The 112,422-nt window shown below is 45.7% G+C and overlaps 1 protein-coding gene and 1 non-coding gene across 6 annotated transcripts; one reads left to right on the top strand and one right to left on the bottom strand.

Moving 5' to 3' along the window:
- Nucleotides 1–10,083: 10,083 nt before the first annotated feature.
- LOC127672252 (small nucleolar RNA SNORA17) lies at nucleotides 10,084–10,215 on the top strand. Its single transcript, XR_007974909.1, has one exon. It is a non-coding gene; the product is annotated as a small nucleolar RNA SNORA17 (small nucleolar RNA).
- A 29,876-nt stretch (nucleotides 10,216–40,091) lies between these two features.
- Wdr59 (WD repeat domain 59) lies at nucleotides 40,092–112,126 on the bottom strand. Of its 5 annotated transcripts, XM_052166542.1 has the most exons (27): nucleotides 111,975–112,126; nucleotides 97,909–97,958; nucleotides 94,584–94,719; nucleotides 92,664–92,749; nucleotides 91,270–91,350; nucleotides 89,338–89,375; nucleotides 88,070–88,158; nucleotides 85,512–85,628; nucleotides 84,106–84,183; nucleotides 81,887–82,043; nucleotides 78,981–79,060; nucleotides 77,556–77,688; nucleotides 77,311–77,435; nucleotides 72,403–72,567; nucleotides 71,084–71,179; nucleotides 70,781–70,937; nucleotides 69,847–69,916; nucleotides 67,319–67,472; nucleotides 63,914–63,970; nucleotides 58,190–58,323; nucleotides 57,222–57,303; nucleotides 53,986–54,098; nucleotides 51,716–51,866; nucleotides 51,544–51,616; nucleotides 49,964–50,090; nucleotides 49,651–49,793; nucleotides 40,092–42,662 (listed from the first exon to the last, which is right to left on the bottom strand). In XM_052166542.1, the coding sequence occupies exons 1-27, from the start codon at nucleotides 112,026–112,028 to the stop codon at nucleotides 42,427–42,429; spliced, it is 2,982 nt and encodes a 993-aa protein (XP_052022502.1). In that variant the 5' UTR covers nucleotides 112,029–112,126; the 3' UTR covers nucleotides 40,092–42,426. The 5 variants fall into 5 exon arrangements, with proteins under 5 accessions (XP_052022502.1, XP_052022497.1, XP_052022498.1 ...); XM_052166537.1 differs by lacking the exon at nucleotides 63,914–63,970 and having other exon boundaries at nucleotides 77,535–77,688; XM_052166538.1 differs by lacking the exon at nucleotides 63,914–63,970 and having other exon boundaries at nucleotides 49,964–50,087; nucleotides 77,535–77,688.
- Between the last annotated feature and the right edge of the window lie 296 nt (nucleotides 112,127–112,422).

Raw genomic sequence — 112,422 nt, 5'->3', positions numbered from 1 at the left:
GGATTTCAGGGCAGATGGCTGCACAACCTGCGAGCACTTGTGCAAGGAAGAGGTCCCCCACATGTGGAATCAAGACTTACGAAAAATGATACACACACACACACACACACACACACACAGAACATAGAAGATGAAGGAGACTATTTAAGAAGAGGAAGAGAACTAACAGTGGGGGAACAAAAAGATAATGGGAATATGAGCAGAGCCCACCACATACATGCATGTAAATTCCATAGTAATCCATTATTTTGTACATTGAGTATATGCTAATTAAAAGGACAAGGAAGAAAGAGAGAAGGGCTGGAGAGATGGCTCAGTGGGTAAGCATGCTTACCATTAAACATGCGTCTTAGTCAGTGTATTGTGGCAAAGAGACACCATGACCACAGCAACTCTGATGATACAAGAAAGCCTTTAACTGGGGCTGGCTTACATTCAGACCTTTAGCCCATTATCAACATAGAAAGAAACATGGCAGCATGCGTGGAGATGTGGTGTTGAAGAGGTAGTTGCGTTCAACACCCCAAAGCCCAACCCCTTCTTCCAATACAGCCACTCACACTCCAGCTAGGCCACACCTCCTAACCTCTCCCAAGTAGAGCCTGATGATTAGGCTTCTGAGCCTAAGGCAGCTATTCCTATTCAAACCACCACACAGGACACCAGAGTTTGACACCCTGGACACACACAATGCAAGGAAAGCATCAACTCTAGCAAGCTGCCCTCTGACCTCCACATGCCTGCTGCTCCCCATCCTCACCCACTTCCGCTAAATAAATAAAAATAAGTATTTTAAAAACAATAAAGGGAGAGGCTTTCCCCAGCTCTCTGTTTTCTCCCCAGTTCTCTGTTTTCGCCTTACATGGGCTTCTCCTTTGTTTGTTTTGATTTGGTTTTTTAAAAACATTTATTTATTATTATGTGTAAGTACACTGTAGCTGTCTTCAGACACTCCAGAAGAGTCAGATCTCCTTATGGATGGTTGTGAGGCACCATGTGGTTGTTAGGATTTGAACTCAGGACCTTCAGAAGGGCAGTCAGTGCTCTTAACCTGCTGAGCCATCTCTTCAGACCCTGTTTTGATGCTGATCTTACAACCCTAGAACTTATAAGGCTGAGGCAGGAAGATTGCACTGAGTTCCGGGTCAGTCTAGGCTAGAGAGAAATTCTGCCTCAAAAACAGACTGAGGGGCTGGAGAGATGTCTCAGCTGTCTTGCTGCTTTTGCGGAGGACCTGGTTTGATTCACAGCACCCGCACTGAGTAACTCACAGCTGCCAGTAATTCTAGTTCCAGGTGATCTCAAAGGCATAGCCCAGAGAGGTGTCTGCACAAAAACTCATCTACGATGTTCTAGGGGAATACCGCTTACACAAACCATATTCCCAGCATGGGCTCTGACTTTTCCTGGTTGCCACATTTAAGAAGGTAAAAACAAATCCAGTGAGGTGAGAGCAAGCAGGCAAAGAGCAGACGCTTCCTTCTTCATGTCCTAGGCTTCCAGTAGAAGGTGTAATCCAGATTAGAGGTGGTATTCCCACCACCAAAGATCTGGATTAAAGGTATGTCTTCCATCTCAAAGAGCCATAGAATCCATTAGAAGCAGATCTTAGGATGCCTTTAATCCCAGTATAGAGGCAGAGATAGGAGGCTCTGTGAGTTCAGGGCCAGCCTGATCTACAGAGTTCCAGAAGGAAGAAGAGGAGAAGGTTGAGGATGAGAAGGAGGGGGAAGAAGAGGATTTCTCCCCCGCTTCAAATTAACCAATAATCCCTCAGAGTTATGCACATTCACTTGGGTTCTAGTTAATTCCCAATGTAGTCAAGTTGACATCCAAAAATATACATCACAAGTCCACCCTTTTGTCAACCTGACACACAATCTTATCTCCTTATGTTCACGATTAATTTCCGAGTGAAAACAATAACCAGGTCACAAGTATGCCTAAACATGATATAACTATCCCAAATACAATTGGAAACACATTATACATTTAGCACAGCCTTTAGAATGGCCTCTGCCAAGGAAAATAGTGAATCACAAATAGTATCGCATCCCTGGAGGAAGTGCAGAAATCAGTGCCACCATCAAGGACTTGAAAGATGCAGGGGTGGTGGTTCCCTTCCTGTCTCTCTCCCTTTAACTCTCCTGTTTCCCCAGTGTAGACAATGGGTGAATCCTGGAGAATGCCAGTTAATTGACTACCAAACCTCAATCAAGTGGTGACTTCAATTGCAGTTGCTGAACCCGATGTGATGTCCTTACCTGACCATAACATTCCCCACAAATTTACTCCTGGGTCAGGCCATTTATGGGGTTTGATTACCTCTGTTCGATGCACTTGTATGTCCCTCAAATGGTCTTTCAAATCTGTTAAGCACTCAGAAGTTATCCTTCAATCATCTATAGAGGGGACCTTGTCATGAGAAGCAGGATAACCAGGCAGGTCCTGAACCACCACTCCATGACGGTTAGCCTAATATGAAGGCCTATTGTCATTAATTCCATGTGAGTGAGTACTGACCCTGGGATTCAGTGGCTAAGCAGATACTAAAAAGCACGTCACCAAGGTCTACTGCTGTGTGGAAGGATGCTCATCACTTGCACCACTTGTACAAAATAACAATATTTTGGACACAGCTGCATTGGGAGGCATCGCCTTATTTAACTCCCTGAAATCTATAATCATTCTCGGGAAACCATCTGGCTCCCTTAGTGGCTAAACAGGGCTGTCGAAAGGGCTCTTCAGCTGAGCGGACAATCTCCACACTTTCTAGCTTCCGGAAGGTTTCTGTTAATCGTCCTGAACCCCAAGCAACACAAACTGTTAGACATCTGGTACCATTCATGGAGTGGGCGGCTGTGTGGTAACATAAAAGTTACCACATCCCTCCACTACTCTCCACAGTTGATTCACTGTCTGCAGCCTCAGCTGCCCCCCCCCCCCAACAGCAGTTTGCAGGGTAAATCCTAGGAAGGCCTACACTCCCAGAATGTTCTTTCACACAGGAGAGATATACACATCATACTCCTGGGGAAGGGGGATAATTACCCACCTTCGGGATTTTAGTCCACTTGTCATGTATAGTTTTATTCCCACAACTGTACACCACCACTCGTGGGCCCTGCCACTTTGGGGTATTACCATGACTTAATATGTACATCGAATCCCAACACTCACTAGGGCCCAGTATTCTGCATATTGCAGTGAGCAGAAACTTCTCAATTCAATGTGGGGTCTCTGATTACCCTGTATGGCCCTCACCTGTAGACATCCTTGGCTACTCCTTCAGGTGATCGGCTAAGGAGACTCTCATCCTGAGATATCTTCCTCTGTAGCATGAATGCAGTGGGGACCACCCGTACCTCCTGGTTGCCCCTTCCCCTAATTCCTGTGGTGAACTGTTAGTCTGGCCCCTAAGCGTCCTCCGTAAGCTCGCTCAGTAAAACAGTGCTTGTTTGCCCATCCATTTTGTCCCTAGAGGCTCTAGGCAGGTGCAGGTCCAACCACATGTGTGCTCTGCCTGGTTCACACCTCTCACTTGCTCTAGCATCGTTGACTGGCTTTAGCATCGTTCCTGGTTTAGGGACCCAAATCATTTAGGGCAGCCAAAACCTCTCCTGCTATAGATCCCTCCTTACCGTGGGGCTCAGCACTGCCATCAATGTCGCATACCAGCCTTGTCTTTACTGAGTCAGTTTCTTTCTTAGGTCTCCTAAAACACAAGCCTGTCCGGGCCTGTGAGCTGGGCATCCAACCCTACTTCCTGCATCCCAAATTCCCTTAATAGGGCCTGCTCTTTTGTTGTTCTATTGTTCTATTGGACTGGAAAACAGTCCACGATATTCATGGGGACGTTGGCTGGAGTTAACCACATTTCCCTACTATGAGACAATCCATCAGGGACAGATTCTTTACATCAGTAGAGATTGCCTTAGATGGTGAAGCCTTTGTCTCAAGGATCGGTTCTTGGTCATCTTGCTCAGGTTCTCTGCTTTGGCAATGCTCAGGCTGGCCTGTCTGCCTCAGTGTTCCTCAGCGTCACAAGCCCGGTGTTGAAGGACTCCTTCATTGCTTATTTGAAAGTCTTCTCTGGTTCTAGAGGCTCTGGTGCTAAACATATGGAGGATAACATAGTCTCTGGCGTGGGCCCTGTTAAGACCTCCTCAGCAACATCCTGGACCACAGATTTCCCCCTTTGTTTGTATTGAAGATTGAACCTAAGGATCTTCTGTAACATCTATGTCAGTCCCATATTGCTATCTGACTCCTTCCATGAGGTCCAGGTTTTGGGTGACCCAAGAGGGGCTCTCTCTATGTAGGCAATCTAACCTGGACTTTTTTGTTGTTGTTGTTGTTTTGTTTTTTGTTTTTGTTTTTTTCAAGACAGGGTTTCTCTGTGTAGCTCTAGCTGTCCTGGAACTCACTCTGTAGACCAGGCTGGCCTTGAACTCAGAAATCCGCCTGCCTCTGCCTCCCAAGTGCTGAGATTACAGGTGTGTGCCACCATGCCTGACTTAACCTGGACTTTCTTCTTTTGACTCCTAACCATAAAAACGCCATTCCAATATCTCCATATCTCCTTTTCTTTTCTAGAATTTACCCACTAAGTCAGAGACCAATACCAAAGCTACCTATCTATCTATCATCTATCTATCTCTATCCTTCTTTCCTTATTCCAGCAACCTCCCTCCCAGCTTCAAATAGATTCTTTCTTACCACAGATCCTTTCTTACCCACCACAGTGGCCAGGCTGCCTCTGCAGCTGCTTACTGATACCCCTGTCCATGACCTGATTGATAGTCCCAAGGCTTGTGATGTCTGCTTTAAACCATCAGCTGTTCTCAAAGCATCTCCACACTTCCAGAGCAGACCCCACCCATCAAACAGGTGTCCCACTCCATACCACCCAGAAGAGTGGAATTTACACACAGACACTCCCCCCCCCCAAATGAGCTCATCTTAGCTACAAATCTCACTACTCTGCACAGGTCTTGGCATTATCCACTTAAGGCCTATAGGGACAAACCACTGTGTCAAGATGTCTCCTGCAATCCCACACAACTTGGAGTCAATTCCCCAGACTCATCAACAATTTGGTGAATTCTTCCAGTTATGCCAACTGTTGCTAAAGTGGCTCCCAAGAGCAAAACAAGGTACAGCTCCACCAGAGTTCACCCCAGAGCACCAGCAAGTTTACTGGGCTTACTTATAGAGAAGAGGTGAGGGGTTACATACAAGAGTGTGGGTGCTCTGTCCAGAACAGAACACGATAGAGTCTTTAGCCAACAGAGACTTTCCCATAGACACACAGACAGGAGCCTACTCCACTATCCTTTCTTTACCTATGTATGTATGCTGGTCCAGTGATTCTCAGCCTTCCCAATACTGCAACCCTTCAATACAGTTCCTCGTGTTGTGGTGACCCTCAACCATAAAATTATTTTTGTTGCTACTTCACAATTGTGATTTTGCTACCATTATGAATGCATCTAACATGCAGATGGTCTTAGACAAAGGGTCGACACCCACAGTTTGAGAACCACTGCTCTAGCCCCACCCCGAGACCACATGCAATTAAGGCAGAACTGGATACAACAGGTATGGAGGATACGCCTTCGGGTTCATCCAGGGTCCCAGGACCCTTTCCACTCTTCTTTCTATGAAGGGGTGTCAACTGTCAGCAAGCTTAACTGGGATGAGATTTGCAGGGGGCACGACTGAACGCTGGAAGCTTAGGGATTGTTTGGCCCAGAGGACAGCCCTGTACAACAAGCAGCCTCTAGACTCAACACTTTCTCCCCACACTGCTGTAATATTCGGCCTGTATTGGATGTTTCGTGCTTACATCACATGGGGTGACATGCTGGGGCTTTATTCGATTGCTGTGTTTACTGCTCTTAACAGCCCCGTGAATGTGGCGCTATCATTATGCTTACTGTCCCCATGAGGCAACCAAGAATTAGAAATCTTAGGAAACCTGCCAACAGTCACACAACTACTAAGCAAACGGGCCAATCCAGGGAGCCTTAGATGGAAGCTGCTCCCACATACAGCCTCCTACGGCCCCATCCACCTCCCAAGTTGCAAAGCAGGTTCTTTTTAAAAAAGCTAAAACCTTTTTATTAATCGCTATTGGAGAAGTTCACACACACACACACACACACACACAATGCCTTTTCAGTCATATTTGCCCCTACTCCTCCCCCTAACTTCTCCCAGATCTACCCCAACTGCTTCACAACTTGGCATACAGAAGAATAAATTATAAGCTGCTGAGTTCAGTTTGTGTTGTTCATGTGGCATGGCTGTGGGGTCACCCACTGCTTTACCCACCAGGGACCACACACCTAAAGAAAACAGGCTCTTCTTTCCCTAACAGTCATCACCAACAGTCAATGACTCCTTAGCTAGGTGTGGGGGCTCACCATCCCTGTCCGAGGCTCTGCTAGAATGTTGGCTGGCTTGATCCTGTGCAGACAACTCCAGCCATTCTGAGACCATCCATCCTCCTATATCCAGAAACCTCCCCAGCCTCGTGGTCTTAATAATAAGTATGGTCCCTCTTCTACAATGCTCTCTGCATCTTGCAGGGAAGAGAGTATGATACAGATGCCCCATTTATGGCTGATCATTGCACAAACACTTAATCCCTAGACTATGGCCACTTGTAAGTTTCTGCATTAACTGCTGTCCACCGCACAGAGATGCTTCTCTCATGAGGTCTGAGAGCTTCAGTGATCACTAGGCACTGTGATGGTTTGGATGAGGTGTCCCTGACAGGCTTGTGCATTCGAACAGTTGGTCCTCAGTTGGTAGACTGCTTAGAGAGGCTTAGGAGATGCCATCTTACTAGAAGCATGTCACTGGGAGAGGCGGGCCTTGAGAGTTTACAACCTTGCTCCATTTACAGGTCACCTTTTCTGGTTCCTGTCTGTGGTTGGAGGTGGGACCTCTCAACATCCTATTCTGTCTACCCACTGCCAAAACTCACCTGCCACAAAGACTCTCTCCTTCTGAAACCGTAAGCCTAAGAAAACTCTTGCAGAAGTTGCTGTTGGTCATGGTGCTTTATCACAGCGATAGAGATAGCTACTGCAGATACGGTAAGATGGTTCAGTCAGTGGGTAAAAGCACATGTTGCCCAAACCTGGCAACCCTGGTGGTGTGGGTGAGGCCAGCTCTCCTGAATACACACCACCAGGGTCAACTCTCCCATGCTGCCTGGCCAAGGAGCAGGGCCAACTCTCCCTCACGTCGTCAGGGCTGGCTCACCTATGCCCATGCATCCAGGGGAGGTGTGGTCCATATTCTCCAGTGTTGCAGCTGGCAAGGAGCGGGGCCAGTGCTCCCATCTCATGCCCTCAGGGCTCTCTCTCCCACACCACCCCAGCAAGGGGAAGGGGTGGGGCCAGCCCTCCTACACCTATGCCACCAGGACCAGCTCTACTGTGCTGCCCAGGCAAGGGCTGGGGCCGGCTCTGGTCAGCCCTTAGACATCAACATGGCCCCAGGCAGCAGCCTAGACCAGGGACATCTACATGACCATTAGTGGTAACGTGGGCCACAGACATGACACAGACACCCACAGCTGCAGAGTCATAGACCTAGACATGGCCCTTGGCAGTAGCGTGAGCCTGGACATCACCATGGCCTCAGGGGGCAGCGCGGGCTACTCACATCAGACTGTTCCTCACCACCCTCGAGTTTCCAGTTCAGCCTCTCTTCATAGCACCAAAACCTTTTCACTTGTTTTTTCTCTCTCATCTCTCCACAACAAACTTTCTCATTGTAGTGGTGCCTGACGGCCTTCCAGGTGTGTTCCATTCTACCTGCTGACAAGGATCTCTGGGTGGGGAGCATCTTTAGAGTAATTAAAGAGCTCGTAGATGCTGTTAGCTCTTCAGAGCACCAGCTGCCAAGACACCATAATAGTTGTCTGTCCAAGAATATCCTTCTGTACTGCTTTAAAGGGAGGGGGCGCTGTAAAAATGGCTCAATGGTTAAGAGCACTGACTGCTCTTCCAGAGGTCCTGAGTTCAATTCCCAGCAACCACATGGTGGCTCACAACCATCTGTAATGGGATCCTATGCCCTCTTCTGGTGTGTCTGAAGACAGCTACAGTGTACTCACATACATAAAATAATTAAATAAATCTAAAAAAAAAAAGCAACATCAAAACAAGAAGCAAGTTGAGAACACTCAAGTTGACATCCACAATGCATTGCTGAATATACTGTGTTCTCTCTTTTCCCAGTTCTCCTTGGTCTGGAACAAGAACGTCCCCCTTACTCCATGTCAGTTGCACCCTGCCTTGGGCTTCTCACAGAAAGTTCAAAGCCTGTCTTCACTGTTCACATCAATGAGTTTCTGACAGCAATGCCTGGGAAGGAGAAAGTCAGCTTCACCTTGGCTCAGCCCACCACCTCCAAGGTGCCAGGTAAGAGCTGCTTCAAATATTAAACAATGGGTGTGAGTGACCATCCATCCATCCATCCATCTGTCCGTCTGTCCATCCATCCATTCACCATCCATCCATCAGTCCATCCATCCATCCATCCATCATCCATCCGTCCATCCATCCATCCATCCATCCATCCGTCTGTCCATCCATCCATCCATCATCCATCCGTTTGTCCGTCCATCCGTCTGTCTGTCCATCCTTCCATCCATCATCCCTCCCTCCATCCCTCCATCCCTCCATCCCTCCCTCCATCCATCCATCCATTGCTCTTCAGAAGTAAAAGGCCATCATTGACGTAATACTGACTGCTACTCATGGTTTCTGGTTATACAGGTTGTTAATTTTCAGGCAGCGATCAATCAGAACAAGAAATAGCTGTTGTGACTTCTCGACACGTTTTGCAGTGTGATTTAAATAGTCTCCCAGAGGCTAGAATATGCCACAGTGCATTACCCCCACCTTTAATCTTCTCCAGCAGCGCATGTGACTGACTATAGGCAGTCGGTACTGTTCAGAACTCTATTTAGGAAACTAAGCACCTCAATTTCTACACAGTCTGGAGGTGGCATTCTTAAGACTAAGGATGCTTATTTGCCTCAGGGGAGGGGTGGTGGAAGCAGGAAGGACTGCTATAGTACTTGCCTGCTCCTCCATAAAAGCCCAGAGTTCAGAGAAACCCCACTGGTTTGGCTGCCCAGGAAAGTTGATTTTAGAATGGGATTGGGAAAGATATTTTACAGTTCTCCGGATCTGAGCGAGAACTACCCATGACACATAAAAATGCAGAGTTTTAGTCCAGTTCTTTGAGATGCTGTCTCAAAACTACTGGGGTGTGTCCCAGAAATCTATAAGAACTCCCAAAAAAACTCTCCTCTCTATTAATTAATGAAAAAACTATTTTAAAAAATCAGCTGGGTCTAGTGGCACATGCCTTTAATCCCAGCACTTTGGAGGCAGAGGCAGGTGGATCTGTATGAGTTTGAGGCCAGCCTGGTCTACAAAGTAAGTTCCAGGACAGCCAGAGCTATATAGCGAGTCTCTGTTTCAAACAAAACAAAACAAAAACAAACAAACAAACAAACAAATCATTAGAATAAACTTTTATGTTAGAATTCTAGAAATTAACCAGTTGACATAATATAGGAAACATTTATTCAATAGAAGTCATCAAATGTTGGTAACAAAAACTACCATCATGATTTTCCTTTTTATGTGTGTGCACGTGTGTGTGGGTTTATGCCTCAAGGCTCCAAACAAGGAAAAAATGAGGGTAAAGCCAAATTCTCAACCACCATGCTGGTTTCTGAAGGTATACCTCAGTATGTGCATGGGGCCCTCTGACAGAGTTATTCATTGTAGCCATTTAATCGAGAGTTGACCACTCCACAAAACAGACCAATACAATTTAAAAAAATGCAGATGTTAACAGGATTAGCCCATAAGTGCCACTAAGTCAACGGTTACCACAAACAGCAGCAACAAAATCCGGTGGGAAGATGGACAAGGATCTTCTTTCTAAGTGTTATATTACTTAAAATGTCCAATCTTAATGGGCAAGTATTTACCAAACATTCATGAGGCACACCATCAAACTTTTGCTTAAAAATTATGAGCTAGATCTGCTCCTAAAGTCATCACAGGTGTGGCTGCTGTGTCATGTTTCTGTCAGTAGGCGGCAGAGAGGAGAGAGGCTAAGTCTGTGCTCAGTGTTCTGACCTGTGAACATCTGAATGATTACCTGCCTACCTAACACTCCCTTAAAAGTGGGAGCCTGAGATGACAACCACGCCGGTGCTGTGCAGGCTTGGGGGCGCAGACCATGCTTGAGGTGATCTCTTGAGGTGATAATGCATGGATGAGGTGTAGTACTCCTGACACCACTTCTGAGAAGACCTAGACTCTCAGAGGCCCTGGGCACTGCTAAGAGGAGCAAGCAAGTGGTGGAGAAACAGAAGGTAAAGAGAAGCAGAAGAATGTGGGCACCCTGAAGAGAGGCATATCTGGAGACTCAGGGCAGTGAGGAACAGTCTGATCTGAGTAGCTGGTGATGCCACCTGGAACCATGGTGAGGTCCTGGCTTGTGCTGCCACTGGGGGTCACATCTGGGTCCATGGCCCTGCAATAACAGGGGTCTGTTACCACCAAAGGCCAGGTGGACATCCTTGGTCCACTCCATGCTGCCTGGGCACATATTGATGTCTGAGTGATGCACAGAACTGGCCTCAACCCTTGCCTGGGCATCATGGGTGAGCTGGACATAGAGGCCTGAGAACAGGAAAGCTGACCCCACCCTTAGCCAGCTGCAGCACTTTGGAGAGCAGGCCCTGCATCTTGCCTGGGCAGTTCAGCAGAGAAGACCCTGGTGAAAGGGGAAAGAGCAAGCTAGCCCCTAGAGTTTGAGTGTGGGAGAGCTGGCCTGGACACTGTCTCCGATGAGGTGGCACGGATGAGGAGAGAACTAACTCCTGCAGGCTATCATCTGGCTAACAGTCACACACTAGGGCACCCTTATGTGTGGTGTGTAAATGTGAGTGGGGACATGCACATGCACACAGATACACACAGATATGTGCACACACCTATACCACACACATATATGTGCATGTGTACAGACATACACATACACACGTGCATGCACACACAGAGATAGACCACAAATGCATGCATAAATGCACATGCATACATGCATGCATGCATACACCAGTGCATGTACATGCACACATGCATACTCTTATTATTAGTTTACTCTGCTTTAAGAGAAAAGAAACAAAGGAAGCTGGGCAGTGGTGGCGCACGCCTTTAATCCCAGCACTTGGGAGGAAGAGGCAGGTGGATTCCTGAGTTTGAGGCCAGCCTGGACTACAGAAGTGAGTTCCAGGACAGCCAGGGCTACACAGAGAAACCCTGTCCTGAAAATCCAAAAAAGAAAAAGAAAAAGAAAAAAAGAAACAAAGGGGAGAGAGAGAGAGAGAGAGAGAGAGAGAACCCAACAAATCACAAGTGGAATAATAGATAGATAATCAAGCTGTTGAAAGACAGTGGTGATCTCTTCAGTAAAGAACAGCCACTTTCAAGGGCATCTTGGCAAGACAAACAGCCCATTTCCTACCAGAGGACACAGGGCAAGAAAGACAGTGTAACAGCAAACTCAAAGAGCAAAATGAAAAATATGGTCAACCAAGAATTCCAAATCTGTCAAAACTTTCCTCTACTCACAGTCGCTAAGTTAGGAAACCAGCATAGAGACTCGTCCAATGGGTAGAGAAAGAAATGTTGGTGTTTGTGTGTGTGTGTGTGTGCGCGCGCGAAGGAGTATTATTCAGTCATAAAGAAGAACAAAATCATACCATTTGTAGGAGAATAGATGAAGCTAAAGCAGTCAACCTTAGAGAGGAAAGTGTCTAGTGTTTTCTCTCATAGGTGAAACTGTCAGGGGAAGGGGGGGGGGCAGTGTCAGAGACCACAAAGGTAGGATAAAGACACAAAGATAGGATAATGACCACTGGGGGGTGGGTGGAGAGGAAGGTAATAGCAGTGAGGATATGATTAACGTATGCTTTGGGCAGCTGGGGAGAGGCACTGAGTTCAATTCCCAGCAACCCCATGGTGTCTCACAACCATATATAATGGGATCCAATGCCCTCTTCTGGTGTGTCTGAAGACAGTGACAGTGTACTCACATGCATAAAATAAATAAATAGTTCTTTTTTTAAAAAAGTATGTTTAGCCAGGCAGTGGTGGTGCACGCCTGTAATCCTAGCACTCTGGGAAGCAGAGGCAGGCCGATTCTGAGTTTGAGGCCAGCCTGGTCTACAGAGTGAGTTCCAGGATAGCCAGGGCTATACAGAGAAACCCTGTCTTGAAAAAAACCAAAACCAACCAAACAAACAAAAAAAAGTGAACGCAAATGTGCCAGGAAAGCATGCAGATACAGTCTATGAATAAGAGCAGAAAGGAAGGTGGAAAGAGTCGGTGATGTGGGAGAAAATTCCTCCCCAACCCTGAGCCTGGCCTGCAGTCATCAGACCTCAATCTCATAAGACGTTGTTTGTAAGTCTTCTGACAATCTCTAAAACAACTAAAATGTATGGTTGAAATGACAGAGGGATTAAAAAGGACACCTTAGAAAATGTTTACCTCATAGACGTGAAGCCATCAATGGAGGGAGTTGTGTTTGAAAAAGTAAACTGACGGATGCTTGGGGCGAATGGATGGTGATGCAACCTGAGAAGATGACATGGGAGTGATGGGAAGGGACCTAAGGCTTACACAAAGGCTTGTAAGCTCTTGCAGGAAGTTCAGAATCTAACCCAAGGGCACAAAGGAAACCCCCGCTCTCCTCGTCTCTGTCTCTCTCTGTCTGTCTCCCTGTCTCTGTCTCTCTGTCTCTCTCTTGTGTGTGTGTGTGTATGTGTGTGTGTGTATGTGTGTGTGTCTGTGTAAAGCAAGTAGATATAATCTATGAATAAGAACAGAAAGGAAGGTGGAAAGAGTCAAGTTATGCAGGAGAAAGTTCCTCCCTAACCCTGAGACTGGCCTGCAGTAATCAGACCTCAATCTCAACCTCAATGTCTGTCTGCAGTCTGTCTATCTTTATTTCTCCCTTTGAGACAGAGACCCAAATATCCCTGGCCTGGAACTCACAGAGATCCACTTGCCTCTGCCTCTCAAGTGCTGGAATTAAAAGCAGGTGCCACTACTCCTGGTCCAAAAAAAAAAAAAAGACTGGCGATCACTTAAGGTCCTTGACCACCCACAAGGAATCTGGTTGTCAAGGGCTCTCCTCCTGTGCTCGGAGCGGAATATCTGCTACCGTAGTTGCATGTGATAGTGCTGAGTCTACAAGGCTTCATTTTAAAAAAATGCTTCTTGTTGACCACATGGTCCAACTTGGAATCTTTCCTGATTTCATAAAAGATGAAGCTACTTAAATCCTTGACTTCCATCAAAGCTCTCACCACAGGGCAAGTTCCTGCAAGCAGATCGCCCTGCAAGTGGATGGCTGGAGTCCTGGAGGCAGCAGAGTCACCATGCTTGAAGTGGTTGTGAGAAGTGATCTCTAGGGGGTTGGAAGGGAGCTCCAAAAGACAAATGTCCCAGACTTAAGTCACCGTCAGGTCCCGAGCACTTAGATTATGAACAGGCAGCACCACCTCTGGGATCTTTCCCCTCCACTCGGGTTGTCGGGGTTGGTAGCCAAGAACCGTTACCTCTGAACCATCTCACTGGCCAAATGTTTGTTTTTCATTTTGTTTTTGTTTTTAAATTTATTTTATGTCTGTGAGTACATTGTAGCTGTCTTCAGACACACCAAGAGGGCATTGAATCCCATTACAGATGGTTGTGAGCCACCATGTGGTTGCTAGGAATTGAACTCTCAGGACTTCTGGAAGAGCAGTCAGTGCTCTTAACAGCTGAGGCATCTCTCCAGCCCCAAATCTTTCTTTTTTAAATTGTACTTTTTAAGAGGTGTACATTTGTTGCACATACTTTCCCAAGAGGGTTTTCATGTAAATGTGGAATAAGCTTTAACCGTATTCCGCACTCTTCCCTGGCCTTTCCCCTTCTTCCTCACCTGATTTGTTTTCTGCCTTGAGATTAGGTTGGGCAGGAACTGATTCCTGTAGGTTGCCTTCTGGCCTCCATTTGTTTGCCCTGGCATGAGCAAACACAGACACACACATACACAGATACACACAGAGATACACAGATACATACACCGACACACACACAGACACACACACACACACAGACACAGAGATATACAGAGATACACAGATACATACACTGACACACACACAGACACAGATACATACACATACACACACATAGACACACACACACACACAGACACAGATATACACAGAGATACACAGATACATACACCGACACACACACAGACACAGATATACACAGAGATACACAGATACATACACCGACACACACACACACACAGACACAGATACACACAGAGATACACAGATACATATACCAACATACACACAGACACACACACAGACACAGATACACACAGAGATACACAGATACATACACCAACATACACACACACACACACACAGACACAGATATACACAGAGATACACAGATACACACACAGACACAGATACACACAGACACACAGACACATACACACACAGACACACACACAAACACACACAGAGACACAAACGTAAACTTTTTTTTTTTAATCCATCTATACAGGTACAGCCTAACAAAGTGGCTAATTTGAATTATCCCCATGAAAACCCTTTGTTTCCTCATTGAGAACAGTGTCAGGGTTTGTCTTTAATTATATAGGATTGGGCATTCCCATTTATAGTTCTGTACCATAGAGTGACTTAAATTTTTTGTACTTAGATCAACTTGTTGAGTTCCAAAAGTGCTTGATTGCACCATAGAGAGAGCCATAGAGGGTTGGCAAGATGGCTCAGTGGGCTTTCAGACAAGCCTGAGCCCATGAGGTCAGTCCCTGGACACAACATGGAGAGAGAAGAAAACTAATTTCGAGTTGCAATCTCCACATACTACTCTTCCCACAATGAAGGGATGGGGAGGAGGTCAGAGAGGATCATAGAAAAATGGATGACTCACAAGAACGATCACTGTTTCCCTTGGGTAGCCACAAGGACACTCACCTTCCACAGTGACACCCACCTTCCTAATACCACTAGGCCCAACGTAGATACCTTTTTTGTTTGTTTGTGTGTGTGTTCTGAGACAGGGTTTCTCTGTATAGCCCTGGATGTCCTAGAACTCACTCTGTAGACCAGGCTGGCCTCGAACTCAGAAATCCTCCTGCTTCTGCCTCCCAAGTGCTGGGATTAAAGGCATGTGCCACCACCGCCCGGCCTAGATACCCTTTTAAAAAAGATTTATTTATTTTATGTATGTGAGTACACCATTGCTCTCTTCAGACACACCAGAAGAGGGCATCAGACTCCACCTATTACAGATGGTTGTGAGCCACCATGTGGTTGCTGGGAATTGAACTCAGGACCTCTGGAAGAGCAGTCAGTGCTCTTAACCACTGAGCCATCTCTCCAGCCCCTTAGATACCTCCTTAACACAATCCCATCTGTAACATCTCTTTTTCCATATAAAGTTACACAGCCACTGATTTACAGACCTAGGATGTGGAGACTCTGTGACCGTCTGTTCTGTAGGTGCTTGGACAGACATGGTGTAGAAACCAAAGGTAGGCTGCTTCCCAAGGTCTCAGCCATGGGGCGAACGCAGTACACGCCGGCAAGATTCCACCTGCCCTGAGCAGCTTGCCCGAGCACTGGGGATTTGGCTGGCCTTGAATCATGGACTCCTGTTCTCACTTTTCTGTTGATCTGTAAGCACCGAGATTGCTTCACTTAACTTATAGCATGTCTTGCTTCAGACAGCTTGAGCAAGACCTAAGATTGCAGCGTGGGATGCAATGGGATGAAGTGGCAACGGGAGCCTCCTGAGTTTGCCTCACGAGGGGTATGACAATGCCTATTACAGCACAATCTTATATCCTAAGCCACTTGTAAGGATGGGTAGGAAACAGAATGCAAAAAACGATGTGGTGGTACATGCTTGTGATCCGGGGGGGTGGGGGGTGGTCTCTGGAAGATCAGGAGTTCAGGGCCAGCCTCCCCATAGAGGCTTTGCTTCAAAAAACAAAGACAAATAATTTTACTCTTTCTTCCCAATACTCAGGGACCGTTGCTGGGGAGAGGGCAGAGAGCGTGTAAATACCGGAGTGGGAGGATCACTAGAAGGGAACAGCATCTTCCAGATCCAGGGACGCAACTGCACAGATGAACGCACGGCAGTTATGACAGCATGCACAAAATCTGTGTAGACTCAAGCTGAACCCAATCCTGTCACAGAGACAGGTGGGCATGAAGTCTCTCCTCTAGCAAAGGACTGATTGACAATTGGTCGTGGCAGAGAGAAAGGAGAGAGAGACAGAGACAGAGAGAGACAGAAAGTGACAGAGAGAGAGAGAGAGAAAGAGAGAGAGAGAGAGAGAGACCCTGAGAAGACCACCATACTCCAGTGGAAGGCCACACATTTAAAAGTACTTGGGCAGCACAAATTGAACTCTATCAGTTTAACAAAACAATAGGACCCAAAATTGGGATGGGGGGGTGGACCTGGGAGGAATTGGGGGAGGGGTGATTGTGACCCAAACACATCATATGAAATGATCAAAGAACCGAGTTGCACAAACACCTTTCAAAATGGCTAGAGGTGTTTCTTGTGTCGCTGCCAGCCCACAGATGGCAGGCTTTACTTAGTAAGGATATTTTTTTTTAATTGCAAAGAATTTTACAGTCTCAATAGTATGGTAAGTAATGGAAACAAAGTCCGTGTGGGAAAAGGAAGCTGTTAGCATCAGAACAATAAACAAAAGCCAATTTTTTATAAATGCCCATCTGAAAATATTAACCAATGCCCTAAGCTGGAATATCACTGTGTAGAATTAACCATACATTTTGTTTTCAAATCATATCTTAAAACTCTTAAGCTACTGTCAAGAAGTCGTGTATAGATGATTCTATGGGATCCGGGAAGGTTCTATCTCAGATGTAGTAGGAATTCCACAAGGCTGAGCTAACACTAGAAATGGGCTAAATAAGCTGAGAGCCACTAGTAATGGATCTGAGCTGCTAGCAGCAAAGTGAACAGGTCAGGGTTCCTTAAACAGCCCCTTTGCCTGCAAGCCCAAGACTCCCACTGATACGACTTGCCAACCCTATGTGTGAAGGGCCTGAACGTGAACTTGTTACATCACAGCATCTTTGCCAATAAGGCCACTGCTTGTCCCAATGGTTTCTCACCTATACAAATGAAGAAATGGAGACCAACAGATAAAGAGCAGATGAGGAGGCCACAACCAAAGCACATCCACAATCAGACTGCCAAGTCGCAAGCTGCCCACTGCTGACCTACTAAGATGGTGGTAACACACACAAAAAAATTGGCCTTTCAGCTGAAACCCTATTGAGAGAGACATCACTTTCATTTTTGTTGTTGTTGTTACTGTTGGCTATTTCTTTATCTTAAAGATATCCATAAAGATGAGACAGTTAGGCATGTTAAATGGCTCAGCAGATAAAGACAACAACTACCTCCAAGGCTGATGACCTGTGTCCTAGGTCTCATCCATAGAACCTGCATGGTAGAACAGAACCAACCTCCATGGGGTTTCCTATGGAATCCACATGCAAGCCCCTCCCTCCGTAATAAGTCCATATTTAAAAGTTTTTAGATGAGAAACTTAACTAGGAGACACACCTCCCCTTTTACTAGCTAGCTGATTAATTAACTACTTGGAGACAGGGATCTCAAGGATGCTCTTAAACTTACTATATAGCCAAAGATGACATTGTCCTGAGCCTGTTCTTCTACCTCCCAAGGTATGGGGTGACAAGCATATACCACAGCCCCTGGTTTATGTGGAGCTGGGGGTCCGGCCTAGGCAAACATCCTGACAACCGAACTGTATCCCAAGCCTGGCTTTTTTTTTTTTTTTCTTTTTTTGGTTGTAAGTTAGAATAGTCACAATCAACTATAGAATGGGGATCACTGGCTATCCTAAACATAAAGAAAACGCAGAAGTCTGAGGAGGAGATTCTTAGAGGGACAGGCAACTGTGGGTTGCTTGTTTGAGTGGAGTAGCCAGCCTTCTAGATTGTTCCTCCCCGCCCTCAGGGCTCCACCACACAGTTCCACGTCTCTTCGGATACGTAGGTCCCAGCAGTCAGGATGGATGGATGAGTCAGGCTTCAGAAGGTGAAAGGCAGGGTAGAACCTACACGATTCTACCATGTACCCTGGCAGGATGGTATGGGGCAGGAGGGCTCCTCACCTAATCCACTCAGTGACACTGGAGAGTCTGACCGTGAATTAGGTTTATTCTGTAAAAGACTAATCTGCTTCTGACTACGTAGCACCTTGAAAAGAAAAGAAAAATCAAGCATGATCCCTCCAAACAGGGTACAGAGCCCAGCCATGTGGTGTTGGCTCATGTCTCTAATCCTAGCATTTGGGAGGCTACGCAGGAGGATGGGGAGTTTAAGACTAGCCTGGACTGCTTAGCAATGACTTGACTTTAAAATAAAAACATGAGTCACTTGCAGGGATCGGGGAGGCTGGAAGAAATGAAAGCAGGCACAGAGAGAGTTGCTGGATTCTGTATATAGAAATCAGAATGTAGATATTGGTACAGATAGCATTTGAATGGGGATGAGAACACGTTAGTCCCTAGATTGAGAAGTTAATTCTAGTGGGAAGCTGTGGCTTTGACGGTCAAACACTGAGTGCACCTGTAGCTCAACAGACTGGCGTTCCCATGGGCGGGCTGCCTCTGGCCAGCTGCCTGGATTACACACGGTAGCAAGTTTGAGACATTGATCCAGCTTAAAAGGGCACAGAGGGAAGGTAGGTGATGTGAAGAAAGGCTGTTTTGAAAGAGTTCGTGCTGTGGAATCTGTTTCTTCCTGTTTGGTTTGCTCGTTCCTTTCTTTGCTGCATTCCAGCATGTCCAACATCCCCAGGATTTCTAAGGAAGATTTTAGTCAACTGTGCCATCCATGACTCTACTCGGGATGTGCACACCCCTTTTAAGACTCAGTTTCGCCGGGCGGTGGTGGCGCACGCCTGTAATCCCAGCACTTGGGAGGCAGAGGCAGGCAGATTTCTAAGTTTGAGGCCAGCCTGGTCTACAGAGTGAGCTCCAGGACAGCCAGGACTATACAGAGAAACCCTGTCTTAAAAAAAAAAAAAAAAAAAAAAAAAGACTCAGTTTTACTGGAAAGAAGAAAGGTTCCACATTAGAACTACATGGGGGCAGGGGGAAGATGAGTAGAGAGGGCCCTTCGGAAGAACTCAGGAGCATGATGGGAAAGACCAAGCTGAACCTAGGGATGAGCTATGGAGACCACTGCTAGGGTCTGTTGCCAGCACATAGTGGGTCTAATAAAATATGCTACTGAACCAAGGACGACCACGACGATGACGATGATGATGAAGAAGAAGAATTATGTAACCAATACTCAGACGCTGAAAGTTCTGACTTTCTGAATGTCTAAAGTTTGGTTTTTAACACACAGAAATACTTTGACTCTCTAATCTCATACAGTCATGAGACACACAATGGCATTTCTGAACGACATTTGACCCCAGTCCCGTAAGATTATGATAGGGCCAAAGAATTCCAATTGCTGGTGACGTCGAGGTCATCAGAACATCACAGGGACGATGAAATGGCTCAGTGGGGAAAGGTGCTGAGGATCGCTGCATCTGACAACCTGAATTCCACCCCTGGAACCCAAATGGTGGAAGGAGAGAAAGGCCTCCCTAAAGCTGTCCTCCGGCCTCAGGCTCACTGTGGCGCTTACATAGACAAACAGATAAGCAAATGTAATGAAGTGAGACAAGTAAGAAAGCACAGTAAGTTTTCAGAAAGAGCACCACAGTGCGATATTGTAGTCACAGGTTTGTGACAATGCTGGGGTAAACAAACCCAGGCTACTTCATGTGCTTGACTCTTGGGTTTTAACAGAAAGTTTAAAAAGACTGGGGAGATGGCTCTGTAGGCAAGACCAATTGCCAGGAAAGCAAGAGGAGCAAAGTTCAAATCCCCTGCAACCATATAAAAAAAACAAGTATCATCGCACAGAAACCTAATAACCCCAGTGCTGTGCAGGACAGAGACAGGAGGATCAGCGGGGTCTGCTGGCTGCCAGCCTAGATCCAGGTTCAGTGAAGGAGCCCGTCTTGTAGGATGCCTGATGCATTACTCTGGCCTTCCCATACACACTCACACACATGTACCTGTACACACATGGATATATCTACCATGCACAGGCAGATACACAAGCAAAACAAAAATGGATTTTTAAAAGTAAAAATTAAGCTCCAAAGAAATAATTTTTAAAAGCTTACAGAACAAAGTTATACAGAAAGAAAAGAATGTTGTATAGCTGTGTGGTGTGTTTTTGTATTTTAGGTGAAGGGTTATTACAAAGAGTCAAAGAGGTTTTTTTTTTTTTTTTTAAGGTGCATAAAGTAAAAAGGTTATAGTAAGCTAAGGTTGATTTGTCATCAAAAAACAAATTCAAGTTCTACTCATGCTAAGAACTTTATATGGGCTTATAGTTTTTAAAAAGTATGTCTGAGCTGGAGTTACAGACAGTTATGAACTGCTTTTCAGGTGCTGGGAACTGAACTCTGGTCTTCTTGCAAGAACAGCCTGGGCTCTTAGCTAGAGAGAGCCACCTCTCCAACTCCAAGTAAGTCTTTCTCATCTCTTCGTACTGAACCTTTCCATGTTCAATGGGTCAAAGCCCTTGCCATGCAAACATTTATTTTAACTTGTATTGGTTGGCTTTGGTTTGCTTGCCCTCTCTCTAGCCCTGGCTGTCCTGGCACTCACAGACCTCTGCCCGAAAGGGCATATGCTAAATGTGCAGCTTTGTTTATTTTGATTTTTAAAAACCTATGTGTACTGGGGTGTGACTTTGTACACATAACTGCAGATGCTCTCAGAGGCCAGAGATGGATCATCCGGAGCTGGAGTTATAGGCTGTTGGAAGCTGTCTGCTGTGAGCCATGGGGCTTGACCTCTGACCTTTGTAAGAGCAGTACTTGCTCTCCACTGCTGAACCATCTTTCCAGTCCCAGATGTGTAATTTTATAAATTAGATTTGATATTGCCGTCGTTGTCTTGGAGACAGGGCTCCATGTCTTCCTGTCTGAGCTTGAGCTCCCTATGTAACCGAAGATGACTTTGAATCCCTGATCCTCTTGCACCCACCTCCCAAGTACCAGGATTACAGCAGCGTGCCGCCATACCCAGTTCGAAATGGCAACGGTCAACAAATACATTGCAGAAACTGTACGCTCACCTGCAGGTGTAAACTTTCACATTGAGGATTGCTTTTGCCTACATTTCTAACTCACTGATTGTCGACAGACAGACATTATTCATGTTTTCCTGTTCTTAGCCTGATGACATTCATTTTCTATTGCCAGGCAGTGTAGACTTAGTAGCTTAAAACTTAAACATTTTTAAGATCACCTGGGTATCGCATTTGAACTCAGACAAAACCATTCACGACACAAAATGCTAACAACCCTTCTCTCCAAGCCAATATGTGTGGCAGCTGCTTCTTCACCAACTGTAGCACCAACCTCAGCAACCGCACCTGGAGAAGTCCTTCCTACAACTAAGTCTTCAGATAGCCAACCACAGGATTATCCTTGCTTCCAACAACAATGGACTTGGACACTGAATAGTTAGAGAACTGCCAAATCATTTTCTAATGGGTTCACTTTCCGCCACTCCATTATACATGCCAGCACACGCAGGAGGTATCCATGTTTTCCCTTGGCTGTTTTCTGTTGTATGAACATATAAACCTATAAACATACCACAACTTGTAAACTACCCCCTCAACTTTTTGAGATAGGCTCACATGATGTAGCCTAGGTTGGCTTTGAACCCAGAGCCTCAAACCAATTAGGTATGTATTACCACTGGGATGACTGCTAGCCCTAATCAATTCCTTAATCTCATATATAAATGTATTGGTAGCTCTGATGACATTCATAGGCCAATACTGATACCCAAGGCCATTTTTCATTCAGACAAATTGGATTGTCATGCTTCTCTATATTTCTTGATGTAGCAATTTTGCAGCTCCCTCTTGTCTTTGCTGACTTTGTTTTGTTTTGTTTTGTTTTGTTTTGTTTTGTTTTGTTTTGTTTTGTTTTGTTTTGAGACATGGTCTTGCGATGTATCTTAGGCTACCCTCGAACTCACAATCCTTCTGCCTCATCTCCCAGATAGCAAAACCGGAGTCTATGGTTTTGTAGACCTGACAGTTTTACTCAAGGATTTTACAGAATGTCTCTTACCCAGAATTTCTTTGATCATCTACCTAGTGACTATTTGGGGTTCTGTATTTAGGGGAGAATGTGCTAGGGGGTAAAAAGTTCTCTTCACATCACTCCAGTGTTCCTATCTGACAGTTAACATGACCTACTGTTAATGTTAACCTTTATACCAATGGTCCTGTCCCATGGTTGACATGACTTACTGTTGATGTTAACCTTTATATCAATGGTCCTGTCCCATGGTTGGCATGACTAACTCTTAATCTTTTTATCAACTGTCCTATCTCATGGTTGACAAGAGTTACTGCTGATGTTAACCTGATGACCTTTCTGAGCAAATACATTTACAAAATTCTTGACATAAATAAAGACAGAGGCTAACAGTAGAATCTCAGTGACCTCTCAAGAATCTATCACCTCAAATTGAGGTAATAAGACTGAACACGGGGGTTCAGGGAGACCCTACTACAAGAGCACAAAGAACTCTAAGCCAGAACATAAAGAACTTGAAAACATATTGGAAGTTTAGAACATTATTTGGTCTCCACTGAGGTAAGTACTGGTCCCCACACCTTACAGAGGGAGAAACCCAGGCACAGAGCCAAAGACACACACAGGAAGACAGAATGCTATTCGACTTGAGTGATTGTCATCATTCTCAGCCCATAGGGAACAGGTTGCATTCATTTAAGAAATGGTGTGTGCATTAAGATGGTCTATCCATGAAGTCATTCATCAACTGTGTCATTGAACAATGGTTCTGCTTAGAGGGTGGCACAGACATTAGGTGAGGGTAAGATTCTGGTTCATTGGCTGTGATGATTTTGAAAATTATTCATCTCAGAAAAGGTAACCTATAAGGACATCTTCTTCAAAGTTGATACAGTAATTATAAATATCAAGCAAAACATTCAGTCTCACTCTTTGTTGTTCTCTTACAAGCCACCTCCCAAATTAATTGTCTACATTTATTTTGGCTGTATAAATAATTTTAAAATATGTAAGCTGTTCTGAAAACCATAGTATAGAGTAAAAACATCAAATAAACAATCCTACTAATAGAGAGGCTGAGACAGGAGAAACATGATTTCAAGACCATTATGTGGTACACAGCAAGACACTGTCACGTACAAACAATCAGAAAGTGTATATGGATTGTACAATATTGGACCTATTTCTCCAATTACCAAATTAGAGAAACCACTGGGTGACAGCCAACAAATTTCTAATTCCTCTTATTTTTGAATTTCAATCTATTAGGATATATTGGTAATATTAATTTTCATATTAAAAGGTATTAAGGAAAAGTGGTTGTTACTTCCTGTTATTTTTGTTGTTAGAAGTGGAATTATGTTTGTGTGGGTTTGTTGAAAGATTACTTTCTTGCTTTTTCTGGGGTGCAGTTTCCCTCAGAGCTGAATCTTATGGAGGCATTTTCTCCACTGAGGTTCCTTTCTTTCAGATAACTCTAGCTTGTGTCAGGTTGACATAAAGCCAACCAAGACACCTGATTACTGGTAAGATGGGCATCTTTCCTTAGGTAAATTAGCTATTGGATTTATTTTCCTTCAAAACAATGTTTACACTTAATATGAGGGGAGGGACATGTACCATACTGAACATGCAAAGGCCCAAAGGGATTCTCTCATTCTACCAGGGAATCCAGGGTTCCCACTCAGTTTGCCAGGTTTTCATGGAAAGTGCCTTTACCCACTGAGTCACCCAGCCAGCACTGGATTTCTTTTCAAGACCTCAGTTTTGACATGTGACACATGTGACATTGACAAAGAACACTTTTAGGTTTTTACGGTCAGAGTTGGCCCAGGCCTGGCCAGTGGCATCTGTCCTCTGACCTGGGCCAGCACTACCCAAGTCGGCCTAAGGAATAGGATAGTCTCTGGTTTGCTGTTCTAAAGATTCAGTCACCCAAAGTCAAGCTTGGTTAGATTTATCCAGAAACAAGTCATCAGTCTTAGACTTTGGATTTGGAACGACTCCTAAAGACTCATGTGTTTAAAGCTTGGTCCCTGGTGCAGCAGGGTTCAGAGGTCAGGCTTTCATAAGATGACTGAATCATCCAAATCACGGGGCTCTGGACTCATGGGTGGATTAACTCATCAAAGGGATCATAATTTAATGGCATCGTTGGGAAATGGTAGAAACTATGGGACTGAACACTCTAAAAACATAAATCAAGCTAAACCATTCCTCCTTGAAGACATATATCCAGTGATTTATTTGTCCTAGAGACAGAAAACTAAAAAAATTTAAACAGTGTGCCCTTCTGAGTAGCCCCGGTCTATGTTGTACTGCTCCATCTTGTTTGGTGCATGAATGATCCCTTGGTCCAGCGTACCCTCTATGAATTCCCACTATCTGTTATTTACTCAGGAACCATCTCAGATACCAAAGGTCTGTCAAGGTATAACCCTCATTGCATTTCCTGTCCCCAAAGCACAAGCGTAACGGTGCTGATCATTCGAATGTGCTGAAGAGAAGACATTGAAATGCGTTAAGTGAAGGTTATAACCTCTTTAACTTACATGTTCGTGCTTGGGCGAGGGTGGTTATAAGCTCATGGAGGCCAGAAGAGTGCACTGTTTTCCTCCCCAGACAGTCTCCATTAGTTCTTTTGAGGTGGAGTCTCTCCTTGAATCTGGGGCTTGAGCCTTTTCAGCTGAGTTAGAAACCAGCAACCAATCCTCTGTGGTCCTCTAGTCTCCCTGCCCTTCAGAACTGGGGTTACAGGAATTTACAGGGATGCCTCATTTGTTATGTGGAATCCAAACTCCAATCTGCACATCTGTGAAGCAGGGTTCCTAACAGCCAATCCATCTGCCCAGCCCTATACATTCTTGACAATATGGAAAGAAAAAAATACGTATATTTACATATGTCAGAGGTGATAGAATCAATGTAAAAATGAAACCCTTTATTTATGAAATCATGAAGGTATAGACATTCGTGCCAGTCTCTTTGATTCTTTCGGAAACAAGGGCTTGCTGTGTAACCTTGGGTGACTTTGAACTCACGTTGATCCTCTTGCCTCAGCCTCACAAGTGCTAACAACACCAACAAGCAGCACCACGATCGACGTTGTGCCAGCTTTCTACAGCACCTTGGGATTTACCCATCTAGCCCGAGGTGATGCGCCCTTGCCAACCACACTTGGCCTCAGTTCAGAATTAGCACCTACATTTTTGCTCTTTTCTCCTGGTGCCTCCTTCACACTGTCCTGACCTCTGGTCCCCTGCAATCCCCTAAAACAACAGAGACACAAGGTCATTGTGGGTGGCAATACTTTTTAAAGGTTGATAGGAACAGGTAAAAATAGGGAAAGGGGGCAGGTAGGGAACACTTCACATTTAATAGCCTTTCCTCCTCTTCTTCAAATTCATAACCTTATCCACACTAAGTGTTACTGCTCACATGCATGGATATGCATGTACATATTTATTCTTAAATATAGCCTGCTCCATCCATATAATATTTACATTTCTTTTTATCACTTCTTTCTGTAGATCCCCCATGGAACAAGAAAATTCTTTTCATCTCATTAGTTGGGGAAACGGAGCTTTCGTTTTGTGTTTTCTGCCTTCTGCGTACACAGCAGCTCCTGTGCATGACACAGGCTGGCTCTGCTCCTCCCCTAGACACACACTGCGGGGCAACGCAGCTCCGGAATTGTGTCTATCTCCCTGCTGCCACCTGCTACCCTTGACTGAGAGATCAGTGCCCTCGTAACTTGGCTCCATTACAATTGGTTTCCATTGTAGAAATATAGAATAAATTAAGTCATTGTTAGTCATTGAAAGTCAGGTTTTTTTTCATCGTGTATTTAAATCTACTCTTTACCAACTCAAAGATATCCTAATTTTTCTAATAGTTCTCTCTTTCTTCTTTTCTTCCTTTCTTTTCTTTTTCTTTTTCTTTCTTTCCTTCCTTCTTTCTCTTTCTTTCTTTCTTTCTTTTTTCTTTCTTTCTTTTTTTCTTTCTTTCTTTTCTTCTGAGAGAGGTTCTTATGAAGCACAGGCTAGCTTTGAACTGGTATATGGCTGAGGATGACCTTAAACTGATCTTCCTGCCTCTGCTTCCTAAGTGCTGGGATTATGGGATGTGCCACGACACTTAGGCTTAGCTACCACTGCTTTTGTTGTTTTGAAACAAGTTTTCTCTGTGTAGCCCTGACTGTCTTGGAACTCTGTGTAGACCAGGCTGGTCACAGAGCTCTGTCTTCTCAGTGGGTCACCACACCAGGCTTTCATGAGCCAGTGTTACAAGAGTGCTTTCTGGTGAGTCTGCCGAAATGGCCAACCAGTCTTGCCCACGTTGGGCATATGCCCCATCAGTCATACCCACACTATGTGACAGAGTGAGAGAAATCAGTCCAAACTACAGCCAAAACTGCTCCGATCTCAGTATTGAGAGATTTGTATTACATTCGTCTATCTTGTGCATGGGGACCGAGGGGCAAGTATGAAGGTCAGAGGATAATGTGGACAGTCCACTGTGTGGGTCCTGAAGTTTGAATCCAGACAAACTGCTATCCCACCTTGCTGGCCCCAATCTCCTCTTTGGTGTTTTGTGCCTCTAGGTACCACTTCTCTGAGCTTTGTTCTTACCAAATGTCAAATGAGCTGTGTCCCTGACAGGGGTGGTGTGAGGGTCAACAGTGAAATCATGTGAAAAATTTCACATTTTCCTCTCCTTTGCTTTCCTGACTTACTTGCTTATCTTTTTGATAAGCCCCACCATAGTATCCCTGTCTGGCTCTGAACTCACAGTGATTCCCACGTCTCTGCATCCCAAGTGCTAACTAAGATGGTGGGCGTGGGTCAGCATCTCTAGCCTTATTTCCATCTTCCAGTCTCCTCAGGACGCCCCCACAGCTTCCTGCCATCATCCCTGAGCTTGGTGTTGGTGGATGCCCCTGAGCCTGTCACCCTGTGACTAAGCTCGAGATATGATTTGGCCACACTCAGTTTTCTTACTAAATGATCGTAGTATTTTTTTAATTGTGTTTTTTACTTAATTAAGTTGTGTCACTGACTTTAGGGGTCAGTCCCCAGGGCCCTCACAGCAGAAGGCGAGAACCCGAGAACCAACTCCTGAAGATTGTCTCCCAGCTCACGTGCCATGGTAGCACGATCTTCCCAAGCAAAATGTTTAGAAATGTAAAATGCAGCTAAAAATGTTAAGTAGTTTGATTTAAACAATAACGAGAGAAGCGTGGTGGTACCTAATGAAGGGGTAGGGTATCGCTCAGCTCAGTTTTCTCTGCATGAGGCCCATATTTGTTCAGTCACTGATAGATTGGACAACAGAGACCATCTCAGACTCTGCGTTACTGGATGGGATGAAGAACCAACACAAAGCCCTGATCTGTGGTCTTGAGAGGAAAAAAAAGGGAAGCAGGTGAACTAGCTGAGCAATGCCAGGCCTCTCCCTCTCCCTCCCTCTCCCCCTCCCCCACTCTCTCTGCCTCCTGACTGCAGACACAGTGAGACCAGCAGCCTAAAGCTTCTAGAACTCCCTACCACGAGGGACTGGACCCTCCAACAGGAAAGCAAAACAAACCCTTCCCTGCTCTGAACATGTTGTCGCCCGGAAAGAGGGAAAGTGACGGAACACAGACCTTTGATTTTACAGTCGGAGAAGCAGGTATAGGCCGGTTTGGATAACTCTGAGCTTTCTCCTTTCAGACGAAGTACTCAGATTTGTAAACGCTCCGCTGCCACCTGCTTTTAAATTTCAGCTTGAAAGCCATAAATGTTCACTGGCCATCGGTGCTAAGAGCCCTAGTTACTCTTGTGCAGGAGGGGTTCCATTCCCAGCACCCACATGGTGGCTCACAGCTGTCTGGAACTCCAGTTCCAAGAGACCCAACACCCTCCTCTGACCTCCAGAGGTGCCAGCTATGTGGTGCGGGTACATACATGCAAGCAAAACACTCACTCGCGTGAATGCTCAGAAGCCCTGGATCTGAACGCCATGATGCTGTTACCTGTTTCTAGGATCTCGAACTCCATCAAGCATTTAAACCAGGCATGGCAGCTTGTCCTGTAAGCCCAGCATGGGGGAGGGCTGCCAGGTAGGAATCTGAGCCCAGATACCAAAACATTTTTTTTAAAAAATGCTTTAAAATAGGAAGCTGGAGTATCATACACGTGCTACCCCAGATCACAACATCAACACTATTGTCCCAGGTGTTTTGAAACTGTATTCGAGCTTGGAGGAGAAGTCAAATTTCTTCAAGGTAATGATTGTGCTGAGCCTTAGAGAAGCCAAAAGAACATTAGTTGTTGAGATATTTTCCCTGTAAGAAAGAAATTGGCCCATTATTCTGGATGCCTACATATCTTCTTATATTTTCTTCTGTTTCTGATCTCCATCCATTAAGCCAGCGAAGTATACAGAGAGCCTTGGGTTCTATCAAGGGTTCTCTCTAAATTAAGAAAGTAACGTTGACCTGGCTCTGGGGCCTTTAAACCAGTGATGCTTGATCACAGTGGGAGTTCAAAGGGCCATTACAACTCAAACCAGTTCTGACCTCCAAAAAGAAAAAAGGAGGAAAAAAAACCCCAAACAACAACAAAACATAAACATAAACAAACAGACAGACAGAAGACAGACAGACAGACAAAAGCTGTTCCTGAATAACAAGTCAAAGCAGACAGAGGGGAAAAAATGCAAGGGAAGACCCATCGTTTACACACCACTGTTTCCCTGGGCTTCATATCCAGTCTTAGCATCACACAGCAGTGCAAAGGTGGCAACTGCGCACTGCTTGTGAATTATGTTGCTAAAGGAGTAGATTTTTACAAAGGAATAAAAAGCTGTGTTTTCCTTCTGTGGTCTGGTGGGTGTTGAAGTGTGTTCCTCTGTTGCTCTCTATCTAGTTACCTTAAGACGGGCATTGTCTTTGAACCGAGAGCGCAGATCTGCCGGGTTTAGCAGCGATCTCCTTAATCCACTGAGCCATGTTGCTGGCCCCTGTGTTCCACATAGAGGTTTTGTTGTTGTTGTTGTTGTCTTATTAGCTCAGGGTAAAGAAAGCTTATCCATGGGCCTCTCTGGGAGAAAATGGCCAGTCTTCCCAGATGAGCTGTGTGTTTACAAACTGATGGCAAATACCACTACTCTTCCCAAGTACTGAAATCTCTGGGGTCAAATGGCGGTAGTGCTCTTTGAGGCAGAAACTAGCTATGTAGCCCAGGCTAGCCTAAATCTCACCTTCCTGTTTCCCATCACTTTACCTAACCTACTGGAAGTTTATTTCTTTTCAACTTCAAGTACTGATGGAAAGTGGTTACTACCGCCACAGGGAAGAGTCAAAGCCATAAACTGGAATCAGAGGGGAGCTGAGCTTCTTTTCCGATGTCCTTGCTCCCCCTAGTGGCAGCTCCTTACCCTGTCGTTAGCACCTTGCTCTTAGTCTTCCTCTCCACTCTATGTAATTAGAGGAAATCTCAAGCTTCATTTAGGTGATGCTGTTAAAGAAGAGACAAGATCCCAATAGTCATTCACACAGTAGGCTACTCTGCTTGCCAGTCCAGAAGCCCTCACGGACGGTGCCTCTGAGGCCAAATATTGCTCCCCAGGCAACACAGGATGAGTTCACAGGCCCCCGTGGAAATGCCCTGCTGAACACTGGTCAAAAATGTCTTGAGCTGGAGAGATGGCTCAGCAGTTAAGGGCACTTGATACTCCTCCAGGGAACTCAGATTCAGTTCCCAGCACCCACTGCGACGCCTCATAACCACCTGTAACATTAGATCTGAAGGATCCAATGCCCTCTTCTGACCTCCATGGCACCTGCATTCCTGTGCATGCATCTGCATGCACACACCGACACACACACACACACACACAAAACTAGAAATGTTTTGAAAATAATAAGAGAGTATATTGGCTGCTTTTGTGTAAACTCAACACAAGCTGGAGTTATCAAAGAGGAGGGAGCCTCAGTTGAGGAAATGCCTCCATGAGATCCAGCTGTAAGGCATTTTCTCAATTAGTTATCAGTGGGGGAGGACCAGCTTATTGTGGTGGTGCCATCTCTGGGCTGGCAGCCCTGGGGTCTATAGGAAAGCAGGCTGAGCAGGCGTAAGTAGCACCCCTCCATGGTCGCCGCATCAGCTCCTACCTCCAGCATCCTGCTCTGTTTGAGTTTTCCAGTCCTGACTTCCTTTGATGATGAACAGCAGTGTGGAGGTGTAAGCTGAATTAACCCTTCCCTCCCCTCCTTGCTTTTTGGCCACAATGATTTTGTTTCGTTGGTTTTGGTTTTTTGAGGCAGGGTTTCTCTGTATAGCCCTGGCTGTCCTGAACTCACTCTGTAGACCAGACTAGCTTCAAACTCAGAAATCCATCTGCCTCTGCCTCCCAAGTGCTGGGATTAAAGGTGTGCGCCACCACTACCTGGTCACAATGTTTTATCAAAGCAGTGTTAGCCCTAACTAAGACAGAGAGCTACCTAGTGTGGGTCTAACATGGTTGGGTTGTTCAAAGTTTATCAAACTCATTTTGAGTCACAGTGTGCATTTTCAATAATTAAACTAACTGAATGAATTATAAGTACACCTGGTTTGCTCAGTTTAGGCATTGTTTCTTTTTGAGTCATGATGCTGTTTATATGTATAGGGCAAATCGGTCAAGGAAACAATACTCTGACCCTCACTTGACCCAGAGACCAAGGCGGAGGAAAAGAACACCCTGACTCTGACTTGATCCTAAACCAGAGACCAGGGCCAAAACAAAAACAAACACCCATCCACCAATTCCTGAGCACGAAAAACCTACCTACCCTTGAGCACCAAATCTGCCAATCTCTGAGCTTGCCCCATGATCAGGCCACGTAAATCTTTCTAATCCCGGGCCATCCTCAAAAATCTCCAAATAAAACCTGCCTTCTGCTCAGTTCTCTACCGCTTCTCACCTGAACAGAGGCAGCCACCCTCTTGTGTCTCCCAGGAAATCTCATGTGAGGTTTGTTATGTAGGCTGACTCTGTGGCATTCTTTGGCTCCTGATGGCCAGGAGGCCTTTCCCTCTAGAGCTGTAACACTTCCATAGGAGAAAACTAAAAGGACCAGTATCATCACAAGGCACATCAAGACCAAGTTCTCGGGCCAATGGAGATTTATTTGTCCTAGAGGGATAAGGGGTAGGGAATAAGGGCCAAAGATACAGAACAAGGAATACAGGAAGGGGGCCAAGGGAGGGGGAAGGCATTTGCCCTAGAGGGACAAAGGATTACCTCTGGATGGAGAGGAGACAGATGGTGATCCATTGGAAAATGGCAGTTTATAAAGGTAAAGGGGAAACCCTGTGATGGGGTGGAGTGTTTAATTCTAATTGAGTATGTTAATTAGGCTAGTCAAAAGAGCCTTTTGATTGGTGGACTTTAAAATTTTGATAGCTGGAGCTTGGTAGTCAGATTTAGGGGTTGGGGGAGTGAAGTGGCCAAATAAGGGAATGGACCTTGGTGGCTAGCTTGGGAAATGGGGGAAGGGCAAGACCTGTCAGAGCCTTGTTTGCGATGCTTTGGTCCTGATAGAATTTTAAGGACCTGTCTCTCCTCTATTGTTGGAGTAGGAGGACAGCCTTACCAGTCTCTTCAAACCCCACCACTTATCTTTAGGGGGGGTGAACAGGAATGCCCCATAGACTCACTTGTGTGAGTGTCTGGCCCGTAGGGAGTGGCAATATTAGGAGGCATGGCTTTATTAAAGGAAGGGTGAAGGGTGTCATCAAGGGGCATGCTTTGAGGTCTCAGAAGCTCAAGCCCAGACTCAGTGGCTCACTGTCTCTTCCCGCCCTCTGCAGATCAAGATGCAGAACTCTCAGCTCTTTCTCCAGCACGTCTGCCTGCACACTGCCATGCTTCCTGCCGTGATGATAATGGACTAAACCCCTGAACTGTAAGCCAGCTCCAGTGAAATGTTTTCGTTTATAAGTGTGGCTGTGATCACAGAGTCTCTGCCCAACATAGAAACCCTACCTAAGACAAGGGTATTCCCTTTTACCCACTCCTTCCTAGTGGTACCGATCTGTCCCATCCCCTTGCTGGGAAGGGACCTCCTAGCTAGAGCGGGGCTTCTATTTCCTCCGTTTTCCCCATCCTCTTGGCCCCAGGGCCACCAGTTGATTTCCTCATCTTCCAAACCACACAGTCTGACACATCATTTCCTATACCAGCTTCTCAGGTAGATCCCGGAAATGGAACACCCCAAATCTCTCTATAACCACCATTACCCCTTCCCATCAATTACAAAACCCTACCAAATATGTCACCCAGACTCAATACCTATTCTTTCTCCAAAGCCTCAGGGGACTTAAGCCTCTCATCTTTGACCGTTTAGGAAAAAAAAACTTCTACACTCCATGTCTCCCTCCCTCTTTTAACTCTCATACTCACAGTTAAAAACCCAACAGAACCTACCATTTAGTTCAGGATCTTCAATGTATCAACTTGTCAGTGGTTCCTCTTCACCCCATGGAACCCAAACCTGACACCCTCCTCTCCATCTTCTCCTTACAGGCCTCTCATTGCTTTGACCTCAAAGATGCCTTCTTTTCTGTTCCTCTTGATTCCCAGTTGCAAAATATCTTTGCCTTTACTAGGACTGACCTAGACATTTACCTTTTTTTTTTTTTGGTAAGATTTATTTATTTATTTAATATATATGAGTACACTGTAGCTGTACTGATGGTTGTGAGCCATCATGTGGTAGCCGGAAATTTGAATTCACGACCTCTGCTCACTCAGGTCGGCCCCACTTGCTTCTGTTACTTTATCTAAGTACACTGTTGCTGTCTCTAGATGCACCAGAAGAGGGCATCAGATCTCTTTACCCATGGTTGTGAGCCACCAGGACCTTAAGACCTTCAGAAGAGCAGTCAATGCTCTTAACTGCTGAACCATCTCTCCAGCCCGACACTTACCTTTCTACCCAATCATTTAGACCACCCTATGCCAGGGGTTCCTGGATAGTTGTCATCTATTTGGCCAGGCTCTAATCTCTGATTTACTCTCTTTGCCTCTCCCTAAGTCCAAGCTTATACAATACATAGACAATCTTCTCTTTTGTAGTCCATCCCTGCAAATTAGCCAAGCCAACACCTCTACCTTGTTCAGCATTCTGTCTGGCTGGGACATAGGGTCTCACACTCTAAGACCATTGCTAAAAAGACTTGATTCAGTCATTCACAGACCCCACCACCAAGGACAAAATTCTATCATTCCTAGGCATGGCTTCCTTCTTTCTCTCTTCTTGCCTGCCCTTTACATGAGAGGGCTCTTGACACCTCATACAAACCCCTACTTCTACCCATTGCCAAACCCTTTCTAAGCTTCAACAGGCCCTCCTCGAGGGGCCTACCCTACATCTTCTGGATTTAATTCACCTCATTATTTTCCATGGTATAGAAAAAGGAGGGATATGCCCTCAGAGTCCTGGGTCACCAAATGGGACCTTCCTTAACACCTGTTGTATACTTATTAAAAATAATTAGACCATACTACCCAAGGATGTGCACCTTGCTTACATGTTCTGGTAGCCACAGAGCTTCTTCTATGTGAATCAAAGAAGTTAACATTTGGGTGGCCTATTACTGTCGTCTCTTTTCACCACCTGCCCAGCTTCTGACACACAAAGGCCTCCATTGCGATTCCCTTCCAAGTCCAAGTAGCTCTGGTAGAGGATGCTACTATTATCTTTCTGCCATGCCCATGTCTCCACATTTCAAACCGATTCAAGTTGCTAACTTGATTCTCTTGTGTGTATGGACCGTTAAGTTTCTGCTGGCTTCTGCCACCCATCATATTTGGTTCCAAATTCTAGAGGCTGCCTCTTCAGCTGCTTCTTCCCTCTACCGGCTCTAACCACCCATCTCTTCTCATCTATTGGGTAAGTGTCCTCTCTCTGGCTCCTGGAGCCTGCTGCATCCTCTGGGCCCCATGGTGGGGGCAACTCTCTAGTCCTTAAGACACTTTGCTCCTCCCTCCACTGGGACCCTCCTTGTTCCCTGGTCTCCTCCCCTCAGAAGCTGCCCACTAAGTCCCTCAGCTTCCTCATGGCCTTCAGTGCCTCTGTGGGCCTCTGCAACCTTGTGCCCCCTGTTTTTCAGATCTATCCGGAAAGTCTCACAGCTTCTCCATGCCCTCCTGGGATGCTTTGCCTCTCAGCTTCCACTTGGGATTTACAGAAACTCTCTTTTGTATCTCTTTCCTCTCCTCTCCACGGACTTGGATCTTATTAAAGCCATGCTCCGTTTCTACAAACAGTTTGGTTTTGGTGCAGTTCAATGGCCAGTGCTGGCATGCTTCATTTTCAATGGCGGCAACTTCTCCCACTGCACAAACAATCTGAAATGATCCAAATATCTTTTATAAATAAACTTGCTCTCTTCTCTAGTTCTTATCTATACCTGTCCAGGGTAGCTCTCATATATGGATAGCTATCCCAGAGCTCTAACTCTTTAGTGGGGAAAGCCTTTCCCCTCTGAGCTGTAACACTTATAATATAGACCAAGGCTGACCCCAAAATCACGCTCTTCCTACTTAAGCATCCCAAGTGCTGGGCATACAAGTGTGCAATGCCATGCCTACGACTCACCTACAACTTTACAGAAACAACATAAAGACTTCTACGTGGCCTTGAACTCAGAGTTCTGCCAGTCTTCTGCCTCCTGAGTGCTGGGATTAAAGGAGTGTGTCCAGACAGTAATTTATCTAGTAGAGCAATTATATTATTTCCCGAACGTTCTAAAATGGCCCAAGCATAGTAACACATGCTTTAAAAAACCAAGGAATTGCAGGGTAGAGGAGGGTTAGGAGCTCAAGGTCATCCATGGCTATATATTTAAAGCCACTCTGATTGTAAGAGGCCCTGATGGGAGTTGGGGGAAGAGTCAAATGGAATGTAGTGTAGCTTTTCAAGATTGACTTTTTCATCCAGGTTAAGTCCCTTGAAATATAGCAAGTTTTTATCATCTATATTAGTGTCTTATTCCTTTATACCTCTGCATGGTCACCACTGTACTAGTGTACAGTGCACAGTACCTGGCTTTTCAGCCCCTGGAGGGCATTATTAGGAGGGCACTGTTTCTGGTTTTTAGCACTGAACTCTGAAAAAAATTAAGATTTATTTTTATTTCTAAAAACGTGTGTGTGTGTGTGTGTGTGTGTGTGTATGTGTTTGTGTGTGTGTGTGCGTGCGCGCGCATCACACACTTGGGGCCTCTGGAAGAACAGCAAATGCTCTTCACCACTGAGCCATGCCCCCCGCCCTCAATGTTCTCATAAGCCAGAAGTGGTGGCTTAGGCTGGAATCCCAGCTTCTAGGAGGCTGGAGCAAGAAGATTACAGCAAACTGAAAGCTTTCTGGACCACAAAGTGAATTTAAGGCCACCCTGAGATAGAGAGCAAAATCCTGCCTACAGTGAGTTCTGGGATAGACATCGCTATATAGAAAAACACTGTCTCTGGGGGGAGCAAGGGAGGAAAAAGAGAGAGAAAGAAAAGAAAAAATGTGGAGGACATTCTGGCTTCCACGCATGAAGGCACAGGCAAGCACATTTGCAAATGCACATGCACGACACACAAAAATAAAAAAAAAATTAAGCATGTAGGTCAAAACCAACTCTGAATATAAGATACGGCTTTCCTTCCCTAGTTATTTAATAAACTGTATACATCTGGTCTCTGTTCTGGTCCCTGACAGAACTCAGAAGCTCTGGTCATTTCCCTAGTAATAAGGCCACTGTGCAAATATTTTCAGTATTTGGTCCTGGCTGGAGTTCCTGACACAGAGATTCTATGACCTCTGTCATTTCCTGAAATGATAGCAATATTGTTCGTGACTCTTAAGACACCTGGGTAGCTACGGGATACACATCGGCTGCCAGGGAAACCAACTGTATCATGAGAGGCCCTACCCTTGACCTTGGAGAAGGGCTTAAGGTAGAATGTTTAACTAAATTGTCAGCCATATTAATCATACCCACATAATAGGTTTGGGGGGCTTCCAGGTTGCTGAAGATGCGGAGGTGTCTAGAGGCTGATGGTCAGGGGAGAACGGGGAAACGCCTTGTCCCTTCTCATGTCCTTTGTCATGTGCACCGCTTCATCTAGAAAGTTGGAACTTTTATACTATCCTTATAATTAATGTCACAGATAAGTAAAGCACTTCCCTGAGTCCTGTGTGTATGCACACATGTATATGTGTGTACACGCAAGTTCTCTGTGTGTGCTTATGTGTACACACACATATATATTTTTGAGACAGGGTTTTCCCATAATCCCAGAGCTCACTGCTTGGCTGGCTACACAGGCAGGTCAATGAGTTCTAGGAACCCACTTGTCTCCACAAGAGGCTCTACCCCACCCCCACCCCCACGCTAGGGTTACAGACACAGCCTACCACATCCCAATTTTTTAGTGTGGGTCCTGGGAATCCAAACCCAGGTCTTCATGTTTGTGAAGAAGGCTCTTTACCAACTAAACTATTTCCCCAGACCCCTGGCTCTCACATCCAGAGACAAGGTCTCATGTAGACCCAGGCTAGCCTCACATTCTCTGTTAACAAGTACGATCTTGAGATCCTGAGCCTTGCCCGTGTTTCCTAAATGGAGGGATTATAAGTTTCTACTGCCAGCTGTTTTAAGTGGTGCTGGGGAATCAAACTCAGGACCCCATGCATTCGAGATAAACATGGTACCAACAGAACTACATCCCCAGTCCCTGTTTGTCTGGGCTCTGAGTAACCTATTGTACCAAGGAGACAGTCCAGAATAGCACCACACCTAAGGACTTGAGGTAGGCAAATGAAGTGGAGTGGTTTTTCGAGACAAAGACCCTGTTATTTCTAAAAGAAAACCAGGGGTACCTGCCTGGCATTTGCTGGAGAATGTCTTGGTAAATGAGGCATGGAGCCTGAACGTAGGATGCAATGTGTACGATGTTAGGAGTCCAAATGGGCATTAGCAAGCTGCTTGTCCTGGGCAAGGAAAGGATGAAGCAACAGATACTGAACACTTGCACCGCTCTGCACAGGCAGGTGGGCTGGAGAGTCCCAAGCCTGAAGGCTAAGTGGGTGGGTAGGAGGGGGAGCCTGGCAGCAGAAAGTCCGAGACAGATACAGCTCAGACTCCCTGGCACAAAGTTCTGGCTCTTACGCCTCTCTAGCCCTGTTTATCAGCTTCAGCCTGTGTCCTGCTGATAAGCATCCGCACGTGCCTTCAATGATGTCCTTCTCCCTGTCCTTGGCTAAGCCCTGTGTGTGCTCTCCTACTCTGTCCTACTGAAAACACTCACCCTTCAAAGAAGCTCAGACACACACACACAGACACACACACACACACAGAGACACACACCCTGGATGCCCTTGTAAATGTAACTTTCATTCTCTTGAAGTAATTGTCACCTCCAAGGCATACTGCCTCAGTCTACTAACCTAGGCCTAGTCCTGGAAGCTTCTAGCTCTGTACAATCTCATCTAGGCCTAGAATGTTTTCAGCCACTGGAGACTTGTTGCCGAATAAGCTCTCCTCGTCCTGGTTCTTTCTGAGCTCTGGTTGGCTGGTTCAACTCAGTTGACAAATTCAGTCCAGCTTCTGTTGGCCATTCTTGAGTTGCTCTGCTTGGCCTCATGCTAACACTGGCAGTATGTTCTAGCCTTTGGGATCCTTCTCATTCTTTGGCTTGTTGTGTCTTCACCTGTGTCTAGCTTGTTTTCTCTACAACATGTTTCTGTTCAACTGTCCCAGTAAAAATGCCTCTGTCTGCACTGCCCCTCAAGTATCTTCCCTTTCCCCTCTCCTCCTGAGAGATGGGCAGATCCTATTCTGTCACATCTTTCTCTGATTTGTCTCTTTGTCTGCCACTCAATTTGACATGACTTTTCAAACATGGGTGTTTCCTCCTACAAAGTAACTTTACCTTTCTTGTTTGGGATTAAAGGTGTGTGTGAAGGGCTGAGCCACACCACAACTAAAAACAGGGTTTTTCAGTAAATAACCTCAGGGTGAACCATGTGATCAAATATCCTGCAACATACTATGCCCCAAACTCTCAGTTATTTCTTTTTTCCTTGGAGGCCAGAGCACAGGTAGAGACATAACCACATTTCCTCCTAGACACATCTCTTTCACAATGCCCACCTCACACTAAATACACAATAAATAAAACTAGGCCTTCTGAGATTTAAAAAGGAAACAACTCAGTAATGTGTCAACACAGACTTGCCAATATGTGGGATACCAACAGAATAGGTTTGCCTCTGATTCTTACAAGAACACTAGATTCTAAGCATGAGGCAAACAGTGTGTGTTTTATGCCCTTTATCCTTTGAGTGTGTGTAACACCTGCTGCTGCTGGCAGTGAAGATGGAATGAAAAGAGTGACCACCAAGTGGTAGGCATGTGATTTAGAACCCTATTTCCTAAACTACTGCTCTATACCTAACAGAACTAATTCAAAATTTATTCTGTTGCTTGGATGATTTCCCTAAGCCCTCACCTGTGGGTGTCCACACCACATAAACCTACAAAACAAAACAACCCAGATTCTTCTTCTTAATCCTACTAGCCCCTCAAAGAATCACTGGGAAGGGCTGTCATACCCATTGTGGACCGGCAAATGCAGACAGTATGCATCTATAGAGTAAGCGTAATGGATTCTACATAGCATCCATGAGGACAGTGTTAAGTCGAGTTTTTGTGATCAGGGTGGCTTGAGGCGGGAGGACAAACTCAGTCTGAATGTCCTCTAGAACACACGGCCCATTCTGCTCAGCCGCTGGCTAAAGAGCCCTTGGGACACTGGACAGTTGGCATGACTTTCCTTGGTGAATAGTTTGTGTTTGTTTTGTGGGTTTTTGTTTTTGTTTTTCAGGATAGACTTTCTATGTGTACAACAGCCCTGGCTGTCCTGGAACTTGCTTTGTAGAGCAGGCTGGCCTCAAACTCAAGAGATTCTTCTGCCTCTGCCTCCCAAATGCTGGGGTGAAAGGCTTGCACCACCATAACCATGCCTAGTGTTTTCCTTGGCAAATTCAAAGGTGTTCTGAACACAGGTTATAATGTTTTAAAGAGCAAATAAAACCCAGGTGTGGTGCTGTTCACCTGGGACCCCAGCACGCTGCGGGTAAGAGGTCCCAAATTCAAGGTCAGTGGGGTGATACACTGGTGCCCTACCTCAGACAAACACAATAAACAACAACTTAGGACTTAACTAAATTAAAAAAAAGGGGGGGGGGACTTAGCTAAGGGAGAGAGCCTACCGACCCAGCGAGCATACAGGCAACTATGGTTCCAAACGGGGATTTATTTATTTATTTATTTATTTATTTTTTTACAAATACTAAGTTTTTGTTCTGGGAACTTGGAAATGCAAACAGAACTGAGATATTGAGAGATGTTATACAATGTCTTTTTATTTTATGTATAATGAGTGTTTTGCCAGCATGTCTACATACCATGTGCATGCCTGGTGCTGATAGAGGCCAGAAAAAGGGCATCTGATCCCCTAGGATGAGAGTTACAAATGGCTGTGGACTGCCTAATGGTTACTGGGAAATGTGCTGGTGCTCTTAATTACTGAGCCATCTCTCCAGCCCCCTACGTAACATGTTAAACATGAAATGACTTCATAGTCACTAAGAAGGTTTTTTGTTTTGGAAGACAATGCTCTTATAGAAATAATCCACACAAGAAAACTATCTCCTTCTCAACAGGGATAGGGTTTATTAGCTTCGCAGTTGGATAGAGGAAGAGACTGTTCTCTGTAAATGGTGTAAACTCACAGAGGACCCAACAGGTCTCTGTCTGTCACATCAGTCCACCTGTTGTGGGATCAGCATCATGACAGCATCAACACAAACAAGGCTGGAGGAGTAAAGTACAATACCCTCAGATGTCCGGGGCCCTCTCCCCCTCATCCCAGCATCAGGCTACACATGCTTTTGAGGCACTGGTACCCAAACTTGGCATATAGTTCAAGATCAAGCTTATGCCACGGAGTCTCTTGATCAATCAGTAATACAGGAAACAGAGGCCCAACTGTCATCATAAGAGTGCAAGTGTATGTATACATACTGGTAAACAAATGGCCCAAGACTGTGTTAGTACAAGATCCTTTCTCTCCCACATTATTTTACTTTCTTTAAATGACAGTTTGGGGGCTGGAAACAAAACAGTTTTGACTTTGCAATCATGAAGATCCAAGTTAGGATCCCTGAACACACATGAAACAGTCAAGGTGTCCTGAAAATACCTATAGTTCTAGCACCAAGGAACCAGATGGCTGCTTCTGTCCCACACAACATACACTTGAAGACACACAGAGATTCACACACACAAAGTAATCCTTAAAAATATAAAATGTTGGTTTTTATCTACAAGACTGATTTTCTAATTCATTCATGAGTCTTAAATCATAGTTTCAAAAAAAGTGATATACAACACTTACCTATTATGGAACATGTAGTATGTTTTCTGTGTGTGTTGCTGAGATCAAACTCATCACCTCCTGTATGCTAGGCAAGCACTCAATTACTAACCTCTACCTATATCTTTTTTTATTATGTTTGTTTTTAAGTGTCTTCATATATAAGTTAGGCTGACCATCAACCCACTGTGTAGCCAGGATGGTCTCAAACTTGAAACCCTCTTATCCCAGCCACACGAGTGAAGAGACATGTGCAACCATACTCCAATGACACAAATTACTTATGTCTCTCAGGTTAGTCAATTTGGAATCATGAAAATTTTAAATTACATTTTTTGCGGGGTGTGTGTACATGTCAAAGCTTACATGTAGAAGTCAGAGGACAACTTTTGGGAGTCAGTTCTTCTATCATGTGGGTCATGCTGGGAATCGAACTCAGGTGAGTAAGCTTAGTGGCAGGCACCTTTGCCCACTGAGCCATATGATAGGTGTCTAAGAGACAGGAATTTTAGTATAGTGGGTTGTTTTGTTTTGTTTTTTAAAATTCTCTTCTCTGGTATAGTCAAGTGAAACCCCAGAAAAGCACCCCTGGAACACGGCCAGCCTACCTGGAGGCAGAGAGAGACTTTGGTATCAGTGCTGAAATGCAATCTCATTTCCCCTTTGCTAGAAGAAATAATTATGAAACTCTTGCGGCTAGAGAGAACCTTAATGTCAGATTCTGTTTCCTCAGTCAGATGATCAAAGTCAAATGGCATTTCCTTTAGAAGTCATGGGACTGATTCTAGTCCTGTCCAAAATACCAGAAGTACAACGCAAAGTGAGTCACTAAGACAGTCACTTTCCTTATTTATCCCCCCTTCCCCCCTTCACACACACACACACACACACACACACACACACACACACACACACACAAGTATGAACTTCCATTAGTCAAAGGAAAGCAGATGAAGAGAAACAGAAAATCTATGCATCTTAAGAATTCTTACGGGTCTGGAATGTAACTCGGTGGTATGGCTGATCACCAGTATGTGCAAGGCGCTGAGTTCAAGCCCTGAACCAAGAAGAAGAACGCTGAACATATGTCCATCTTATATTACACTTTTGTATTTTATAAGGCTATCATCAAGGTGCCAACTTCTAAAGTCACAGATACCATAGCTCACATGTGGATGACATTAAGAGCCAGCATCTTTGGCTCAGGAGACTGTTTCGCAGCTGGTGTGTGTCTTTGTACTGTCATCTGGAGAGCCCATTCCTGGTTCAAGGACAGCATCGTGAAGGCTGCTGTCTCTGGTGGCTCTGGAAACAGGTGCTTTTCCTCAAGAAAACATCCACTGTGGGTGGACTCAACAGACAGTGCAGGAGGGTCAGCTCTGTGCATCCCCCCTCCCTTCTTCCGGCATCACCCATGCCCCAACAGCCAAAGAGAAGGAAACACAAAGGCTCACAAGCAGATGCTGTGGCAGTCTGTGAGGACTATTCTCCATCCCAAATCATCGAGAATGACCCTGGTTCTAGAACTTTCCACCACCAGCAGCAGAGAGCCTTCTCCAGCATTTACGGAGTCCTCTGGGATTTCTGGAAGTGCAACTGTCCTTTAAGTTCAGAAGGTGCTCTCCAGCAGGCAGTGGCAGCCACACCCAGTGGGACATACCTCCTGGGTCCGAAACCATTCCATCATGTGGCTTGTGTGGCCACCATGCCCACAGGTCAGGCAGAAGTTGGATGACCCCCGCACAGCCACGTGGCAGATGGCACACTGGAACGTGAAGCCTTTGCAGATGGCACACTGGGTGCCACGGACCTCACTCCGGCAGTGACTGCAGTACACGCCGAACTCTGGAAATGGATGGACAGGGCAAAGCAAGAGGCAACATTATTTCTAATAAAAGCAGACTGAGTCTGGCTGGGTAAGGATACCTATTCCTCTCAGGATCCTGTCTGGCTCTGGCAGACCAGTCTTTGTTTTTTCTCTCTTATCCTCATGCTTGTTCTTTCTCCCTGGTCAACCAGGTAACTCAAAAACTTTTCAACGGGGGCTGGAGAGATGGCTCAGTGGTTAAGATCACCAAATGCCTTCCAGAAGTCCTGAGTTCAATTCCCAGCAACTATATGGTGGTTCACAACCATCTGTAATGGGATCTGATGCCCTCTTCTGGTGTGTCTGGAAACAGCTACTGTCTACTCATATATATTAAAGACAAACAACAAAATCAAAACCTCTGTTACCTGTAATCCCTCTAGTAATTGGCTGTAGTCATTTTTATTTAACCAATAGCTTTAAATTGGAACAAGGTTTGCACAACAAAAGCTGGTGAATGTTAGCATTCACTTGTAGGCCTAGACCTGCGTACAGGACTCAGCATTACAATACATTAGCAACAGATCAAACCTCAACAGTTCTCTCTAGCCTTCTGTCTACTCTAGTCCACACCTGCCTCTGCTGTCCACCTGTCTCTGCTGTCCACCCACCTCTGTTGTCACCCACTCTGTTGTCACCCATCTCTGTTGTCCACCCGTTTCTGTTGTTCACCCGCCTCTGTTGTCCACTTGCCTCTGCTGTCACCCGCCTCTGCTGTCTACCTGCCTCTTTACTCTATCTGTCCTCTTTGGCTGCACTTTCCCCTTTGGCTAACCTAGACTAAAAGTTCATGACCCTGTTTGTGGCAAATATCCTCAGCTCCTTTTCCCTTCCGGTGATACCTGGTCATGCTGAAACCATGAACTGGCCACAGCACCTTCCCATGCACATCTGCCCTGGGGAGCAAAGTCAGCTGGAGGGTCCTCATCAAAAGTGTGTGTGACTTTAGAATCACTGGTGGAGAAGAGCCTCAGCCCGGTATAACCCTGCTTTTCTTCCTTCCCCAAGCTACAACACTGGCTCTCTGCCATAGTTTGCAAACTTCTTCCACGTGCTTTTGCTGCTGCTGTCTCTCACCAGCTATCCTCTCTTCTCATTTCCCCAAGAAAATGGAAGCCCTTAAATGGGGGACACCTTCATCAACACCAGCATTTTGCAAATTTCCAGAGGCTGGTGGCTGCTCTCCTCCTTTCTGACAGAAGGAACAACTGGGCCTGGAGCAATGGCTCAGCAGTGCAGAACACTAATGCATTTCTAGGACCTGGGTTTGGTCCCCAGCACTCATGTACACATGCAGGCAAAACACTCAGACTGGAGAGATGGCTCGGTGGGTAAGGAGCACTGGCTGCTCCTTCAGAGGTCTTGAATTCACTTCCCAGCAGTCACATGGTGACTCACAACCATCTGTAAGGGGATCTGGTGCCCTCTCTGGCATGCAGTCATAGGCATAAAATATATAAATAAACAAATCTTAAAAAAAATATTTATGCAGATAAAAAAAGTAAATCTTTATAAACTAAAACTATAAAATCCCCAAACCTTATTTCCTTTCTCCCCTCTATCCTTCATTTTAAGTTATATAATTTGAAATAAAACATTAATGGCTCAGTCCTCTATGTAATGGTTTAATAATGACTATTTTAGGTAGCCCTCTAGAACTTAGGAAGGAAAAAGAACCAACAGTAGATCTTAGTATGAATTATAAGATGCACATGGAGACACCTCGCCTCTAAGTTGGCCCCAGATGATGGTCATGTGGAATGCAAACTGTCTTTACTGTTTTAAAACAGCTCTGGTTTTCTTATTACATTTACTTGTTTTGGGCATATGTGCATAGGTACACACATGTCACAGCACGTGCAGGGAGGTCAGAAGACAACCTGAGCTTTGGTCCTCTTGTTGCTCCTCCAGAGGACTGGAGTTTGGTTCTCAGCACCCACATGGAGGCTCACAACCATCTCTAACCTCAGTTTTAGGGGATCCAATGCCCCCTTCTGGCCTCCTACACATGGGGTACATAAAATCACTCAGGCATATATACATAACTTTTTTAATCTTAAAAAAACCCAGAATTTTAAAATATAATTAAATTAAAAAATAAACATCTTTTTAATTTAAAGAAATGTATGTGGGTAGATCTGAATCTTTAGTGAAGGAATTGGAAACAATTCCTATGGAAACAAACTCCTCTCAGATCCTGACTATCTTTCCTCCTTTCTTGTGTTTCTGTTTTGAATTAATACTGCTCTCGCTATAGAACACAGGCTGGCTTCAGACTCCTCTTCCTCTCCAGACGCAAAGTGCTAGCTAGCTAGAATTACAGGTATGTTTTAACACATTTAGCTGAATTATTAGATTCTGTTTGCTGCCTACTGATCTGGTGTCTCTTACAGATGGAAGAGAGGAAACTGATCTTTCCAGATAGAGAGATGACCGCAGCTCGGAGCCTAGAGCGGATCATTCCTCCAGCCCCCGCAGAGCCCTGTACTTCTCAGTGACCCCTCCGTGCAGCTTAGAGTCACTGCTCATGTTAATGCTTTGTCTGTGAGTCTCTTTCAGAACCGTCTTGCTTCTTTTCTACAAGCCTGTGATACTGTTTTTATTGGTCCCAGGATTTATATTAATTCTCTTTTTGTTGTTTGGGCTTTTATCCTGTTTTGTTTTGTTTTTGAGACAGGGTTTCATGCTGTCAGACTCAATATGCAGCAGAGGCCAGACATGAGTGTCTGATTCCAAGTACCAGGATTGCAGGTGTGTATTCTCACACCTAGCAATAGTAGTTTTTAATATCATTTATCTGTCTCATATTTCTAGCTCTGCAAATTACATGAATACACACACACACACACACACACACACACACACACACACACACACACGCACGCGCGCGCACACACACATCTCTTTCTTTGTGTTGCCTGCAGTCTTGCATGGTGCTTTAGAGCAGGAGATGTCAACAAGGGTTTGGCTGACTGATAGCTCATACATCAGCTCCACATCTCTGTGATTCATGTTTTCCTAAAAACTAATTTCAAAAGACAAATTGTTCCTGGCTATCATTAATCTCTTCCTGTTACATTCTCTTGTATTTAGAAACTCTGAAAAAAAATACCACATTGTCAAAACAGAATTTTGTATTCTTGTATTTTTTCAAGCATGTATACCTAGGCACAACTTACTAAAATAACCTTGTTATTTAGTGTCAGCTCTTATAAATATTGCTCTAGTTTATTTTTCAAATGGAAACTAGAGACACATATGACATACAGAGCTTTATGAACCTTATCAAAGCCCAGCTTCCCTGCCACGCTCTAGAGGAGACCTTACCTACTTCTTCCACTGATTTGATCACTGTCTCATCTCCAAAGACCACTTTATAATGCCCGCTCCCCCACTCTCTGGAAACGAGTCTGTCTGATAAGGACATGTTCACACAACTAGAGAATGCACTTCTGAGCCTATTCTACCCCATATCTCCCATCCCCTCCTCTCCACCCCACTCCTCTGTCCCTTAGGCATTTCCATTTCTACTATCATGTCATGGACATACATGGTTTTATGTATACTAAAATCTAGAACAAGTCAGAGACAGCTTGTGATACTTGTTTTTAGGCATGGAATTAGTTTACATAAAAGGAAAATCTCCAATGCACCAGTTTCCTGCAATGACACTACTCAGTCATTATGGCTGAATGCAATTCCACAGTGTATATACACCTCATTTTCTAATTTTATAAGAATATATTTTTATCTTATTTGTATTGGTATTTTGCCTGCATGTATGTCTGTGTGAGCATGTCAGAATATTGGAGTTACAGACAGCTGTGATCAGCCATGTGTGTGCTGGGAACTGAACTGGGTCCTCAGGAAGAACAGTCAGTCCTCTGAACCATTAAGCCATCTTTCTAGCCCCGTATTCTTTATCCATTTCTCTGTAGATGGATACCTAGGTTGGTTCTATAACTAAGCTATTATAAATCATGCTGCAATAATCATTGATGTGCATAGATTCCCATGATATATTGACTGAAAACAGGAAATGCAGCCAGATGTGGTGGCACATGCCTTTGGTTCCAGCACTCAGGAAGCAGATCTATGTTGAGTTTGAAGCCAGCCTGGTCTACTTAGTGAGTTCCAGGACAGTCACAGCCATGTAGAGACACTGTCTTGACCCCCCAAGCTCCCCAAATGCACCCCACAAAAAACCAAAACAATAAATGCTTTATAAATGTATCTGCCTTGGGCAAGAGGCATGCTAACCTTATCTATAGATCTTCCAATTTTAGTTTGCTATGTTCTGTCAAGGTGAACAAAAATCAATCTCTCTATCTATCTATCTATCTATCTATCTATCTATCTATCTATCTATCTATCTCTCTTTGTAGCCCTAGCTAGCTGGAAACTATAGTCCAGGCTGGTCTAGAATTCAGAGGCCCACATGCCTCTGCATCCTAAGAGCTCGATTAAAGATTTGTCCCACCATGCCCAATACAAAGTGAATTCTTAAATATCATATCCAAGCACTGTCTATTGGCTTCCCAGAGTGGAGACTCCTCCTTCCCTCCAGCCCCAGCACAGACACCACCACCTGGCTGTCTTCCCTAGCTCTGCTGTGGCTAGACCACATTTGGCTCATACATTATTTACCTAAGCAAACATTATTCAAGACATGTCTATGACACTTTTCCTTTCTTGTTTTCCAAAAAACATTTTGTTTTTCCCAGAAATAGTAACTGCCTCAGTCTTTCATTTGCTTAGTTTGCTATGTACTTATCAATAATTCATCGCCAAACTCTCCCTCAGATGTCTGTGTCTTCTATAAATATACTCAGCAGTGAAATACATTCGACTGTTTCTTCAACTTCTCTCCTTGGCGCCAGGGTTCCTGGAGCGCCCATGGGCACCGCTTTCTCTAGGCCTGTTGCAGGAGTGCCCTCCATCATTCTCTGGTCCCTTCGGTTCCTGGACTGAATCTGGCCCTGCCTCTTAGGTATACTCGAAGTTTACTTTATACACGGCTGATACCTCGGGCTCAGAATTCTAGGTTAGAAATTCTTTCCCTGAGAATTCTGGAGAGTCTGCTGCTGCCTGGTCATTGAGTTTCCCAGGGTCAGTCGTCAGAGCTGACGCTGTTCACTTTCTCTTCGTATCTGAACTGTTTCCTCTCTCTGGAAGTTTCTAGGTCGCCTTTGGGTCCTCCATCTTTTGGCATTCATTATGGTAGGTCAAGCTATCCAATTTGCAAATGTGCTTCTGTTCTCTGTAGAACAAGCTTATAGTTTACAGTTGGGTTTGTGGACTGTGGACTGTTCTATAACCTGGTAGGGGCGACTAGCGCATCCCCCAAGGGCCATCAAATAGGCCAGCTTTTGAATTTCATCTCTGAGTCCCTCCCAGAGGACCAGGTGGGCCGGATTCCTAAGCCATGGCAGGGTTCTGTAACAGCCTGTTTTCTGACTAAAATCTCAGGGTTTGGTTTGCTCAGGCCGCAAGTCAGCTGCCAATAACTTATCCATTTCCTAGCTCCCAATTTGTTGCCAATGTTACTTCTCCCTGTGCAGTTAACACCTTATCAAAAGATCCCTGTGCAGAAGTTTGCCAGGGTCTAGGGAGGGAGAGAAACAGGGTGAGGTCAGTCCGTTCCCTCTGGAAGTCTTCCATTCCTTTCTGTAGGAAATCTTTGCTTCTTTTCTTCCATGCAGTCTGGTTTCTCACCAACTTAGTGCAGTCTCACCTGAATTCTTGCCTTCCTCTTGGACACTGAGTGCTCATTTCTCTAAGGGTCCAGGCTGGGAAACCCCTCAACTGTGCTCCCTGAATTCTTCCTTTCCACCCTCAGTTCTCACATAAATATGCTTTTTTCTTATTTTTTATTGTTTTTGAGACAAGGTCTCACTAAGGACCCCTTAGCTGGCCACAAACTCACTGAGATCCTCCTGCCTCTTCCTTCTGAGTGCTGGGCTTAAAAAGAGGCATACCTTACTATGCCTAGTAATACATGCACTCTAACAGGCTTACATGCAACTGTAGAGTGACAGCCCCAAATCGCCAGCTGGATCGCAATCTCTCCTGAGAACCAGATCACATCTGACTGACCATGCGACTCTTTTAGAGCCCTGCTTGTGACACCCCTGGAGATCCTGAGCTCCAGTGTTCTCCCATTTGTTTCTATCTGTGGGTATAACACTGTTACGTGCTCAGCTCACAGCTGGAAACCAAGGGAATCACTAAAGCTTTGTTTCTCTTCCTCAATCCATATTTGAGTTGTCAGCAATGGTACTAAGTCTACTTCTTTCTGTTTGTTTTCAAGTCAGGGTTTCTCTGTGTTGCTTTGGCTGTCCTGGAACTTGCTCTGTAGACCAGGCTGTCCTCAAACTCACAGAGATCCACTTGTCTCCTGAGTGCTGGCAGATGACACCACTGCTGAGTCTACTTCAATCGTTTTATGTGTATGGGGTTCGAGGCCTGTGTGTCTGCTTGCTAAGCATATGTGTGCAGTACCCATAGAGTACTGAGAGGGCTTCAGATCCTCTGGGTAGAGTTACAGACCAAAGTGAGCCACCATGTGGGTGATGGGAACTGGACCCAACTCCGTAAGAAGAATAGCCAGCGCTCTTAATCCCTGAGCCATCTCTCCAGCCAAAGTATAGCTATCATAATTTTTTAGCTGCTTAAATTTCCCCTCTACTCTGCCATAGGCTCCACTGTGCTTACCATGGCCCAATAATCAAGAGCTGGATGAATAATCACCTCTATTTCCTGTCCACAGTGAGTACTCTGTCCAAGATGCCATCATGATAGAAAGTGAATCCTGTGATGCTCATATAGCTGCCATTTTCAGAAGCTTAGAAAAGATCATTTCAGAATCTTCTGCCTATAATGAGCTCAACCTTTCAGCCCTAAGGGTATGAGCAAGCAGTTTAGGGCCTTCCCGACAGTGACAGGAAAAGATAAAGTCACGCTCACCGATCCCTTTGTGAGGGTCAGGAGGGCAGGACACAAACTTCAGCACCTCTGCTCGCTTTTCTCTCAGGCCCCAGCGGTAGAGGATCTCTCCGTAGCACTTCTTAAAGTCATCAAACTGCTGGGTATTGGCAGGGTCCAGGAGCCTGCATAAACACAAGAAGTCCCATCAGTCCCTTAAGAGAAAAGGGAGCTCAATACCTAATGGCGTTTAATCCTAAACTCCATCTTCCTGAAGCCCACGTGTGATTCTGAAGCTGAGAATTCTGTAGGTGCCACGCGGAAGGTGACGCCCCTTCTCAGGGAAGGTGGCTACCTTTTGTTTTTATCATGCTGGTCCCGTTCCCGCTCACGGGGGTCACTGTAGGTCAGACTCCCAAAGCGGAGTTCCTCTGGAGAAGACTCTCCCCAAGGAGAAGATATGTGTTCTGTCTCTCTTCCTGCTAAAGAAAAGCACAAGAGAAGAGAGATGGCGGCCGGGGAGGCACAGCGATAGAAAGCCCTTCCCATCTCCCACACCCCAGTGTGTGTCCACTGGATTCTCTGGACGCCAAATACACCAAACTCACGACTGAGGAATGGAGCCCACAGTCCTCTTTCCTAGTCTACCTCTTTGTCTAGGGATTTATCACAAGAAAGCCTGGTAATTAAGGACACATGATAGCCAAGCAAATTATGGCATAGCAATATAGTACAATTCTATGCAATGATTCATTAAAAAGACCTGCTAAATGTCATGAGAAAACACTCATGATAAAAATAAAAGCAGAACACAAAACAGCATAAACCAAATGACTACCCTTAAACACACACACACACACACACACACACACACACACACACACACACACACACACAGGGAAGAGAAGACAATGTTCTGGAATATTAACATGTTATTGAGAGATACTCAGACAGTAATCATTACTTTTTTTTCTCTGATAGATTTTGTCCTTTACTGGACATGTATGATACATGTATAATAGAGAGAAGGTGCATTGTGTGTGTATGTGCAGCCCAGGTTAGCCTTAAACCAACCCCCAATCCTCTTGCCTTCACTTCCTGAGTGCTGGGATTACTTTCTAAGAGGCAAGGTCTTGCTACGCTGCCCAAACGAGCCTCAGATGCCTGGGCTAGGTAACTCTTTCGTCTCAGCCTCCTAAGAAGCTGGGATTACAGGTGTACATTACTATACCTGGTTAATGTTCTATTTGTATAATTACAACAATTAAGATCATTTCCAAAAAAAAAAAAAGATCATTTCCAAACAAAAAATGTTTTTTGTTTTTTGTTTTGTTTTTGTTTTGGGGGGGATTTTTGTTGTTGTTTTTTTTTTTTTGTTTGTTTTTTTGTGAAAGGGTCTCTCTATATAACAGAGCCGTGGCTGTCCAGACTCACTTTGTAGACCAGAGTGGCCTTGGACTCACAGAGCTCTGCCTGTCTCTGCCTCCTGAGTAATGCAATGAAAGGCGCCCAGTTTGAATTTATTTTTTAATCCAGTAAATACAAACAAATTCAACAAAATCTATGGCCATCTGGTTTCAGGCCAGCTTTCCTTCTCTCCACTGAAAGGAAACATGGGAAGAGCTGGATGGTGGAGGTGGCAGATGACCGTGGGAAAGGGGTGAGTGGACAAGATATGTGAAAGGATAAGGGGTAGGTTACTGTGGCAAATGACCTAAGTCCCACGGCAGCTTTTCAAGTGAACCCCGGTAGCACAGGATCTCCCAGAAACTGAGTGCATTCAACATGCATGGTCACGCCCTGCTGCCAACCCTGTCCCTGACACACTACATGGAGAGAGAAGCACGGAGAAGGTACACTGAGTTCCATGTAAACAACCCTCCAAAGCCTTGGGAACAGCCAAAGTCCAGTGTAGCTGTGTGGTTCCCCACCAACCTATGTTCCAGCCACCGGTGTTGAAGCCTGGATCTGACATGCTGGAGCAGGACCCCGAGGAGGTAAAGCTGGGCTAGAAGGAGGAGGAACACACTGGCGTCAGAGCACCACCCCACTGCAGTTACATGTGGGGCCACAGACCTCAAGGGAAGCCAGGAGACCATGAACTCACATATCGGCTGTGGGACACCACAAGATTAGAAGAACGATTAGGGAAAGGCCCAAAAGGGTTCGGTAACCCCTGAGGCCGGGACTGGGCTTCAAACACGCTGCAGAGCATAGCCAAGGTCTGAACGTCTCGGAGTTGGCAATAGTGAGCCAGTCTGTAAAATACGGAAGGAGAAAAAATAAGCCAAGAAAAGGAATAGGTGAAGGACTCTTTATCAGCCATAAAACTTCTACTATGGGCGAGGCTGGAGGATTTTCCACCCTCCCCCTTGACCCTGTCAGAAACAGGGCTCCCTATAGATCCACGGCCTCACCAACTGTGAGATGGGTCCCATTTATTTCTGTTAGTAACGACCTAGATAGGAATCTGAAAGCTCTGTCTGGCATTCGGGTATGGGCTCTAATACAACTCTCTGCAGAGCCTAGCAGACTGACCTAGCACTGAGAGAGCTGCTCCACACACTGCCATGCTCTCTCTGTCTTCCCAGCTCCAGGAAAAACCCAGCTTTGTGCTAAGTTTCTATGTGTGTCCTTTATTTGACCTTATACTATACGGAGATGCTCAGGGAACACTGTCACCACAGCATGGCTCCTGGAGCAGTAAGAATCATGAGGAACATGTTTACCTTAGGTTGTCCTCCCCTTTCTCTCTCAGGACCACCAGGCTAGAATACGAGCTTAGGGACTGAGAAGGATTCTGTCTTGAGGCTTTTGTGAACTAAGAACAGTAAGCTTTATAACCCTGCCTTTAGGACGAGGCACTGGGAGCCTGATCAGCTGCCCAGGTCTGGCCTCAACCAGCAGAGAAGCAAACCTCAACTTGAAGCAGTGGGTTTCCCTGCCCAGGCCGAGCCTTGCTGTGAGGAATGACACTTGAGTGGCTTATGTTGGGGTTTTGTCTAAGCTCCACCCCACACCTACCTGGCAATAGCCAGGTATGCCCCGCCCCAGAGATCTGGCCCACTATAAGAGGGGCTACTTGCTCCTCCTCTCTCTCTTTGCTCACCGCTCTTCCACATACTCTCACCTCTCTGCCCCTGGGGCTCTTCCCCCCCACCTCCACGTGGTCATGGCCGGCCTCCACTCCCCCTCTCTCTCTCTCTATCTAGCTCTCTCTCTCCCTCTCTCTCTCTCTACCTCTTTCTCTCTACCACTAACTCCCATCCCCTATTCTGAATAAACTCTATTCTATACCATGTCTGTGTGTGTGTGGTCCCTCAGGGGCAGAGGTGCCCAGGCAAGGGCCCGCCTGGACACCTTCCCCCACGCCGCCTAGCCACACTCACCTAACCCCTATACCCCCACCTTTAAGCCTCATCATCCTGCTGAATCCTTCATTAAATCCTTCATCCTAGTAACCCTGACTCCTTCAGCTTACATAATGCCTTAAAATAAAAATACGTTATTTTATATGGTCTGACTTGCTGTATTCTGGGGTAATAAGTTGGACATAAATCCAATGCTTTTATGAGCTGTCTAACGAGGTCCTAGCAGTGGTAGAACATGAATACCCACACACAGTTCTATGCTTGTTCCCATGGGCCAAACCACAGCACCATGACACTCACGTCTCCAGAGCCCAGAGGCCCGTGTGCCCAGTGGTGTGAGGGAAGGCCCAAAGCACTCTAACGAGCATGGGACTCATAAGGGTTCAAACTCTTGTGAGTGACAAATGTTACTCAATGCCGCATGCTGCCAGGAGCTCACTCTACACTGTGCAAAAGGCAAAGGGCCGTCTGTCTTCCCTTCACCTGTGTCTCTGCTGCCCTCCCCACACCTCTGCTGCCCTCCCCACACCTCTGCTGCCCTCCCCACACCTCTGCTGCCCTCCCCACACCTCTGCTCCCCTCCCCACACCTCTGCTGCCCTCCCCACACCTCTGCTGCTCTCCCTACACCTCTGCTGCCCTCCCCACACCTCTGCTGCCCTCCCCACAGCTCTGCTCCCCTCCCCACACCTCTGCTCCCCTCCCCAAACCTCTGCTCCCCTCCCCACAGCTCTGCTGCCCTCCCCACACCTCTGCTCCCCTCCCCACAGCTCTGCTCCCCTCCCCACACCTCTGCTGCCCTCCCCATATCTCTGCTCCCCTCCCCACACATCTGCTGCCCTCCCCACACCTCTGCTCCCCTCCCCACACCTCTGCTGCCCTCCCCATACCTCTGCTCCCCTCCCCACACCTCTGCCTCTGCTCCTCTCCCCAAGGCGGGACCTTTACTGTGTTTACAGACCTACAACCCCTCCACTCCTTTTCCTCACTCTTAGCTCTCAACCTACAGGGACTCCAGCAGCTGTCGCCCGAATGGATGTCGAGCCCAAGGTGTTTCCAAATCTGGGTCAGACTTCGGACCGAGGCAAAGATCTGTAGCTACTGTAGCCAGCGACCAAACCTGGACAGACCGAAAAAGATGCTCAGATTCAAAGCACTGAAGAGATGAACAGAACGTGCAAAGGGGCCCCATCTGTCTGCCCTCTTCCTACCTGAAACCTCACCACGAGGGTGGAGAAAGCTGGGGCTGGCACAATTCCAAGCCCCACTCAGACTGACTACATTAAAGCTGACGTATTAACAGGGTCCTCAGTGACTGGGGTTACTATAAAGCTGAGAACTACTAGCCTTAAAACTTTCATTAAAAGCCAATCATGGAGGCTCATGTTTGGAACCCCAGCACATGGCAGGCTGAGACAGCTGTTGGAGGCGAGGCTACACAGTGAGTTTTACCCCAGCCCACGCTACACGGCAAACCCCTATGTTCTCTAACTAAAGTAAGTAAGTAAGGGAAACCTTCCATAAGCAAGCTGTAGAGAGTGAACTATGACAGGTCAAGGGGCCAGCTTTTTCAGCTCGCTTAGACTTTTCTGAAGCTTCACTGGTGAACTGGATTGGCAGAGATCAAACCAGAGCAGTCCACAGCCCACTGAAGACCTTCTCTTTGTGCAATGAGTGGAGAACACTGTCGCCTCTGTTACAAAAGGTTTAGGGCCCTCTTGAAGCTAAAGAACAGGCCAAGAACTAAAGAACCTTGGCTCTGTTTATGCTGACATGAAGTCTAATGATCACCCAGGCCTAAAACCTCACGGGGCTTAGAATCCCCACACCAATGTCCACTGAATTAAACCCAAGGCCTTCACTGCCCATCAGAAAGAACCCCAACCCCTTGAGACCTTGAGAAAATTGAATGCTACTTTTGGAAAATCTCTTCTGTTTTGTAAAACAAATACAATCATTGTAGAACACACCAATCTGAACCCAAAAGTAAGAAGACACAGACTCTGAATCAAGTGTATAATTTGAGACAAGCAAGCAAATAAAAATGCTGAGAGGCAAACATCAGATATGTAAAACACTAGCACGAGCGCAACACACCAAAAGGGACACACACACACATACACACACACACACACACACACACACACACACACACACACTGCTCCAAGGAGGGGCATACAGTGCACACCTATCGCCAAAGATAATGGCTGCCTGGGGCAGGACAAGTTTTCTGCCATGCCTGACAATTCAGTTGTGTAAGTGTTTCCCTTTATAACACACGTTTCCTAAAGGCCTTCAGCAGAAGGGCACCCTCCCTTTACTTCTCTGCTACATGTGAGGGACACAAAACAGGAAGCATGTCTTTATCAAGGGCAGGAAGAAAAACAATAAAATTCTCAGAGGTGATTGCCGCTCAGGTCCTTTCTGCCTTTAGACATCATCAAGTCACAAGCAGTCACACAACAGCTGTGGAAATGACCAGACAGCTAGGCGAAGTCACACATCTTACTTCATTTACTTCCTAATGAAGTCAGAGTATATTGTTCCTTTTATAGCAAGGACCCTGAGGCTCAGAAAGTCAGGGAAACTTACTGGGGATCACACAGAAAAATGTCAGAGCCCAGAAGTCCCCCAGAGCCTGCCTGAAGAAAAGAGTGTCCCCACACCACTGAGACTGGTCTAACTTTCCATACCAATTCTGTCAGAAAAGCAGTGGGGGAGGGGAAGGGCGGGGGAGGGGGAAAGAAAAAGGAGGGAAGGGGAGAGGAGAGAAGGACAAGAGAGAAAGAAGAGAGAAGTGCATGAAGAGAGTAAGGAAGAGGAGGGAACAAGAGGAAAAGCCTGCTGACAGAATGTCCTTGGGGCATGGGACACCTTCACAGATCTCACCAACCCCCATGGGGGAAATTCTTCCGGTTCTCACACTATAAACCCCTCAAAGGCTGAGGGCCTGCCATAACTTGCCTGGGGTGTTCTCTAGGACTCTGCGGGGCCTTGGCCTCCACTGTAAATTCCTCCCTGTTTCTGTTAGCTCATTTTGCCTTCTTAGTGCTCAGAGTCTGCTGGGTGGGGCTGACAGAAATAGATTAAATCCATGAGGGAGTTTTTCTTTAAAGGGTTTCCAGGATTTGTTACTAGATGAATGGAAATCTTAGGGATGTTTTTAATCAAATGAAAATCAAGGGAAGGCCCTAGCATTGATTCATTTAGTTATGAGGGGAACCCTGAACTGCTGTGAGAGCTGCTAGTCACTTCTAAAGCTCAGTCTTGTCATCAACTAGAGAACAGAGAGAAATAAAGACAGGACGTGCTATCTGTTGCCCAGGCCTGATGGGAGGAACTGACTGAAAGACAAGGGTTTCTGCCATGGGTGACGAAAACGCTCTGAAAGGCTTCTAATGAGAGCTCTGACAGCACTAGAAACACAAGTATCTCACTGTAAGTGGGCAGACTCATGATGCACAGACTGTGTCTCAATAACGTAGAACAACACATGGGAACCTCCAGAGCTGAAGGAACTGACATCTTACAAATATTGTCATATTTTATTATTTAAAAATTTACTACTGTTTTACAGGTATGAGTGTTTTGCCTACAGGTATGTATGTCATGCACATGCCTGGTGCCCGTGGAGGCCGGAAGAGGGAGCTACGGCTGCGAGCCACAACATAGATGCTGGCAATTGAACCAAGGCCTTCTATCAGAGCAGCCAACACTCCAGCCATCTCTCCATCTCTCCTGCTCCATGAAGTCATATTTTAAAACTGAACATCTTTACCTTGAAGTACACTCTTGTAAACCTTCCTATGAAATATTTTTTTAAAAATTAAAAAATGTAATTGAGAGGCGAAATGACAAAGGTACAGAGTCTCAAATTTAGGCGACAACAATCACTGTGGCACTGAAAAATGAACATACATAGTTTAAGAAAAAAAACAGCCACTTAAGGATCCCCCCCACTTAGCACCAATAAAAAAAATTACCCCCAGGTGGCAGTGGTGGCGCTTGCCTTTAATCCCAGTACTCGAGGGGCAAAGATAGGCAGACCTGAGTTCAAGGCCAACCTGCTCTACAGAGTGAGTTACAGAAGAGACAGAAAGAAAGGGAAGAAGGGAGAGAGGGAAAGAAGGAGGTAGGGAAGACAGACTGGCAAAGAAAATAAAAAAAGAAACCTCGAATAGGGGACACACCTATCAGTGTTACTAGCTGAGGCCAGAACCTCACCAACAGGGATTGACAATACCTGGACAAGATCCTTCCTTCCAACAAGCATGGCAGAAGTAGCATTCTTCTGACATGTCTCCTGAGTGTCGTTCACATTCAATCTGAAATTAAAACAAATGAGACTAAGGTTTCTACTTGAACTTCCCAAGAATTCCTCCTGATTTAACAGTCTAGAAAGTGCCTCTTGGGTTGTCACTAAACACCTCTGTCTGACAGGGAGGGAAGGGTTAATTAGAGCTGGTGCTACAGGGCTGGGGGTTCCCACCTGGGGGACCAAAAATAATCACCACTTTCAAGAGGAGGCAATAAGAAAAATATTAATTAGCTACCAGATTTTCTGCTGAGTTCCCAAGGTTTGAGATTTAAATGTGTGCAAACTAACTGTGACTTCCATCTAAAAAGGAATTGTGAGTATATTTCAAAAGAAAACACTTTCTGTTACTGTTCAAGGACCTGGAAGACCAGGCCAGCCTCTATTCCTATTGTCTTTCAACAAAAAGGGTCTCAATTCAGCACCTAACCTGGCTCCCTGTCCCTGAACTTCAGAAGGGACATTGGCGGGACCAAGGACACGCTTCAGTGAGGGGAGAACCTGGGTAAGGAGGGCCCGCTGAGCTGGGCCTGACCTACAGAAGAGTGAGGTGAGAAATGCACACTCTTTGAAGCCACAGTTTGTGGCAATTTATTAGTCACCAACAAAAAGCTAACACTGAGTTTCCCCAAGTCATCCTAAACTTTAAAAAAGACTTGCAGACCCTGAGTGCCATGGCCAGTGCTGCCTGCAATCTCGGACTTTTTTCTTTTTTTGGTTTTTTTGGACTTAGTTTTTCCGAGACAGGGTTTCTCTGTGTAGCCCTGGCTGTCCTGGAACTCACTCTGTAGACCAAGCTGGCCTTGAACTCAGAAATCTACCTGCCTTTGCCTCTGCCTCCCAGAGTGCTGGGATTATAGGTGTGCGCCACCACTGCCCGGAGATCTCAGACTTACATGTACAGCTCTCCCAGGGACTTGTGAACGGGGAGAAGGCATGAGATATCCTGGATGATGACCTTCCCCGCAGCCTTAATGGGTCGGTTGCCGGAGTCTGGTCCTTCCCGCTTACTTTTCCATCTCCGTGATTTCTAGGGGAGATGACAAGGTGTGACTAGCGGGGCCTCTGAAGAGTGGACACCTACAGCTGCACAGTGCATCATATTCAGGTCATTGCTAATTGCAGAGACTTTAAATTACGTCATGCCCACAATTACATGAATCAATCAGCATCTGTAGGAAATAAAAGGGTGACAAATGGCCCAAAGCTCTTGATCCGAGACCCTCACGGGGAAACTAGCACCTACTGCAGGGCGGTCTACACTCTGCAGGTGCTCAAAGAGAGACACTAGGATGCCAGAATTAATTAATTAATTAATTAATTTTAAAAATAGCAGGTAGAGAAGTTAGTATAGATTCCCCACAAATGGGGAAGAGGGACTTTGGGGTGTTCAGTACTGGGTTCAAAGTTCTTGCCTGAAACGATTCAAAGGGTTTTTTTCTTCATAGACAGTTGCAACAGGGTTTGTTGATATTTTAGTTCAGACACGACAGTGTGGGCTCTGCAAAGCTTAATGTGTGAAGACAGAAACACCTGATAACGTAAGACCTTGTTTTTGTAGCAGGCCTGAATTATTTCTACAAGCGATCATTTCTGAAGGTCACAGATACTTAGTTGGGGAAACTGAATAACAGACATGGGAGATACTGGGCACATGGTTCAGCTCCCAAAGCTGCCCCAGGAAGTGGCTGTGAAGAATAAGAAACATCCTAGGAAACAAAAAGTAACAGAGTGCTGCCCCATCTGGTATCTTCAAAAAGAAAACCAGTCATGGGAGCAATGTCCTATTTTATTTCCCAAAGTTAAAAACGAGGTCACCAAAGTCACTTGATTAAGCAAGGGAACAACACATTTATTATCAGGGGAGGCATAAGGAGCAGCTAAAGGGGGCTTGCAATTCGACACCAGAAAACTAAGGTTCTGTGTGTTCTGGCTCAGTGTGGCCCTAGGCCACTTAATCCTAGTCAATCATTTGCTGTGGATTTAGTCTCACGCCTGTCAATCTTTCTTTTGCTTATTGGCTAATGCTGAGTTCTGCTATCCAGTCTCGTGAGGCCAGTAAGAGTACAATGAGAAGACACAGATGCAAACTGCATAGACTTAACACTGCAACCTAAAACACTGCAGTTACTGTGAATGCCCTGTAAATGGTCAGGAGCCACCACCACTCACGTTTCTACTAGTCAGTTTTGTATAATTACTCTTTCGGGAATCTGTCTACGTCTAAATCCAGGCATTTCAACCAATACTCCAGGTGTCGACTGAATTGACTTCCCATACTAATCAATATGTCTTGGGACCTACTAAATGCAGGCCACCTGGGTTCCAGATAAGTACGTGAAGTAGGTCAGCTGAAGCAGCTATGAATTATTCATCATAATTTATCACTATCAATTTGGAGCCATGATCTATTTGATCTTATGAAGCAGTTCTATTACTACTTGTTAATTATCCACACCTCTTGATTCTTCAAAGCAGGGGGGGGTGTGTGTAGAGGAGTCTTGGCCTGTTATTATGGGGTAAGCCTCCAATCTCCTACAGGCCCTGATTTCTTGACGAAGAGGGATGTCCACACCCCAGAACTGCTATCTTTTTATCCAGTTGGGGTCACTCGCGTATGGGAAGGACATGTCAGAGTGGGTGGGAGCCAGGCCATGTTAACTGAGACAAGACAGAAACGGCCACAGGAGCATGCAATGTATGACCAGCCGCAGGGCTAACTTAGTATCTGGCCATCCTACAGAGCAGCACAGAATGCTTAATTAGCCGGAAACTCTACACCCACAGGTCTCTGAAAACTGACCATTTCAAATGAGATTTAGAATGCTAGGTTAAAAAAAACCCTCTAAGTCTGTGAGATAGTTGAGTGGTGGCTGATAGTGCCTGCCAACCAAGACTGACAACCTGGCTTTGATCCCCAGAACCCATTTAGCGGGTTGTCCTCTGACCTTGCAAGAGTGACACATTTACACATGTGCACACGAGTGCACAGACACCCAGAAGTGTAAAAAGCTTCCCTTTTCATTTCTATGCCAAAAAGATTCCATCTGGAAGGGAATATGATCATTTAGTGTATCTTCTGGGTTGGACAGAAGGCAGCTAAAAACACTGTGAACATGAAGTCACAGTGGCTCCTTAGTGCAAAAAAAAAAAAAAAAAAAGGTAAGAGCTTGAACAGTTTAGCAACTCACAAAAGCTCATCTAATTATACAACTGAGAGAAATGGAGACCTTGTGAAGGGCGGCCGGGGCCTGCTAGCTCTCAGAGTGCACTGAAAATAACCATGCTTTCCTGACTTTGAAAGCAAACCTAACAAAAGCATCTTACTAATTATATGAAAGCTCACGTGCCAGGAGTAGCTTGTTTGCAAGGAGACTAGCTCACTTGGCAACAGATATTGGAACAAGTCCAAGAGTCCTGATATTTGAGTTAGGATTTAAAGGCTTTCCTGGTGTTAGTGTGTGTTAGTTCCTGCTCTGGACTATTCATGCTGAGCCAGCAGGTGCCTCACTGCAGCTCCATCGGAAAGAGGCAGAACTTCCATTTTGTAAATGGAGATGTGTACCTTATACAAGGTCACAGCTATGGAGCTGAAATGTAAATAGGTCTATCAAGCTGCTATGCTCGTGTGTGTGTGTGTGTGTGTGTGTGTGTGTGTGTGTGTATGTACTGTACGCATGTGCATGCATTGGGTGGACTGGATGGCCAATAACCTGTCTCTGCCCAACTCCGGTACTATGGCTACAGACACTGGCCTGCTCACTAGGCCTGGCGTTTATAATGGTGTTAGGGATCTAACACAGACACTCACACTTGTGCAGCAGGCACTTTACCACCTAAGCCCTGCCCCAGCTAAGCCCATTTTTGCTGACTTGCTTTCAGTACTGAATGAGATTTTAAGAATCAACAAAGGAAAAATTTAAGCCCTAAGTAATGTGCTATTAATGTGTGAGTAGTGTGGTTTGCCTTTAAACAGATCAGTGTCAGGACATAAAGATACTGACACTTGTTTCTGGTGATGCTGACCCTAAAGCATTCTTCTGTTGCTAACCCAGGGTAGTCTGCTGAAGGCCTGATTTTCTCCATAACATCTTGCAGGCACTCCAGGGATATCTGTTGTTTGTATGGCTGTTAACAGAGGTACTTGCCAGGATTTCTATTGGGAGTTTAGTTTTAAGAGAATAGTGACACATAGTTTTCCCTGGGTAAGCCAGATTCAGAGAAGAAAGTTGGGTTTCCAGCTGGGCTTAAGAATATGCAGTGCATGCAAGTGTATGGATGTGTCTGTGTATGTGACCTTTTGTGAGTTTATTAAGATTAGGCATCTAGAAGAAAAATCAGAGTCCAAAGAGATATCCTAAGATTCTTCTCCCATTTGCAGAAATCCCAACTGCAGGGTTACAGAGATCAGTAAAACAAACAAATTTGAGCTGCCAATTCCTTGAAAACAGAAAGGCATTGGTATTCAGCAACCTTCTGAATTTATGCTTCATTGAATTATTGAAATTGGTCTGTATTTCCTTGGATTGTATGAGACAAAAAAACTTGCAGGAATTTCCATCTGATACATATTGTCTACAAGATGACTGTGGAACCTCACACAGCTACCTCACTCTGCCATAGAGGAGATTCCCCAACAGAAGGTCACTGTGATTTTAGCTGCCACCAGGGATAAAATTCTAAGTGCAGTTATGGGACAAACAAAAGCACCAATGGTTTTGTTTCTGTTGTGTTTTTGTTTATTTGTTTATCTGTTTGAATTCAGCAAGGAATAACTGTAAGACACTGTTCAAAATCCCACAGAGCAAAATAGTGGTGGCTGTTCCTTTTTTAGTTTTGTAGGGTGGCAATTCTAATGTCTCCCCTTCAGGTTACAGGGATCATTCAGTGAGCCATCAAATAGCCAATTACTCTAGAAACTCAAATGTAACAAGGCTGCCTAAATGAAGATATAAATTTTTAAACAGATGTTAGCTGGGGCCTTAGGTCCTGGATGTCCCTGATGAGAAGATGAATAATCTTTTTCAGAGAGTTTCCTACAACTTTGGGTAATAAGAAACATTCTTACCCCATCTGTTTTCCCTAAACCTAACTTCCTCCTTAATACCTTGAAGTATTTTATGGGGTCTCTGCTGTCTGTACAGCTGTCAGGTAACATCGCCAGGTTTCTGTTGGGATTCTCTGCTTGTGGAGAACAAGGAGATACAGGCTGAGGTGCGGTTACTCTGTCCAGGTCAGCGGAGGGCACCATGGTCTACAGCTTTGCCCCCTGCTCTCCTGCACTGCTCCAGTCCCATTCTGACAGGTCTCAGGGTGGATCCCTTTCAGTACTGATAAATGAGCACCTCTGGGAGGCAAGTTCTTTCAGTGCTCCATCAACAGAAAATGCCCTTCCTCACAGATGGCATGGGAAGAGACAAAGCAAGGCAGACAGGTTATTGCATGATAAGCTCTGGGAGGCCCCTGTGAACATCCTGGGGGGTGGTTGTGGAGGATGGCAAGGAGGACAGGGAAGAGGGGGCTGGGTGGGGAGCCATGAAGTGACAAGCACTAGCCAGCTTATGACTGTACCACTACTGTTACTGCTACAATCGAGGCAACACCCATGCCCGTAAATGGGTTAAATGTAAAATCAGCCCAAGAATAAGCCACCAACCGCTTCGCAGCAACCCCATCAACAATGCATAATCAGCAGAGTGGGCGGGAAGCCAAATGAGCTCCTATTTGAAGAGCGGTGGGAAATGGGCTTCTGGGAACCAGTGAAACTCAGCAAGAGAGCCGGATGGAAGCAACTGTGTGAGGAAAAGAGGCCACGCTGGTGGCTCCAACTGCAAGCTGTTGAGAAGTGGTTCTCGCTACTCAGGCTCCTGGTTTCAACTGGTTTTTATAGGAAAGGGGTGTTGGTCTGTTGTTCTAAATATTCTTTATAGCAAATAAAATTGACACAGGCCTCAAGGCTGCCGTGAGGACGTTTTGGCACTACTAAGACATGAAGGGGGTGGGAGAGGAAGACAGAGGAGGGGAGATGGCCAATAGGAATGAGTAGGAAAGGGGGAAGGGACACAGAATGCCCATAGCAAATTTAATCATGAATGCAAAATACCAGGGTAAGAAGAAACATTTCCAGAAAATACCCAAAGGATAAACCAGCTCACGTAGCATGCCAATGATGCGAGTAGGTCTTCCCTCTCCATACCAGATAGAGACTATAAAACGGGGCCAACGGCAAAAGTCTCTTCTATCTTCCTCTGCTCCCCCCCCCCCCATGCCAAAGACAGGCTTTTGAAAGCTCCATGCAATTTGCAGAAGTGCCCCAAGTGGTATCAGGTGAGCTGAAGCCATTGGATCAAGGTGCCTTCTAAGAACCCAGTAGTGAGTTTCATTGCAAAGAAGCCCATTGGTGATCCTGAAGTGTTCCCCCATTTGAAATACCATGACTGGCAAGGAGGCAGTCCTTGGTGCCTGCCCCACCCCAAGGGTGAAAAATTTACTGCGGCTGGTCCTGAACACCAGCCAGCCTGTCGTTCAGGTTCCTCAAAGCCAGGCAGGTGGCATTTTATTCTTGGGCCTCTGGTAGAGACAGGATTAGTCAAGGAGAGCATTTGCACAGCGCACAGTACCGGGAAGTCGTTAATTGCTTGTATGGACCAACGTCGCCGGGCAGAGCGAGGAGACATCTGTGCGTGAAAACGTTACACCCAGGAAGAGGAAGAAAAACACCAAGAAAATTAAAAGGGAAAAATATAGAATAAAATGAAAGTTTCCCCCACATCTGATGGATTTATACGTATATATGCTGCAAAATGGGAACTGTGGTGACTGAAAAGGCTGAGCCTAAGGGTGGAGGGGATTTGCCCCTGCCCTCCCCCAACCCACCGCCTCAAGCTCAGCTTCAGTTTTGTTGCCCCTTCGTCACTGTCCAAGGTCTAAGGAGGCTGATGTCAACATGGCTCTGACAAAGGGACCTAGATGAAGGGATGAGGGACTCTGGCAGGGATGAGGGGCTCTGGCAGGGATGAGGTCCTACTGCAAGTGGAGAAACAACCAAAGAGTTCCCTGGCACCTCACAGGTGTGAAGAACACAGCAAGCGCACTCTTGTTCCGACGAGGCTCTGCATTGTTCCTAGAGTGGCTGGGGAGCAGCTTGGCAACTGAACGGCTTAGCACCAGGGCTGTAAAACCATTCCCTGAACAGTGCCAGGGCACGAGGAGCTACACTGAGGAGGACACTCCCTGGGCACTCCAGCTAGCCTAGAGTGTCCAGCACAGGGTAGGCAGTATACCATACTAACCGTGGAGATCAGATCCTATTCTGTTAACTTAAAGGCCTCTTTAGTTACTTATATCAGAGCTATTTTAGTAACATAAACTGAAGCAGAGATGAGAGGCTGCAAAATCTGAAAAATGCCTATAGGTCAATGCTCAATATTTATTAGAAGATCCAGAATAAACAATGTCTTTGGCCTAATCCGTCCTTGTGAGTTTCTGTGCTTCCTGACCTATATGAGACCTGGCAGGTCTTTAGGTCACTTACACTTATGTTCTTAGTAGCAAACATCTAGAGAACACTGGGTGAATGTAAATTCGACCTAAGTCGGGCAGATTAAAAACACAGGAGAGATAAACCACAGTCCGCGGGTGGCCGCCCAAGACTCTGCAGGCCTTTCCTGGTCCTTCTGCTCCCTCTTGGAATACTCTCGGGGCAGAGGTCAAGTGCACACGAGAAAAATGCGGACACAGAAAATTTCAGTTAGCCGGAAACACTTCCAGAGCAAAAGTGGCAATATGGATGCATTTCTCCCGAGGAGAAAACAGCCCTCAAGACTCCTCAGCCTCCATAAGGAGGACCACACATGGAAGATTGCTCCCATCCCCTGGCTCTGCTTAAACAGAGTAACACATGAATAAGCCTCAGGGAGAGAGAATGTTGTTGCAGATTAATCACAGAACAACTGACACTTGTTTTGGACATCTTAAATACACTGAACCACATGAAACATTTAGATCAAAAGTGGTTAAAAATAAGCCAGTGCTCACAATTTCCCTCCACAATTATTATATGCCATTCTTTAAAATGTCTCTTCCCTTCTCCAGGGCTCCTGAAGGTCTTACAGTGTTCTGTTTCTTGACTTGGGTGCATGTTAGTTTTCTAAGCTACACATTTATGACCTTCACTGTGCATATGGTATACATCAGCACAAAGGTTTCATGCTACACAGTGATTAAAAAAAAAAGTGCTTCCCATTTTATTTGGTTGCTATGTAAAATAAACCTTAAAACCTTAAAGGCTCCTTTCTATGTCAGAGCAGACTAGAGCAGCCTGTTCATTTCCTGTGGGGAGGTAGCGCTCTGGGAGCTGCCCATACTGAAGTCTCATTGTCCTTTCTAGCTGCTAGAATGGCCAGCCTGCTCTCTGGGTACTTCTTCGAGAACACAGAGCAGGTGGCAAAGGGGCCAGCCCACTGTAACTGTGAATGTGGCATCACAGGTGCCTGCCGGAAGCTCAGGCACTCTGACTACAGATGGGCTTTACATGAGCATGATCTGTTTTAGCCAATCAAATTGCAAGTGTGGGTGGCAGCACGTGACATGAATCAAAGGGACATCCAGAATTGCCTCTGACCCTGGGATCTCTTCAAATTAGTTACGATACTAAATAAAACCCTCATTTACCTAACTGTAAGTTTACATGGCTTGTATGCCAACTAGCTGCTCCAACTATCAAATCTTCTACTCAGGTAACAGCTGCCTTGCAGAAAAAGGAGGGAAAGAAACTAATAGTTTTGATGCAAATGACTTGGGGGCGATACAGTTGGGTGGGTGCCTGAGGGAGGTCTGTGACAGAGAGAGGGACAGAATTCCATCCAGGAGCTGGAGATAGGGAGTGTCAGGGCTAAAGGTGGGCATGAAAACAACTAATGCCACATGCCTGTTGGGCCGGATGGCATCGCCCAAGATTGGTCAGTCTCAAATGTCAGCTGCTGCCCTTGACTTCAGCCACTGGCTTGTGACAGTCAGAGCTGGCGAGCCATCAGTGGGAGCTGGGGGAGACTCCACTGCATCCCACGTGAAGACACTTGCCACACTTGATGATAAAACTATTGTTTGTATTTTAAATGATTCCATTTTTACTGCAAATTTTAATTGCTGAGAGTCATTATTCCTGTTTTATGGGAAACAGTGAAGAATTCTTACAGTCAAGTTTGTACAGTAGGTCAGCAGAAATACCGACTGTTTAGATTGTCAGTGTTGAGGCCTGGTTCCCAGCTTGACAAGAGACAGACTTCTAAGCATTCCCCAGCCCTGCAGGCTCCTGCCAGCTCAATGCTAAGTCATTAGGGTCATTGTATCCTTAAGAACCCCAGAAAGCTGAGCATGGTGGCGCACATTTAATCCCAGCATTCAGGAGGCAGAGGCAGGTGGATCTCTATGAGTTCCAAGCCAAACTAGGTTACAGAGTGAGACCCTCATGTTTAAAAAAAAAAATTAAAAAAAGGGCAAGTCCAGAGAATGTTTGTGCCACCTAGTCCACACAAATGAGACCTTAAAGTGTAGACTTAAGTAGAAACAGAAACCCTTCTAGGGATCAACTCTACACCCCACAACTACAAAGTTCCAGCTCCATCAAGATCTCCAGCTTTCAGAAGCAACTCTCAGTGTGTTGACAGACATCAGGATATCATGGGAACCCAAAGTAAAACTGATTATTCTACTTGAAACACGGGAACCAATTCAACTAATGGGGATTGCCAGGACAGATCATAAGAGGAGAGCAAGGTGTATTTTATACTATAGTGTAAGATACACTTTATAGTATAGTGTAAGAACTAACCACTTCTACCCATCGTTTACAGTAGAACAAACCAACCGAGAACATCGGAAAATAACCGCTCCTACATAAACTAATTACGAAAGTGAAAGACCATGAAGGGATTGCTAACTTAACTACTGTGCATGGCACACGTGGAACAGGAAACAAGAATCCAGCAGGGGTAAGAGCTAAAGGCAATGGCTTAGACACTTACCCGTTCCTTGTAGTAGAAAGAGCTGATGGAGACCTGCTCCTTCTCACTTCGAGTTGGGCTCCCACTGTACAAACGCAGGTTCCCAGGGGCCTCGGTGCGGATCTTCATTGGTGCAATCAAGCCAGTATGATAAGCAGATAGAGCTGAGAGAGATCTGGGGTTGAAATGAGGATTATCTTTACTGACTGTATTCTCTATACTTGAGTATATTCTTAGCATTTAATGAAACTGAAAAAAAGGGAAATCCAACACACACACACACACACCACAAATGTAAAAATCATTAAATCATTTAAAAAATCGGGGCAGTCTGAGTAATTAAGGGAAGCCCTGTCTCAAAAAGAAAGTTGAATAATTGAGGAACAAATATAATAGCCACTAAAGAAGATACAAGATAATGGAGAAACACTATAGAAAGGCATGACAAGATTCTATACTGTTAAAACGTTAGATTTCTCTCAACTGATGCACAGTCAGAGTAACTGCAATCACAGCATGAGCAGACACTGCAGACACTAAGAAGCTGACACAGTTTTATGGAGGTGCGAAGGCCTATAATAGCCAACAAAAAGCTAAAGGGAATAACCTTCAAGGACTTATATCGCCAAACTTCAAGACTTACCATAGAAGGCTACACTAGGAGTGATGAGACACGGGAGAGATGTATAGACCAAAAGAATAACTAGGGTGTGGAAACAGACGGCCAATTTTCATCCGCAAAGGAAGGCAGGGTGTATAAACGGTGTTAAATAAAACAAATGCCCACCCTTACACCATGCTGTAAACACCAAAGAGACTGAAATGGAACACTGACCTTAAACGAGGAGTTTACAGACTCCCAGAAGAAGATGCACAAGGCATCTTTGTGACCTCGATGCAGATTGAGGCTTTTTTTTTCCTTTTGATACAATACAAAAATCACTAACCATAAAATTAAAAAATGATGAATTAGGCAGCATCGAAACTGAAAGCCGTGTTCACTGGACATTATTAAGGAGGGAGGAAAACCAACCATACATTAGGACAAAGTCAATTTATATATTCAGCAAAGGATGTGCAAACATAATAGGTAGCCACCACAAATAAGGAAGGCACTTCACAAAAGATGCCACCCAAATGGGTGGTAAGCACACAGAAGCTGCTCACACTGCTAGCCATCATTGTGGGAATGCAATCACAGCACTACTTCCCACCCGCCACAGTGACCGAGGCTGAAGGGCTGGCAACACAGAGAGAAGCTGTGCAGTGATCAATCCTGAGGCTCTGCTGAGAGGACGACAAGACACCCACTAAGCACAGACTTCCTCCAGTTAACTGCATGCTTATCCTAGGACTCGGCAGGTCCATTCCTTGGTTTAAGAAATTAGTATATCCATGCAAAAAGAGAAAAGAAAGGGGAAAAAAAAGAAAAGAAAGGCTCATATATCTCATTTTACTCTTAATAGCCCCAAACAGGAAATGATCCAAGAATCCATCAACAGAAGAATGAATCACCCTGTGTTATCTTCATACAATGCAATTATTGATCCACACAGCCACTCAAATCAAGTTCGATAACATTAAGTTGAACGGAGTAAGCCAGATATAAAACAGTCCATGCTGCATAAGTCTAACTCAATTTTGTTTAAAAAATAGGCAAAACTAAAAGAGGGTGGCTGGTGTCAGGACAGTGGTTTCTTCAGGGACTTGGCAAAGGGACCAGCAGCTTTTAGAGGTCAGGACAATGTTCTATATCTTGATCTGAATGTGGGTCCCTGAGCAGTAAACTCTGGACTTTTACACTGCCAATTACACATCAGTGAAAGACTTTTCACTGGAAAAGGTCCCCACTAGGGCATGCAGTCCCAAGTCCAGAGCAGCTACTCCATGGTTTCCCTTGAGGAGCGGGTGTTGGGATCTTGGATATTTAAGCTCAGTTCTCATGAATCAAAGTTTCATCTGCTTGGTTTAATGCAGAGCCTGGCAAACTCCCTCTCAAGCAATAGCATCTACTCTCATGTGGACTGTAGACAGACCCTTAATACACACCTTTAATCCCAAACAATGATTTCTAACTGAGGGACAAAGTGACGAATCAGAGAAAGATTTGAGAGAAAGGGGAGAGAGGATGCAGTTTTCCCAAAACACTTTTATAGACAGGTTGCAGAGAGAACAAACTAGATGCAGGTGAAGACAGAACAAACCAGAGAATGAGTAGGAGCCAGAAGATTAGAACAGACTGCTAGAGTTAGTGTGAGGCCAAAGAGAGCAATTCAGTCAGAAGCTGAGAGAAGCCAGTTTGAATCAGCCAGCTTGGAGAGAAGTTTGAGTCAGAAGAGCAAATTGAACCAGCCAGCCAGAGATCAGAAAGAACTAGAAAGAGTGAGCTTATGACAATTACATCAGGCAAATAAAAGTTACTTTTCAATCGTATAGTAGAAATAAGTTAATTTAATTGAAGAAAGAGAAAAATGTAACTGAAGAACTGAAATGAACTTTGCAAAGAGGGACTCAGAGTTGTAGATTCCTGCCGTACCTCCCAGACTCACCTAGGAGTCGGCTCTGTGGGAGACACTGCTCGGTGCATCGTCATGGGGCGTGTGAAGTACACCAGGTAACCTGACAAAGGAGACACATGAGCGGTGCTGTCAGTGAGCTGGACACAGGAACTCCCACGGCAAGACTGGGTAATCCTTTTGTTCTCTGAGACAGGGTCTCTAGGGAGGGCGGGCTGGAATGGAACTCGTAGCAAGCCTCCAGCCTCAGCGTTCTAAGTACTGGGATTAAGGTATGAACCTCCAGGCCTGGATTAATTACTGTATATATAAATTTGGTGGTAGTAGGGACTGACATGCACACATGCCAAGCATTCTGACCACCAGCTAAGCGGCCTTTTTCTATCTTTCAGTATACCTGAGCACATCTCCATAAACTGCTGAGGCGTGTGACTATAGTGACCCTTAAAGAGACAAAGGTGAGGGTGGCTAAATCTAGGAGAGGTCAAAGAATTGAGGATCCAGGCAGATGCAACCCAAGATCATCAGAACTAAACAGTTAAGACCTGGTTTATGGCAAACAATCTTTTTAACAAAGATTTATTTATTTTACTTATACACATGAGTGTGTGTCTCTCTGTGTGTACGCTATTGTGTATCCATCCAGGTGCCTGTTTAGACCCAAAGAGGATGTTGGATTCCTGGAGCAGGAAGGTCAGGTGGCTGTGAGCTGCCAGATGTGGGTGCAGGGAACTGAACCTGAGTCCCCCAAAAGAGCAGCAAGTACTCTGTCCTGCTCAGCCATCTCCCTAGATTCCCAGTAAACATTCTTAGGCTATGCTCACAGATACCAATTTAGCATTACACCATATGTTGTTTTGAGTTTTTGGGAAGTAAAAAAACAAACATTTTCTGATAATTAATGCAGAATAGAAGCCTTTCTTAGCTCCCTCAGAGCTAAGAGTCAAAAAACAACAAAGAGACCAACCTGCTCCACAGAACCTGGCCCCAGAGGTCCTAGGAAAGGGAATATTGGCATCCTGGTATGAGCCGTAGGCAGTGGTCACTCGTGCAAACGTCGGTAAGGGTGGTGTGACAGAGTTTGGGAGTGCAAATGGGTTGCTAGAAGCACTGTCCTCTTGGTTCTGAAATCAACGATAAGCACACTAGCATATCCCTAAGTTGGATTACAAAACAATAGTACAGAACACAAAGAGAGCCAGGGTCAAGGGATAAGAAATGGGACAAGACACTGAAGCACAGGCTGGCTCAACGAGTTCATGGTTCCCACCACAAAAGACTCAAGGCACGAGACAAGCTGGCGCAGGCAAGGCTCCAAACAGCTCTGGTTGCGTTTCACTTTCTGCAGGGAAGTGTCCTTTAGGATCTGGAAAAGACCCAAAACTCCATCAGGGAGAGAATCATACGTCCATATGTTTCCTGCTTGGCTATTTCTGCAAAGTGTCTGGAAGCGTGACGGCATGGGAGCCGGTACACGGTCAGGCCTGGGGCGTCTATCGGTTCCCACGAGTGCTCAAGGGAAGAGCTTTCCTGAGCTTAGACAGAATAGAACGACTACTCTTTCTTTCTAGTGGGTTCTACAGTTTTCTTCCACACATGAAAAATCTCATTGTTGCCAGGCGGTGGTGGTGCACACCTTTAATCCCAGCACTTGGGAGGCAGAAGCAGGCAGATTTCTGAGTTCAAGGGCAGCCTGGTCTACAGAGTGAGCTCCCGGACAACCAGGTCTACACAGAGAAACCCTGTCTTGAAAAAAAAAAGTAAATCATCTTAAAATTATTTAATACATATATCGGTTTCAGAACCCACAGGACTCCTTTTCTGAGATATTTAAATGACTACACATATATTTTTTCTAACTATCAAATATCTTTTAGCTTCAACGTACATCTTGCCTGGAGTAAGATACATTCTTTCTGGATGAGTGAAATTGCTTTGCAGAGTTCTTAACCTCAGACTAACACAAAACTCTAAATTCACAAAGACATTAGTTGTAGTTCATATATTTGCATGTAGTATTTATGAAATCCTTCATATCTAATACTTATAGAAGTTTTTCTGAAGAAAAGCCAATGGGTTTTATTAAATTTTGTTGTTGTTGTTGTTGTTGTTGTTCTCGAGACAGGGTTTCTCTGTGTAGCCCTGGCTGTCCTGGAACTCACTTTGTAGACCAGGCTGTCCTCGAACTCAGAAATCTGCCTGCCTCTGCCTCCCAAGTGCTGGGATTAAAGGCATGTGCCACCACCGCCCAGCTTATTAAATTCTCAAAGGACAGGTTAAGGACCCCCCCACTATAGTCAAATCTCTGAGTCTGAGGACAGCCTAGTCTACAGAGCATGTTCCAGGATGGCCAGGGCTACACACAGAGAAACTCTGTCTTGGATTATAAGACAAAAAAAAAAGAAAAAGAAGCCCTGCCTTACCACTGTCTGCACCAAGTGGGCGGCCAGGACAGTGGCTATGCAGCACAAACTGCAGCATTCAGGGAATGGGCAACTTCCCCGTCTACTGATCCGGCTTTGTCCTCCAGCTCACCCAGGCCTGTGCCAGGCGGGCGCAGGAGAAGCTAACGCTGGAGCCCAGCCTTACCTTCAGCAGCTTGGCCTTCACGGCAGATGTGATCGTGGTAGGGTTAATGAACTGGAAAGAAGGAGCAGCGTTGTTGGGGTACTGTGCTGGGAAAGTCACCAGCATCTTCACACGGTGGTTGCTGCAGTGCACAGACACTGTGCAGCTCCGGTCTGCAGCATCCATCTGCAAGACAAACAGCAAATGGTCTTCAGATGCAAAGGGGTTTGCCTTATCATACTGCGCTGCATTTGCAGGGCTGAGCCTCAAAGCTGGCCTTGAATAGGCAAGACAATCCTTCTCCCTGTGAGCCACACCCTCAGCAAGATACAGATAGATGTTAGCCATCAACACAAATGCCCAGTTCCTAGTGAGGAGTGGAAGGGAAATACCTATAAAGGTAAATGAGCTTGAAAGATAATTCATTTTCAGAACAGATTTCTAAGCTTCAGTACTGGTTTAAATAAATCCATATATGTATTTTAATTTTATATGTATGGATATGTTTGTATATTGCCTATATGCTGGCGCCTTTGGAGGGCAGAAGAGGGCATCGGACCCCCTGGAACTGGAGATACAGAGGTTGTGAGCCATCATGTGGGTGCTGGAATAGAACCTCTGGAAGAACAGCAGGTGCTTTTAACCAGAGAGCTATCTCTCCAGCCCCAAACTCAAGATATTTTAACTTAAAAAAAAAAGCATCTCAAAGTTGCAATGCTGACTAAAACTTGTATACTTAATTGGTGATGAAAAAAATAAAGCAAGAAGTTTAAAGACATAACCTGAGTCAACTTAAGAACTCCTGAGAGTATAGCAGAAAACAGTAACACTGCTGGGGGCAGTGGGGTATGAGATGGGGTGGGGCTGGGGGCGGTGGGGTGTGGGATAGGGTGGGAGTGGGAGCAGTGGGGGTGTGGGATGGGGTGGGGCTGGGGGCAGTGGGGTGTGGGATAGGGTGGGAGTGGGGGTAGTGGGGTGTGGGATGGGGTGGGAGTGGGGGCAGTGGGGTGTGGGATGAGGTAGGAGTGGGGGCAGTGGGGGTGTGGGATGGGGTGGGGCTGGGGGCAGTGGGGTGTGGGATGGGGTGGGAGTGGGGGCAATAGAGTAACTGCTAACAGGTATCTACATTCTTTTTAAAGACTTTCTATTTATCTGTATACATGCATGTCACATGCTTATAGTACCCACAAAGGCTGGGGGGAGGTTCTCAGGTCCCCTGAACTAGTTAGTTATGAGCCACCATGTGAGTGCTGGGAACCAGACTTGGATCTTCTGAAAGAATGTCCAGTCCTCCTAATTCCTGACCCATCTCTACAGTTGCGTAAAGGAGTTGTTTCTTTTCTTTTCTTTTCTTTTCTTTTTTTTGAGACAGGTCTTACTATGTACTCCAGGCTAGCCTGGAATTTGTTATAGAGCTAAGGCTGACCTCAAACTCATGCTCTTCCCTGAGTGTTGAGACTACAGAAGCGTGCTCCCACACTTGCTGGTTACAGTGTGGTGGTTTGAATAGGTGTGGTCCCCATAGATTCGTGTATTTGAATTTTTGGTTCATAGGGAGTTACACTGTTAGAAGCTGTGGCCTTGTAGTGTCAGAAGTTCAAATCAGTTGTCTCCCAGCTGCCTGCAGACCAGGATGTAGAACTCTTAGCTCTTTCTCCAGCACCATGTCTGTCTGCACACTTACCATGATGACAATAAGGGACTAAACCTCTGAAGTGCAAACCATCCCCAATTAATTATTTTCCTTTATTAGAGTTGCTGTGGTCACAGTATCTCTTCACAGCAACAGAAACCCTGACTAAGACACAGAGGTGTTTTATTGATTTCTGTTTTGTCTTTTGTCCTGGAATTAGGCAGTAGTGGAAGCTGCACAATTCCCTAATCAAGATTTTTCTGAAGCCAGACTGCCACTGTTCTCACCAGATGGAACTGTTCTTACCAGATCGCACTGTTCTCACCAGATTGCCACTGTTCTCACCAGACCACCACTGATCTCACCAGACCACCACTGCTCTCACCAGACCGCCATTGTTCTCACCAGACCACCACTGCTCTCACCAGACCACCACTGTTCTCACCAGACCACCACTGTTCTCACCAGACTACCACTGCTCTCACTGATCTCACCAGACTGCCACTGCTCTCACCAGACCGCCATTGTTCTCACCAGACCACCACAGTTCTCACCAGACCACCACTGCTCTCACCAGACCACCACTGCTCTCACCAGACCACCACTGCTCTCACCAGACCACCACTGCTCTCACCAGACTGCCACTGCTCTCACTGCTCTCACCAGACCGCCACTGTTCTCACCAGACTGCCACTGCTCTCACCAGACTGCTACTGCTCTCACCAGACTGCCACTGCTCTCACCAGACCACCACTGCTCTCACCAGACTGCCACTGCTCTCACCAGACCGCCACTGTTCTCACCAGACTGCCACTGCTCTCACCAGACTGCCACTGCTCTCACCAGACTGCCACTGCTCTCACCAGACTACCACTGTTCTCACCAGACCACCACTGCTCTCATCAGACCGCCACTGCTCTCATCAGACTGCCACTGCTCTCACTGCTCTCACCAGACTGCCACTGTTCTCACCAGACCACCACTGCTCTCACCAGACTGCCACTGCTCTCACTGCTCTCACCAGACCGCCACTGTTCTCACCAGACCGCCACTGTTCTCACCAGACCGCCACTGCTCTCACCAGACCACCACTGCTCTCACCAGACCGCCACTGTTCTCACCAGACCGCCACTGCTCTCACCAGACTGCCACTGCTCTCACTGCTCTCACTGCTCTCACCAGACCGCCACTGTTCTGACCAGACCGCCACTGCTCTCACCAGACTGCAGCTGCTCTCACCAGACTGCCACTGCTCTCACCAGACCGCCACTGCTCTCACCAGACCGCCACTGCTCTCACCAGACCGCCACTGCTCTCACTGCTCTCACCAGACCGCCACTGCTCTCACCAGACCGCCACTGCTCTCACCAGACCGCCACTGCTCTCACCAGACTACCACTGCTCTCACCAGACTACCACTGCTCTCATCAGACCGCCACTGCTCTCATCAGACTGCCACTGCTCTCACTGCTCTCACCAGACTGCCACTGTTCTCACCAGACCACCACTGCTCTCACCAGACTGCCACTGCTCTCACTGCTCTCACCAGACCGCCACTGTTCTCACCAGACCGCCACTGCTCTCACCAGACCATCACTGCTCTCACCAGACCGCCACTGTTCTCACCAGACCGCCACTGCTCTCACCAGACTGCCACTGCTCTCACTGCTCTCAGACCGCCACTGTTCTCACCAGACCGCCGCTGCTCTCACCAGACTGCAGCTGCTCTCACCAGACTGCCACTGCTCTCACCAGACCGCCACTGCTCTCACTGCTCTCACCAGACCGCCACTATTCTCACCAGACCGCCACTGCTCTCACCAGACCGCCACTGCTCTCACCAGACCGCCACTGCTCTCACCAGACCGCCACTGCTCTCACCAGACCGCCACTGCTCTCACCAGATTGCCACTGCTCTTGACTGGGACAACAGCAGTGCAGGCTAAGATGACAGAGAGAAGCCACTAAAGCAGCTTTAGGTCTGTTGATTTGCAATGTCGCCAACTAGAAAAAAGCAACTGAAGTGAAGTTTAGTGAAAAGTGCCAAACTTATGGGAAATCTAAAAACCTCAACTACATGACTAAATTTAAATATTCAAATATTATCTCTTCCCACCAAACAGCTGGCCTTTGAAGTCATTTTGTACACAGTATCTCGGTTTCCTCATCTGTGAAGCAGGGTAATGCTGCATTACAAAACAGCTTTAAAGACAGAACAAATCATGGCGTTGTAGTACCTATCTCTATAGTGAAATGACTGAATTTCCAAAGCCCTCATGGGAGTGATACTCAGGTCTCTGAAACAAAGAATTTTGAAATCTGTACACATTGCGTGCGTACACACACACACACACACACACACACACACATTGAGTGCTAGGCCAATCCAAAGCTTTCAGAGGCCCCGCTGAAACATCAAAAGGAACCAAGTTTTATGTCCTTGCCCAGGAGCAGACTTGGCAAGGTTTAGTATGGGCTGTGGTCTGGGCATCAAACAAGTTAAGTTTTGGCTCCTGGGTACTTGGCTCTTCCCCTCGAAGAGTCTGGCGCTCTCAGTCCCAAGCCCTGTGCTGAGCACAGGGCACCACAAGTACACTGCAGACCAGGCTGGCTTTGTGCAGCACAGCCCCACTAGCATCTTGCTGACTTTATCCCACTGTGTGACAGGCAGCTTTACCGACTTCATCCCAAGCCTCCCCTGGAAACGGTATGTATAAGAGGCCGTATCTCTTAGTAAGTTTGCATGGCATAAGACATAGCTTGTGAAAGAGCTCCCGATCCCAGGTTAATGTTTTCCTTGCTGTCTCATCTTCTGGCCTCACTCTCCTCAGACCCTGGCACTGAAGAACAACCTGCTGGTCAGGTATGCTGCAAGTATTAAGTGAAGCAGGAAGCTTTGGTCATCTTCTTACTCTGAACTTACATGAGAGAAAACTAGCTCACAAAAGGGGGATAGAAGAACACGGTACAACAGCATGGTGACATAGGAGATGCAGCTCCAAATTTGTCCTTAGCCTGCCCCATATTCCTGACAATCAGTAGTTCTTCCCAGAGCCAACATCATAATATAAGGGGCTAGAGTGTGCTGCGGAGATGCTATGGTACATGAGCTTCAAAAACTGTCTACGTTTGTAAAAACTTAGGAATTAAAAAAGAAGCCTGGAGCTAGAGAGATAGCTTAGCAGTTAAGGGCACTTCCTATTCTCCCACAGGGCCAAAGTTCTCAGCGCTGTGTTGGGCAGCTCCAACAGACCATACTACACAAGCATGAGACCCAGTGCATTACTTTGCCTTACCTCCACATTGACATTGCGAATCTGCACGTTGATCAAGGAGAACTCCTGTTGCAGAGTCTGAGGGAGGCCTAGTTGGTCTGATCTTTTCTCTTCCAGCAAACTGCTGGGAGGGTCTTCCTTTATGGCTACCAGGAGAGATAGGCAATATTGGAAATGTTACAGAAAACGTGTCAGTTTCGGGGTATCTACTCTGTAACTCTGGAATGCATAGTGGGGTCCCTCACCTAGGATATCAGTTACATTACCATCTTCCTCTCCATGGCTTAAGCTGGGCTGGTGATCTGTGTCTTGAGGATGGAGGGTCTTCTCTGGTTCCGGCAGGAGAGAAATGCTCTCCATGAACTCATCAGCACCATCCAGTATGTCATTGGCACAGAGCTGGAAGCGAGGGCAAAGGATGGTGTGCACAGTGTGCTTCAAGGCTGAAGTGTTTTCCTAGTGTGCCCAAAACCCTGGATTTGATTGACAGCAACACCAAAAACCAAAAAACCAAAACATAAGGATAAAGATGTAGGGCTAGAGACATAAGAGAAATGGCCACTGTGTCTGACTCAAGAGTTCTTTCTTAAAATTGAGAATCATAAAGGACAGAGAGTAGCCAAGAGCTGGTACCCTCAAATACGTTTTACCCATCACCAATATTCCCTGGTTAAATAAAAAGGATAATAGACTCTATTATCATATCGTCTTTTTTCATCATGATCAGAGTAAAAATGCTGAGAAAAAAAATCTACTTAAATTACAAGTCTTTTTTTTTTTCTCCCTGTTTTTTGGATTTGATTTTTTCGAGACAGGGTTTCTCTATTTAGTCCTGGCTGTCCTGGAGCTCAACTCTGTAGACCAGGCTGGCCTCAAACTCAGAAATCCCCCTGCCTCTGCCTCCCAGAGTGCTGGGATTACAGGTGTGTGCCACCACCACCCAGCAAATTCCAAGTCTTAATGGAGTTATTCAGCTAACTCATAAGCACAAATACTATAACCCCAAGCATTTGGACCAAATGGTATGTTCTGGGAAAAAAAAAAAAAAGATTTAAAAGGTGAAAAGGTGAAAAGGTCACGGTACTTGACCAAAATGCTCGAGTGAGTTTAAACTAAACGGTGTTGTAATTTTTGCCCAGCATTTCTCATCAGCCCTGGGGGAGCTGGAGTGAAAAATGTTCTCAGTGCTGTTGGATATGAAATGCCAGTGAGGCGTACTTCTCACCGTCAGGTGATCGAGCCACTAGATGAGAACAAGACTGTCCCGTGACAGTTCAGAGGACACTGCAGGACCACTTCCATTTATGTAAGAAACAAATGCTCATATAAGAAAGCACTGGAGGGAACTCATATAGAAGGTGGTGCTGGAGTGGGCATGCTCTGAACATCTGCAGAGCACAGGGCAGGCTTGCCAACCATCCGGAGGAGAAAGAAATGAAAGGCTAAGTTATTTGCTCAGTGTGGTACCCATCCTGTCCATACTAGGACAAGGGGAAAAAATAGTCTTTAGCCTTAACATGAAGACTACTTTGGTTCTGAAAGACCTCCAAGCCAGTGTGGCACAGTCAGGCCACCAGCCCAACACAGGAACACGTTAAATGTCAGCAAATATCCTCTAATGTCTTGTTTCTTTGGGTTAAATTTCTAGTGTATCCACTTAATATTTCTCTATAATACCACAGAATACATACCCTCTGCATTTGATAATCTACTCGCCACATTCTCAAGGTCTGATCCCGGGACCATGTAACCAGTTGATAGTCCTTGGATCCTAGAAATCACCAAAAAAACAAAAACAAAAAAAAAAGTCCATTGAACCAATATTGTTGGCCTCACAGACATCAAAGATCTTGAACCAGACCAATGACTGACTGACTGACTGACTGCAGTGAAGTTTTGTAAGTGACAATATGTGGACAGAGGGGTATACTGTGGGACACACCGTGACACATACTACAGCTTCCATGTGATGTGTGCACAGAGGGGTGTACTACAGGACACACTGTGACACACTATAGCTCCCATGCTGAGATCTTTTCTATGCTTTTTTTGGTTTGGTTTGGTTTTTTTTTTGTGTTTGTTTGTGTTTTTTATTTTAGACACAAGGTTGTAAGGGGTTGAATGTGAGAGGACAGAGAGATGAGTGGGACTGGGGTTCACGAGGTGAAACTTATAACAAATCAATAAATGTGTTTTTTTTTAAAAATCCCCTGGATTTGATATCCATTTTGTTACAGGCAGCAATGGAGTACGATTCATTCGTTCAGTTAGACACTCGTTCATTCGTTCGTTCATTCATTCATTCATTCATTCATTCATACTACATACAACCAATAAATAGTTACTATACACCTTATTCCATGGCGGGTACCTGCCTAAACCCCAAACAATGGCATGAATAAGATTATCTAGCTTTATAGAGCTCACATTCCAATGGTGGGAAGAGACCAGCAGATAAACATATAATAAAATAAACATAAAATAAACATATAATAAAACATATAATATAATAGCATGAGAAATAACAGGAGAGACTGCTTAGAGAGCCATCTTCAGCTAGAACTCCCTGGGGAAGTCTCAAGAGAGCAGAAACATAAATGAAGTGAAATAATAATTGACAAATTAGCAGACAGAGAGTGACGCTAAGACTTAATGCAAATGTGCTCCCAAGGAGCTGGTAGGAGTGTAAAAATAAATTGTTCTGTGCATCATGGAATCAATCTCGTTGTTCAAAACATCTCTTATGAAGTAAATACTCAACCTTTTAATCCTCTAATCAGCTGAGTCATGTTTTTTAGATATTGAGTTTAGTCAAAGGGATAACTCAAAAGTTTAGGGTGCTTCACGAAACAGCTTATAAAGCATGAGGATACTGGGTAACTGTAGAGCATCTGGACTCGCCCTCATGGCCAACTTCATACAACAAAGAATTTAGAATAAATTTCACTCAATTCCCTCATTTTATAGATAGGGAAACTGAGGCAAAAGACAACATGATCTGTTCTTAGTAACAGGATAAGTGGGCTTTGGCCAGTCCCGTGTCTGCGTTTTCTCTGTGTTTTAGCTCATCCTGAGGCACTCTGAACAAGGGAGCACTGTTGAATTCTACCTCCTAGTCTCATGTTCATCAACGCTTTGATCCTACATTCATCGTCACGTGGCCCGGCTTCAAGGAAGGGTAGACCTGAGTGTCCTGTAAATGCAGCTCCTCTCCCTGCACCTTCCATGCCGTCCGCACACCCTCCCAAGGGTCCTTCTCACCACTGACTTCCTGCACGCATCTTCTTCCTGCCTTCTTCACCAACTGTCCATTCCACTCCTTGTCTTGGCCATAGCCAGCAGTCCCTGCTCCCTTCCTTATACCACCTAGGTATCTGGCTTCTAGCCTCAGCCTGCTTTGGAATTTCTCTCCTAACGATCAAACATCTTCCTTTTTGTTCAGTTACATGTTTTTCTCTCTCTGCACTGTGATCCTTCAGCAACACCCAACCCTCTGACTACCGGTTCTTTCCTTTCCCCTTAGCTGCCATATCCTGATCAGTTCCCACAGTGACGACCAAAGCCAAAGGCAAAAGGGGCTCCATCCAAAAGAAACGGACTGAGGAGACATGGTAGTAAAAATATACCAAAGCAACATTAGGTCAGGGAAAAGGTCAAATTTAAGCACACAGTCAGAATAATGAAATTTGTGGAAGGCTCAAAAACCAGACAAATCCAAACCAGCTTTAGGGATTCACAAATTGGTAGTTAAAGCCGAGTTAAAGTAGTTAGCAGCAAGTCCTAGGTTTGATCTCCAGAACCAATAAACACACAGAGACAGACAGACAGATAGACAGACAGACAGAGAAGATGGCAGGGAGGAGAGCAAGAGGGTGGGAGGAAAACCGCTATTGGCTTGTTAGGGTTTGAGGTTTTTGGTTTTTTTCCCCCAGGGAGGAAGATTGTTGTTTGTTTGTTCGTTTGTTTTCAAGAAAGGGCTTCTCTGTGTAGCCCTGGCTGTTCTGTAGACCATATTGGTCTCAAACTCAGAGATGGTCTGCCTCTGCCTCCTGAGTGCTGGAACTGAAGGCATGCACCAACCCCCACAGTAAAACTTGCTATTGTGGGCTGGAGAAATGGCTCAGAGGTTAAAAGCACTGACTGTACTTCCAGAGGTCCTGAGTTCAGTTCCCAGCATGGTGGTTCACGGCCATCCATAATGGAATCCGGTGCTCTCTTCTGGTGTGACTGAAGCCATCAACAGTGTACTCATACACATACATAAAATAAATAAATAAATCTCTCTTTTAAAAAGTAGTTTAACAAATTGCTATTGTTATGGCTTTGCTCTGGAAGGTTCTAAAGTCTTTGGCCATTGAAATGATTCAACAAAAGCCCCTCTCACCCTCTAACTGGAGCAGATCTCTTCCAAGTTAAGAGATACAATGGAAGTTAGAGAAGAGAACTAGGCAGGGGGGAAATGTCCCATACTCCCTTTGCTCCCCTAAAATTAAACACAGCCCTGCCTGCCTTCGGGTCCTACAGGCACATGGCGCCTGACTGACAGACTGTCCACCAGCGCTCAGGAGAACCCCAGGCAGCAGCCCTCCTCACCCACCTTCCTTCTGTCTCCTCCACTGGAACTCCAGCACCACGTCATCGTGCCCCACAAAGGTGTGGACCGGGGTGTTCAAGTCAGACGCGTTCCACAGGAGCAGGCTGTTCTCCCTCCGCAGCTGGGGGACCATCACAGTCACCAGCCCACTGCTGAAAGGCTGCAGCCAAGAAGGGAAGCTGCTTACTCCATGTAGAATCAGCCAAAACCAAACCGAAGCTGGAACTGTTCCTAACCAAAATAAGCCCCACGGTGGACACCAGGCATGGTGGCTGAGGCCTGTAATGCTAGCACTGAGGAAGCAGAGGCAGGAGAATTGCCACAAACTTGAGGCTAGTCTGGTCTACATATCCAATTCCAGGCCAGGACAGCCATGGCTACACAGGAAGCACCTATCTTTTAAGTTTTTTTCAAGACAGGGTTTCTCTGTGTAGCCCTGGTTGTCCTGGAACTCACTCTGTAGACCAGGCTGGCCTCAAACTCAGCAATCCACCTGCCTCTGCCTCCTGAGTGCCAAGATTAAATGTGTGCCACCACTGCCCAGCTTAGAACCTATCTTTAAAAAAAATATATGGAAAGCTCAAACTCATCTGGGGAAATTTTTGTCAAATATCATATGATGTTTTCCACATATAGCCTCTATGGAACACAGCAAACGGAGACTGAGGCTAAGCCAAATGCTTGGATAACTCTGGAAATTCTATCATAAGCAAACAGTTCTTTCTGGTCCATGTCCTATCTGCTCTGCATGAGTTCCTTCTCAGGAACATATGCAAAGCTAGCTGGGAAAATCTGCACACAGACAGGCCAGCAGAACAGCATCCACATGAAGCATCAGAGAGACACTGCATCACCTGGGGGACTTAATTACCCCAGGACTGCTGTGTGACTTAGTAAGACCCAATCTGCAGGGGAACTGAGAGCCCATCTGGTTTATAACCAGACTGCTATTTAAAGAAAAACATATGGTTACACAAGAGCACATCTATTTATCTTTTTCCTCTCCTCCCGATAACACTCCCCAACCTTCATGTTTATTTTTTTAAAGCAAACATGAATGCAGAGATGTCAACTCCTAAGAACGGTGTCTCATTTCTTGGCAAGTGATCCTAGATGCAAAACAACATAATGTCCAATTATCTTCCTTGCTCCACAATGCCCCAGGGTGACAGCCTAATGCATAAATGTCGCTGTGTTCATCCCGGCGCTTGCTGTCAAAGTGACATTAAAGGAGATACACTCATCTCTGACTCACAGCTATCAGCGTGGCCATGGAAAAATGGCTGCAGGAGGAGAACTGGCTATTTGTACCATTCTGTGATTTACAAAGGACATTCATACACATTATTACAAGTGGAAGGCAGATTGATATTCCAAATGCCATAGACTGTCCACTTTAGAATGGCAAATATTGTCACAATAATGGAAGCAAGGCTGGGGGCTGGAAAAGACAACAGCAATTAAGATGCTGCTCTTCCAGGGAACCCAAGTCCCCTTCCCAGCATCCACAGCAGCAGGCAGCCCACAACCTCCTCCTGCTCCGAGGGATCTGACCCCCTCTTCTAGCCTCTGTGAGTACCGGCACTCCCATGGCACGTATACACATAGGTAAAAATAACAATAAAATCTTTGAGCTGGAATGATAGCTCAGCAGTTAAGAATGATCATTGCCCTTCCAGACAACCCAGGTTCCGTTCCCAGCATGCATGTTGGCAGGCCCATAACCACATGTTATAGGGGCTCCAATACTCTCTTCTGGCCTGTGGACACTGACATGCATGGTACACACACACACACACACACACACACACGAATAAATAAAGACGAAATCCTTTTAAAAAATACAAAGGGCAGAGTGAAAAGTGTTCTTCAACTCTGCAAATGAAGAAACTACTACTTAAAATGAAGTATCTTCTCCAAGGCACAAAAACACTAAGTTGGGGAGTTGGGCCCCAAACCAGGTCCTCTGAGTGGAAACCAGAGTTCTGTCCACTGTAGCTCAGCAGCTTCCCACGCTGCCCCCTTCTCCATCCTACCCTGCTGAGCTACTTTGGGGACTTAGAAGCTTCTCTGGGGAGCACCTACCAAGCATCCCAGAGGCTAAGTACCTAAGGCAATTACTGCATTTGCCATACTCCAAACCAAGACAGACAGAAGAACCTGCCTCACCAAGCAAACAGAAAAATGCACACTCCAGACAAGAGGTACAACAGCGCACTCACTGTGTATCTGGCTTTCCAGACAGGCACCTGGCAAGGGAGGATATTGAGGTATTTCCGAGGCTGGCGGTAATCCCAGAACTACAAGACAGAAAATTTGAGGAATGAATGCAACAACTGAAGTAAGCATGGCCCTCAAGCTCGCTGCTTTTCCTTCCAGAGAAGTATTTCAACAGTGTGTTTGTAGTTCCTCCCCCATATCCACAGTGCCATCAGACACAGAGAGCACTTTTGCACTAGTGGACATTGCACAAGGCTTTCTAGAGTTCACAGGATACACAGGGCAGATCCACTGCCTATTAAATAACCACTGTAGCTAAAAGGTAAAATAACAGGTTTGATCCTGTACAATTTCTATATCAAAAAGTAATTTAATAACAGGTGATGTGCCCTGACAGCTTGCGGCCATCAGACAGATATTGAAAACTTTTCTTTTTAATCTTACCCAATCTTTACAACAAACATTGCAGGATGCTACTAATCTCTTTTTCAAATGCAGAATGGGATTCTTGGAGATTAGGGACAGAAACCCAAATGAAACAAACAAACAAGTCACTTTCCAGCACAATGCCAGGGGATTTACAAACCTCCAGAGAGAACTTTCAGTCCTTTACATAGAAAGGCTTGGATTCAATTTTAGCTAACTATACAGAAAGATTACAGCTATGTAAATCCAATTAAACACGATGATGATGATGATGATGATGATGATAATTAAGTCACAAAATTGCTAAGCCAACTTCTGTGGCCAAGGGCTGACCTGCAGGGATAGAGACTTGACCCCAGAAGGATGGTAGAACAGAGATGACCCTGCCCTATCACCACTTTGATCAAGGGTGCATAGCTGATGCCACAGCTACAGAAAACAAGCAAAGAAGAAACACTGTCTCTAAGGTAAATCAAAACTGACAGGCCTCCTGAACATAAATCTTGAGCAGGTCTTAAGTTAGAGAATACTAGCAAAGCTCTATCCTGTGAATGCTGATGTGTGAGGTCATAACTTTTAGAGATATGATAATCCAACTGCTGGCTTGCCACCATGGACAGATAAAGTACAATCTTGGTGGCTTTAACAATTGTGTGGACTACTTGACTATCTCTGTGTATACACCTGCCTTCTTTATAAGTTCTTTTCAGGTAAACTTTTCTTTCCTAAATGCTTTCTGCCTCTGACTCTCTGAGAGGGAAAGAAATCTGAATAAATTCAGAGGCTCATCACTTGCTTGCTGCAGCATCCCATCTGTGGGTCAGCAGAGCCAGGCTGATGGACTCACCCCCAAGAGTACATGCACTCACGACGCACATGGAACACACCAGCTAACTGCATGTTTCCTTCCGAAATGCTGCCACAAACACCCCTGATGCCTGTCACACAAAGCTCCTCCAATGGCCCCGTGGGAACCACTCACCTTGACAGAATTATCTTGACTGGAGGTAGCGAAAATGTGCTCGCTGTGTGGGTGCCAGTCCAGGCCATGGATCTTGGAGAGGTGGGCTGCTAGATACTCCACTGCTGTACTGGGTTTCTGCAACACAATCACATGTGTTTGTTGATTTTGAAAGAACTCCATTGAATGTGTACCACAGGACGGTGTGCTGGGTGCTGAGGGGACATGAACGCTGCCAGGAGTTAAGCCTTCACCCTCCATAAGCTCTCTTTGCTCAAAGCAAATAAACCCAACATCAGAAGAATCACCCAGACTCTTGTACATGTCCTGGGAGTAAGTCTGTCAGCCTCATTTCTACCCACTCCAGCTTGGTGTGTGATTTTAATAAAAGATACAGGTAATGGCTGTTTCTTTTCCTTTCAGAGGGGACATTTCTGTTCCCTTTATGACACAAGAAGAGGGACTGTGACAAACCAAACCTCAATCATGAGGGTAAGTGCATATGTCTTCTTGTGACTAAGTACTAAGATCTCCAAAACACCCTACATATGTATACACACACACACACCTCACCTCTCTTTCTCCCTCTCCCTCTCCCCCTCTCTCCCTCCCTCATACCCTTCCTCTCACCCCTGACATAATTTAAAAATGTTTAAAAAGAAACACTAAAATTTTCCTTTTATAAGGCAGTAATCCTAATTCGATAGAAGCTTCGGATACAAAAGACATTAATGTCAGTGTTATTTGGAACTCTAGAATACCAGAAGCAACTTCTAGAACCAGTAAGTAGGGTGCAATTAAACTAAATAAATTATTCTATAACTACATGAACTCAGTCTCCCTCAACATGTAAGTACTAGAATTACAGGCATGTGGGCCAAACCCACCTTATTAAGAACATTTACTTACACTGAAGTGTGTGCTAAACTGAATAAAATGACTCACAGATTCAAAGAAGGAAGGAAAGAAGGCAGGCAGAAAGATGGCTACTGGCAGACTGGACCCAAGATTAAGAAAACTAGACAGACATTGCTAGGCCACTCCAGTTTTCTGAACTCTCCTTCCGAGAGCCCCAGGAGGCAGACTTCAGCCCTGCACACTGCACCCTGCACCCCAGCAGGTCCTACAGCCCTTGCCAGCAGACAGGATGAGCCACTCCCAAGCCCCAAGCTCTGCTTCATTTCCCTCTTGTCTTTCATAAACATGTAGTGTTCTCTGTACAGCCAGGACTTTACTGTCAGCACCTGGGTTAAGACAGTCATGAAGACACCCTCTCTACAAAGGCTGAGGATCTGCAGCCCCCAATTTCATAAAGCATGAAACAGTAATTGCACCCCAGATTGTATGGAGCTGACTTTTCTACCTGTCATTATCCCATGGCCTAGAAGGTAGTCGGATGCAGGGGAAAGCCTCACCCACCACACTCTACTAATGCCAAGACAGCAGGCTCCCAGTTGACTTTCCGTTACATACAGGACTCTGCAACCTCTGCGTGCTCATCGGTACATGGTATATGAGGCCATTTGAGGCTGACAAAATACACAAAGGAGGAGGTGAGCATAATCAGTCCCCTGCCTCAGAGATCTATGGTGGAAGGACTGAAAATGGCAGAGGCCCCAAACCAAAGTTTTCACTTTGGTTTGGCAGAGATAAGAAGTGTGTTGGTCATTCTCCACACACATCAGGTCGCAGGGCTTGACCTCAGTGATACCCTCACTATCATTATCTTGATTTTGAAGACAAAGATTCTGAGGCCAGGTATGGTCGAGGCACACCTGTAATCCGAATATTCAGGATATAGAAGCAGAAGGACTATGACTTCAAGGCTCCCCCTCTCTTTTGAAAAGATTGTTTATTTTTATTTTCTGTGTAAGGGTGTCTAGCCTGCATGTAAGTATATTACGTGAAAGCCTAGTGCCCAAGAAGGCCACAGGAGGGTGTCAGATCCCTCAGAGCTGGAGCTCCAGGTGGCTGTGAGATGCCATGTGGATCCTGGGAATGAGGGAATGAATAGGTCCTCTATAAAGAGTAGACAATGCTCTTAACTCCTGAGGCATCTCTGCAGCAGAAGATTTGAGAGACAGAATGAGAGGGGGACAGGAGTGGGTAGCATGCTGGGCATGGCAACACATATGTCTAACCTCAGGACTCTATGAGCAGAGACTGTGAGTTCTAGGCCAGCCTGGTCTACACAGTCCTGGTCTACAAAGTAAGCTCCAACCCAGGCAGGGATACACAGTGAGGCCATGTCTTAAAGAAACAAAACACAAAAGTGAACAAAGACAGGAAAGCCATTGCAGTGGCTTCCCTGATGTCCTCACGGGAGCAGCAAAGTGGGGCTCTGTCTTAGGTCAAGGCCTGGTTATCGACCACTGATCACAGGGCCTGCTTTCCACCCTCCTTCAACAGCACCTCGCATGAGAAGCCAATGTCATGTGGTTATAGTGACAACTTGCCAGGCCCCACGGGACTCTTCAATCTATTGAGGTGAGTCCTGAGACTCGATAACATCTCTCCACACCCTCTGGGGGAACTGAACACCAACTACAGAGAAAGGTCGCAGGGGACAGGTCACTCACTCGCTTATCCCATATCCGTACGTCACCATCATGGCTGGTGGCAAGATAGTTGGCGTTCTTTTTATTCCATTTAACCTGGGAGGCACCAGCTGCAGAGAAAAACAACATGGGGAGAGTGGCTGCCCTCCGTGCCTCCAGGCAGAGGGGCAGGTCCAGGGATGCTGGATAACGAGCCCTGGTCCAGGAAGCCCGTCCAGTTTCTGTGACGGCACTGGCTCCGCTGGTACAGAAGAAAAAGAAGTTGCAAACAAATGAATTAACATAGGAGCAAGATCACAGTCCCCTCAGAGGATATAATCTCCAAGGGACAATCCATAGGTGACAGCACACAATCAGCAGAGATGAGGAGCCTCTTACGGGAGCAGGAGTGGACAGTGAGTTGGCACGGAGTTACGGAGCTGTCAGAAGAATCTGCCTCCTGATGACTCCAGGAGATCCTCGATGCTCACTCTGACCCCTCCCACCCTACTTTGACATTGCTGTTTTTATATAGTAGTCTTGGGGAAAAGCTAAGTCAAGCTTTAGAATAAGTTCTAGGTTAGGCAGCTCTGAGCATACATGTTCTGTACACCCTACCCCCACCCCCACTCCTTTTTCATAGATCTCACTATGTAGCCCTGGCTGGCCTTGAACCCACAGAGCTTGCCTGCTTCTGTACATCACAGCATCCCACTCTATACATCCCTCTTGACTGTCATCTCCCCATCAGCACAGTTAGCTTTGGCCACTGGCACTGAGCACATGGACTCAGGAGGACATGAACTGGCCCGGAGTTCACCAATTAGCTGGGCTTGCTGGCCTGTGAGCCCCAGGGATCCTCCTGTCTCTCCCTCCCTAGATCTGGAATTATAAGCACACACCATCACACCTGGCTAATTTTACATGAGTTCCGGGAATCAAACTAGGGTGTTCGTGCTTAGAAGGCAAGCACTTTGCCAACTGAGTCATCTCTCCAGCCTTCAGAGAGAGAGAGAGAGAGAGAGAGAGAAATACATAATAAAGTATTGAATAAGTAATATAATACCCATATTTAGCTTCAAAATAATCACAAAGGGAATGAGGGTAAAACAATATGGAACATATGGTGACAACTATTCAAGTTAATAGTGTGAACCTTGGGTCAGGGTCAGGTTAGCCTGAAGCGAGCATCTGGCACCTGGGATTTATTAGAACTCCACCCAGCCACAATGGAGCATGGGCTGCGGACAGTCAGAGTAGTGAGGATGAGTAGGAAGGAAGTTGGGGGACAAGCCAGGGTGCACACTCACCTACAGCCGACAGTGCAACAGTAGGTTTCCTGGTGTCTCTGAAACAGAGAAATCAGAGGTCAAATGCTTATCATCATGTGCCAAGAGGCAGACAGCGCACTCCACGGTCTGCTCACACTTCAGTACTCTCTTCTAGAGACATTTGGACTTAACAGTGTTTTTAAGAACCTTAAAAAAAATGTGTAAAGAGGGATCTGTTTTTGTCAGACACTTCAAGTACCAAAGAGCCTGGGTTTCAAATCATTCAGGTGGCTCCACAGAAACAGATTACAACATTCAATACAGCCTGGGTAGCCCCTCTGCGATAGGAGAGGAAAACAAGAGTCAGAACTCTGTGCTGGCCATGGGTGCATACCTTTAAGCCTAACACTCAGGAGGCAGAGGCAGAGGCAGGTGGATCTCTGTCATTTCGAAGCTAGCCTGGTCTATATAGCAAGTTCCAGACCAGCCATAATGAATAGCGAGAGCTGTGTCAAGGAGAATCAGAGTCCCTCCTTTAAGAGCTGCCTTCTTACAGGAGGCAGCTGTGGCATCAGACTCACTAAACGGAAACCGGAAGTGCAGCTGGCCAGAGCTGAGTGCTTAGAGCCCAGCGCTGGGGACGGAGAGCTGCTTCAGGTGTAAAATCCAGGGTTCCTAAGACCAGGATAATTTGCAGACATGTTTCAGGATAATGCAGATACAAAATACACGCCACTGCGATTTTAGTGAAGAATAATTACTATGGATACAAAAAAGTACAACAGTCCATTACAGAGTCAGAGGGGCAACTTTTCCACAGAGAACTATGAGGGAAGCCGGGGGCTTCCTGGCATTAAGGGAGCTCACTATTTCTTGTTTCTTAAACTTCCCAAATTAACATCCTGTTTTCGACTAAGAAATTTTTATGTCACCCTGCGGCTCACAGGTTTATAAAACAGGTGTAAAATCAAAACACCTCAGATTCATTCTGTGTTTTACTTTGAATTAATTTTTAGGTCACTGAATGTTCAGAAATCTTTTCGTATTGCCAATTTTTTTAACAACCTCATACATTTAGGTGTAATGTAAATAATCCCAATTCAGGGTCTTCAGGGTCTTTTCTTTTTTCTTTTTCTTTTCTGTTTTTGTTTCTTTGTTTGTTTCTGTTTTTGTTTTCAAGACAGAGTTTCTCTGTGTGGCCCTAGGTGTCCTGGGATTCACTCTGTAGACCAGGTTGGCCACAAACTCAGACATCCACCTGCCCTTCACTTGTCCTTCTCCATGTCCTTCTCTGCTTGTCACCTGTCTACACACCCAGCTGATGGGGTAAAACAACCAAAGTCCCTGCAGTGACCTGACAGCCAGGGGGCCTCCAATACACAGGTGGCCTACTCGGAATGACCAGCTCTAACCATCAGCAAAAAGAGCTGTTCCTAGAGAAGGCAGGCCCAGGCCGGGAGCTCCTTTTACTTTATGAGGTGCAACCATATGAGGAGGCCATTAGTCCCACCCCGTCCCACCCGACAGCAGGGGAACAGAAGCCATAGAGCTAAGCAGATGTCTTAGCAACTCGTCACCTGCCCCCTCGGCAGACCAGCTCAACTCACAAATGCCAGCATCTGTGCTGCTCGGCCAAAGGGATTTGCCTGGCCTCTGAGGACCGCTTTCCAAACACTGACAAGCCTGAAGAGCCAAGACATTCAGACTTCTGGGGGCAGCCATGAGCTCTGACTGCAGTGCCCTGCTTCCCAGGCCCCCCTTGGGTCATAGCTGAGGAAGGAACTTCCTCGTGGTCGTCTATAACATAGCTGCCTGTCTTCTACATCCAAGGCAGCTGTCTCTTACCTCTTACTATACCTGCTCTCACATCCTGGTCAGGATCTGTATCCACAGGAATTAAACTAAGACACTTAAGCTCTAACAAAGCTCTCAGCAGTCCGCCAAGGGGCCACGGCCTCCCATTGTGCTTACTTGATATCCCAGATGTAGATGTAGGTGTCCACAGAGCTGGTGACCAGGAGATCTGGCTCAAACACTGCCCAATCCAAGTCGCTGGTAGAGACAAACAGAACGACAGAAAGACAGAGCTTCAATGTCACGTTCAAAAGCACTAACAAATTCAGTTTCTAGTGGCTTCATGTCTCCACATTTTACCTCCTAACACGGCTCAGGGCAAGGCACTAAATAAAGTTCTGTGTGAGTCAACAAGAGTTAACTGAGCTCGGAAGGAAATTCAGGTCCTGCTCCCTAGAACTGCTGTCCATAACCTTGTCTGCTCCTGAAAAGAAATAGGGCATTTCACCTTATAACAAGCGCAGAGGCAGACGCCACAGGGCCACAGCAAGGCTCAATGGAGCCTGCCAAGCCTGCCGTTTTTCTGACTCAGGAAAGCACAGCTTTTTTCTATCTCTTTGTAAGCATGCTTTCTCTAAAGTTCCCTCCCACTCACAAGGCTGACCCTCCATGCAGGCATAGCCCAAGCGGCCTGGCCTTTTCCTCTTCTCCATCTCCCTCCTCCAGGTAGCTGTGAGGCCACAGCTCACCTAACCCGGAGCTTTTCTTTTCAACACTAATTAAATTGTCATTAAGTCTTAAAAACAACAACAACTGAAACATAAGCTCTCCCTCCCTAACAAGTCCCACTCTCGCTCTCCCCATTCTCTCCTTCTCCACTCTCTCTGAGTAAACAGACAAGACAAAGAGGAAGAGGGATCTCTGACTTATCAACCTCAGGAGCCTTGGGTACACCGTCGTCATAAGCAGTGACAAAACTGTTCCTTTCTGCTGTTACCCTCAGTCCTAGGAAAGGCAGCAATCCTCAGACACTGTGCACCCATCAGTATCTAACCTTTCCTGTCACTTCCGGATCAGACATTCTGTGTGCACTCAAACGACTAACCATTCCTATCACTCTCGGGTCATTTACCCAGCCCCATAGTCCCTGCTAGTACTCTACAGGCAAAAGACATAGCAACCCAGAAGAAATGGGGATCAAGGGACACTCTGGAAAGCCCCACATGGGAAGCAGCTGTGAAGCAGGAACCCCATGAAGCCCTCACTCCATGGCTGCTGCCTGCTGTGTCCTCACATCCTGGCCACTACGGACACCGAATAGGGAGACTGTTTTATAACAACTCCTGCAGCAAAAATCAGCCCTGACCCTGTACTTTGGTCTGGGCTGTAGCCAAGTTATACTTCCTAAATTTTAAGTGGCTGTGCTCTCGGTTATCCGTGGGCACTTTGCCTAGAAGTCTGAGCTCTGCTGGCTACTCAGGGCAAATGCAACCCAGCAGGTTGAGCACGTGAAAAGGATGGGGTCTTCCTTTCCCCCATGCCAGGACCGAGCTGCCCAGGGCAATGCCTACCTGATAACTCGAGTGTGCCCTTGTAAGGTTGTGCCAACTTCCCCGCTGCCATCTTTCCACTTATAAAGGTCAACCCGTTGATTGCTCTGCGAGGAAGCAAGGACGAGAAGATGGTGAGTGGCTCACACCTGGGGTGGCAGCGCCCACCGACTGCTCAAGGTAAAGGGGGTGAGATCACACAGAAGCCGACTCTATGACAGATTCTCTGGGTTCAGCTTTAGAAAAGCAGTCCAGTAAGGACTGGAACACAGCTTAGTCAGGGAGCATGAGGGCCCTAGTCTGATGCCCAGCACCCATTACAGAATTTCTGCGCTTGGGAAGTGGAGAGGGGAGAGACCCTAGGGGTATGGCCACCCAGTTGAGCCAAATTAATGAGCTCCAGGTTTAGTAAGAGACCCTGTCTCAAAAAATATGGTGGAGAATAGTTGAGGAAGACATTCCACAATGACTTCTGGCCTCTACACACATATATGCACACATGCAATCACACATGTAAATGTGCTACATGAGGCAGCGTGCATGCGAGAGACACACACACACACACACAGACAGACACACAAGCAGGAACAAAAAACCACATGTACATACACAAACAATAGTAATCATAAAGAGTCAGGCACAGAAATCTACAGTTGCTCTCTCTCAAGCAGTGGTTCTCAACCTGTGAGCTGTGACCCCATTGAGGGTCAAATAACCCTTTCACAGGGATTGCCTAAGACATTTGCATATTAGATATTTACATTCATAAGAGTAGCAAAACTATAGCTATGAAGTAGCAACAAAAATAATGTTATGGTTGGGGGTCACCACAACATGAGGAACTGTGTTTAAGGGGTGCAGCATCAGGAAGGCTGAAAGCCACTGTCATAGAGAAAAGAACAGTGACAAAGGATCTGGAGAAAGGTGCCATAGATGACACGGCCCAAAATCTTTTTGGAGAGTGATAAGTTTCTCAGAAAAACAAAAAGAAGCTAGGCATAAACCTAGGGAATTTACAAATAGGCATTAAAACCTATAGAAGCTAACCAAGCTAATGAAGTCCAATTAGGAAAGAATCGAACCCTTGGAACGAATGAAGCATTTTTGTTTTAATACATTTCTTTTTGATTATCTGTTTGCGGGTAAGGGGATGTGCATGTGAATACAGGTGCCCACGCAGACCAGAAGAGGGCAGAGGTCCCCTGACCTAGTTACAGGCAGCTGCGAGCCACCAAGGTGAGTGCTAGGAACTGAACTCACGGCCTCTGCAAGGGCAGTCAGTGCTTGCTCTAAGTGGCCGAACCATCTCTTCTAGCTGCAGATGGATGAGGTGCTTGAGCCCTCTGAAGGCAAAGAAGGCCAGCTCAGAGCAGCTCCCATCCCTCCTCCTTGGAATCTACTTAAGCCATCTGCCATGCAACCCTGGCTACTTACACTGCCGCTAAGGAAGGTAACTCACTATACACACAAACGAAGGTATCCACTTGCTTCTCATTAAAAATTCCGATTCAGTTCCTAGAAATACAAAGTCTGACACTCACCAGGGGCCAGCAAATTACTTATACATACAAACCTGCAAGGCAACTTGCCTCTTCTTTCAGAAAGGGGCAAACCTCCCTTTTTTATTTTTATTATATGTGTATGGGTGTTTGGCCTTTGTGTATATCTGTGCATTAGGTTCATGCTTGGAGGCCATGCATGTTGTGCCCATGGAGGCTAGATGAGGGCGCCAGATCTCCTAAAAGCCACCATGTAGGTTCTGGGAATCAAACCCAGGTCCTCTGGAAGATCATTTATCCAGTGATCTAAACCACTATGCCATCTCTCCAGCTCTACAAACCTCTTCTTTTCTCTTTTTACTGAACAATGAGGACTGTATTTACTTCTTAGTACAGGACAAAGACTTGCAAGTCCTCAATAACACTCCTTAAATGAACTCACCGAAGCTGCAAAATAGTGTGCAAAGCTGTCATGAGGATTCCACTGCACAGCTCCAATGTCCCATTTGCTCTGGCGGGAGATTTTCCGGTGACCTTCAAAGGGAGCATCGAGATTGACGATGTACAGGAATCTTCGGCTAGAAAGACATCAATGCTATAACCACACAGTAAGAGCATGTGCATGACGCTAGAAGAGTGCATTCAGGTTTGCTTGGGTTTTTTTGTTTGTTTGGTTGGTTGGTTGGTTGGTTTTTTGGATTCTGTTTTTTCCAAGACAGGGTTTCTCTGTATAGCCCTGGCTGTCCTGGGACTCACTCTGCAGACCAGGCTGGCCTCGAACTCAGAAATCTGCCTGCCTCTGCCTCCCAGAGTGCTGGGATTACAGGCGTGCGCCACCACTGCCCGGCTAGAAGAGCGCATTCAGAGTTGCATGCAGTCTGCAAGCAGTGCTCCGAAAGTTCTCAGAGACACATGACATGGTTGGCCTTCACTCCCCACATCCACGCCTCAGACTGTCTGGGCCTCTGTGCTCAGTTCCTCCCCCAGACTTCCTTAGTGGCTCTGGCTAGGATCCATTTCCACGTCCATATTACTCCTACTGCAGTAGCTACATTTCAACTGTGTTTTCTCTATAAGAAGGCTACCAAAGGTTAAGGCTCTTGTCTCAATGCACCTGAATATCTGGAAACTACACGGTATCTAGAATATCTTTATAAGCCCGATATTACCAGGCACAGAGCTTATTTGTTACTGGACCAAAATCCTGCAGAAAAAAAAATCTCAAATTCCTCTGCAAGTCTACTACTTGGAAAGGAAACCAGATCTATCAACTAATGACCCAAGAGAAAGGCATAACAATTAAAGTAGCATAGTAAATATGTCAATAGCAAGTTTAAAGTGTCAATCAATATAAAGAACTTGAAAAAAAAAAGAATGTTACATATTTTTTTAAAGAAAGAAAACTCGCTTGGTCAATGAGTTAACATCCCAGCAGTAATCTCATTCATGGGGAGGAGGAGACAGGTGGCTCTCTGAAACTGGCTGCCCAGCCAGGCTTGTGTTATCTGTGAGTTCTAGCCCAGCAAGAAAACCTACCTCAAAATTGAACAAAAACAAACAAGGTAGACTGTGCCTGAGGAATGACACCTGAGGTTATACACACACACACACACACACACACACACACACACACCTCAACAATTCAAGGAGGAGGCAGCATGTCCTCTGAGTGCCCAGACATAGGCCAAAGCAATCAGGGTTAAACTCCTTTAGAGGTGTAAGGAATTAAGGTTCTGTTGAGACAAATCCAACACACATGAAGAGCCTAGAATGTCTGCATACCTGTGATGCAGGAGGCTGACAAGAGGACAGCAAGTCCAAAGCCAGCCTGCACAGCTCAGCGAGACCCTGTAAGAAAGGTTTCAGAAGCTAGAGGGGGGTGGGGATGTCTGAGAATGCAGCTCAGCAGCAGAGTACTCAGCTGCCTTGTGAGGCCCTGGATTCCATCCTCAGTACTTGGTGGGTGGAGGCTCAGAGAACCCCAAATACCAACTCGGCCCTTAACAACTGTTACAGCACACCAGTGGGAAACAGAGGAATGTCAGACGGGCAGCCTGTGACCTACAAAGCACACAGCAGAAGTATCAGATCCTCATCTTCAACTGTAAGAACTCAACTTACAGTGTGCAAGACGGACACGCCAGACCTAGCAGTGTATGTGGAAACTGGACCATCTAAAGGCAGGCTTACACGAAAGTCAAGAATGTGTCCTAGCAGAGGATCAGGATGGACAGCTGAGTGACGCAGATGCCGCTACTCCTCCCACAGGCTTTGCAGCACTGCTCAGTTCTAGACCCTAAGCCAGGGACTTATTTCCTCAAGAACACAACACTGCAAAGAGCAAGTCGGCACTCAGTGATGCCATATGCTGCACTCCACTGACTGGTGCACTCTGAGTGAGTGAACTGCATGATAGGCAGACTATATCCCAAGAAGAATGCTTATTTTATTTATTCTTCTGTGTGTATGTATGTGTGTCTGTGTCTGTGTCTATGTGTTTGCGCGCGCCAGGGGGTGTGCACGTGTGTGAGGTCACCATCAGCTATCTCCTTCAATTGTTCTCTGTCTTCTTTCTTAAGAACTTATTTTATTTTTAATTACATGTATGCATGTATGTGAAGAGAGATTTTCATGGGACTGCAGGTGACCAACGAGGCCAAAGAGGTCATCATATCCCGAGTCCGGGCTTACAGGCAGTTGTGAACTACCCAATGTGGGCGTTGGGACCTAAACTTGGGTCTGCTGCTGAGCTGTCTCTCCACAGTTCTACTCGCCTCCTTTTTAAAGATAGGTTCTCTCTATGAGCATGGTGCGTGCAGGTTCAGCTAAGCAGTCTGGCCAGTGAGATCCAGGCATCCTTCCCCGCTCCACTTCCCCAGAGCTAGGACCACAGGCAAGGCAATGCTTGACTTTTCTATGGGTCCTGGGGTTTGAACTCAAGTCCTCATACGTGCATGGCAAACACTTCTTCTACTAGTTGAGACAACTAACCAGAATAACCAATAAAGTTAGTGAAAAAATAAAGCTAATTTCAGAGAGAAGGACAGTTATCTCAAGTAGCATAAAAGGGTCTGAGTCTCTAACTATGTTCTGGTTCAACTCTAGGGTTATTAGGAAAGACCAGAATCTTACAATTTTTAAGTGAGAAAACCATGTAGTAAAATTCCTTCTTGGTAGATAGAACTTACTTCTTGAGGACTGGCAAGATGGCTCAGTGGGTAAAAGCACTTGCCACACAAACCTGATATCCAAAACTCAAACCCCAAATCATATGGTAGAAGAACAGAATTGATTCCCCAAAGTTGACTTCTCACCTCCACAAATGTACCATGGCGCGCACGTGCACACACACATACATACACACACACACAATCATTTTTTTAATTCTTTCAGGAAAAAAAAACCAAAAACAAAGTCCAGTTAGGCAAAATGAATAAGTATCCATAGAACCCAGGTCCTCAAACCTCCAAAATGCCTCTTTAACCATAGTAGATGATTCCTGGAAGAGACCATGTGGTAACAAGAACACTGTCATCTCAAGGCCAAACAACACATCACAAAAATGTGAGTTCACTGCTTACTTGTGAGAAGACAAAACAAAAACAAAACCAAGACCAAATAAAAACCTCAAAGAATCCCTGCAAGCACCCTTGTGTTCCTTAGGATGTAAGCACTAAACCCCTAGAATGTCCTCAAACATATTTCCCAAGAACTTAATGCTTTGTTCCCCAGAACTTGTGGGAGACAAACTCCAAAAGCTCACTTACCCAGAAAGCACTGCATGCTGCCCAAGACAGTCCACAGACATGGCAGTGGCCTGTGAGAAAGAACACAGTTTTAGCTCTGCTGGGAAAAGAACCAGAGGAGAAGACAGACCTACCTTTGGCTCTTCTTCCTGTTTCTCGGGAAGTCTCCACTGACAATCATCTGTTATCAGGTATTAGTGTTCGGCAGAGGATACTTTCCAGTGGTTCTCAACCTTCCTAACACTGTGACCCTTTAATACAGTTCCTCATGCTGTGGTGACCCTCCAACCATAAGACTATCGCATTAGTACTTCATATCTGTAATTTTGCTACTGTTATGAACCTGTTATGAATTATAATATGGTTTTGGAGATAAAGGTTTGCCAAAGGGTTGAGAATCGTTGCTTTAAGCCCTTTTAGTTTCCACTCAGATCTTACATTCACTTTGACAAATAACAGCTTCTGTTTAATACACACACATGCATGCAGTCACACACACACCAGGACTATATATACAACCAAGTTGAGAAGACAGACATTCCAGAGCTCTCAGAGAATCTGACTAGCACTGAGTAAGAAACAGCTACTAACAAGACCCTCTCCTACGGAAGTTAACCTGGAACATTGCTACCTACATACCCACAGAACTCCCATTTCTTTCCATAGCACATGGGATCTTCTTGAAGCCACGTGGCATATTTCTTAAATACCATCCCTACTGAATCCAAGGTTTTATTCTTAATATTTTAGCCATTTTTTATTATACAGGGTTATATGAGGCCACTTTTATGCAAGTTCACAATGTACTTTAAGCATACTCTCACACATACCCCTGCACCCCACTCTCCTCCAGGGTAGTACTGTTACTAATGTCCATCCACATTCAGTCTGAAATCCCGTCTCCCAGATCGCAGTGAGCATCACCCTCAGGACTCAGAGCCTCATCCCCAAGTCTGTACCAAGGCTAATGAAGGTACGGCACGCAGCTGTGTGGATCCTGGAAGGTACAGCCTTACACTGTCATCTCTGTGTTATGTTTGGTCACTAAATGCTTTAAGTTCTTTCCAAGAGAGCGTGCTGGAAGAATTCACTTTGTGGGTGCTGCCACAATCATAGCCTATGAATGACACCACCAACCTCATGCCCACTAGCTTCACTAATGCTTTCCTCACAGGTAGCTACCACTCAAAAACCATGCCATCCCTAATACTGGAGACATGAAGCCAGACTGTTCTCCCAGAGGCTGAAAAGTAATTAAACTATCCTTCATATTGCCCTAGAATGCTGGGCAGAGAGAAGCCTGGATACGCGGGCAAGCCTGATGCCATGCCATCTCTAGAACACTTCTGTGTCATGTACAGATCAAAGCCGTAAAGAGGACAAGATGGCTTCTCCAACAGGGACCATCACCTTTCTAGAAGACATCTCATAGAGAATCTGACCACAGCCCCAAGCTTCTGAGTCCTTGATGAATACCCCCTGTGCCTGCTACACAGGGCTAATTAATAAAATATTACACTGTCTAGAGCTGCCAGTGGTTTACTAATATGATTAAGGAGCCCAAGTATCTATCCATCAGGTGATGAATGGAAGACTAAAGAAAAGTAGACAACATCATAGTAGATTATGATTTAGCTTTTAAAAACAGAAATTCTGATAGATTCATGCTATACCAGGAATGGTTCTTAGGATTACCAAGTGAAACACTCCTAATGAGACACTAGTAAGAGACGACTCTACTCAGGGCCTGTGTGCAGGTTTGAAAACGTCCCATAGGCTCGGATGTTTAAACACTTGGTCCCCTGTGGGTGGTGGGGTTGTTGGGGACGTTATGGAGCCTTTAGGAGGTGCTGGAGGAAGCAGGTCACTGGAAGCAGGCTCTACTGCTACTTCTTCTACTGCTTACCCTACTTCTAGCTCTCCTCTGCTTCCTGTGTGCGGCTGAGATCTGATCTCCCAGCTTCCTGTTCCATCTCTCACACTTCCCCTGCCATTATAGACCCCTCTAGAACCATAAGCCCAAATAAACCCTTTCTTTAGTTACAGTATTTTATTACAGCAACAGCCAACACAAAAGGTAGTAAGTAATACAGCAGGAAAGCTCACAGAGACAAAGTAGAGGCTGACAAGGTTGGGGAAGTATTGTTTAATGGGCAGACTCTCTATTTGGGAGCCAGCAACTGAGAGAGCTAATCACCCTGGCCAGTTAAACTGGTCTGAAAGCTAGAAGGGAGATGAGATTCCCTCCGCCACTTATGAAAGAGGAAGGGGTCCCAGGGAAAGATTGATGGTGACCTCAGGGAGCTGAGAGCAAGCCCTCAGCAACAGTCAGTAAGGCTGCAGGAATTTCTGTCCTAGCTCCTAGAGAGCAGAGATTGAAAACCGCCTGAACAACCTTGGAAAGGGATTCCTCTGAAGTGAAGCCTCCAGGTGGAAACCCAGCTCAAAGATGCCTTGATTTTGGCAGTGAGGCACTGAACAAAGAAACCAGCCACGTAGCACCTGGACTTCTGACCACAGAAATCTGAGCTAATAGATGGTTATTGTATTAAGTTGCTAAATTTGTAGTGTGCGGTATACAGTAACAGAGCACTACTAAAAGACAATCTGGCAACAATCCAAAAGTGCCATGCCTTTTGTTCCATACTACCTCTAGTATCTACCCCAAAGGACAGCAAATATTTTCTGGACAGGGCTGTTTACTTACCACTATAGTATGCATATCTCCCCGATGGAATAATTCTAGTAGCATTTTTAAAAACATGAAAATGCATCAAAACTACAAATATATCATAAATCACCATGTTAAGGTATCTCTTATACATTTATTTATTTATTGGGGGTAGAGGATACGTGTGTGTGTGTGTGTGTGTGTGTGTGTGTGTGTGTCTGTGTGTGTGTGTGTGTGTGTGTGTGTAGGTCAGAGGGTAACCTGCAGAGGTTAGTTCTCTCCTACCACATGGGTTCCAAGCTTGCACTCCCGTCATGAGGCTTGGTAACAAACACCTTTATCCACTGAACCATCTCTCCAGCCCAGAAAGTTTTTTAAAAGGAAACACTAATTAAAACAAACAAACAAGTAAGCTACCACTGTGTTTGTAGAAACACATAGGAAGATTATACTAGGCTGCCTCCATGAAGAACTGGAGAGAAGAAAGTTCTCTCAACAAAACATGAAGCTATCTGCCCAGAGAAAAGGACGATCTTCAGGGACAGGAGGCGATGGTCCAAGGCCTTGCCACTGGCAGGGCTCCATAAATGAGATGAATGAATGGGATGTGCTACGTGAACGAAACAGCAAATGAACGAAAGGTGCTAAGCAGTTATGAAGAATGGGGTGTGGGGTTTTTATTTGAAGTCAAGACAAGGGAGGAAGGGAACACTTGCAGTGACTCAGGTAGAACTTCCTATCTGTCTGAAGGAAGAGGCCTGTAGATTACAGACAGACCAGTGGCGTACCTGAGAATGGTATTTCATACCCCTATTAAACTTACATTGAGGACCAGTGAGATGGCTTAGCAGGTAGATGTGCTTGTCATGCTGGCCTGACCGCTTGATCCACAGGGGAAGGAGAGAACCCCACCCACGAAGCTCCCCTGGCCTCCAGCTGTACGCTGTGGCCCTACACACTCATGCACACAGGAATAAGTAAAAACTGTAGAAGAAAGGTATCTTTAAACAAGGCCAGAGAGATGACTCAGCAAGGAAAAGCAAAAACACTTGCCAATGCAACCCTGACAGCCTTAGTTGGTACCCAGAACCCAGGAGAAAAGCCAGATATGGTAGCACACATCTGTAATTCCAGCATTCTTATGGTGGTGGCAAAACAAGAGGCACTGCCTTAACCAACTTCCTATCAGATTTCTGACCTCCATACATACATTATGTATGTGCGCTCAAACACACACACACACACACACACACACACACGCACTGTGATCCTAACACTTAGCTGGCTGCTGGCAGTAACAGGAGGACCACACATTCAAAGACAACATAGACTATATTTAGTCAAAAACAAACAAAACCAAAATGACCTAGCAAAAAAATTAAGGCAGGATCAGAATCAATTATGGTTTCTGACCTAAAAGGCCCTGCTTCCAGGATACAACTTTACTGAGACTGCAGGTAAGTCTGGACAAACATTCCTGTCTTCCCTTACCCAACCACTCCCATCCTCTGCCTTGTTATCACTTCTCACGGGGAAGGCAGGAGCCTGCCACCAGCTGTGCCCACTGTCATCTCAAAGCTGCTGCTGAAGCTAAATCTGGCCCTGGCTCTGCAGAGTCAGCAGGATAGAGTGCATCCTCAGTGTAGTGTAGCATTACAGACCACCTCGGAGCTTCCTGTCCATTCCCGCAGCCCAGCTCAGAGCTCTCCCCTCCCAACGCTGCCCCTATATGCAGACCTCCAAACTAAGTCTGTCTTTTTCTCCTTCCTCCTCCCTCCCTCCCCCTTGCCCCCCCCCCCAACCTCAAGACCTTTATACCAATGGCTGGTTCTGCCTGGAAGACTCTTCTATCCTTTATCTGGCTAATTCTTTGTCTTTTTGTCTGTGTGTGTGTGTGTGTGTGTGTGTGGGTGTGGTGTGTGGTAAGTACACTGCCCATGCATGTCCCTGAGAGTAAAGGACAGAGGCCAACATGGAGTAACTTCCTCCATTGCTTGCTTGCTTGATTGGTTGACTGATTGATTGATTGATTGATTGATCGATTGATTTACGGAAGTTTCTGGTGGAACCCTGGAACTTACCACTTCAGCTAGGCTGGCTAGACAGGATGCTCCAAAGATCCTCCCATCTCCACCTTCTCAGTACTTGGGTCACTTGGGTCACCATGCCCAGCATTTTATGTGGGTAGCAGGGACCCAAAATCAGTTCTTCATGAAGTTTGCACAGCAATAACACAGATCTCCAACTCCCCACCCTTTGGGATTCAGTATAGACACTTCTAAAGTTTCTGGACCATTCCCTCACACCTAGTATAAATCAGCTACATCTGTGGGTCTGCAGGACCTAATCACTTTCCTTGGCACTTGAGAAATAATGGTATTTAGCTTTTAGTATATTGCAATTTTCTTGAGGATAAAAATCAATTTGCTAGTACAATGCCTAGCACATGTTATTCATTAGCATTTTTTTTTTTTTGAGACAGGGTTTCTCTGTGTAGCCCTGACTGTCCTGGAACTCACTCTATAGACCAGGCTGGCCTCGAACTCAGAAATCCACCGGCCTGGTCTACAGAGTGAGTTCCAGGACAGCCAGGGCTATATAGAGAAACCCTGTCTTGAAAAACCAAAAACCAAAAAACAGAAAAAAAGAAATGGGCAGATGCTGTATAACCACACAGTGGACTATTTAATCCTAACACCCAGGAGGCAGAAGCAGGAGGAGCTCTTGTGAGTTCAAGGCCAGCCTGATCTACAGAATGAGTTCCAGGACAGCCAGGACTATACAGAGAAATCCTATCTCAAAACAAACAAACAAACAGAAAACAAAAAAACAACAAATCCTGATTCAAGTCAGGGTGAGGGTACATTGGTGAGATGGTGATGGGCCCTAATGAATGCATAATCAGCTCCCAGGACCCGAAGCCACACGCTGGAACCAACCGATATTAACAAGGTAATGACAGTGGTAAGGGTGTTGGTGAGATGGTGAGATGGTAATGACCGTGGTGGTAACGGACATATGCTAAAGCTCATCCAGAGGTTCGCTTTCAGTAGATGAATTGACAGTTAATTACCTACAGCTCAGAGATCTGTTAATGAGGAAAGCTCATGAAGCTGGGTATACACTTGTAATCCCAGTCTTAGGAGGCAAACCCAGGCCTTGGGAGGCAGAGGCAGGAGGAACTCTGGGGGTTCAAGGTCATCTTGATCTACATAATAAATTCCAAATCAGTCAAGGCTAAATAGTGAGAACTTGCCAAAAAATAAAAAAGTTAATAAAAGCTCATGCTTTAATATTTTTGTAATATTTTTATTTTTAAAAAGGTAACAGATATTTATATACTTAAGAATAGGCAAATGTCAGGCATAGATTGTATTACAAATCCATTTTGGACTTGCAGTTAAATATTAGTACAACTACAAACGGTTATGTCAGAAAACTGATCTTGGGCTGGGCATGACAATACATTCCTGTAAGCTCATCGCTTGGAAGATGGAGGCAAGGAAAATCAGGAGTTCAAAGTCACCTTCAACTGAATGGCGAGTTCAAGGCCAGATTAGGCCACATAAACCTGATGCAGGAAGAAAGAAGGTAGCAGGAAGGAAAAGCATATTGTCTGCTCATCTTTCAGTCAGTGCAAATCAGCGCTGGGTCATTTCTCCTCACACCAGTCTGCCTCCAGCCTCGGCATGGACCCTAATGAATGCATAATCAGCTCTCAGGGCCCGAAGCCACACGCTGAAACCAACCGATATTAACAAGAGTCATACCGTGTCACATAAGATCCTATCTCTATATAAATTATAGAGACAGACACTGCTGCCAAAGCTGTCTTTGAGTCATCATTGTCTAACATTTACTACAAATTGTTTATACAGCAAGGGGGTGCTGCTTGGGAAAGCTCCCTCTTTAATACAGGAACATCTCCCCTCCCTGCAAACTCGAATGCCGCATACAGAGTGTCATTGGGGAAATTGCCTAATCTTTGTAGGACTCAGGTTCCTATGTACAAAATACTAGGGTAGATGAGACATCGCCTAAAGATCTTCTCAGCTCTCAAAGTCTATTCTGTGAAGCCCATTGGTCTGTCCTTAGGTCAAACTTCCAATGCAATGACAACAGGCATCAAGCAGTTAAGGTATGCTGGCCACTGTGCTACATGTTCTGCACAGATGCCCTCATTTACTGCAAAGCTATTCTACAAATAAAGCATGCCAGGGGGGTGGCGAGGCCTGAGGCTAGCCTGCTGAAGGCCTCCTTGCAATCACAGAGCTGGACTACTGTCTGAGAACCTGATTTTGGAAGTGTTCACACCAGCTGGCTCCTGCGGCCACACTTGAGCATGCTTTTCTCAGAGGGGGGTCCACACTCTTGGTACATGCTGTTCCACATTCCTAACCAACCAGGATCCAAACAACACTTTGGGCACTGACACTGAGAGAACTAATGATCAGTTTCCCCTCCACGAAAGGCAGCTGGGGAGCCTGGGGCTCCTTTCGTCCAGTCTCTACTCCTTTTGTGCTTTGATTTTTGCTTTGCTGTCTTCGATGTATTCATCATCCTGAGGGTGCTCCAGGGAGCCCCGCACCTAGCATTTGCCTTGCTTTACGGATGAAGAGCTGAAGCTTAGAAAGGTAGCAAGTTAGCCAGGGTCACCTGACCCACAGACGCCATCCCCTGGATGCTGGCTCAGCACTCTGGCTCCGAACCCTTGGCCTCGGTGCTCGGTTGTGGTTCTCACTACTGCTACAGCACTATTATCTAAACTTCTAACAACGCAAGTGATTCACATCTGCTGTGATGAGGTTTACTACCACGATCTAATTTACTGTTTTGTTGTTGTGTTGGTTTCAGATTTTTGTTTTTGTAGTTGAAGTTTCGTTTTGCTTTTGGAGATAGGGTCTCCTGAATCTCCTGCCTCTACCTCCCACTGTGTGCGGCTTGCCAAGGGTGCCAGGACTGGAGGTGTGATTCTCAACACCCCCAATACACAGAGCCAGGTGTGTGGGGCTGGAGCTGGAGCTCAGTATTAGAGAGTTTGCTGCCTCCAGGGGACCTGAGTTCAGTTCCCAGATGGCTCACAACCTCCTGGAACTCTCTAGATCCAGGGAATTTGATACCCTCTTCTGGCCTCTGCCAGCACCTGCAAGCATGTATGAACAAGCACATGTGCACACTATCACTCATTCTCTCTCTCTCTCTCTCTTTCTCTCTCTCTCTCTCTCTCACACACACACACACACACACACATACTTTTTATTATTTTATGTGTATTTACCTATATGTATGTCTGTGTACTGCATATGTGCCCAGTACTGAAGGAAGCCAGAAGTTATTGGCTCCTCTAGAAGTGTAGCTATAGATGTTTGTGAGCTGTCATACGGTACTGGAAATCAAGCCTGAATCCTTTGGTCCTTTTTTATCTAATCATAGCACATGCTTGTAATCCCAGAGCAAAGGAGGTAAAGACAGGTGAATGGTTTCTAAGGACCAAAGCCCAACGCTGACTTCTGGCTTCTCTATGCATATGCACACACATATACATACTGACACCCACACTCATATCATACAAAAGCGCACGCGTGTACGTGTGTTCCCAGATTCATCCCAAATCAACAGCTAATTGATATATAATATACAGGCTAAACCAATGAGTCTCAAAGCACAAAAGATCAGAAAGCCAGGTCATTTCTGAGGTTCTTCCTGCTGCGGGAGCCATTACTCTGTCAAGGGAGCTTGGCTTGCCTGCCCCTCTAGTGGCCTTGTTCACCATCCTTTGTGACTGTGAGACCAAAGCGACTCTGAAGGCCACTGGATTCCCACGGTCCTACTACCTACCCCCAAGCTAAGCCCACCAAGAGCCAAAAAAAACTCAAAAACCAAGTGTAGACAGTGTTTATGGGGCAAACCCGAAGACCTGAGTTAGCTCCCCAGGTCTCACTGTGGAAGGACAGAGGTGACCCTAAAAGTTGTCATCTGACCCCACATGTGGTATGGCAGGTGCTAGAAGTCTAGTCCTCTAGGACTTTTTTTTTTTTTAACAGCCAAGTATTATAGCCCATGCTTCTAATCCCAGTGCTAGGAAGGTAAAGACAGGCAGATTATATACACGATAAGAAAAATACAAAGTCGGGTGTGGTGGTGCATGCCTGTAGTCCCAGCACTTGGGAGGCAGAGGCAGGTGGATTTCTGAGTTCGAGGCCAGCCTGGTCTACAGAGTGAGTTCCAGGACAGCCAGAACTATACAGAGAAACCCTGACTCCAAAAAAAAAAAGAAAGAAAGAAAGAAAGAAAGAAAGAAAGAAAGGAAAGGAAAGGAAAGGAAAGGAAAGGAAAGGAAAGGAAAGGAAAGGAAAGGAAAGGAAAGGAAAAGAAAAGAAAAGAAAAGAAAAGAAAAGAAAAGAAAAGAAAAGAAAAGAAAAGAAAAGAAAAATACAAACCAACCAAGAAGATCATCAAGTATGCCAGGCAAGCACTCCCATTAGCTACATCCCTGACCCTAAAATAATTTTGAAATTTATAAAATTTACATTCATTTGTTTATGAGTTGGGGATTGCAGAGTGCATGCCACAGCGCCCATGTGGAAGTCGAAGGACAGCTTTCAGGAATCAGTTTTCCACTTCTACCAGGTGGGCCCTGCGGATCAAACGCAGGTCATCAGCTCGACAGCAAGCACCCTGGCCTGTGTCTTAATTACTTTTCAATAGCTGAGACAAACACAATCCAGGCAACTTATAAAAGCATTTAATTTGGAGCTTATAGTTTCGGAGGATCCATGACTATCATGGCAGATGGCAGCAGGCAGGCAGGTAGGCAGGAAGGAATGGTGCGACAACAGTAGCTGAGAGATTACATCTCAATCCACAAGCGGGAAGCAGAGAAAGTTAACTGGAAATGGCATGGGCTTTTGAAACTTCAAGGCTGGCCCCCAGTGACGCATCTCCTCCAACAAGGCCACGCCTCCTAATCCTTCCCAAACAGCTCCACCAACTGGGGACCAAGCATATGAAATATATGAATCTATGAGAGCCATTCTCATTCAAACCACCAGACTGCTGAAATAATCTTCTAGAATATAAAATACAAATGAATATGGAGCATTTTGAGAAGTTTACTGTTCTAACCATCTTCAGAGAGGCAACATAAAGTATTTTCTAACAGGTTTCTGCCTCTTGCCAATCAACGTCAGACAAAACAGGCAAATTCACTATAGATGTACCCTTTCTACTGAAGAGAAAAATCTTAAGAGAAAGAAAAAACAGAAACTCCCACAAGGCCGTTAAATTACCCAGTTTACTTGTTTTCCTGCTATGCCAACTGCTGTTTAGGCTTAATTATTTGCTCCTACTTCCTAGCACTCCAACACAGGTGTCAGTGCCCTCTCTGCAGGGCTCTTCAGTTACATCTCTATAAAGAAACAGGGGTGAGATTGCCTGGGTTTCTGCAAGAATTAAAAGATTTATAGATTAACATCTTCCAAATTAGCAGGCTTGGACAAGTAATACTGGTTCGGCTCTGTCCTGATCCCTAGTGAAAGCAATTAACAAGAAGGGTAACCGCAATCTGTCTTCTCCCCTAGGAGTCTGGCACCTCCCTGGGGAAAGCAGACCTCACACTGACAATGCTGACAGCACCAAGTGTTTCAAGATCCCTTAATCCAAGAGCTGCTGGTCAAATTCTCCACAGGGACTACTTATCAGAGGGCACCACAGAACAGACTGGTGGGCGGCTTCTCATAGCAGCACTCATGTCAAAAGACAGGATGGCGTTTTAGAAGACTCATGCTACCCACTTACTGTAACTGAGATTTCCCTAAGTGTAAAGTAACTGGATACTGACACTGTGCCTGGGACAGTGTACACTAGTAAGACCACAATAAATCCTTATGGTTAAAAGGGACTGGCTCAACAGTTAAAACACATGCCTGTAATCATGAGGACCAAAGTTCAGATCTCCAGAAACTCACATAAATACTGAGTGGACATAGTAGCCTGCCTGTACTTCTAGCCTTGAAAGGCTAAGAAACTGGATTTCTCAGAGCGAGCTGGCTACCAAGACTAGCCACACTGGCGAGCTCTGGGCTTCACTGAGAGACCCTGCCTCAGTGAACACAGGGAAGAAGCAACCAGGAGGATTCCTGACATCAGCCTTGGCCTCCACCTGACATGCACCCACACGTGTTGTATGGCTTGAATAGGAACAGCCCCATGGTCTCAGATGTTTCGATGCTTGGCCCTTAAAGGAGTGGCACTATTAGGAGATGTAGCCTTGTTGGAGGAAGTAAGTGCGTCACTATGGGGACAGACTTTGAAGTCTCAGAAGCTCAAGCATGCCTAATGGCCCACAGTTTTTCTTCCTACTGCTGGCAGATCTGCATGTAGAACTCCCAGCTCCTTCTCTAGCACCATATCTGCCCCCACTCTGCCGTGTTTCCACCTCTGAACTGCAAGCTCATTAAAATTTTTCAATTAAATATTTCCTTTATAAGAGTTATCATGAGCCAGGCAGTGGTGGCGCATGCCTGTAATCCTAGCACTCTGGGAGGCAGAGGCAGGCGGATTTCTGAGTTCGAGGCCAGCCTGGTCTATAGAGTGAGTTCTAGGACAGCCTGGGCTATACAGAGAAACCCTGTCTCGAAAAAAAACAAATCCAAAAAACAAAAAAAACAAACAAACAAACAAACAAACAAAAACAAAAAAAAACAAAAAAAAACAAAAAAAGAGTTGTCATGGTCATGGTCTCTTCACAGCAATAGAAAACCCTACAAAACATGTGTATACACATGCAAAAACATGCATACACATGTACCTGCACACCATACACATAAAAACACAAAAATGGGAATAAATAAATCCTTATTGAATAAATTAATAAACAGGTGAATAAAAGTCTGACACACAAAGTATTCAGGACTAGAGGGATGATGCAACCATTAAAAGCTAGGCTTACAACCGAAAATGTAAGAAAGCACTCAATACATATTTGTTGAATAAATGTAAAAAAAACTTGAGAAGAAATGTCCTAGGTATCAGGAAAAGGAGACGTGGGTGATATTGATTATGAACCTATGTATGGTGTGGCACATTATGAGCTATTAAGAGAGGACGTAGCATAATGAGCTCTGGGGCCAGTGGCTGTACAAATCCCAGTGCCACCAGCCACACACAGCCACACACAGCTCTCTCAAGATCAGCCAAGCAGGGGTCAGCTTCCTCTTTGGCAGAAAACGATAATAGCTACTTAGCCCGCGTGGCTCTTTCATCAAGTAGAAAAAGAACTCATAGACAGACTGTCTAGCATGAATCCTGGCATATGGAAGACTCGATAAAGAAAAATGATAACAACACAGGGATGTAGCTCACTTAGTACTGTACTTGTGTAGCATACATGAAGCCCCAAGCGCTGCTTAAAACTATGTACAGTGGTACACACCTATGACCTCAGCGCTCAGGAGATAAAGGCAAGAGGATCAAAGTTCAAGGTCTCCTCAGCTACACACCAGGCTCAAAGTCAGTCCGGGGTACATGACATCCTGTCTCAAAAGAGTCCTGGCATGTGCCTCTAATCACCAGTTTCAGGAGACAGAGGCAGGAGGATCTCTCAGAGTCTGAGGCCTGTCTAGTCTACATAATGAGTTCCAGGACAGCCAGAGTTACATATGAGACCCTGTCTCAAAAAAAGAAAAAAAAAAAACAGTGGGGGTGGGGGGGGATACTGGCTGAAGAGATGGCCCTGTGGTTAAGAGCACTGTTTCTTCCTCTTGCAGAGCACACGGTTACCTTTCCAATGTCCACATGGAGGCTCACAACTGTTAGTAGCTCCAGCTCCAGGAGATTCTGTGCCTCCTTCTGGCCTCAGCAGTCACTAGACATGCAAATGATACCCATATAAACAGGCAAAACAACCATACACCTAAAATTTTAAATGGATCCCTTCAAGATGGCCCACAGTGTAATAAAGATTCTAGCTAGAGTTGGCTGTTGGGCTGTTGGCCCAAGCTTAAGGCACTAGGATTTGAACAGCCTCTGGCCCCAGAGCTCATGCTTCCTCATCTCTTAATATCTCATAATGTGTCACACATAGTTCATAATCAATACATCTGCCTTTCCTGATACCTAAGACATTTCTTCTCAAGTTTTTTTCATTTATTCAACAAATACTTATTGAGCACTTTAAGCTTAAGAGTATAGACTCCCAAGTGTTGTCTGCACACACACATACATCATACATACACTCTATTTTTTAAAGAAGATATATTTCTTTCAAGCAGCCAGTGCTCTTAACCACTGAGCTATTTCCCCAGCACATCATATGCTCACTATAATAATGTTTTATTTTAATTTAAAGAAAAGAAAAATGACTAAAATATTCAGTCCAAACTCTTTTTTTAATTTTTAAATTAGTTTTTTTAAATTTATTTTGCATGTAGGTGTGAGTACACATGCCACACAATATGTAAGGAGGTCAAAGAACAACCTGTGGGTCCTGGGAATGGAACTCAAGTCATCGGGCCTGTTGGCAAGAACCGATGCCTGAAACATTTCAAGGGCTCAATGCTAACATTTTTTAAAAGATACCACTTTTAGTTTTTATTGTTCACTTATTTACGGTGTGTACATGTGCCACAGCATGTGGACAGAGGGGAGAGGACAAGGTATGGCAACAGGTTCTTCCTGACATGTGGGTCCGGAGGTTGAACTCAGGTGCAGGCTTGGCAGTAGTGCCTTTGCCAGTCACCTTTTCGGCTGGGCCCCCAATGTTAATAAAGTTTGAAGCTCGCCAAGTGCCACTCACCTTAAACAAGTGGCCTCATAAAATTCTCACGCCAGGCCTGGAAGTATGATAACCTCCCTTCTACAGGTAAGAAAACTGATGTGTAGTAGAGAGTGACGTCAGGGATACTACACGGGTGTCTAATCTAAGCAATACATGTATCTTAACGGCAGAGTATTCCCCATATTAGCAATCACTTAGTAGGCTGAAACAGATGCTCTGCGATGCAGTATTTCACAAATTCAACCGCCAAAATGGTACAAGGCGAGATCGGTCCAAGTAACTGCGGTTCGGAGAAGTTCTGCAACTTTCCAGAAGTCACCAAGTGCAGTCGACTACCTCAGGGAGTGGACACCTCTCCCAGCTCCCCACCGTGAACAAGGGAAGAATCCCTTCAGCATTTTCTATCGCTATCTCAGTGTCCCAAGACCATAAGCCAGTGTGGAACCCTAAAGGCCGTATACGCTTGCCCTAAATGTCCTAACCAATAGTCAAAGCTTTCCTAGGCTATCCATGTCCACCTTCCCACCTAAAGCAAAGGGATGGATGGAAAGGCGGGGGTGGGGGGTGAGGGGTGAGGGGGTGGAGGGTGTAAACCACGAAAAGCGCATGCCCAGACGGGTTCATTCACGCACAGCTCACCTGAGAGTCTCGAAACTCCACCACCACGTTCTCGCTGCTCCAGCGCGCCGCCATCTCGCTAGCCCGACCGTGGGGTGCCAGTAGGCCACCCTCCACCCCAAGACCTGAGACTCCCCGCGTTAGTAAGCCTCACACAGCCTGCTAATAAATCAGGCCACGCCCAGTTCCAGGCCTTTCACTTGACCGCAATTCATTGGTTACCCCAACGATAGACCCCGCCTCTTCTGCTTTCTCCCCCAACCACAGACCAGGCCTGCCCCCCCCCAAACAGGAACGCCCCTTCATTTCGTCATCAGTACGAGTCACCTGGGCATCCCGCGGTTGCCGACACGCCCCCTGCCGTGAGCTCTGCCGGGAATTGTAGTCAAATGTCATCACAGCGTCAGTTACCCAGGAAGAGCCTGAGTTTAGAGAACTGCTGCCAGTTGTCCTGTCTTCTCTCTGGTAG

Source organism: Apodemus sylvaticus, chromosome 21, assembly GCF_947179515.1.
Source record: "Apodemus sylvaticus chromosome 21, mApoSyl1.1, whole genome shotgun sequence".
NCBI classification, from domain to species: domain Eukaryota; kingdom Metazoa; phylum Chordata; class Mammalia; order Rodentia; family Muridae; genus Apodemus; species Apodemus sylvaticus.
Note: the sequence above shows the minus strand (reverse complement) of the source record. Positions and strands in the feature narration are given on the sequence as shown.

What these genes read in the sequence shown, in the direction of transcription:
- Wdr59 (XM_052166542.1), bottom strand. Translation starts at nt 112,028, where the DNA reads ATGGCGGCGCGCTGGAGCAGCGAGAACGTGGTGGTGGAGTTTCGAGAC. An exon ending in TGTTGCACTGTCGGCTGTAG is followed by an intron (nt 88,159 to 89,337) that starts GTGAGTGTGCAC and finishes TTTTCTCTGCAG; the next exon opens with CTGGTGCCTCCCAGGTTAAA. An exon ending in CGACAGCTGCTGGAGTCCCT is followed by an intron (nt 51,867 to 53,985) that starts GTAGGTTGAGAG and finishes CGTATTTTACAG; the next exon opens with ACTGGCTCACTATTGCCAAC.